Below are 144,179 nucleotides of genomic sequence, written 5' to 3'. Positions count from 1 at the left end.
CTGTGTGGAAAATGTCACAACAAACCTGATAATACAAGTTGTAACTTCCATATATTAAAGTTTTGATATGTGTCATATGATTAGCTTTACAGTAAATAAAACATAAGGGGAATACCAACAATCCAAAAATAATGGATTTAAATTATAATTAACTCAATTAGTTCTAACAATGCATACAGTGCCACCCAACCATCCAGCAGTGGGACCCTAATTCACTTTTTGGCAGTGTAAAGTGCCCTACACACTTATCGTTCATATCTTTCAGTGTGTATGCAACAACGATGAACGATGTGCGTCCCCACAATCGTTCATCATAGATCGATCAACGTTTAAACATGCAAGCCAATTTGGACATCATCAATGTATGTAATCGGCCATAGATATCGTCCAGTGTGTATGCTAATAATTGGTGATGAAAAATCGGACAATATTAATATCATTGGTCTGTAATATCGCCTAAATCACCAAGTATGTAGGGCCCATTAGACAACTTAAAGACTTCTAATTGCCTAATTAATAACTGGGGGGATGGGTCCAAGGAGTTGTGAAACAAGAACCGAAATTTGATCTATGCATGCGTAGGATTTGCACTGCGAATGTGCAGATCTGTGGCTGTGATTGCACTTGCAGTACCCCAAAGCCTGCAGCATGATTGACATATTACTGACGTATGGGGTGGTCATATGTGTCAGAACGTGTGTGTGTGTGTGGGGGGGAGGTCCCCCCCCCCCCCCGAAGATTGAAAGACTCCAGTCAATGTACTAGGTTGTGGTGATATTGAAGATAATCTTATTTCTGTCTGTTTCACCTCCTCCCTCTCCACAGCCCTTCTCCTCCCACTTCCAGGGCATTCCTCAGCTATGCATGCAACTCCAGTCCTTACAATGTGTGGCTATTTACTGTGGGATAGCCTATCCTCTGGTACCAGCCCTGCACCCTTTTCACTCCCACTCCATAGGTTCCTCCTCCTTCCCCCTCAGCTCCCACTTCATCACCCCCCTTGCAGCACCCCTCACCAAGATAAAGATAGCTATAGAAATATATTGTAGATATACACAGTCAAGTCACATTATTATGACCACCAGCTAATAGCCAGAGTAACTGCTATGTGCAGCAAGGACAGCAGCTAGACAGGCTGAACTGTTGTTGGTCGGCCCTCACGCACCTTTTGTAGCCGATATTCACCACTCCTATCAATGGCACGTGGCGCTCTGCAGTTTCCATGGCAGTTATTTGCAATGGTGCCATTTGTCCAATCACGATATACCTTCACCACAACAGCACAAGAACAGTTCACAAACTGCGCTCTTTCAGAAATACTGACATCCTAGGCCCAAAAGCCAATAATCATCCCTTTTTGCAATTTGGATAAATCGCCCCTTTTAATGACTGATATGTGTGTAGAAGGCCTATCGCTCACCTTATATACCCACCAAGACAGCACACGTCACGTGATGTACTTCATGGCCTATGTGCTGCCGACGTCAAATGTAGGAGGTGGTCATAATAATGTGACTTGACCGTGTATATATCTATGTGAGGTATGTGGTGTGGCGAGTAAGTCCAGCTACCTCTGAGATGGCGACATTCAGCAATCTAGGGGCACCAAAATTAAAATGTCTTGCCTCCTCAGCCTGAAAACATTGTGGTGCCCCTGGGGGCGGTGATGGGGTGTGCCTAAGCCAGTAGCAGCATTCTCAGATGCAGCATCACTGGCCCTGGCAGCATAAAATCACTGGTCATCCTGAGTAACCTATCCAATGTTCATGCTGCACCCTGCATATTGTCACAGAACCAGGGCTTGATTAAGCCTCAGGTGAGCCCGGGGCACTGAAGACAGGTGGGCTGGGAGAGGACTATATTAGATCTTGCATATCTTGCATATGGAGAATAACAGTTGGTAAGGGTAATTCTAGAAAGGCACTTATAAATATAGATAAGATACCATTAAAACAAATGGGCAAGGGAGAGGCTAAGCTAAAATGTATGCTTGTGAACGCAAGAAGCCTATCAGGTGAAATGGAGGAATTGGAATGGCTTGTATAAAAAACTCAGTATGATATTATAGGTATTACAGAAACACGATGGGGCGACTCTCACGACTTTGCGAATTTGGAGGGATATTCTCTTTTCAGGAGGGATAGGGCTACCAAAAGGGGAGGAGAGGTATGTCTCTTTGTTAAACCATCTCTAAAACCAAACTTAACAGATGTTCTTTATGAGGGGACTAGAGATAACATGGAGTTGCTATGGGTTGAGATCACAAGTGGGGTCACAGAAGCAAAGAAACTAGTCATTGGCACGTGCTACAAGCAACCGGATATTAGCGTACATGACGAGAAACAACTCCTACAGCAAATTGAAAAAGCTGCGGGAATGGGGGACATCCTAATGTTTGGGGATTTTAACTATCCTGATAAAAATTGGAGTAATGATTCATGTGTAAAAACTAGGAGCAGCAGGTTCTTAAATACATTAAAGAATCAATACTTGACTCAATTAGTCGAGGACCCAACTAGGGGTAAAACTTCTTATTATTTACCAATAATGTGGACATTATATCAAACACTAAAGTTGGGGAGACTTTGGGAAACAGTGACCACTATATGGTCGCATTTGACATCGGTTTCAAGAAACATAGCTATAAGGGAGCAACTAAAACATTTACCTTTAGAAAAGCTAACTTCAATAAGCTGAGACAGGCACTACACAACATTGATTGTGAAGTTTTGTTTCATGGTAAGGACATTTCGGAAATGTGGGATGCTTTAATAGGGTTGCTTGATAGCAATATTCACAAATTCCTTCCCATGAGCAGTAAACGCAGAAGTACTAAGCACAAACAAATGTGGCTGAATAAGGAGGTCAAAGAAGCAATGGCTAATAAGAGGCATGCTTTCAAAACATTTAAATCTAATGGAGGGGAGGAGTCCTTCCAGTATTATAAGGAATGCAATAAAGAATGCAAAAAAGTAATAAGGGCAGCTAAAATTATAAAAGAAAAGGAAATCGCTATAGAGAGTAAAACCAATCCTAAAAAGTTTTCTAAATGCATAAACAGTAAAAGGTTAAAGAAGGAGGATGTAGGCCCATTAAAAGATGAACTGGGAGCTTTGATAAACAATGATAAAATAAAAGCGGAAATTCTGAACAGTTTTTTCCCCCCTCAGTATTCACCAGAGAAGATCAGACGGTGAGAGAAGTGCATAACGATAGTGAAGGTAATGACTCTTGGTTTGATGCTTGTTTAAGTGAGGAAGTAGTCCTGGAGAGATTAAGCAACATAAAGATTAATAAATCACCAGGCCCAGATAGTTTTCATCCGAGGGTTATTATTGAGCTTAGGGCACAGCTAGCAAAACCCCTATACTGGATTTTCCATAGTTCAATTAGATCATGCATGGTACCAAAGGATTGGCACATAGCTGAAGTAGTGCCTTTATTTAGAAAGGGAACTAAAAATAACCCAGGTAACTATATACCAGTTAGTTTAACCTCTATAGTGGGTAAAATATTGGAAGGTATTTTGAGGGATAGCATAGAGGATTATCTGCAGGTTAATTAGATTATTAGCAAAAGTCAGCATGGGTTTGTAAGGGACAGATCATGTCAAACTAACTTAATTAACTTCTACGAGGAAGTGAGCGAGAATCTTGACCAGGGAAAAGCAGTGGATGTGGTGTATTTAGATTTTGCAAAAGCCTACGATACAGTGCCTCATAGGAGGCTGATCATCAAATTAAGGGAACTTGGCAGAGGATATACTATTTGTGCATGGATAGGTAATTGGCTGGATAACAGAGTACAGCGAGTAGTGGTCAACGGGATGTTCTCCAGCTGGGCACCAGTAGTCAGCGGAATACCACAAGGGTCCGTACTTGGCCTGCTACTGTTCAATATATTTATCAATGATCTAGGAATAGGCATGTGTAAGGTAATTCATTCAGAAAGCGATGAGTCTCTACAGAATGACTTATTTAAACTCGAAACCTGGGCGTCTAAATGGGGAATGAGGTTCAATATAGAAAAATGCAAAGTTATGAATTTGGGACAAAAAACACACATGCATCCTAAACTCTAAATGGGGAAAATATAGGGGTAACTGTGGTGGAAAAAGATTTTGGGGTGCTCATAGAGAATAGGCTTAATAACAGTATACAATGTCAAAATGCAGCAAAAAAAGGCAAGTAAAGTGCTTGCGTGCATAAAACGGGGAATTGAGACAAGGGACGAGGATGTAATCCTGCCACTGTACAAATCAATGGTGTGTCCGCACCTGGAATATTGTGTTCAATATTGGGCACCATATTATAAAAAAGACATCGGGGAACTAGAAAGAGTTCAAAGGCAAGCTACTAAATTGACTAAAGGGTTAGAGACACTGGAGTATGAGGAAAGTCTTACTAGGTTAAATATGTATACACTAGAAAAGAGGCGTCTAAGAGGAGACATTATTAATATTTCAAAATATGTAAAGGGTCATTACAAGGAATTAGCAGGGGATTTGTTTATTAAAAGAACTCAGTATAGGACTCGTGGGCACTCGCTGAGGCTAGAGGAGAGAAAATTCCATACACAACGTAGGAAAGGGTTCTTCACGGTAAGGACAATAAAGATTTGGAACTCCCTGCCAGAGAATGTAATAATGCATTTAAAAACGGATTGAACAAATTTCTAACTGGAAAAAGTAACCAGGGTTATAGCATTTAACATAGTGTCATTAATATCTGGGAGTAGTAATAATCATAGTTGTAAATTGGTACTAAACCATTACTTCAGCAGGTGCATTATAATAGGAACAGCTTAACAGAGAATATAGGTTGAACCCGATGGGCATTTTGCCTCTTTTCAACCTCACTAACTATAACTATATCTGAGGGGAAGGGTGTGTGTGGGGGGGGGTATATTAAATTGTGCATACTTCCCAACGTGACCCATTCCAGGAGGGACAAAATACTCTCTAACTGGACTTCCCTATTAAAATATTACTGCCGTCACCTGTATTGAACTATTTAATTGATAAGAAAGGTATGTCAAAACAGGTGATTGCAATCCTGAATTAAGAGGAAAGTCCAGGTAGAAAGCAGTAATTCCCTCATGGAATGGGTCATGTTGGGAGGTATGGAATGTGTATATTAAATTTAAACTAATGGTTTATATTAGTTTTAAACTAATAGTTTAATATTGCCTTGGTACTCTTTATAGCACCACCTAATTGACAGACAACTATTTTATCAAGTTCTCTTGTAATGGAACGAATACAACTTAACCTTAAAATATACATAGAACTATAAAATCTATAATTTATCTTAACATATGCAAGAATAGCAGCAGCCTTTGTACTACAGTGCTTATACACTGGGACAGGACTCAGGAGCACTGTGTGTGTGTGTGTGTGTGTGTGTGTGTGTGTGTGTCTCTAGACCCAAATGCTGTCATTAGTTAACAGGTTACACAGGACCCAGACACTCAGGTGGGGAGGAGGTGAAGCTGGGATTCATGTGTCACTTACAGCTCTCTCTCCCTCCATACGCGCACGCAGGGGGGGGGGGGGGTCTGAGTACTTAGAAACCCCCCCTGGCCGCCGATCCATCAGCGCTGCCGTCCGTTTTTTTTGGTTTTTTTTTGAGGAGAAGCTTATATGCAGCAGCTCCCTCCTCCTTACACTGTCCGAGTGACAGTGAGAATGAGAACCTGGCTGCTGGCTGCCTGTAGGGGGAGCTGCAGCGGAAGCGCGCAGCTCCTCTCAGGCAGTTCAAGAGGCAATGAGACATCACAGAGCTGCTAGGTGAGGCAGTGGCTGCTGTCCACGGCCACTGTGTGAGTGTATGTGACTGCAGAAGCAAGGTGTGTCTCTTACATACTATATGTGTGTGGGGGCGAGGGGGATTTTATAATAAATTTTACCATTTACTGCAGTAGTTTGTGAGTAGCCGTGTGTATAAGGGCCCTCATTCCGAGTTGTTCGCTCGCAAGCTGCTTTTAGCAGCTTTACACACGCTAAGCCGCCGCCTACTGGGAGTGAATCTTAGCGTCTTAAAATTGCTAACGAAAGATTCGCAATATTGCGAAAAGACATCTCTGTGCATTTTCTGAGTAGCTCGAGACTTACTCTGCCAGTGCGATCAGTTCAGTGCTTGTCGTTCCTGGTTTGACATCACAAACACACCCAGCGTTCGCCCAGACACTCCTCCGTTTCTCCAGCCACCCCCGCGTTTTTCCCAGAAACGGTAGCGTTTTTCCCCCACACGCCCATAAAACGGCCTGTTTCCGCCCAGAAACACCCACTTCCTGTCAATCACATTACGATCACCAGAACGAAGAAAAAGCCGTGAGTAAAATTCCTAACTGCATAGCAAATTTACTTGGCGCAGTCGCAGTGCGAACATTGCGCATGCGCACTAAGCGGAAAATCGCTGCGATGCGAAGAAATTTACCGAGCGAACAACTCGGAATGACCCCCAAGGTGAGGAGGCGGTTCTGCATACTGTTAATGGGTGTGTGTATTGCTATGTAAATGTATAGTGTGTGTGTAACTATATATATATTTATGCAGTGTGTGTGTAACTATATATATTTATGCAGTGTGTGTAACTATGTATGTTCAATATGCTGAGTGCATGTATAATGTGTGTGTGTATGTATGTATATATATATATATGCTTTGTGCATGTATAGTGTGTATGTATATATGCTGTGTGCATGTATAGTGTGTGTAACTATTTATGTATGCTGTGTGCATGTGTTCTGTGTGCATATATACTGTGTGTGTATGTATATATGCTGTATGTATGGTGTGTGTGTATATGTATATATGCATATATACTGTGTGTATGTATATATGCTGTATGCATGTATACTGTGTGTATGTATATATGCCGTGTGCATGTATACTGTGTGTATGTATTTATGCTGTATGCATGTATACTGTGTGTATGTATTTATGCTGTATGCATGTATACTGTGTGTGTGTGTATGTGTATATGCCGTATGCATGTATACTGTGTGTATGTATATATGCTGTATGCATGTATACTGTGTGTATGTATATATGGCATGTGCATGTATACTGTGTGTATGTATATATGGCATGTGCATGTGTACTGTGTGTATGCTGTGTGCATATGTGTGCATGTATACTGTATGTATGCTGTGTGCATATATATATATATATATATATATACACACACACACACGCTGTGTGTATGTACAGTGAGTGTGTGTATGTATGCTGTGTGCATGCATACTATGTATGTATGTTTGCATGTATACTGTGTTAGTATGTATGTATGTATACTGTGTGCACTTATACTGTATGTGTATGTATGATGTGTGCACGTATACTGTGTGTGTGTGTGTATGTATGATGTGTGCATGTAAACTGTGTGTACGTATGTATGCTGTGTTTGTAAGTATGCTACTATTCAGTATGTGTGTGTATATGTCTATGTATAGAGGTTCTGTGTGTGTGTGTGTGTGTGTGTATAGACACACACACACACACACACACACACACACACACACACACACACACACACACACACACACACACCTTGTGCTGTGTGCTGGCTACTCAATTACGAACACACACACGTACGGAAACCCCACCATGAAAATCCTGCGTTTGCCACTGCCCTCCTATCTTTCCTCTGGTCAGGAAACTCCATCAGTAGCTTCTGAAACTTAATACTCCTATGTCTCTGCGTGCTAGTGATGAGCGGGTTCGGTTTCCGAGAAACCGAACCCACCCGAGCTTTACCTTTTTTTACACGGGTCCGAGCAGACTCGGATCCTCCCGCCTTGCTCGGCTAACCCGAGCGCGCCCGAACGTCATCATCCCGCTGTCGGATTCTCGCGAAATTCGGATTCTATAAGCAGCCGCGCGTCGCCGCCATTTTCACACGTGCATTGAGATTGATAGGGAGAGGACGTGGCTGGCGTCCTCTCCGTTTATACGAGACACTACAGTTGATCTGATTGCTTTGCTTTGCTTGTTTATTTTACTATTGTGGGGAGGATTGGGGAGCAGCTGTTAGGAGGAGTACAGTGCAGAGTTTTGCTGATAGTGACCACCAGTTTTTTATCCGTTCTCTTCTCTGCCTAAAAAAACGCTCCATACCATATCTGTGCTCAGTGTGCTGCATGATATATCTGTGCTGAGTGCTTACACTGCTTAATTGTGGGGACTGGGGAGCAGCTAAAGCAGGAGTACAGTGCAGAGTTTTGCTGACAGCGACCACCAGAAAACGTTTGTCTGCCTGAAAAACACTCCTGTGGCTTTTTTTTTTATACTAGTAGTTTAGCAGTTTGCTGACAGTGTCCACCAGGTCCATTATACTGTATATAGCAGTACGGTAGGCCACTGCTGTACCTACCTCTGTGTCGTCACTCGTCATCCATAAAGTATACTATCCATCCATCTACATTGTATACCTGTGGTGGCTTTTTTTTTATACTAGTAGTTTAGCAGTCTGCTGACACTGTGTCCACCAGGTCCATTATACTGTATATAGCAGTACGGTAGGCCACTGCTGTACCTACCTCTGTGTCGTCACTCGTCATCCATAAAGTATACTATCCATTCATCTACATTGTATACCTGTGGTGGCTTTTTTTTTATACTAGTAGTTTAGCAGTCTGCTGACAGTGTCCACCAGGTCCATTATACTGTATATAGCAGTACGGTAGGCCACTGCTGTACCTACCTCTGTGTCGTCACTCGTCATCCATAAAGTATACTATCCATCCATCTACATTGTATACCTGTGGTGGCTTTTTTTTTTATACTAGTAGTTTAGCAGTCTGCTGACAGTGTCCACCAGGTCCATTATACTGTATATAGCAGTACGGTAGGCCACTGCTGTACCTACCTCTGTGTCGTCACTCGTCATCCATAAAGTATACTATCCATCCATCTACATTGTATACCTGTGGTGGCTTTTTTTTATACTAGTAGTTTAGCAGTCTGCTGACAGTGTCCACCAGATCCATTATACTGTATATAGCAGTACGGTAGGCCACTGCTGTACCTACCTCTGTGTCGTCACTCGTCATCCATAAAGTATACTATCCATCCATCTACATTGTATACCTGTGGTGGCTTTTTTTTTATACTAGTAGTTTAGCAGTCTGCTGACACTGTGTCCACCAGGTCCATTATACTGTATATAGCAGTACGGTAGGCCACTGCTGTACCTACCTCTGTGTCGTCACTCGTCATCCATAAAGTATACTATCCATCCATCTACATTGTATACCTGTGGTGGCTTTTCTTTTTTTATACTAGTAGTTTAGCAGTCTGCTGACACTGTGTCCACCAGGTCCATTATACTGTATATAGCAGTACGGTAGGCCACTGCTGTACCTACCTCTGTGTCGTCACTCGTCATCCATAAAGTATACTATCCATCCATCTACATTGTATACCTGTGGTGGCTTTTTTTTTTATACTAGTAGTTTAGCAGTCTGCTGACAGTGTCCACCAGGTCCATTATACTGTATATAGCAGTACGGTAGGCCACTGCTGTACCTACCTCTGTGTCGTCACTCGTCATCCATAAAGTATACTATCCATCCATCTACATTGTATACCTGTGGTGGCTTTTTTTTTATACTAGTAGTTTAGCAGTCTGCTGACAGTGTCCACCAGGTCCATTATACTGTATATAGCAGTACGGTAGGCCACTGCTGTACCTACTTCTGTGTCGTCACTCGTCATCCATAAAGTATACTATCCATCCATCTACATTGTATACTTGTGGTGGCTTTTTTTTTTATACTAGTAGTTTAGCAGTCTGCTGACAGTGTCCACCAGGTCCATTATACTGTATATAGCAGTACGGTAGGCCACTGCTGTACCTACCTCTGTATCGTCACTCGTCATCCATAAAGTATACTATCCATCCATCTACATTGTATACCTGTGGTGGCTTTTTTTTTTATACTAGTAGTTTAGCAGTCTGCTGACAGTGTCCACCAGGTCCATTATACTGTATATAGCAGTACGGTAGGCCACTGCTGTACCTACCTCTGTGTCGTCACTCGTCATCCATAAAGTATACTATCCATCCATCTACATTGTATACCTGTGGTGGCTTTTTTTTATACTAGTAGTTTAGCAGTCTGCTGACAGTGTCCACCAGATCCATTATACTGTATATAGCAGTACGGTAGGCCACTGCTGTACCTACCTCTGTGTCGTCACTCGTCATCCATAAAGTATACTATCCATCCATCTACATTGTATACCTGTGGTGGCTTTTTTTTTATACTAGTAGTTTAGCAGTCTGCTGACACTGTGTCCACCAGGTCCATTATACTGTATATAGCAGTACGGTAGGCCACTGCTGTACCTACCTCTGTGTCGTCACTCGTCATCCATAAAGTATACTATCCATCCATCTACATTGTATACCTGTGGTGGCTTTTCTTTTTTTACACTAGTAGTTTAGCAGTCTGCTGACACTGTGTCCACCAGGTCCATTATACTGTATATAGCAGTACGGTAGGCCACTGCTGTACCTACCTCTGTGTCGTCACTCGTCATCCATAAAGTATACTATCCATCCATCTACATTGTATACCTGTGGTGGCTTTTTTTTTTATACTAGTAGTTTAGCAGTCTGCTGACAGTGTCCACCAGGTCCATTATACTGTATATAGCAGTACGGTAGGCCACTGCTGTACCTACCTCTGTGTCGTCACTCGTCATCCATAAAGTATACTATCCATCCATCTACATTGTATACCTGTGGTGGCTTTTTTTTTATACTAGTAGTTTAGCAGTCTGCTGACAGTGTCCACCAGGTCCATTATACTGTATATAGCAGTACGGTAGGCCACTGCTGTACCTACTTCTGTGTCGTCACTCGTCATCCATAAAGTATACTATCCATCCATCTACATTGTATACTTGTGGTGGCTTTTTTTTTTATACTAGTAGTTTAGCAGTCTGCTGACAGTGTCCACCAGGTCCATTATACTGTATATAGCAGTACGGTAGGCCACTGCTGTACCTACCTCTGTGTCGTCACTCGTCATCCATAAAGTATACTATCCATCCATCTACATTGTATACCTGTGGTGGCTTTTTTTTTATACTAGTAGTTTAGCAGTCTGCTGACAGTGTCCACCAGGTCCATTATACTGTATATAGCAGTACGGTAGGCCACTGCTGTACCTACCTCTGTGTCGTCACTCGTCATCCATAAAGTATACTATCCATCCATCTACATTGTATACCTGTGGTGGCTTTTTTTTTTTTTTATACTAGTAGTTTAGCAGTCTGCTGACAGTGTCCACCAGGTCCATTATACTGTATATAGCAGTACGGTAGGCCACTGCTGTACCTACCTCTGTGTCATCACTCGTCATCCATAAAGTATACTATCCATCCATCTACATTGTATACCTGTGGTGGCTTTTTTTTTTATACTAGTAGTTTAGCAGTCTGCTGACAGTGTCCACCAGGTCCATTATACTGTATATAGCAGTACGGTAGGCCACTGCTGTACCTACCTCTGTGTCGTCACTCGTCATCCATAAAGTATACTATCCATCCATCTACATTGTATACCTGTGGTGGCTTTTATTTTTTTATACTAGTAGTTTAGCAGTCTGCTGACAGTGTCCACCAGGTCCATTATACTGTATATAGCAGTACGGTAGGCCACTGCTGTACCTACCTCTGTGTCATCACTCGTCATCCATAAAGTATACTATCCATCCATCTACATTGTATACCTGTGGTGGCTTTTTTTTTATACTAGTAGTTTAGCAGTCTGCTGACAGTGTCCACCAGGTCCATTATACTGTATATAGCAGTACGGTAGGCCACTGCTGTACCTACCTCTGTGTCGTCACTCGTCATCCATAAAGTATACTATCCATCCATCTACATTGTATACCTGTGGTGGCTTTTCTTTTTTTACACTAGTAGTTTAGCAGTCTGCTGACACTGTGTCCACCAGGTCCATTATACTGTATATAGCAGTACGGTAGGCCACTGCTGTACCTACCTCTGTGTCGTCACTCGTCATCCATAAAGTATACTATCCATCCATCTACATTGTATACCTGTGGTGGATTTTTTTTTTATACTAGTAGTTTAGCAGTCTGCTGACAGTGTCCACCAGGTCCATTATACTGTATATAGCAGTACGGTAGGCCACTGCTGTACCTACCTCTGTGTCGTCACTCGTCATCCATAAAGTATACTATCCATCCATCTACATTGTATACCTGTGGTGGCTTTTTTTTTATACTAGTAGTTTAGCAGTCTGCTGACAGTGTCCACCAGGTCCATTATACTGTATATAGCAGTACGGTAGGCCACTGCTGTACCTACCTCTGTGTCGTCACTCGTCATCCATAAAGTATACTATCCATCCATCTACATTGTATACTTGTGGTGGCTTTTTTTTTTATACTAGTAGTTTAGCAGTCTGCTGACAGTGTCCACCAGGTCCATTATACTGTATATAGCAGTACGGTAGGCCACTGCTGTACCTACCTCTGTGTCGTCACTCGTCATCCATAAAGTATACTATCCATCCATCTACATTGTATACCTGTGGTGGCTTTTTTTTTTATACTAGTAGTTTAGCAGTCTGCTGACAGTGTCCACCAGGTCCATTATACTGTATATAGCAGTACGGTAGGCCACTGCTGTACCTACCTCTGTGTCGTCACTCGTCATCCATAAAGTATACTATCCATCCATCTACATTGTATACCTGTGGTGGCTTTTTTTTTTTATACTAGTAGTTTAGCAGTCTGCTGACAGTGTCCACCAGGTCCATTATACTGTATATAGCAGTACGGTAGGCCACTGCTGTACCTACCTCTGTGTCATCACTCGTCATCCATAAAGTATACTATCCATCCATCTACATTGTATACCTGTGGTGGCTTTTTTTTTATACTAGTAGTTTAGCAGTCTGCTGACAGTGTCCACCAGGTCCATTATACTGTATATAGCAGTACGGTAGGCCACTGCTGTACCTACCTCTGTGTCATCACTCGTCATCCATAAAGTATACTATCCATCCATCTACATTGTATACCTGTGGTGGCTTTTTTTTTTATACTAGTAGTTTAGCAGTCTGCTGACAGTGTCTACCAGGTCCATTATACTGTATATAGCAGTACGGTAGGCCACTGCTGTACCTACCTCTGTGTCGTCACTCGTCATCCATTAAGTATACTATCCATCCATCTACATTGTATACCTGTGGTGGTTTTTTTTTATACTAGTAGTTTAGCAGTCTGCTGACAGTGTCCACCAGATCCATTATACTGTATATAGCAGTACGGTAGGCCACTGCTGTACCTACCTCTGTGTCGTCACTCGTCATCCATAAAGTATACTATCCATCCATCTATATTGTATACCTGTGGTGGCTTTTAGTTGTGCGCATTAAAATATGGAGAACAAAAATGTGGAGGTTAAAAAAATAGGGAAAGATCAAGATCCACTTCCACCTCGTGCTGAAGCTGCTGCCACTAGTCATGGCCGAGGCGATGAAATGCCATCAACGTCGTCTGCCAAGGCCGATGCCCAATGTCATAGTACAGAGCATGTAAAATCCAAAACACAAAAGATCAGTAAAATGCCTCAAAAATCAAAATTAAAAGCATCTGAGGAGAAGTGTAAACTTGCCAATAAGCCATTTACGACACGGAGTGGCAAGGAACGGCTGAGGCCCTTGCCTATGTTCATGGCTAGTGGTTCAGCTTCACATGAGGATGGAAGCACTCATCCTCTCGCTAGAAAAAAGAAAAGACTTAAGCTGGCAAAAGCACAAATCCCCAAGGAGAGTCCAATTGTGTCGGTTGCGATGCCTGACCTTCCCGACACTGGACGGGAAGAGCTTGCGCCTTCCACCATTTGCACGCCACCTGCAAGTGCTGGAAGGAGCACCCGCAGTCCAGTTCCTGATAGTCAAATTGACGATGTCACTGTTGAAGTACACCAGGATGAGGATATGGGTGTTGCTGGCGCTGGGGAGGAAATTGACAAGGAGGATTCTGATGGTGAGGTGGTTTGTTTAAGTCAGGCACCCGGGGAGACACCTGTTGTCCGTGGGAGGAATATGGCCCTTGACATGCCTGGTCAAAATACAAAAAAAATCAGCTCTTCGGTGTGGAATTATTTCAACACAAATGCGGACAACAGGTGTCAAGCCGTGTGTTGCCTTTATCAAGCTGTAATAAGTAGGGGTAAGGACGTTAACCACCTCGGAACATCCTCCCTTATACGTCACCTGCAGCGCATTCATCATAAGTCAGTGACAAGTTCAAAAACTTTGGGTGACAGCGGAAGCAGTCCACTGACCACTAAATCCCTTCCTCTTGTAACCAAGCTCCTGCAAACCACACCACCAACTCCCTCAGTGTCAATTTCCTCCTTACCCAGGAAAGCCAATAGTCCTGCAGGCCATGTCACTGGCAAGTCTGACGAGTCCTCTCCTGCCTGGGATTCCTCCGATGCATCCTTGAGTGTAACACCTACTGCTGCTGGCGCTGCTGTTGTTGCTGCTGGGAGTCGATCGTCATCCCAGAGGGGAAGTCGGAAGACCACTTGTACTACTTCCAGTAAGCAATTGACTGTCCAACAGTCCTTTGCGAGGAAGATGAAATATCACAGAAGTCATCCTGCTGCAAAGCGGATAACTGAGGCCTTGGCAGCCTGGGCGGTGAGAAACGTGGTTCCGGTATCCATCGTTAATTCAGAGCCAACTAGAGACTTGATTGAGGTACTGTGTCCCCGGTACCAAATACCATCTAGGTTCCATTTCTTTAGGCAGGCGATACCGAAAATGTACACAGACCTCAGAAAAAGACTCACCAGTGTCCTAAAAAATGCAGTTGTACCCAATGTCCACTTAACCACGGACATGTGGACAAGTGGAGCAGGGCAGACTCAGGACTATATGACTGTGACAGCCCACTGGGTAGATGTATTGCCTCCCGCAGCAAGAACAGCAGCGGCGGCACCAGTAGCAGCATCTCGCAAACGCCAACTCGTTCCTAGGCAGGCTACGCTTTGTATCACCGCTTTCCAGAATACGCACACAGCTGATAACCTCTTACGGCAACTGAGGAAGATCATCGCAGAATGGCTTACCCCAATTGGACTCTCCTGGGGATTTGTGACATCGGACAACGCCAGCAATATTGTGCGTGCATTACATCTGGGCAAATTCCAGCACGTCCCATGTTTTGCACATACCTTGAATTTGGTGGTGCAGTATTATTTAAAAAACGACAGGGGCGTGCAAGAGATGCTGTCGGTGGCCCGAAGAATTGCGGGCCACTTTCGGCGTTCAGGCACCGCGTACAGAAGACTGGAGCACCACCAAAAATACCTGAACCTGCCCTGCCATCATCTGAAGCAAGAGGTGGTAACGAGGTGGAATTCAACCCTCTATATGCTTCAGAGGATGGAGGAGCAGCAAAAGGCCATTCAAGCCTATACATCTGGCCACGATATAGGCAAAGGAGGTGGAATGCACCTGTCTCAAGCGCAGTGGAGAATGATTTCAACGTTGTGCAAGGTTCTGCAACCCTTTGAACTTGCCACACGTGAAGTCAGTTCAGACACTGCCAGCCTGAGTCAGGTCATTCCCCTCATCATGCTTTTGCAGAAGAAGCTGGAGACATTGAAGGAGGAGCTAAAACAGAGTGATTCCGCTAGGCATGTGGGACTTGTGGATGGAGCCCTTCATTCGCTTAACCAGGATTCAAGGGTGGTCAATCTGTTGAAATCATAACACTACATTTTGGCCACCGTGCTCGATCCTAGATTTAAAACCTACGTTGTATCTCTCTTTCCGGCAGACACTGTTATAAACCACAGGTAGTGGTTCATTCCTATTTTATGTTTATAAGTTGTCTTGCAGGCCAGGATTTCCCGTTGCTCTGTTTAAGAATACTCTTGGTTGCTGCCGCTGGTTAGTCTGTGTAATTGTAGCTTGTTCCCATGTGTTCAGCCTCACCTGGCTGCTAATTGCATCTTGTCAGTTTGGAGTCATGCAACAGGGCAGCTGCATGATATTATTAATTAGGCCTCTCTGTTATATGCTGGCTCAGTGCAATTCACAGACGCTGGTGATATTTCTAGGTTTCCAGTCTGCTTGAGTTCTGAGCTTGTTCTTGCCAGTTCCGGAGCTCCTGTGTAGCAGTGTCTGTCGAGCTGCTTCCTGTGTCGATTCCTGTGTCACTCCCTGTGTCGATTCCTGTGTCTGATCCCGTGTCCTGCCGTGAAGCGTTCCTGTCCAGAAGTCTATGCCTATACCTGGTCGAGTTTCTGGCTTCTTGGTTTCCACCGGTCTGTCGTTTGGGATTCTGCCTGTCCTCCAGTTCTGAGAGTCTGTGTCGGCAGCATTGGGGGTTCCTGTCTGTTTGCCAGTATTCGTACCGGTTCCGTGAGTAGCGTCTCTGCCGCGTCCGTTGGCCTAGGCCGCTGTATTCTGTTATTATTTCTGTCACTGGTGTTTTGCAGAGGGTTCTGCTTATGCTGTCACCGCCGGTACACAAAAGTATTGTGTTGGCGTGTGGTCAGCATTTCCTTTGTTGTTCTTTTCCTTTGGCGGCAAGCCGCACATACTTTGGTTTTAGGTTTGTTAGTAGCCCCTGGCCTTGTTGTTTAGTTAGAGGGCCTCTTGTTATCACCCTGTCTCGGTTCACTCTTTGTCTCTCATTAAGACCTGAGGGGGCATCGAAGTTGGGCAGACGTAATCCGCCCTTCAAACGCGGCTGCCATGGGCTCAAGCAACCATAGTCTCGCAAGAGTGTACTGACAGCACGGGCGAGACAACGGAGATAGGGTGCCAGGGGCTATTCCCTTTCCATTCCCCTTTCCCAGCATTACGTCCTGGTGCTCTGGACTCACTTCATAACATCTCCCTTGTCTGAGCACCAGGAACCTAACATTAGCACCAGCCATACCACAAACTTTTTTCTTTTTTGGCCCAGTACAGTGTCTAGTCTAGAATCCAGTCCTGTCTAGAATTCAGTGTGCAGAATCCAGTCCGGTGTTTAAGAATCCAGTCCGGTGTTTAAGAATCCAGTCCGGTGTTTAGAATCCAGTCCGGTGTTTAGAATCCAGTCCGGTTTTTAGAATCCAGTCCGGTGTTTAAAAAAAAAAAAATTAGTCTTGTTTTGTCTAGTTTAAAAATTCAGTCTTGCCTTGTTTAGTCTTGACTTGTTTAGTCTTGCCATGTCTAGTCTTGCCTTGTCTTGTCTAGTTTTAAATCCTCCTATGTCTACTATGCAAGCCCTGCAGGCATCTCTCTCAGCCCTGAACTCTGCTTTCAGTGCTTTGAGACCAGAGTGACTAGAAGTTTTGCAGCAATCCTTAAAGCAACTGCAAAACCTTCTGACTAAAATCTTGCTCATCTTGCCAGAAGTCGTTGAGAGTACATCTATCTCTAAAGAGACTCTTGTTCACAGTATGGTGACAAGAGAATCCTCTGGTTTAATTGAAGAGAAAAGGTTTAAAAGTTTTCTGCGGCCCAGGCTCTCAGAAGAGGAGCGTCTGCGTCGCAGAAACTTAAACTTATGCCTATATTGTGGGGGTTTAGGCCACTATCTGCAGACCTGTGAGTTGCGCAAGCCAAAGTGTGGTGACGAGTCTTGCCCTCTGGCCAAGTTGAGTCAGGATACAAGACCTACTCCTGTCTCTACTGTGGCAGAGGTACTTGTCACACAACCCACACTAAAAAGCTATCTGTCCTATAATTGGGGTCCTTGGGCAAGGGAGCCCCATTATAGATTCAGGAATCAAAAGAGAATGTTTCTCTCCTCTCTTGAGGTTCCTGTTGAAGCAGAGTTGCAAGCCCCTGGAGTGGTGCCCGATGCCCAGGTTCCTGGATTGGTGCCCGTTGCCCAGGTTCCTGGAGTGGTGCCCGTTGCCCAGGGTCCTGGAGTGGTGCCCGTTGCCCAGGGTCCTGGAGAGGTGCCCGATGCTCAGGATCTTGGTGCGGTACCCGATGCCCAGAGTGCTGGAGCGGTACCCGATGCCCAGAGTGCTGGAGCGGTACCCGATGCCCAGAGTGCTGGAGCGGTACCTGATGCCCAGAGTGCTGGAGCGGTACCCGATGCCCAGAGTGCTGGTGCGGTACCCGATGCTCTAGCTTATAGAGGGACATCAAATATTATAGCTCAGGTTTCCATACCAGAAGGGGTCTCAGAAGCTGTTACCCCAGGTAGGGACTTGAAGAGCGCAACCCCAGAAAGGGTATCTGAAACCATAGTTCTAGAAGGGAACTCGAGAAGCAAAACCCCAGAAGGGATATTTGAAGTAATATCCCCAAGTGGGGTCTCGAGAGACGCAGCCTCTAAGAAGGGTCTAGAGGTCGCTTCCCCAGGAAAGAACTTAAGAGGCGTAGCATTAGTGGAGGTGCTGAAGGTTATAGCTTCACCAAAAGTCCCGAAAGTCATAGTCCCGGGAGAAGTTTCGATAATTATTGACTCAGAGAGGGAGGCCGATGGCTCGGTCCCAGTGGGGGAGGCCGACGGCTCGGTCCCAGTAAAAGAATCCGAGGTGCTGACCCCAGCGGGGTTCCCGGAGGCCACTGCCCCAGCAGGGTTCCCGGAGGCCACTGCCCCGGGTGGGGTTCAGAAAGTCACTGCCCCGGGTGGGGTTCAGAAAGTCACTGCCCCGGGTGGGGCTCAGAAAGTCACTGCCCCGTGTGGGGTTCAGAAAGTCACTGCCCCGTGTGGGGTTCAGAAAGTCACTGCCCCGTGTGGGGTTCAGAGAGTCTCAGCCTCGAGTAAGGTCAATAGTGACCAGGTCCTAGCAAAGCACTCCAGTCAGTCAGATGGGAAGGAAACAGATCCTGACTCTGTTGATATCTCAACATCCATAATCTTTGATGGGGACTTAGCCCAATTTCTGGCGCTTTTCAAACACTATTACACTATTATGTTGTCTAGACCATTTCTGGGCATCACTTTAGAGAACCTTGAGCTCTATCTGATTTATTCTTTTAGAGGAGAGCCTTTTGATTGGGCGACCAGCCTAATGAAAGCTGAAGATCCCATTCTTCAGGATCCCCCAGCATTCTGTGATGCAATTAGTAAAAGATATGGTTCCAAAGAAATTGGTTCAGGTTCCTCTAAGTCACCCGTCTTGTCTGCTGAGAGTCCACCAAATACTGTAAACTCGGCACAAGAGTCTCAACCCGTTGTTTTGACTGCAGGATGTGCTTTTCTGAATTCTTCTTCTAATAGGGGTACTTTGCCTGAAAGTTCAGCTCCCAGGGGTAAGAAACCTATTCTCTGATTTGAACGCAGCCTTGCTGGGTGGTACCATCAGTTCAGATAATGTTTGGGGAATTACCTTGGTCAGACCTAAAGAGCCTTGTAAAAAGAAGAAGAAAAAGAAATAATTTTTGACTCTTGCCTTGATTTAAAAAAAAAAGATTTTTTTTTCCTTGTCTTGTGTCCAGTGGCCACCGTCAAGGGGAGGGCACTGTTACAAGCTGTTGTTACAGCTTGTTTCTGTTTTCTTGTCTGTTAGACCAGTGTGTCAGGTTTTTTTTTGTATCCCTTGTTTTGGATAGTCTGTATTTTGGGGTCCTTTGACCCCTCCTCAAGGGGGGGGTACTGTTATGAGCCACGGCTGTGGCTCATTCCTGTTTAGCATGTCAGTTAGGTATTTTATGTTATTCTTCTGTTCATGTTCCCCGTGGGAGTCATGGGGTGCTCGGAGCTCACCCTTAAGGAGGGGATACTGTTATGAACCACAGGTAGTGGTTCATTCCTATTTTATGTTTATAAGTTGTCTTGCAGGCCAGGATTTCCCGTTGCTCTGTTTAAGAATACTCTTGGTTGCTGCCGCTGGTTAGTCTGTGTAATTGCAGCTTGTTCCCATGTGTTCAGCCTCACCTGGCTGCTAATTGCATCTTGTCAGTTTGGAGTCATGCAACAGGGCAGCTGCATGATATTATTAATTAGGCCTCTCTGTTATATGCTGGCTCAGTGCAATTCACAGACGCTGGTGATATTTCTAGGTTTCCAGTCTGCTTGAGTTCTGAGCTTGTTCTTGCCAGTTCCGGAGCTCCTGTGTAGCAGTGTCTGTCGAGCTGCTTCCTGTGTCGATTCCTGTGTCACTCCCTGTGTCAATTCCTGTGTCTGATCCCGTGTCCTGCCGTGAAACGTTCCTGTCCAGAAGTCTATGCCTATGCCTGGTCGAGTTTCTGGCTTCTTGGTGTCCACCGGTCTATTGTTTGGGATTCTGCCTGTCCTCCAGTTCTGAGAGTCTGTGTCGGCAGCATTGGGGGTTCCTGTCTGTTTGCCAGTATTCGTACCGGTTCCATGAGTAGCGGCTCTGCCGCGTCCGTCGGCCTAGGCCGCTGTATTCCGTTATTATTTCTGTCACTGGTGTTTTGCAGAGGGTTCTGCTTATGCTGTCACCGCCGGTACACAAAAGTATTGTGTCGGCGTGTGGTCAGCATTTCCTTTGTTGTTCTTTTCCTTTGGCGGCAAGCCGCACATACTTTGGTTTTAGGTTTGTTAGTAGCTCCTGGCCTTGTTGTTTAGTTAGAGGGCCTCTTGTTATCACCCTGTCTCGGTTCACTCTTTGTCTCTCATTAAGACCTGAGGGGGCATCGAAGTTGGGCAGACGTAATCCGCCCTTCAAACGCGGCTGCCATGGGCTCAAGCAACCATAGTCTCGCAAGAGTGTACTGACAGCACGGGCGAGACAACGGAGATAGGGCGCCAGGGGCTATTCCCTTTCCATTCCCCTTTCCCAGCATTACGTCCTGGTGCTCTGGACTCACTTTATAACATCTCCCTTGTTCTGAGCACCAGGAACCTAACAGACACAAGTCTGCAGGGGTTCAAAGACCTGCTGGTGAGAAAATTGTCAAGTCAAGCGGAACGTGACCCGTCAACAGCTCCTCCTTCACATTCTCCCGCAACTGGGGGTGCGAGGAAAAGGCTAAGAATTCCGAGCCCACCCGCTGGCGGTGATGCAGGGCAGTCTGGAGCGAGTGCTGACATCTGGTCCGGACTGAAGGACCTGCCAACGATTACTGACATGTCGTCTACTGTCACTGCATATGATTCTCTCACCATTGAAAGAATGGTGGAGGATTATATGAGTGACCGCATCCAAGTAGGCACATCAGGCAGTCCGTACGTATACTGGCAGAAAAAAGAGGCAATTTGGAGGCCCTTGCAGAAACTGGCTTTATTCTACCTAAGTTGCCCTCCCTCCAGTGTGTACTCCGAAAGAGTGTTTAGTGCAGCCGCTCACCTTGTCAGCAATCGGCGTACGAGGTTACTTCCAGAAAATGTGGAGAAGATGATGTTCATTAAAATGAATTATAATCAATTCCTCCGTGGAGACATTCACCAGCAGCAATTGCCTCCAGAAAGTACACGGGGACCTGAGATGGTGGATTCCAGTGGGGACGAATTAATAATCTGTGAGGAGGGGGATGTTCACAGTGAAAGGGGTGATGAATCGGACGATGTTGATGAGGTGGACATCTTGCCTCTGTAGAGCCAGTTTGTGCAAGGAGAGATTGATTGCTTCTTTTTTGGTGGGGGCCCAAACCAACCAGTCATTTCAGTCACAGTCGTGTGGCAGACCCTGTCACTGAAATTATGGGTTCGTTAAAGTGTGCATGTCCTGTTTATACAACATAAGGGTGGGTGGGAGGGCCCAAGGACAATTCCATCTTGCACCTCTTTTTTCTTTCATTTTTCTTTGCATCATGTGCTGTTTGGGGAGTATTTTTTTGAAGGGCCATCCTGCCTGACACTGCGGTGTCACTCCTAGATGGGCCAGGTGTTTGTGTCGGCCACTTGGGTCGCTTAGCTTAGTCACACAGCTACCTCATTGCGCCTCTTTTTTTCTTTGCATCATGTGCTGTTTGGGGACTATTTTTTTCAAGTGCCATCCTGTCTGACACTGCAGTGCCACTCCTAGATGGGCCAGGTGTTTGTGTCGGCCGCTAGGGTCGCTTAGCTTAGTCACACAGCTACCTCATTGCGCCTCTTTTTTTCTTTGCATCATGTGCTGTTTGGGGACTATTTTTTTCAAGTGCCATCCTGTCTGACACTGCAGTGCCACTCCTAGATGGGCCAGGTGTTTGTGTCGGCCACTAGGGTCGCTTAGCTTAGTCACACAGCTACCTCATTGCGCCTCTTTTTTTCTTTGCATCATGTGCTGTTTGGGGAGTATTTTTTTGAAGGGCCATCCTGTCTGACACTGCAGTGCCACTCCTAGATGGGCCAGGTGTTTGTGTCGGCCACTAGGGTCGCTAAGCTTAGTCACACAGCTACCTCATTGCGCCTCTTTTTTTCTTTGCATCATGTGCTGTTTGGGGACTATTTTTTTCAAGTGCCATCCTGTCTGACACTGCAGTGCTACTCCTAGATGGGCCAGGTGTTTGTGTCGGCCACTAGGGTCGCTTAGCTTAGTCACACAGCTACCTCATTGCGCCTCTTTTTTTCTTTGCATCATGTGCTGTTTGGGGACTATTTTTTTCAAGTGCCATCCTGTCTGACACTGCAGTGCCACTCCTAGATGGGCAAGGTGTTTGTGTCGGCCACTAGGGTCGCTTAGCTTAGTCACACAGCTACCTCATTGCGCCTCTTTTTTTCTTTGCATCATGTGCTGTTTGGGGAGTATTTTTTTGAAGGGCCATCCTGCCTGACACTGCAGTGCCACTCCTAGATGGGCCAGGTGTTTGTGTCGGCCACTTGTGTCGCTTAGCTTAGTCACACAGCCACCTTGGTGCGCCTCTTTTTTTCTTTGCATCATATGCTGTTTGGGGACTATTTTTTTCAAGTGCCATCCTGCCTGACACTGCAGTGCCACTCCTAGATGGGCCAGGTGTTTGTGTCGGCCACTTGTGTCGCTTAGCTTAGCCATCCAGCGACCTCGGTGCAAATTTTAGGACTAAAAATAATATTGTGAGGTGTTCAGAATAGACTGAAAATGAGTGGAAATTATGGTTATTGAGGTTAATATACTATGGGATCAAAATGACCCCCAAATTCTATGATTTAAGCTGTTTTTTAGTGTTTTTTGAAAAAAACACCAGAATCCAAAACACACCCGAATCCGACAAAAAATTTCCGGTGAGGTTTTGCCAAAACGCGTCCGAACCTAAAACACGGCCGCGGAACCGAACCCAAAACCAAAACACAAAACCCGAAAAATTTCCGGTGCACATCACTACTGCGTGCACTGCATATTTTGAGTATATTTAGCACACTGTAATATTTCATTTAGCATTTTTTGTAACACTTTCAAATAATTGTTCTAGTAAGACTACTACATAGCTTTTGCTTCTTTCTTATTGACATTCACTAACACTTTAACTTCATACTGGTGTGCTGCCCTCGTGTGGCTGCTTCTCGCTGGCTTGTGAGGTTCCACGGCCCAGACTTAGACTTCGTATTAGGGACCTCTAGTATCAGAGACATTGTGAAGTTGGCATGGAGGCTTACCATATCTTTGCAAATATATGGAAGTGAGTTCTCTGAATTATCTACCACCATATAGTTTTCAAATCCTGTTGCTGATAGGCCTGGAATATCAGGTATCCCCCGAGTGCTGGGGGATACATGTGTTTTATGTTTCTTGTGTTGAATAACCCCTCCCTTTAATGCACCTGGATGACTTTACTAATTGGATTGAGTAGTTACAAAATTTCTTATTACTGCACTGCATACTGTCCTGCTTGTATGCTGGCTAGTTCTGCTGTTGCACAAGAGGGAGAGCTAGTGATGTTAGTGTGCTCCGGCTATGGGGGCCCCCTAACGGCAGTACCAGCCCTACCTGTCCTCAGCTGCAGCCCCCTGCTTCAGGGCACGGCACCCACACTGTGTGGGGAGAGAAATTATGGGGTAATATTACTAAAGCGTCAAAAATGAAAAGAGGTGATGTTGCCCATAGCAACCAATCAGATTCTGTCTATCATTTTCTAAAATGCAATAAAGAAACTATTGAATCTGATTGGTTGCTAAGGACAACATCACTTCATTTCATTTTTAGAAGGCTTTAGTAAATGTACCCCTAAGTCTGCTTCCCTATTGCCATGGGAGCTGTGCTGCTTGGAGCATCTGTAAGACACTCTGAGCAGCAGCTAATGAGCGAGTGTTATGAGTCCCACCTGCCCGCCCCCTTGGTCGATTAGTAATGAAAGATTGAGTACCGTTCAGGGGGCGGGTTAAGCACAGGGTGCCAAGGTCGGACTGGCCTACAGGGGTACAAGGGAAACCACCGGTGGGCCCCAATGCCTGGGGCCCCTCCTCCTCCTCTAGTGATTAGGTTCCAGACTGTGTTCTTGAATTATACATTATACGTATGTTGCCTTATACTGCACAGGACTATGGTGTATTCTCTACAGTGCATTGCCAATATTTATCTGGTACATTATCATGCACGCACTAGCAGTATTTATATATTTGTCAAGGGGCCCAGTCCATGCACTCACTAATGATTAGGCAATCCAATGTAGCGGCTGTCCACACCTCCTCTGGAGACTGACCACACCCCTAAACATGGGCCCTACCACTGCATTCCCCGGTGGGCCCTTCATGCCCCAGTCCGACACTGCAGGGCACCCTGTTATGGGGCTGACTGACACCACTGATGGTAATTACTTAGAGGGGCCACTGGTACCCTAACTTTATAACAAAATGGTGCAGGCTGGGCAACTCAAATTTCTACACAGTTAATTTAGAAGCCCCCTGCTTCTAGAAATGAATACAGTTATAGCTTAATCTCAGATGTCTATTCGCCTTCTTAAAAAGGCTGTGCTCTGGAACATATATAAAAGATAAAGAATACATTATTTACAAAACCTGTACAATGATTAAGTATAAAAAAGGTTGGAAAGAAAACAATTACAAAGTTCATACATGGGTTGCAAATGGCTATTGATAGTGACTTATTCAATTTCTTTTAAACAGTGACGTGCAGTGGGGTGAGGCAGGTGAGGCATCAGAGTACTTATCCATCATGCAATACCATACGGGAGGCGTCTGATTGGCTCCAAATTTATTCTGCAGCAGGACAATAACCCGAAACATACAGCCAATGTCATTAAAACTATCTTCAGCATAAAGAAGAACAAGTAGTCCTGGAAGTGATGATATGGCCCCCATGGAGCCCTGATTGCAACATCATCGAGTGTGTCTGGGATTACATGAAGAAACAGAAGGATTTGAGCAAGCCTACATCCACAGAAGATCTTTGGTTAGTTCTCCTAGATGTTTGGAACAACCTCTCTGACAAGCTCCTTCAAAAACTGTGTGCAAGTGTACCTTGAACTTAGGTTTGATGCTGTTTTGAAGGCAAAGGGTGGTCACATGTGGGAAGGGGCCTCATAGCAAATGCTTTCACTGGGCATCAGGGTTCACCTTATGCCCCTGTTTAAAAAATACTGAGGGGGTGCCAATGATTTATCTGGCCCAGGGCATCAAAATATCTAGTTACGGCTCTGAGTGTGTACCTAGCTTATGAGCATTTAAATAGCCTAAATAAAATGTGATTTTTGGATGTTCTGACAAAATTTTAGTTTTTGCCTGTGGACATTTAGGCAAAAAAGATTACTACCGTATTTGCCGGCGTATAAGACGACTTTTTCCCCCTGAAAAACATGCCTCCAAGTGGGGGGTCGTCTTATACGCCGGGTGTACTTCGTAGGCATACATATAGCCAGGGGCGTCACTGCCCCTGGTGACACCCGGTGCGGGAAGTCGCGAAACGGGGGCGTGGCCTAACATAAGGGGGCGTGGCCTCGCGGGCGGAGCCCCGTTTTCGGCAATCCAGGGGGTTAAGAAGATGTTGGCTGCCCCCCCCCCACTCCCCCTGTGTCTGGTGAGTGTACTGCGCTGCCGGCGGGTGAAGCTGTGCTGTGGCAAGTCTCTCTCGAATGCAGTGCCGGCTCCTACACATTCAGCAGTGACAGGCGGTTAGGCAGGGAGGACAGCGGCAGCACTGACATGTCTCTTATAAGAGATTTGGAGTATCAAGGTATGCTTAAGAAGGCAGGGGGCCGAGCAGTGTGTATGAAATGTATAAAAGTGTAACCCTTGGGGCAGCTATATGCATGTAAATCTGATGTTCTTTTACGTTTTATTTGGTGTGTGGAAGGTGTGCGGAAGAGGGGGTAGTCTTATATGGCGAGTATATAACAAACTCTATATTTTGAGTGGAAATGTTGGGGGGTCGTCTTATACGCCGGCAAATACGGTAATTCCTAACAATCAAGCTGATGTTTCATTTATTGAGTTACAATTGTTAGTACAGCTTACACTATAGGTCTAATTGGCCATATAAAGTGGTCTGTGTGCAAATCACCACAGGACTCTGGAGAGCTGCAGAACAAGCAGTCCAGAATTTGATGGCTACATGCAATCCAACCAGTTTATACCCTCTATGCAAATATATAATCTATATTGTTGGTGACACCTTTAGAAAGTGAAATTACAAGCAACTTCATTAAAACATATTTGATATGCATCAATTAATTCTAACTATTTCCATGGCTGGTAATACCCTTATGCAAGTAACTGGGAAGAGCATTTGAGCACATTATTAATGAAGAAATGAAAGTGTAGAGGGAATTTTCAAAGGGGAGATTCCTAGCCATAATTTAGAGATGAGGATTATTTTCCATTGTTTTAGGTCTATTATGTACATACCGTACACAAAGTTGTACTGACAAAATCAGTTGTAAAATTATTTTATTGTATCCAAAGATCAATCTTTAATTGAATTGTCTTTATGTCTACCTCATGTATGCTTAATAACAGCTTTAATTTAATCATTTATATTTAATTTGTCCTTTAATAGAATCTAAAGATTTTATACGCAGTTTAAAAAATATTGTTTCTGTATGGATTTGCAACAATTATCTTTAAACATCCCTTTTACAAAAAGAGCAACAGATTCTCTAAAAAGAGGTTCCCAAGCACTGTCCTCAAAGCACCCTAAAAGTCCAGGTTTTAAGGATGTCCATGGCTGAGCACAGATGGTTAAATTAGATTGATTAATGTACTAACTAAGTCACCTGTGCCCAAGCTTGGTTATCCTTAAAACCTGGACTGTTATGCTCTAAAAAATTCAAGACACATATTTAATTTTACTTTATTTACCCATAAAAAAAATCTTACATTTCACCAAATAACTTTTTCCATAAATACACTTTTTATCTCATATCATGCACTTAATATTTGTAACACCAATTTCCTAATTTCTAAACATTAATATATATAATACAATAACATAATATCATGCTACCAGTAAGACCATACTATGTGTGTGTGTATATATATATACAGTATATACATATGTACACACACACACACACACACACACACACACACACACACACACACACACACACACACACACACACACACACACACACACACACGAAATCTAGCTTTGCATTCTGCTTCATTTATTATGCCAGTGTTTAGATAATTTCTACAGTTCCATTGCAGTATTGCCTCTGCTACCCAATTTATCTGGCATACGGTATATACCAAAACAATATTTGTGGGCTATCCATCGAAAAATCCCTATTTTGGGGGCTACTCATTAATATTAACTACTTAGCTTGCTAATAAGAAAGTATTTTAGTTAGGTTTTTTATTTTCAGAGAGCTTCTGCTGGCAACAGACTCTCTGTTACGTGGGACTGAGGGGAGAGAAGCAAACCTACTAACTGTGGCTAGGTTGCGCTTCTTAGGCTACTGGACACCATTAGCTCCAGAGGGATCGAACACAGGAACCTAACCTTGGTCGTCCGTTCCCGGAGCCGCGCCGCCGTCCCCCTCGCAGAGCCAGAAGACAGAAGCCGGCGGGTTGAAGCAAGAAGACGTCAAGATCAGCGGCAGAAGACTCCTGTCTTCATATGAGGTAGCGCACAGCACTGCAGCTGTGCGCCATTGCGCCCACACTAACCCACACACTCCGGTCACTGTAGGGTGCAGGGCGCAGGGGGGGGGCACCCTGGGCAGCAATTAAGTACCTCCTGGCAAAAGCAGCATATACACAGTTGGACACTGTTATATGCAAGAGCCCCCGCCATTAATTTCACACAAAATCGCGGGACAGAAGCCCGCCACTGAGGGGGTGGGGCCTTCTTCCTCAGCACTCGCCAGCGCCATTTTCTCTCCACAGCTCCGCTGAGAGGAAGCTCCCCAGGCTCTCCCCTGCAGACTCACGGTAGAAAGGGTAAAAAAGAGAGGGGGGGGGGGCACATAAATTTGGTGTAAAAACAATATATACAGCAGCTACTGGGTTAACACTAAGTTACTGTGTGATTCCTGGGTCATATAGCGCTGGGGTGTGTGCTGGCATACTCTCTCTCTGTCTCTCCAAAGGGCCTTGTGGGGGAACTGTCTTCAAATAGAGCATCCCCTGTGTGTGTGGTGTGTCGGTACGTGTGTGTCGACATGTCTGAGATAAAAGGCTCCCCTAAGGAGGAGATAGAGCAAATATGTGTGTGAGAGGGTGTCTCCGTCGACAACGCCGACACCTGTTTGGATATGTGTAAGTGCTAAGGTGAATTTATTGCACAAAAGATTGGAGAACAGACAGGAAATCTACCCATGTCTGTCCCTATGTCACAGAGACCTTCAGAGTCTCACAATGCTCACTATCCAAAATAATAAACACTGATATCGACACGGAGTTTGACTCCAGTGTCGACTACGATAATGCAAAGTTACAGCCAAAATGGCAGAAAGGTATTCAATATATGATTATTGTAATAAAAGATGATTTGCATATCACTGATGACTCATCTGTCCCTGACACAAGGGTACACATGTTTAAGGGGAAGAAAGCTGAGGTAAATTTCCCTCCTCTCATGAGGAAAAAGAGCGGGAATCTCCAGACAAGAGACTGCAGCTTCCCACAAAGAATTCTCAGGCAGTATCCTTTCCCCACTAGGGCCAGGATGTGATGGGAATCTTCCCCTAGGGTGTCACGTTTGCCCAGAAGGTAGCACTAGCTATTCTCAGGGATCCTGCAGATAGCGTGCACATTCTGGTACACTACTCAGACCGGCGATTGTGTCGGCATGGGTTTATAGCGCTGTGGCAGCGTGGACAGGTACCTTATTAGCAGAGATTGAGACCCTAGTATGCATATAGATATATATATATGTATATATAGAGATATAGAGATATATATTAAAGATGCTGTCTTAAGAGATATGTATATATAAAACATGCCCAAAGAGACATGAGTATACTGGGTCCTAGAGTCAAAGCTATGTAGCTTGACGTGTCCTGTAGAATATGCAATGGACAGATGATGCCGATTTAAGAGGCATATGGAAGGCTGAGGATTGTGTGGAGAAGGGTTCTCGGACCTGGTCTCCACAGCTATAGCTGGTAATTCTGATATTTTGCCTTATATTCCTGCACAGCCTAGGAAAGCACGACATTATCAAATGCAGCCTTTCGAATAAAGAAACAAGAAAGTCCGAGGTGCGTCCTTTCTTGCCAGAGGCGGGGGCAGAGGAAAGAAGCTGCACAACACAGCTAGTTCCCAGGAACAGAAGTCCTCCCCGGCCGCTACAAAAATCCACCGCATGTCGCTGGGGCTCCACAGGCGGAGCTAGGCCCGGTGGGGGCACGCCTTCATAAGTTCAGCCACAAAAGGGTTCACTCCCTGTTAGATCCATGGGCAATAGATATTGTGTCTCAGGGATACAAGCTGGACTTTGAGAAGATGCCCCCTCACCGACGGCCCTGCCGGCTTCCCCCCACGAGAGGTTAACAGTGTTAACTGCAATTCACAAATTGTATCTTCAACAGGTGGTGGTCAAGGTTCCCCTCCTTCAACAAGGAGGGGGTTATTATTCGACCATGTTGTAGTCCCGAAACCAGACGGTTCGGTCGGACCCATATTGAATTTAAAATCGCTGAACATATACCTGAAAAGGTTCAAGTTCAAGATGGAATCGCTAAGAGCGGTCATTGCAAGCCTGAAAGAGGGAGATTTTATGGTGACTCGGGACATAAAGGATGCATACCTTCATGTCCTCATTTATCTACCTCATCAGGCGTACCTCAGAATTGCGGTACGGGATTGTCATTACCAATTTCAGACGTTGCCGTTTGGTCTCTCCACGGCCTTGAGAATATTCACCGAGGTAATGGTGGAAATGATGGTGCTCCTGCGGAAGCAAGGTGTCACTATTATCACGTACTTGGACGATCTCCTCATAAAAGCGAGATCAAGAGAGCAGTTGCTGAACAGCGTATCACTTTCTCTGAAAGTGTAACGGCAACACGGCTGGATTCTATATATTCCAAAGTCGCAGTTGGTTCTTACAGCTCATCTGCCTTTCCTAGGCATGATCCTAGACACAGACCAGAAAAGGGTTTATCTCCCGATAGAGAGAGCTCAGGAGCTCGTGACACTGGTCAGGAATCTGTTAAAACCAAAACAGGTGTCAGTGCATCACTGCACTCGAGTCCTGGGAAGGAGGGTGGCATCCCCTTCCCTTCGGCAGGTTCCATACGAGGACCTTCCAATGGGACTTACTGGACAAGTGGTCCGGATCACATCTTCAGATGCATCGGTTAATCACCCTATCCCCCAGAGCCAGGGTGTCTCTCCTGTGGTGGCTGCAGAGTGCTCACCTTCTCGAAGGTCGCAGATTCGGCATTCAGGACTGGGTCCTGGTGACCACGGATGCAAGCCTCCGAGGGTGGGGGGCAGTCACACAGGGAAGAAATTTCCAAGGGCTGTGGTCTAGGCAGGAGACTTGCCTTCACATCAATATCCTGGAACTAAGGGCCATATACAACACCCTAAGTCAAGCGGAGACCCTGCTTCGCGACCAACCGGTTCTGATTCAGTCAGACAATATCACCGCAGTGGCTCATGTAAACCGCCAAGGCGGCACAAGGAGCAGGGTGGCGATGGTAGAAGCCACCAGAATTCTTCGCTGGGCGGAGAATCACGTAAGCGCACTGTCAGCAGTGTTCATTCCGGGAGTGGACAACTGGGAAGCAGACTTCCTCAGCAGGCACGACCTCCACCCGGGAGAGTGGGGACTTCATCAAGAAGTCTTCGCGCAGATTGTAGGTCGGTGGGAACTGCCACAGGTGGACATGATGGCATCCCGCCTCAACAAAAAGCTACAGAGGTATTGCGCCAGGTCAAGAGACTCTCAGGCGATAGCTGTAGACGCACTGGTGACACCGTGGATGTTCCAGTCGGTTTATGTGTTTCCTCCTCTTCCTCTCTTACCCAAGGTGCTGAGAATCATAAGGAAAAGAGGAGTGAGAACAATACTCATTGTTCCGGATTGGCCAAGAAGGACTTGGTATCCAGAGCTGCAAGAAATGCTCACAGAGGACCCATGGCCTCTGCCTCTAGGGCAGGATCTGTTGCAGCATGGACCTTGTATGTTCCAAGACTTACCGCAGCTGCGTTTGACGGCATGGCGGTTGGACGCCGGATCCTAGTAGAAAAGAGGGATTCCGGATGAGGTTATTCCTACGCTGATAAGGGCTAGGAAGGACGTGACGGCTAAACATTATCACCGTATACGGCGAAAATATGTTGCTGGGTGTGAGGCCAGGAATGCCTCTACAGAGGAATTCCAGCTGGGCCGTTTCCTTCACTTCCTACAGTCAGGAGTGATTTGGGCCTAGAATTGGGGTCCATTAAGGTCCAGGTTTCGGCCCTATCCATTTTCTTTCATTGTAAAGGGAGTGCTGCATATTCAGCCCCCTTTTTGTGCCACCAGTGGCACCTTGGGATCTTAACGTGGTGTTGAGTTTCCTGAAGTCTCACTGGTTTGAGCCGCTTAAGACCGTGGAGTTAAAATATCTCACGTGGAAAGTGGTCATGCTATTGGCCTTAGCTTCGGCTAGGCGTGTGTCAGAATTGGCGGCTTTGTCATGTAAAAGCCCCTATCTGGTTTTCCATATGGACAGGGCAGAATTACGGACTCGTCCGCAATTTCTGCCAAAGGTGGAGTCATCTTTTCATTTGAACCAACCTATTGTGGTGCCTGCGGCTACTCGTGACTTGGAGGATTCCAAGTTACTAGATGTAGTCAGGGCTTTGAAGATTTATGTAGCCAGAATGGCTGGAGTCAGGAAACCTGACTCGCTGTTTATCTTGAATGCATCCAACAAGCTGCTTCAAAGCAAACTATTGCTCGCTGGATCTGTAACACGATTCAGCAGGCCCATTCTGCGGCTGGCTTGCCGCCTCCAAAATCAGTAAAAGCCCATTCCACAAGGAAGGTGGGCTCTTCTTGGGCGGCTGCCCAAGGGGTCTCGGCATTACAGCTTTGCCGAGCAGCTACTTGGTCGGATTCAAACACTTTTGCAAAGTTCTACAAGTTTGATACCCTGGCTGAGGAGGACCTTGTGTTTGCTCATTCGGTGCTGCAGAGTCATCCGCACTCTCCCGCCCATTTGGGAGCTTTGGTATAATCCCCATGGTCCTTACGGAGTCCCCAGCATCCACTAGGACGTTAGAGAAAATAAGATTTTACTCACCGGTAAATCTATTTCTCGTAGTCCGTAGTGGATGCTGGGCGCCCGTCCCAAGTGCGGACTTCTTCTGCAATACTTGTATATAGTTATTGCTTAAATAAGGGTTATGTTATGGTTGCTTAGGTTTGTCTGATGCCCTGTTGTTGTTCATACTGTTGACTGGGTATGTTATCACAAGTTATACGGTGTGATTGGTGTGGCTGGTATGAGTCTTACCCTGGATTCCAAAATCCTTTCCTTGTAATGTCAGCTCTTCCGGGCACAGTTTCCTTAACTGAGGTCTGGAGGAGGGGCATAGAGGGAGGAACCAGTGCACACCAGTAGTACTAAATCTTTCTTAGAGTGCCCAGTCTCCTGCGGAGCCCGTCTATTCCCCCATGGTCCTTACGGAGTCCCCAGCATCCACTACGGACTACAAGAAATAGATTTACCGGTGAGTAAAATCTTATTTTTCCTTGCCATAGGAAACAATGTGGCTTTGGGAAGTAAAGAATATATTTTACTTGCTGAAGAGTGTTAAGCTTTTACATGTGTAGATTATCATATATAGATCGTTATCCTTCCATGGAACTGATAATCCCCTTTTTTAAGATGGACACAAGTGAGGTTGGCCAGAGAAATGTGTGCACAAGTGAGGCTGGTCAGAGGTATGTGTGCACAAGTGAGACTGGTCAGAGATATGTGTGCACGAGTGAGGCTGGTCCGAGATGGGTGGTCTTCAGTTTGCCGGCTGTCGGGATCCCGGCGCACAGTATACCGGCGCCGGAATCCCTACAGCCGGCATACCGACACTTTTTCTCCTTCTTTGGGGTCCACGACCCCCCTGGAGGGAGAATAGATAGCGTGGCGTGCGTAGCACGCCACCGTGCCCGCAGCGAGCCCGCAAGGGGCTCGTATGCGCTCGCCAAGCTGTTGGTATGCCGGCGGTCGGGATTCCGGCGCCGGTATGCTGGTTGCCGGGAGCCGGGCCGCCGGCATACCCTACTACACCCGTCAGAGATATGTGTGCACAAGTGAGACTGGTCAGAGATATGTGTGCACAAGTGAGGCTGGTCAGAGATATGTGTGCACAAGTGAGGCTGGTCAGAGGTATGTGTGCACAAGTGAGGCTGGTCAGAGATATCTGTGCACAAGTGAGGCTGGTCAGAGGTATGTGTGTTCAAGTGAGGCTGGTCAGAGATATCTGTGCACAAGTGAGGTTGGTCAGATATGTGTGCACAAGTGAGGCTGGTCAGAGGTATGTGTGCACAAGTGAGGCTGGTCAGAGGTATGTGTGCACAAGTGAGGCTGGTCAGAGGTATGTGTGCACAAGTGAGGCTGGTCAGAGGTATGTGTGCACAAGTGAGGCTGGTCAGAGGTATGTGTGCACAAGTGAGGCTGGTCAGAGGTATGTGTGCACAAGTGAGGCTGGTCAGAGATATCTGTGCATAAGTGAGGCTGGTCAGATATGTGTGCACAAGTGAGGCTGGTCAGAGATATGTGTGCACAAGTGAGGTTGGGCAAAATGATTCCTCAGCAATTTATGTTCCTGATGACATTACAGCTCAATCCACCATGTTAGGCAGTGTAGCAACCAGGTTCTCTTTCCAACTTTTACAAACTTATACAGTTTAAATGTCTTTGCGCAAAACATTTCACCTAAAGCTGGTATCTTTGGATACAAAGCTTTGTCTCATAGTATCCTCACCTAGGCACACCCTTGGAACATCCTCACATTGAGCAATGTCCCCCAAAATGTTGTACTTTCCATCCCTTATCTTTTCACTGTTTCAAATTAAATGTTGCTCTTGTTTAATTGTTTTCAATTCTATTCTATGGGCTTTGTTAGTTTAAAACGTGATTGGTAGTGGTATAACAAGGGCAAACGTACCAACATTTAGAAGGGGGGTGATCAAGATTTGGTGCGTGTGCGAAAAGGAGATATGACTTCATGACTTGTGGGTATGGCCTTGTATCACGGGGTAATGGTCAAGCATCATGCTCCCATTTCACGTCACGCTCGGAGCATACCCAGTACTTCCAGGGCTGTTGGGCTGCCCCCAAGTTCTCACCCACTACTATTTAGATATTGTTCACATGTGCCTGGTACCCTTCACCTCTGAGTAGCAGGTGAGACTCAGAAAGAGTGACTTCCCAAATCCCCCCTCCCCCACACACACACAGATGCTGTGGCACGCGGGTGAAACAATGGGACAGTTCAAAAATTGGGACTGCCCAACCTAAATTGGGAAGGTTGGGAGGGATGATATAGCATGGGAGAAACTTGGAATACAGGTTGCATAGCAATTACTTGGTAACTGCTACACTCTACCGAAGGTCAGCAGTGTGCAGAGAAATTGATTAACATAAGTACAAAAAAATCCTCTTTTATCAAACTATAATATATATCATATTACAGTCTAGTGTAACAAGTAATTAAGGACCTGATTTATTGATGTACGCAATGGCGATATTTATGGTATTGAGCAATTATTGTCTAACTTCGCATGCGTCACGGTCACACTGCTCATGCAGAAGATTTCTCCGCAATAAGAAATGGTGGCTTGTTTATGTGATGGACAAGAATGAAGACAAATTAAAAGTGACCTTCCTTCATCCAGCTGAACCATCACCATCATTCTTCTCTCCAAGGAAGCCTGATGTACTATGGGTACCTCTCATAGATGTCTTATGCAAAGTCGACCCTATAACTCCAACTGGAAGAATTTATGTCATGTCTCCTGATGACACTTTAAAAACCACTGAGGCATTGTCAAACTGTCTTCAGCTAACATTGTTGACTGACTAATACAGTGATTTTCAACCTTTTTTTAGTCACGGCACACCGAATAATATTTTAAAATTCCCAGGGCACACCATCAGTTCCCCAAAGAAAAAAAAAACAAAAAACACACATTGGCCCTCACAGTAAAGAAAAATCCACACATACATTGGCCTACACAGTTGCTCCCCACATAAATCATGTTGCTCACACATAAATCAATTACATTTATCCCCACATAAATCGTATTGCTCCCCACATTAATTATTCACATTGTTCCCCCCATAAATCCATATAAATCCTTATTCTCCCCACATAAATCTTATTGTTCCCCACAGGAGAAATAAAATAACAAATATTAGCCCCTACCGGTCAGCTGTCCTCCTCCCTGTCCCTCGGTTGCGGGCGTTCATAGTGGAGTGCTGCAAATACTGAGCAGGGGGCGGTTGGGCAGGTGTGGATGTGGGTTGGCAAGGAAAGCTGTGTATGCAGGCGGGAACTGGAAGATGTGTAAGCAGGCAAGTGGGCTGGCTGGGTGGTAGACGCGGCAGTAGTGACCTATGATATCACACCGCCGCGTCTTCAAGTCATAGGTCACGGCCGGAGCATGACTGATCCTCTAAAAAGAGCCCGGGCCAACAGTTCACTCTGAAGGTGCAGGACACTGCTCTGGCTCCGCGGCACACCTTGCAACTGGTCGCGGCACACTAGTGTGCCACGGCACACTGGTTGAAAAAGCCTGGACTAATACAATGTCAAGTATTTCTATTCAACTTAATTTCTATAATTAAACTAAAGCCCCATACACACTAGACGAGAAAGTAAAAGATCTCGCTCAGAAGGGACAATCTGAGTGAGATCTTTTACAATCTCATCCAGTGTGTACACCAGGCCTGGCCAACCTGTGGCTCTCCAGCTGTTGTGAAACTACAAGTCCCAGCATGCCCTTCTACACTTTTGCTATTAGGAAATGCTAAAACTGTGGCAGAGCATGCTGGTATGTGTATTTTCACAACAGCTGGAGAGCCACAGGTTGGCCAGGCCTGGTGTACACTCAATGTCGTTAACGATGCGCACTCCAGCGCATCGCTAACATTCCCCTCCCTCGTCTGAACATGTACAGATGAGGGAGAACCTTGTTAATGACAGCCATGGCATGGGTGTCATTCCCCCCGCCGTCGTTCCATTCCCCGCTGGCATTGGCAAGTGTGTAAGCTGGCACCCCGCCGGGTATCAGCGTCGGCGGGGATCGTGTAGTGTATTCTAGGCTTAATAAAGCCATCAAATCTATTATTACCTATTACTACTTGTAAGTTAACACACCAGGGTTTTTGAATAAACTATCTTGCTTTAAAATTATTTTTAACTATGAATCCATTATCCTCCCACTTTTAAATTTTGACAAACATTTAACATTAGTATAGACCAGTGGTTCTCAAACTTTTTTGTTTCGTGGCACCCTTATTGTGTCCAAATATTTTCGCAGCACCCCTAGTCTAACGGGTACATTCCCTGTACTAGTCTTATGGGTTGATCCTCTTCCAACACTGATCTTCCATAAGCACAAAAGATCTCTCCCTCACACCTATCTCCCTCTAGCCCAGGAGATTTACCCCCAACAATATCGCCCCCTAGTACAGGAGACCTACACCCTCACACAGATATCCCCAGCACAGACCTACCCACCACACACTAATCCCCACCTAGCACAGACCTACCCAACCACACACAGATCTCCTCCTAGCACAGACCGCTCCACATGCACAGATCTAACCCTAGCACAGACCTATCGCCCCACACACACTAATCTCCACTTAGCACAGATCTACTCCCACACTGATCTACCCTCAACACAGACCTACTCCCCCCTCAAACAGATCTCCCCCAGGATCAAAGACTAACCCCCCTCCCCCTCACACAGATCTCCCCCTAACAGTAGATCCCCACCCTACATACACAGATTTCCTACCTCACACTGCTCTCGGACCACCACAGTGCAGCGGCATACTAAGCCACTGTGACTGCGGTTCCCCATGTTTTAAGTCACAGTGGCTGTGTGTGACGTCACGCAGCCGCCGCGGCTCGCCCCAGCAACGGTCTGGACACGCCTGTGTTGTCTGGACCGTCTCCCCCCCAACGGCATTCTAGGGCCCTTGGCACACCCCCTCCCGCCCCCGCGACCACCTCTGCCTGTCAATCAGGCACAGGCGATTGCACCAGTGAGATGCTTTTAGATCTCACTGGGTGCACACACGCAGTGCGCACGCACAGTCCACAAAAGGCTTCAGAATGCGATCGCTGTAAAATTGCCTCTGAATTAGGCCCTTAATTAGGAGAGCTACTATGGAAAGTTGAATATATGCTGGATGCGCGTTTTTGACAGATTTTTAAAAACTTTACATAGCCATATTTTGGAAACTGCATGAGATATTTTAATAATATTTAGTATTTTTCTTAGACTACATATATACTCTCCATATACAAAATATTATAAAAATCTGAGCTGGTGAGGTAAAATGTTAACAAAAAGTGTGTTGATTTGACACGGAATGACCCACAACAGGGTCACTAGGATGCTCAATTGTTGAAGTATCTGCGTCCGGCGCTGCGTGTTTGTACACTAGCATCAGGTGGGCGGCGTCTCAATACATTACCAGGCGGCTACAGCATTAGCATATTTTTGCACATCTGCTGCGTGCGGGATCGCAGCTGCGAATGCGTTAGCATCCATCTCTGAATCAGGGCCCAATAACACGGATTTCTAAGCCCATTTACCAGTGGCGGATTTAGGGGGGGGGCACCCAGGCACGTGCCCCCCCTGTCATTTAGGATATATTCATAATACAGACGCTGCATGGGCTGTGGGGACCGCATGCAACCTGCGGTCCCCACAGCCCATGCAGCTACTGTATTATGAATATAGCGTGTCACCAGGAAGCAGGGCTGGCCGGAGCGGAGTAGTGTGGTCACAGCGGCGGATTGGGATGCCGGTACATACTACCAGTCGGCCGGCTTCCCTGTTCACTTCAGTGGCCGTGCTGCTCCCCTTTCGCTTTGGCTGGCTCCTATATCCGCGGCTGCGGCGATAAGAGCTTCTGCGCATGCTCAGAAACCCATTCAAGCCGGAGCCGCGGCAGTGAAGACTAGAGAGTGTCTGCTGGCTGCTGCCCTCAAGGCAAATAACCAGCGGTAGCGAGCGCACCGAGGAGCCAGGTATCCAGGGCCTGACAAACAATGTTATAGCACGGGGCACCCTGGAGCAATACATCCCTTGATCACCAGCAGCCTGTAGGAACTGGAATCGCGACCGGAAGCATATGCAATTAGTGCCGGCGGTGACGCTGATCACCCGTGAGTATGTCTGACTTTGCAATGCGTCCTCTCCCTGCACACTGTATAAGATGGGACTGTGCTATGATAGGAGGTCAGGGTTTGGATGCCTAGGAGAGCAGCAGGAAAGTTATTCCTGAATCCTCAGTGTCAGTTTGTGTATATCAGTAAGTCAGCATCTGTGTCAACATCTGTTTGTCAATGTATCAGCATCTGTGTGTCAGTGTCTGTGTCAACATCTGTCTGTGTCAGTGTGTCAGCATGTTTCTGTGTGTCAGTGTCTGTCTGTGTTAGCGTCTGTGTGTCAACAGCTGTCTGTCAGCATGTTTCTGTGTGTATCTGTCAGCAACAGTGTGTCAGTATCTGTCTGAGTGTCAGAACCTGTGTGTCAGCTTCTGTCTGTGTGTGTCAGCCCCCTAGAAAGAGTCCCCCCAGTCCCCCCCCCTGTCCCTTACCAGACCTGCCCCCGCACACTCACCCTATCCCTGCACACTCACCCTGTCCCCTACCAGACCTGTCCTTGTATACTCACCCTGTCACCCACCAGACCTCTCCCCGCACACTCACTGCATCCTCTACCAGACCTGTCCCCACACACTCTCCATCCCCTACCAGACCTGTCCCCGCACACTCACCCCGTCCCTTACCAGACCTGTCCCCACACACTCTCCATCCCCTACCAGACCTGTCCCCGCACACTCACTCCATCCCCTACCAGACCTGTCCCCGCACACTCACTCTGTCCCCTACCAGACCTGTCCCCGCACACTCACTCCATCCCCTACCAGACCTGTCCCCGCACACTCACCCCGTCCCGTACCAGACCTGTCCCCGCACACTCACTCCATCCCCTACCAGACCTGTCCCCGCACACTCACCCCGTCCCTTACCAGACCTGTCCCCGCACACTCACTCCATCCCCTACCAGACCTGTCCCCGCACACTCACTCCATCCCCTACCAGACCTGTCCCCGCACACTCACCCCGTCCCTTACCAGACCTGTCCCCGCACACTCACTCCATCCCCTACCAGACCTGTCCCCGCACACTCACTCCATCCCCTACCAGACCTGTCCCCGCACACTCACCCCGTCCCGTACCAGACCTGTCCCCGCACACTCACTCCATCCCCTACCAGACCTGTCCCCGCACACTCACCCCGTCCCTTACCAGACCTGTCCCCGCACACTCACTCCATCCCCTACCAGACCTGTCCCCGCACACTCACTCCATCCCCTACCAGACCTGTCCCCGCACACTCACCCCGTCCCGTACCAGACCTGTCCCCGCACACTCACCCCGTCCCGTACCAGACCTGTCCCCGCACACTCACCCCGTCCCGTACCAGACCTGTCCCCGCACACTCACTCTGTCCCCTACCAGACCTGTCCCCGCACACTCACTCTGTCCCCTACCAGACCTGTCCCCGCACACTCACCCCGTCCCGTACCAGACCTGTCCTTGTATACTCACCCTGTCACTCACCAGACACCAGACCTGTACTCCATGCCCACAGCGTGATAAAAATGAGGTTGTGGCTCGTTGGTATGGCACTGTGACGCCACAACCCTTGTTATGAGACCACACCCACCTTCCCAGGAGCGTGCGCAAAAGTCCCCCCCGCCTTCCCCTATCATGGTGCCCCCCCTGTCATTTTGTTCTGGATCCGCCCCTGCCATTTACTATAAATTGGAGGCAGAGGGTGTGTGTAAAATTCTTTGTAGTTCCCTTTTAGAAAAATCCCCTTGTTTGTTGGCTCCCATGCAGTTTCCTAGTTTCACTTTCACTAAACAAGGATCCTTGGGCGGGTCTTCTCTTCATGTATAATCAGGAACAGAGAGAGAACAGAACACATAATAATACTCACTCTCTGCTGTCGTTCCTGGTCTCTGCTGTTGGTGATCATACTGATCTATTTGCTGTATAACCTGTACATTGTTCATGGTACTATTCTGAGTATCCTCAGTGTTATGTGCTTTTTGTGATCACTGCGCTGACAGTCCTGAGATCTTTGTGAGGAAAGGATTTATGCACTGCTGTTAATGCTCCTGGGACCTTCCTGTTGATAATTTCATCTTATGGCAAACTGTGATCTTGTAATGTCCCTGTGGATTTTACTGCTGATCCTTTGCAGCTGGTCCTACCAGGTGAGATACCACTTAAATGTCTTGTTTAATAAACCATTCTAATATGTCTAGAAAATGTGCTGTATTGTTACTACTCTGACGCACTTACAGTGCATGCTACGCTGAACTTCTGTTGGCTTCCCCAAGGAGTTAATATACGTTGCTTCCTCATTTCTATCACTGGTGATTTCCAAGCACCTGCTGTCATTGTCTCCAGGGGACTTCTGCAGAAGTGCAGTGCTGCGTAGCATATAAATCGGGTGTGGATCATTAGATCGACAGTGTCTAGGTCAACAATGTTTAGGTCAACCACTATAGGTCAACAGTCACTAGGTCGACAGGGTTTCTAGGTCGACAGGTCAAAAGGTCGACATGAGGTGTGTTTTTTTGGGGGGTGTCGTTTTCTCCGTAAAGTGACCGGGAACCCCAATTAGTTTACCGTGTCTTCTCGCATGGCTTGCTTCACTCGCCATGCTTCGGGCAAGGTGCCTCGCTCTGCTACTGCTTCGCTCGGCACAGATTACCGTTCCAATCGTAGTCCACGTGGATCGTTAAGTATGAAAAAGTTCAAAAAATGTGAAAACTCATGTCGACCTTTTGACCGGTCGACCTAGCACATGTCGACCTAGAAACCCTGTCGACCTTCCAACCCTGTCGACCTATAGTGGTCGACCTAAACATTGTTGACCTAGACAGTGTCGATCTTCAGACCGGATCCCTATAAATCTGTGTGTGTCCTATGACATCCCAAAGGCAGGCCAATTTCATACAATGGTCAATCATTATCGTATAATAAATAATTCATTAAAATAATATGTGTCTTTGTACCGATGTGTGCTGTGGCAGTGCTCCACTGATATGACCACCAGCAATCTCTTTAAAGGGATCCACTGACAAGTAAAAATGTTTGGAAAGCAGTGTAAGCATAAATGGTTGTACATTTTACTATTGTATCTTGTTTTAACCCTGTATGACCCCTTATCCATTTAAATGGACATTATTAAAAAAATGTGTTGCGTAGACTGTATTGTGATGACGGTTGCCATTCAAATCCCAATGTCCATTTAAATGTCCAGAAATACAGTGAAAATTTTCTGGCAAATGGCAGCATCGGCTTGTAATGGTCGCTGTGAGTTCCAAAGATGGATTTGGAAAGACTTGTCTTAAGGTGAGAATCCCACTTTACAAGTAAAACTTATCAATTGAATTTAATCCAAATGGTTATGCAAACAGTAATTGGAGTTGCTACAGTATCAAAATATTGAATTAGAATGAATCACAATGTTTAGGTGTACGAGCTACAACACTAGCAAATCGTTGTCCTTTAGGATGGACAATAGGTCTAAATGACCAAGCCATATTTTGGGGGGGAGGTTCATATACTTTACCATTGTCATGACTCAAGGGCAGATTTAGGGGTGGGGGTGCCCCTAGGCACAACAGTAATGGCCGCCCCACCCGCCTCACTTTGTTATTTTCATTGATTGGAAATCATCAAATGAGGGATTATAACCAATGTAATAGAATAATAAAAAGCCACTATGACTTTCTTTTATTTTTAATTATGTATACAAATTTAGTAGGACAGCTTACAGGGGCAGTATGCACATGGCTTATCTAGGTTACACTCCATTCAAGACTGCATATGATACAGTGGAAAATTTGCTTAATGGTACTTTTTCGGTCTGACAGTACCAATACAAGCATCCAAGTGCTGCCCCAAATAAGTGCCACCTCTAGGCCGTGCCTCACTTGCCTAATGGGAAATTCACCACTGTCATCACATGGATACACCGGAATCATGCAATGGTTCATAAAAGGTTAAGCAGAATTTTAAGGTAGAGTATCCTCTAATAATTTAAAGGGGATTTCCACTTTCGATCTAACATGGAGAAATTGTTCAACGTCAATTCCTATGGTTCCTAAAAAGCTCAGCTCTTTTTACCCGTTGCCCACATCAGATTGTTCAAAGTGAGAAGACTCCACCAACAGTGGATGCCCATGTGACACATGTAATTAAAAGTTCAATACTTCCTATTCCAACTGCAACCTCACTTAAGGAACTGCAGCATAGACAACTGGATACGTGTCTCAAATCTATGTACTCCCTTACAGGAGTGACAGCCAGACCAGCCACGGCTACAGCCTGGGTGGCTAAGGCCATAGAGACTTGGGCCAAAAACCTTAAACATAGTTTCACATTTGATCCCACTAAGGACCAATTGTCTCTGCTTGCTAATATCAGTGTGACCTCAAACTTTGTCCTTTTGGTCCTTTCATCTGCAGAGCAAGACCAAAGGTCAGACCTTTACACGAGTGTCTCATACCGTCAAGATCTCAAACCCAAAACCAAACAGCCTTGGCTGCTAGAAGTCCAACTACCAAGCCAGAGGACAAACACTCAGCCTGATGGGGCAGGCCTCCTCCTGGGGGACTACAGGGTGGGATGCCACCTTCTTCAGTTCACCCAGACATGGCGCCAAGTCACAACCGACACATGGGTCGAAGAAGTGGTCTCTCACGGGCTCTTTCCTTCCTGAAGCATGCTCCAAGACAATACTTCCCTACTACCCTGGCAAAGCACACTGAAATAAATCATACTTTTCTTACTACAATCGGGGGTCATTATTCCAGTTCTGCGGCCTCACTAGTGGACGCCAACATACAACAAATCTTCCTTCCTCAGTACAAGATTGCAACATTGCAGTTTCGCATCCGCAACCTACTTCACAGTCCACTGGTCTCAGTCCATTCGGCAATGCAGACCCTGGGCTCCTTGGTGTCTGTCTTCAATGTGGTGGAATACGCAATTTCACTCCAGGCCTCTCACAGAATGGAAGGGGTTACCAATACAGATCAAGTACAAGATCAGGATACTGCCTTGGTCTGTTCAGGCATCTCTTTTATGGTGGCTACACATGGCCAACCCGGACAAGGGCCGACCATTCTGGATTCCACACTGAACACTCCTCACCATGGATGCCAGCCTCCGAGAGTGGGGAGCTGTCACAGACAGCCACTTCTTTCAGAGTCGATGGTCACTGATGGAAAGGAATCTCCCGATCAATGTCCTGGAACTTCAGGTGGTTTACCGTGCCCTTCAAATCTGCTACAGGGTTCTCCGGTCCAGATTCAGTCAGACAACGCCACTGTGGTGGCCTATATAAATCAACAGGGTGGCACTCACAGTGTTGCAACGATGCAGGAGGTAAAGCGTATTCTCAGCTGGACAGAACTCTACCTTCCAGCCATCCCTGCAATATTCATTCCAGGAGTCCTCAACTGGGAAGCGGACTTTCTCAGTTGACAGAATATTCACATTGGAAAATGTTCTCTACACCCAGAGGACTTTCAGATTCTGGAACAGAAATGAGGTCTTCCAAAAGTCGATCTCATGGCCTCCAGACACAACCACAAGGTTCCGGTGTGCGAGGCCAGAACACGAGATCCAGAAGCGAGCTTCGTGGACTCACTCACAGTCCCATGGGCCTTCCATCTGGCCTATCTCTACCCTTCAGTGTTTCCTCCCCAGAGTACTACGGAAGTTCAAAGAGGACAGCAGTATGATCATACTGGTAGCTCCAGCATGACCTAGATGCCATTGCTTCATGGCTCTGCAAGATCTCTCCATAGATGAGCCCTTCCCTCTGCCTCTTCATCCAGACCTGCTCTATCAGGGGCCCTGCCTCCATCCGGACCTGCCTCGCCTGTTTGATGGTGTGGCTCTTGAGACATCCCTCCTAAGGGGAAAATATTTCTCCAGTGCAGTGGTTCAGACTATGCTTCAGGCTCATAAACCAGCATCGGCCTGCATATATCACCAGATATGGCACTGCTATTTTCGGTGGTGTTCTAGTCAGTACTATGACCCTAAAGTACTCAAGATCCCTCGGCTATTAGCCTACGGGTGGGCCTAGCTCTGGGTCTTTGCCTGGCTTCTCTGAAGGTACAGGTCTTAGCTTTGTCTATCTGGTTCCAGAAGAGACTGGCTCCCTTGCCGGATGTGCGTATCTTCCTCCAGGGGGTACTCCAAATACAGCCTCCATTCCTTCCTCCAGTCATTCTGTGGGATCTGTTCTTGGCTCTTTGGGCCTTACAACGGACTCCCTTTGAACCTTTGGAAACAGTAGACCTTAAGTGGCTCACCACTAAAACTCTTTTTCCTCTGGCTATTGCTTCAGCCAGAAGAGTATCTGACTTGGGAGCTCACTCCTGTTGCTCCCCCTTTTTGACAATCAACCAGGACCGGACGGTCCTTCGAACAAAACCTTGATACCTAGCTAAGGTAGTGTCTAAATTCCATATCAACTGACCAGTTGTGGTACCGGCCTTCCAGGAGCCTGGTCTTTCTCAAGAGGAAGCCTTGTTGGATGTGGTCCGTGCTCTCTGGATCTACGTGGACCATACAAGTTCCATTAGGGAAACGGATACCTTATTCATCCTCTATGGATTCCACAAGTGGGGCTGGCCTGCCAATAAGCAAACATTGGCACGTTGGCTCCACATGACCATCTCACAGGCTTACACGCAGGCTGATCTTCCTATTCCAAGTACAGTCTCTGCTCACTCTACTCGCTCTGTGGGTCCTACGTGAGCAGCACGCTGTGGAGCATCTCCTGAACAAGGCTGCTACGTGGTCTTATGCCACAAGTTTCTTAGGTTCTATGCCTTTGATATGTTTCAGTCTCAGGATGCAACCTTTGGCCACAATGTCCTTCTTTCAGCTTAGGAGCATTACATCCCTATTACAACTGCTTTGGGACATCCCAAGGTTAACCTTGTAAAGATCATGGACCCCGAAGAAGAAAATAAAGATTTATGGTAAAATTTATCTTCGTTAACTTTTTTCTTCGAGGGCCATGGGATGCTCAGGGCGCCCACCCTGACACACAAAGTTTTAATGGGTTGCCTTTATGGTCACCAGTTCCCTTCTCTTCTCTCTGAGAGTGTGATTTATTGTGTGTAACATTCTGCCTTCTATCCTCTCTCCAGCTCCTGCTTTGGGCTTGTTAACTAAATCTGACATGCCCAAGCTTGAGGGCGGGGTATGAGGGGAGAGGAGCCCAGTGCATCCTTGGTGGCTCACAAAGCTTTTTGTTAGGTGCCAGTCCTGGTCTCCGCCAGCCATACCTCAAGGTTAACCCTGTGGATCCCACAGACCTCGAAGAAAAAGAGTTCATAAAGGTAAGTTTTACCATAACTCTTTCTTTTTATATTGATACAAGCGCCGCCCCCCAAATTACACAAGGAGCTGCTGCTGGAAGAAGCCCAGTAAGTTATCTCTGTAATGGCTTCTGGGTGAGGAAAAGAATTGGTGTGTGTGTATCTGTGGTGTGTTTATATCAGAGATGTGCTGCGGACACTTTTCGTGTTTTGTGTTTTGGTTTTGGTTCTGGTTCCATGCTCGTGTTTTGGATCTGGATTGGTTTTGCCAAAACCACCCTTTCGTGTTTTGGTTTTGGATTGGGATGATTTTTGAAAAACACATCATTTGGGGGTAATTCTGATCCTACAGTATTATTAACCTCAATAACATTCATTTCCACTAATTTCTGCTCTATTCTGAACACCTCACATCTCACAATATTGTTTTTAGGCCAAAAGGTTGCACCGAGGTGGCTGGATGACTAAGCTAAGCGACACAAGTGTGTGGCACAAACACCTGGCCCATCTAGGAGTGGTACTGCAGTGGCAGACAGGATGGCAGATTTAAAAAATAGGCCCCAAACAGCACATGATGCAAAGAAGAAAACGAGGTGCAGTGAGGTAGCTGGATGGCTAAGCTAAGCGACACAAGTGTACGGCACAAACACCTGGCCCATCTAGGAGTAGCACTGCAATGGCAGACAGGATCGCAGTTAAAAAAACTAGGCCCCAAACAGCACATCATGCAAAGAAGAAAAAGAGGTGCAATGAGGTAGCTGTATGACTAAGCTAAGCGACACAAGTGTGCGGCACAAACAACATGGGACGTGCTGGAATTTGCCCAGATGTAATACACGCACAATATTGGTGGCACAGGAGAGCGTACCCCTAAACCACACACACACACACACACACACACACACACACACACACACACACACACACACACACACACACACACACACACACACGGCAAAGCCTGTAAAATTAATTTGGATAATAATAACCCTTTTATTTGGAGCTATTATAATAATACGCAGCACAGGCGAGCGTACCCCTACACCACACAGGTTTTACAACCCTGTAAAAATTACAGGTTTTACAACCCTGTAAAAATTATTTGGATAATAATATAAGTAATGTATATAACCATTTTATTTGGAGAAAATAATATAGAGCACAGGACACCACCACTGGACTTATGGCAGAACAAGACACCACCACTGGACTGATGCAGCACAAGACAGCACCACTGGACTGGACTTATACAGCAGTACCCCTGGACTTATACGGCAGTACCCCTGGACTTATACGGTAGTACCCCTGGAGTTGTACGCCAGTGTCAGATGGCACTTTAAAAAACTAGTCCCCAAACAGCACATGATGCAAAGAAGAAAAAAAGGTGCAAGATGGAATTGTCCTTGGGCCCTCCCAGCCACCCTTATGTTGTATAAACAGGACATGCACACTTTAACAAACCAATCATTTCAGCGACAGGGTCTGCCACACGACAGTGGCTGAAATGACTGGTTTGTTTGGGCCCCGACCAAAAAAGAAACAATCAATCTCTCCTTGCACAAACTGGCTCTACAGAGGCAAGATGTCGACTTCATCATCATCCTCCAATTCCTCACCCCAGTGTGTACATCCTCCTCCTCACAGAGTATAAATTCGTCCCCACTGGAATCCACCATCACAGGTCCCTGTTTCTGGAGGCAATTGCTGGTAAAGTGCAAAAAATTGGGACAAACCAACCTAGGTTGGAAAGGGCGCTGTAAGTGTAATTCCAATTTTGAGTGTGTAGCTGCTGCCTGAATAGGTCAGTCACACCTATATAATAGATACAAACAGAAAAACAGCAACAATATGGCAGCGCTTGCAGAGATGAATTGTCTAATTATCAATATAATTTATTATGCTTAAAACTGTCAATAAAACAATTAAAAATGAATTTACACTGCAGTAGATAGCCTCTAATCACCATGTATACAGCACATATGCTTGTTCCGAATTTTCCATAAGACCCTAAATGCTCAGAACCAAGTTTATCCTGGGGCTATAGCATAGTCCCTGGACCGGAGAAGTGTATTCCAACGCTGGAGGATTAGCAGTTCCAATATTGAATCATTAAATAGGAAAGTCCTCACCAGTTGTGCGTATTGTAAACAGAGTCCAGTCCTTGGTTGCAGATGTGGTTCAATGCTGGCAGTTTTGTAGGGTCCACGGTGGTCCAAGCAAGGGTGATTAGGTTGTAGATAGGTGAAGAAGAGGCTCACACCTGACGCGTTTCACAGCTGCTGCTGCTTTATCAAAGGTGACTTCAACTCATAACTGACAGTGTACTTATACCCTGGTTAATTACCTCATTCATTACACCTGCATAGACAATTCATCTCTTTAAATGTACACAAACTTTAAAAATAGACCTTTTATATTAAATATAATTAGACTCAGAGGCATAGTCAGATACAAATTGATTATATTTACTTTTTACATAGTTTATAATTTGAATGGGCCACAACCCTCATACTTCCGGCCTGTGAACCGCATCTGTTGCCATGGTAATGGAGCCTAGTTTTTCTCCAGTCCCACAGCGCCAGCGCGATCACGTGATCGGTCTTCTGTAACGTACATGGGCCCTCATTCCGAGTCGTTCGCTCGTTCTTTTTTTTCGCATCGCAGTGAAAATCAGCTTAGAGCGCATGCGCAATGTTCGCACTGCGACTGCGCTAAGTAATTCTGCTATGAAGAAAGGATTTTTACTCACGGCTTTTTGTTCGCACCGGCGAACGTAGTGTGATTGACAGGAAATGGGTGTTACTGGGCGGAAACACAGCGTTTTATGGGCGTGTGGCTGAAAACGCTACCGTTTCCGGAAAAAACGCAGGAGTGGCCGGAGAAACGGGGGAGTGTCTGGGCGAACGCTGGGTGTGTTTGTGACGTCAAACCAGGAACGACAAGCACTGAACTGATCGCACAGGCAGAGTAAGTCTGGAGCTACTCTAAAACTGCTAAGTTTTTTTTGTTCGCAAAATTGCGTAAACTTCGTTCGCACTTTTAGGATGCTAAGATACACTCCCAGTAGGCGTAGACTAAGCGTGTGTAACTCTGCTAAATTCGCCTTGCGACCGATCAACTCGGAATGAGGGCCATGATGTAATGTCCGTGTGCTGAACCGCACACGGATCCCTGCACTTCCGGTCTGTGAAACGCATCTGTTCCTATGGTAATGGAGCCTCATTTCTCTCCAGTCCCACAGCGTCAGCGCGGTCACATGATCGGCCTTCCAGGGCATACATAATATGATTTGGACATAGATGCTTCACTTAACTTATTTAACGGATAATTCTCTATCAATTAATCGCTTCTATAGGTGGGCAAAACCTGACTCTTATATTTAGATTTAAACAGAATCGCATAGGTGGATGAAAGTTATACATCGATTTTTCAACAAAGCTTAATTATAATCTCTTAATACATTAACCCACATATTATTTATGCAGATAATCTCTATATTGTTTTTAAATTAACCCGATAAGTAACTTTCCACAGGTAGTTCACATAGCCCATTTAACGGATGGTTCTCAAACATCTAGTCCCTTCTATATACGGGCAAAACACAACTATTATATTCACGTTTATAGTCATATAAGTAGATAAAAGACATTGCGACCTTTAAATCAATTTTTCAACGGAACTGTTAGGGTCTCCTGCCCTGTGCTGCCACGTCGTCATGGCAACCGGGAGACAAGTGCTAGCGGAGTAACCTGAGCGCAGCTGATACTCCGGTTCGGGTCTTTTGCTGTGCAGTGGTTACAGGCAGGGGATCCGGTGCTGGTTTTTGTGCTCACAGTCTGTGAGGTCTGAGGGGGGCGTGGACAGCACCTGCTTTATAAGGCCTCTTCTCAGGTTAAGCAGATGCTGCTGAATCTTTGTTGGTTAGTCAGTTCCTGAAAGTTAGCCAGTACTGTGTAGCTTTGTATTTGTTGTTGCTTACTGCAAATAGGCCTGGGGATTTGGTACTACACTCTGCCAATCCAGACCTAGCAGTAAGACTGGAGTCAGTCGTTTAGCCTGCTGAGGTTCTTTTGATATTCTGTGAACCCAGCAGGTTTGTGGCTGTACTTTCAGACCTGCCTGCTTAATCCTCTCTCACTGTGCAGGGTGTCCATGTGTCAGTTTAGTGGCAGTAAGCTGTACCTGGGCCCTGCAAGTGAGAATTAGGATTGTGGAGACTCTCCTTGTGTCTATTATTCCATCTCTGACCAAGGAGTTTACTGCCACACCCGTTGGTAACCCTTTAGGGTTTTGCTGTTGCCCTTAGCAACAGCATTTCGGGTTCTCTACGTATTAAAACACAACATCTTGCTTTTTCCATCTGAGCATTTCTAATACTAGGGAGACACCCAGTTTCTTAGCCTCTGGGCTTCTCTGTTCACTCTGTGTTGGTTTTGTTACCCTATCACCTTCTGTGTACGTTATGTCATATTTCCCAGTCTGTCTGTGAGTTCATTTGTTTTGCATCCCTCTCTGTTCAGACACCAGTACATTCCTGCAGGCACTGGTGTGCATAACATATTCAGCAGCCCAATACTCCTGTTGAAATTTTGTGGGAATATGGAGCATACCCCTCAAAATACGTTGCAACAGGTGGTCGATCAGGTGCAGGTCCTGACTCGTCAATTTAATGATTTGTCCATTAAAATGCACACCTCCCAGGCCGCTGGCGGAGCTCCCGCAGCAGCAGCACCTTCAGGGGTTAAGGAGCCAGAAAAAAAGCAATTGTTTCCCCAGCACCCTGAATGACAACAGTAACCAGATATAAATCCCACATGATAATAGAATTCAGAGACCTTCGTTACACATATTTGCGCAAATGTGTGGTTAAGCCCCAAAGCCGCATCAAGGCCTCTCTGTATATTTGGGGTCCCTAGCGCTATATCTAGGTGCAGTGTGTGGCACCCCAAAACACCAGAATGAGCCAGAAAGCCCAGCGTGGCATGCCAGTGTAAAAAACTATAGTGTTAATAAATTAGTATTTAGGAAGCCGAAGCTATAGAGGGGGTGATACAAACATGAAATGTAATTAAAATAGAGAAATAGTGTTAGAAAATTAATAAGTGAAAAGTGTTAATAGAATGTAAAGGTATGCCACACTAAAGCCATCCAGCCCAGCCAGTCCAGAGGCACCACACCTCACACCTCCATTACCCCAATCTGGGTCTAATATTAATCAGCAAGGAGCCACATGATAATGGCTCCTTACTAAAATATGTCTAAGCTAAGAGCTACCTACCTTGGAGCAACCCCATAATGCTCCATGTGGCATGTCAGGGCCTGCACCTCCTCCTAATGCAGAAACCTCTCTGCCTCTCACAACAGACATATAGATTGGTAAATGCTCAATTAGCTTAGTGATATCATTCAGGTGCTCGAAAGGAAGGGGTATTTCTGAGCAAGAAAAAAGGCAATTGTTTCCCCAGCACCCTGAATGACAACAGTAACCAGATATAAATCCCACATGATAATAGAATTCAGAGATCTTCGTTACACATATTTGCGCAAATGTGTGGTTAAGCCCCAAAGCCGCATCAAGGCCTCTCTGTATATTTGGGGTCCCTAGCACTATATCTAGGTGCAGGGTGTGGCACCCCAAAACACCAGAATGAGCCAGAAAGCCCAGGGTGGCATGCCAGTGTAAAAAACTATAGTGTTAATAAATTAGTATTTAGGAAGCCGAAGCTATAGAGGGGGTGATACAAACATGAAATGTAATTAAAATAGAGAAATAGTGTTAGAAAATTAATAAGTGAAAAGTGTTAATAGAATGTAAAGGTATGCCACACTAAAGCCATCCAGCCCAGCCAGTCCAGAGGCACCACACCTCACACCTCCATTACCCCAATCTGGGTCTAATATTAATCAGCAAGGAGCCACATGATAATGGCTCCTTACTAAAATATGTCTAAGCTAAGAGCTACCTACCTTGGAGCAACCCCATAATGCTCCATGTGGCATGTCAGGGCCTGCACCTCCTCCTAATGCAGAAACCTCTCTGCCTCTCACAACAGACATATAGATTGGTAAATGCTCAATTAGCTTAGTGATATCATTCAGGTGCTCGAAAGGAAGGGGTATTTCTGAGCAAGAAAAAAAGCAATTGTTTCCCCAGCACCCTGAATGACAACAGTAACCAGATATAAATCCCACATGATAATAGAATTCAGAGATCTTCGTTACACATATTTGCGCAAATGTGTGGTTAAGCCCCAAAGCCGCATCAAGGCCTCTCTGTATATTTGGGGTCCCTAGCGCTATATCTAGGTGCAGGGTGTGGCACCCCAAAACACCAGAATGAGCCAGAAAGCCCAGCGTGGCATGCCAGTGTAAAAAACTATAGTGTTAATAAATTAGTATTTAGGAAGCCGAAGCTATAGAGGGGGTGATACAAACATGAAATGTAATTAAAATAGAGAAATAGTGTTAGAAAATTAATAAGTGAAAAGTGTTAATAGAATGTAAAGGTATGCCACACTAAAGCCATCCAGCCCAGCCAGTCCAGAGGCACCACACCTCACACCTCCATTACCCCAATCTGGGTCTAATATTAATCAGCAAGGAGCCACATGATAATGGCTCCTTACTAAAATATGTCTAAGCTAAGAGCTACCTACCTTGGAGCAACCCCATAATGCTCCATGTGGCATGTCAGGGCCTGCACCTCCTCCTAATGCAGAAACCTCTCTGCCTCTCACAACAGACATATAGATTGGTAAATGCTCAATTAGCTTAGTGATATCATTCAGGTGCTCGAAAGGAAGGGGTATTTCTGAGCAAGAAAAAAAGCAATTGTTTCCCCAGCACCCTGAATGACAACAGTAACCAGATATAAATCCCACATGATAATAGAATTCAGAGATCTTCGTTACACATATTTGCGCAAATGTGTGGTTAAGCCCCAAAGCCGCATCAAGGCCTCTCTGTATATTTGGGGTCCCTAGCGCTATATCTAGGTGCAGGGTGTGGCACCCCAAAACACCAGAATGAGCCAGAAAGCCCAGCGTGGCATGCCAGTGTAAAAAACTATAGTGTTAATAAATTAGTATTTAGGAAGCCGAAGCTATAGAGGGGGTGATACAAACATGAAATGTAATTAAAATAGAGAAATAGTGTTAGAAAATTAATAAGTGAAAAGTGTTAATAGAATGTAAAGGTATGCCACACTAAAGCCATCCAGCCCAGCCAGTCCAGAGGCACCACACCTCACACCTCCATTACCCCAATCTGGGTCTAATATTAATCAGCAAGGAGCCACATGATAATGGCTCCTTACTAAAATATGTCTAAGCTAAGAGCTACCTACCTTGGAGCAACCCCATAATGCTCCATGTGGCATGTCAGGGCCTGCACCTCCTCCTAATGCAGAAACCTCTCTGCCTCTCACAACAGACATATAGATTGGTAAATGCTCAATTAGCTTAGTGATATCATTCAGGTGCTCGAAAGGAAGGGGTATTTCTGAGCAAGAAAAAAAGCAATTGTTTCCCCAGCACCCTGAATGACAACAGTAACCAGATATAAATCCCACATGATAATAGAATTCAGAGATCTTCGTTACACATATTTGCGCAAATGTGTGGTTAAGCCCCAAAGCCGCATCAAGGCCTCTCTGTATATTTGGGGTCCCTAGCGCTATATCTAGGTGCAGGGTGTGGCACCCCAAAACACCAGAATGAGCCAGAAAGCCCAGCGTGGCATGCCAGTGTAAAAAACTATAGTGTTAATAAATTAGTATTTAGGAAGCCGAAGCTATAGAGGGGGTGATACAAACATGAAATGTAATTAAAATAGAGAAATAGTGTTAGAAAATTAATAAGTGAAAAGTGTTAATAGAATGTAAAGGTATGCCACACTAAAGCCATCCAGCCCAGCCAGTCCAGAGGCACCACACCTCACACCTCCATTACCCCAATCTGGGTCTAATATTAATCAGCAAGGAGCCACATGATAATGGCTCCTTACTAAAATATGTCTAAGCTAAGAGCTACCTACCTTGGAGCAACCCCATAATGCTCCATGTGGCATGTCAGGGCCTGCACCTCCTCCTAATGCAGAAACCTCTCTGCCTCTCACAACAGACATATAGATTGGTAAATGCTCAATTAGCTTAGTGATATCATTCAGGTGCTCGAAAGGAAGGGGTATTTCTGAGCAAGAAAAAAAGCAATTGTTTCCCCAGCACCCTGAATGACAACAGTAACCAGATATAAATCCCACATGATAATAGAATTCAGAGATCTTCGTTACACATATTTGCGCAAATGTGTGGTTAAGCCCCAAAGCCGCATCAAGGCCTCTCTGTATATTTGGGGTCCCTAGCGCTATATCTAGGTGCAGGGTGTGGCACCCCAAAACACCAGAATGAGCCAGAAAGCCCAGCGTGGCATGCCAGTGTAAAAAACTATAGTGTTAATAAATTAGTATTTAGGAAGCCGAAGCTATAGAGGGGGTGATACAAACATGAAATGTAATTAAAATAGAGAAATAGTGTTAGAAAATTAATAAGTGAAAAGTGTTAATAGAATGTAAAGGTATGCCACACTAAAGCCATCCAGCCCAGCCAGTCCAGAGGCACCACACCTCACACCTCCATTACCCCAATCTGGGTCTAATATTAATCAGCAAGGAGCCACATGATAATGGCTCCTTACTAAAATATGTCTAAGCTAAGAGCTACCTACCTTGGAGCAACCCCATAATGCTCCATGTGGCATGTCAGGGCCTGCACCTCCTCCTAATGCAGAAACCTCTCTGCCTCTCACAACAGACATATAGATTGGTAAATGCTCAATTAGCTTAGTGATATCATTCAGGTGCTCGAAAGGAAGGGGTATTTCTGAGCAAGAAAAAAAGCAATTGTTTCCCCAGCACCCTGAATGACAACAGTAACCAGATATAAATCCCACATGATAATAGAATTCAGAGATCTTCGTTACACATATTTGCGCAAATGTGTGGTTAAGCCCCAAAGCCGCATCAAGGCCTCTCTGTATATTTGGGGTCCCTAGCGCTATATCTAGGTGCAGGGTGTGGCACCCCAAAACACCAGAATGAGCCAGGAAGCCCAGCGTGGCATGCCAGTGTAAAAAACTATAGTGTTAATAAATTAGTATTTAGGAAGCCGAAGCTATAGAGGGGGTGATACAAACATGAAATGTAATTAAAATAGAGAAATAGTGTTAGAAAATTAATAAGTGAAAAGTGTTAATAGAATGTAAAGGTATGCCACACTAAAGCCATCCAGCCCAGCCAGTCCAGAGGCACCACACCTCACACCTCCATTACCCCAATCTGGGTCTAATATTAATCAGCAAGGAGCCACATGATAATGGCTCCTTACTAAAATATGTCTAAGCTAAGAGCTACCTACCTTGGAGCAACCCCATAATGCTCCATGTGGCTTGTCAGGGCCTGCACCTCCTCCTAATGCAGAAACCTCTCTGCCTCTCACAACAGACATATAGATTGGTAAATGCTCAATTAGCTTAGTGATATCATTCAGGTGCTCGAAAGGAAGGGGTATTTCTGAGCAAGAAAAAAAGCAATTGTTTCCCCAGCACCCTGAATGACAACAGTAACCAGATATAAATCCCACATGATAATAGAATTCAGAGATCTTCGTTACACATAATTGCGCAAATGTGTGGTTAAGCCCCAAAGCCGCATCAAGGCCTCTCTGTATATTTGGGGTCCCTAGCGCTATATCTAGGTGCAGGGTGTGGCACCCCAAAACACCAGAAAGGGGTTAAGGAGCCGAAAGTAAATCTTCCGGATCGTTTTTCTGGAGATCGCTCGCAGTTCTTTTGTTTCAAGGAGAGCTGCAAGTTATATTTCCAGCTTAGGCCTCAGTCTTCTGGGTCAGAGATTCAGCGGGTGGGCATAGTGATTTCCTTGCTACAAGGAGACCCACAGGTCTGGGCATATGGGTTGCAGCCTGACTGTCCGTCGCTTAAAAGTGTTGATGCTTTTTTTACGGCACTGGGCATGTTGTATGATGACCCTGACAAGACGGCCTCAGCCGAGGCTCAGATTTCGATCCTTAAGCAAGGGCGAAGGCCAGTTGAGGTTTACTGTATGGAGTTTCGGAGGTTGGCCCATGATACCCAGTGGAATGACCCAGCCCTGAGACACCAGTACCGAAGAGGTCTTTCTAACCAGATAAAAGACCAACTGGTACAATATCCCTTGCCTGATAGCTTGGATCAGCTCATGCAGTTATCCATCCGGGTGGATAGACGGCTGAGAGAGCGTAGGCTTGAAAGGGAGACCGAGGTTTCCTTCTTTCCCAAGGGAACCTCAGACTCTGAGGAATTTTCCGAGGAGCCTATGCAGATTGGGGCTACCCGCCTCTCCTCGCGTGAGAAGACGCGGAGGAGACAGCAGGGGTTGTGTTTGTACTGTGGGAATAAGGGTCATGTGGTAGTATCATGCCCAGAAAAGCCGGAAAACTTCAGGGCCTGAGGGTGATGGGAAATATCCTGTCAGGCCAGAAGTCAGAATTTCCCAAGAAGACTTTTATCATTCCGGTGACCTTGAAGATCCTCGGTCAAACTGTCAAGACTGGGGCCTTTGTGGACAGTGGGGCCGACGGGCTTTTTATGGACCGCCAATTCGCCCTGAAACACTCTGTTTCCTTAGTACCCTTGGCGTCGGAAATTGAGATTTGTGGGTTAAACGGGGAACCATTATCCCAGGGTAAAATTACCTCTTGCACTAGCCAGATTTCTTTGTTTATTGGAGCCACACACTCTGAAAAATTGTCCTTTTATGTGACTGTCTGTACTTTTGCCCCATTGGTGTTGGGGTTACCCTGGTTAAGGGCCCACAATCCTCAATTTGACTGGGTCTCTGGGGAGATTCTTAGTTGGGGTACTGATTGTTTCAGGAGTTGCTTGAGCCTTCCAGTCAGGCTCTCGCAGCTAAGTTTGCCAGGATTGCCAGGGTGTTATGCAGATTTTGCGGACGTGTTCTCCAAAAAAGTTGCAGAGGTACTACCTCCCCATCGCCCCTATGACTGTGCCATTGATTTGTTGCCGAATGCTAAGCTTCCCAAGAGCAGGTTGTACTCCCTGTCACGTCCTGAGACTCAGGCTATGGCAGAGTACATTCAGGAGAACTTGGCTAAAGGATTTATCAGACCTTCACAGTCTCCAGTTGGGTCGGGGTTCTTCTTCGTGGGTAAAAAGGACGGTTCATTGCGACCCTGCATCGACTTCAGGGAATTGAACCGTATCACGATTAAAAACTCATACCCACTGCCTCTCATTTCGGTCTTGTTTGACCAGCTTCGTACTGCCACCATTTTTTCTAAGATTGACCTACGCGGTGCGTACAATCTAATCCGAATAAGAGAGGGGGATGAATGGAAGACTGCCTTTAATACCCACTCAGGGCATTATGAATATTTGGTGATGCCTTTTGGGCTCTGTAATGCCCCGGCAGTCTTCCAGGATTTCATGAACGATGTGCTCAGGGAATATTTGGATAGATTCTTAGTTGTATACTTAGATGACATCCTAATCTTCTCCCATTCCCTGGAGGAATATCGGAAGCATGTACGCTTAGTCCTCCAGAAACTCAGAGACCACCGGCTTGGGGCGAAGCTGGAGAAGTGCGAATTTGAAGTTCAGCAAATCGCATTTCTAGGATATATTATCTCCCCAGAAGGTTTCCAAATGGAGGGTTCCAAGGTACAGGCAGTCCTGGATTGGGTGCAGCCCACTAGTTTGAAGGCGCTTCAGCGTTTCCTGGGCTTTGCAAATTTTTATAGACGATTTATCGCTGGATTTTCGTCTATAGTGGCGCCCTTGGTGGCACTCACTAAGAAAGGGGCGGATGTTGCTCACTGGTCTCGTGAGGCCAAAGCGGCTTTTGCCCGTCTCAAAAGGGCATTTGTCTCGGCCAAGGTGCTGCGACACCCAGATCCAGAGCGTCCTTTTGTGGTGGAGGTGGATGCCTCTGAGATGGGTATTGGGGCAGTGCTCTCTCAGATGGGAGTGTCTGATAATCGCCTTCATCCCTGTGCTTACTTTTCCCGTAAATTTTCGCCTGCCGAGATGAATTATGACGTGGGTAACCGGGAATTGTTGGCTATTAAGGATGCACTCGAGGAGTGGAGACACTGGCTTGAGGGGGCTAAGTTTGTGGTCTCAATTCTCACCGACCATAAGAATTTGGCATATTTAGAGTCAGCGAAGCGTCTCAATGCCAGGCAGGCACGATGGGCTTTGTTTTTTGCTCGCTTTAATTTTTTGATAACATATCGCCCTGGGTCAAAAAACATCAAGGCTGATGCGCTCTCGCGGAGTTTTGCTCCAATCCAGGAGACCACCGAGGAGCCGTTGCCCATTGTGTCCCCATCATGTATTAAAGTGGGCATTACCCAGGACCTCTTGTCATTAGTCCTTAGACCACAGGAGCAGGCTCCTCCAGACCTTCCGGTAGGTCTTTTGTTTGTGCCTCCTAGGTTAAGACAGCGAGTGTTCCTGGAATTCCATGCCAAGAAGTCGGCAGGTCACCCGGGTATTGCCAGAACTCGGGAGTTGCTATCTAGGGCGGTGTGGTGGCCCTCGGTGGCTAAGGATGTGGATCAGTGGGTTCGGGCATGTGACATCTGTGCCCGAAATAAGACTCCTAGAGGGGTTCCTGTTGGCCCATTACATCCACTCTCTATTCCATCTAAGCCATGGACCCACATTTCAATGGATTTTGTTGTGGACTTGCCCAAATCCTCGGGGATGACAGCCATCTGGGTTGTCGTTGACAGGTTTTCAAAGATGGCGCACTTCGTTCCACTGGTTGGGCTGCCATCGGCCAGACGCCTGTCTGAATTATTTATGCTGCATGTTGTGCGTCTCCACGGGTTGCCACTTGATGTGGTCTCTGACCGCGGATCCCAGTTTGTGGCCAAATTCTGGAGGGCATTTTGTTCCGATCTCCAGATTTCTGTCAGCTTGTCGTCAGGCTACCATCCGCAGTCTAATGGGCAGACTGAAAGGGTGAACCAGTCCTTGGAGCAGTTCCTCAGGTGTTATGTCTCCAAGTGTCAGACTGACTGGGTTGCTCATCTGTCAATGGCGGAGTTTGCCTATAACAACGCGGCTCACTCTGCTACAGGGATCTCTCCCTTCCTTTGTGTGTATGGGCATCATCCTAAGGCCAATTCTTTTGACCCCCTGGACTCCACGCCTGGTGGTTCCTCTGTCGTTTCGGTCCTTAGAGGTATTTGGAGGAAAGTGAAGAAAGCCCTTGTGTCTGTGTCATTAGTGACCAAAAGGGTTTTTGATAAGCGGAAAAGACCCTGCAGCTTCAAATTAGGAGACTTCGTCTGGTTGTCTACCAAGAATTTGAAGTTGAGACAGCCATCTCATAAGTTAGGCCCCCGGTTCATCGGCCCTTATAAGATCACCAGGGTTATCAATCCGGTGGCATTTCAGTTAGATCTGCCCCGTTCTTTGGGTATCAATAAAACATTTCATTGTTCCCTTTTAAAACGGGCGATTAGTAATCCTTCTTCCAGAGGAAGACCTTCCCCTCTTCTGATACGTGGCCAGAGGGAGTTTGTTGTTGAAAGGATTCTTGACTCCAAGATGGTTCGGGGTCGGCTGTCATTTTTGGTGCACTGGAAGGGGTATGGCCCGGAGGAGCGGTCGTGGGTGCGCAGTTGTGATCTTCATGCCCCCAGACTGATACGCTCTTTCTTCTCGCAGTTCCCCGATAAACCCGGTGGTAGGGGTTCTTTGACCCCTCGTCAGAGGGGGGGGGTACTGTTAGGGTCTCCTGCCCTGTGCTGCCACGTCGTCATGGCAACCGGGAGACAAGTGCTAGCGGAGTAACCTGAGCGCAGCTGATACTCCGGTTCGGGTCTTTTGCTGTGCAGTGGTTACAGGCAGGGGATACGGTGCTGGTTTTTGTGCTCACAGTCTGTGAGGTCTGAGGGGGGCGTGGACAGCACCTGCTTTATAAGGCCTCTTCTCAGGTTAAGCAGATGCTGCTGAATCTTTGTTGGTTAGTCAGTTCCTGAAAGTTAGCCAGTACTGTGTAGCTTTGTATTTGTTGTTGCTTACTGCAAATAGGCCTGGGGATTTGGTACTACACTCTGCCAATCCAGACCTAGCAGTAAGACTGGAGTCAGTCGTTTAGCCTGCTGAGGTTCTTTTGATATTCTGTGAACCCAGCAGGTTTGTGGCTGTACTTTCAGACCTGCCTGCTTAATCCTCTCTCACTGTGCAGGGTGTCCATGTGTCAGTTTAGTGGCAGTAAGCTGTACCTGGGCCCTGCAAGTGAGAATTAGGATTGTGGAGACTCTCCTTGTGTCTATTATTCCATCTCTGACCAAGGAGTTTACTGCCACACCCGTTGGTAACCCTTTAGGGTTTTGCTGTTGCCCTTAGCAACAGCATTTCGGGTTCTCTACGTATTAAAACACAACATCTTGCTTTTTCAATCTGAGCATTTCTAATACTAGGGAGACACCCAGTTTCTTAGCCTCTGGGCTTCTCCGTTCACTCTGTGTTGGTTTTGTTACCCTATCACCTTCTGTGTACGTTATGTCATATTTCCCAGTCTGTCTGTGAGTTCATTTGTTTTGCATTCCTCTCTGTTCAGACACCAGTACATTCCTGCAGGCACTGGTGTGCATAACATATTCAGCAGCCCAATACTCCTGTTGAAATTTTGTGGGAATATGGAGCATACCCCTCAAAATACGTTGCAACAGGTGGTCGATCAGGTGCAGGTCCTGACTCGTCAATTTAATGATTTGTCCATTAAAATGCACACCTCCCAGGCCGCTGGCGGAGCTCCCGCAGCAGCAGCACCTTCAGGGGTTAAGGAGCCGAAAGTAAATCTTCCGGATCGTTTTTCTGGAGATCGCTCGCAGTTCTTTTGTTTCAAGGAGAGCTGCAAGTTATATTTCCAGCTTAGGCCTCAGTCTTCTGGGTCAGAGATTCAGCGGGTGGGCATAGTGATTTCCTTGCTACAAGGAGACCCACAGGTCTGGGCATATGGGTTGCAGCCTGACTGTCCGTCGCTTAAAAGTGTTGATGCTTTTTTTACGGCACTGGGCATGTTGTATGATGACCCTGACAAGACGGCCTCAGCCGAGGCTCAGATTTCGATCCTTAAGCAAGGGCGAAGGCCAGTTGAGGTTTACTGTACGGAGTTTCGGAGGTTGGCCCATGATACCCAGTGGAATGACCCAGCCCTGAGACACCAGTACCGAAGAGGTCTTTCTAACCAGATAAAAGACCAACTGGTACAATATCCCTTGCCTGATAGCTTGGATCAGCTCATGCAGTTATCCATCCGGGTGGATAGACGGCTGAGAGAGCGTAGGCTTGAAAGGGAGACCGAGGTTTCCTTCTTTCCCAAGGGAACCTCAGACTCTGAGGAATTTTCCGAGGAGCCTATGCAGATTGGGGCTACCCGCCTCTCCTCGCGTGAGAAGACGCGGAGGAGACAGCAGGGGTTGTGTTTGTACTGTGGGAATAAGGGTCATGTGGTAGTATCATGCCCAGAAAAGCCGGGAAACTTCAGGGCCTGAGGGTGATGGGAAATATCCTGTCAGGCCAGAAGTCAGAATTTCCCAAGAAGACTTTTATCATTCCGGTAACCTTGAAGATCCTCGGTCAAACTGTCAAGACTGGGGCCTTTGTGGACAGTGGGGCCGACGGGGTTTTTATGGACCGCCAATTCGCCCTGAAACACTCTGTTTCCTTAGTACCCTTGGCGTCGGAAATTGAGATTTGTGGGTTAAACAGGGAACCATTATCCCAGGGTAAAATTACCTCTTGCACTAGCCAGATTTCTTTGTTTATTGGAGCCACACACTCTGAAAAATTGTCCTTTTATGTGACTGTCTGTACTTTTGCCCCATTGGTGTTGGGGTTACCCTGGTTAAGGGCCCACAATCCTCAATTTGACTGGGTCTCTGGGGAGATTCTTAGTTGGGGTACTGATTGTTTCAGGAGTTGCTTGAGCCTTCCAGTCAGGCTCTCGCAGCTAAGTTTGCCAGGATTGCCAGGGTGTTATGCAGATTTTGCGGACGTGTTCTCCCAAAAAGTTGCAGAGGTACTACCTCCCCATCGCCCCTATGACTGTGCCATTGATTTGTTGCCGAATGCTAAGCTTCCCAAGAGCAGGTTGTACTCCCTGTCACGTCCTGAGACTCAGGCTATGGCAGAGTACATTCAGGAGAACTTGGCTAAAGGATTTATCAGACCTTCACAGTCTCCAGTTGGGTCGGGGTTCTTCTTCGTGGGTAAAAAGGACGGTTCATTGCGACCCTGCATCGACTTCAGGGAATTGAACCGTATCACGATTAAAAACTCATACCCACTGCCTCTCATTTCGGTCTTGTTTGACCAGCTTCGTACTGCCACCATTTTTTCTAAGATTGACCGACGCGGTGCGTACAATCTAATCCGAATAAGAGAGGGGGATGAATGGAAGACTGCCTTTAATACCCACTCAGGGCATTATGAATATTTGGTGATGCCTTTTGGGCTCTGTAATGCCCCGGCAGTCTTCCAGGATTTCATGAACGATGTGCTCAGGGAATATTTGGATAGATTCTTAGTTGTATACTTAGATGACATCCTAATCTTCTCCCATTCCCTGTAGGAACATCGGAAGCATGTACGCTTAGTCCTCCAGAAACTCAGAGACCACCGGCTTGGGGCGAAGCTGGAGAAGTGCGAATTTGAAGTTCAGCAAATCGCATTTCTAGGATATATTATCTCCCCAGAAGGTTTCCAAATGGAGGGTTCCAAGGTACAGGCAGTCCAGGATTGGGTGCAGCCCACTAGTTTGAAGGCGCTTCAGCGTTTCCTGGGCTTTGCAAATTTTTATAGACGATTTATCGCTGGATTTTCGTCTATAGTGGCGCCCTTGGTGGCACTCACTAAGAAAGGGGTGGATGTTGCTCACTGGTCTCGTGAGGCCAAAGCGGCTTTTGCCCGTCTCAAAAGGGCATTTGTCTCGGCCAAGGTGCTGCGACACCCAGATCCAGAGCGTCCTTTTGTGGTGGAGGTGGATGCCTCTGAGATGGGTATTGGGGCAGTGCTCTCTCAGATGGGAGTGTCTGATAATCGCCTTCATCCCTGTGCTTACTTTTCCCGTAAATTTTCGCCTGCCGAGATGAATTATGACGTGGGTAACCGGGAATTGTTGGCTATTAAGGATGCACTCGAGGAGTGGAGACACTGGCTTGAGGGGGCTAAGTTTGTGGTCTCAATTCTCACCGACCATAAGAATTTGGCATATTTAGAGTCAGCGAAGCGTCTCAATGCCAGGCAGGCACGATGGGCTTTGTTTTTTGCTCGCTTTAATTTTTTGATAACATATCGCCCTGGGTCAAAAAACATCAAGGCTGATGCGCTCTCGCTGAGTTTTGCTCCAATCCAGGAGACCACCGAGGAGCCGTTGCCCATTGTGTCCCCATCATGTATTAAAGTGGCCATTACCCAGGACCTCTTGTCATTAGTCCTTAGAGCACAGGAGCAGGCTCCTCCAGACCTTCCGGTAGGTCTTTTGTTTGTGCCTCCTAGGTTAAGACAGCGAGTGTTCCTGGAATTCCATGCCAAGAAGTCGGCAGGTCACCCGGGTATTGCCAGAACTCGGGAGTTGCTATCTAGGGCGGTGTGGTGGCCCTCGGTGGCTAAGGATGTGGATCAGTGGGTTCGGGCATGTGACATCTGTGCCCGAAATAAGACTCCTAGAGGGGTTCCTGTTGGCCCATTACATCCACTCTCTATTCCATCTAAGCCATGGACCCACATTTCAATGGATTTTGTTGTGGACTTGCCCAAATCCTCGGGGATGACAGCCATCTGGGTTGTCGTTGACAGGTTTTCAAAGATGGCGCACTTCGTTCCACTGGTTGGGCTGCCATCGGCCAGACGCCTGTCTGAATTATTTATGCTGCATGTTGTGCGTCTCCACGGGTTGCCACTTGATGTGGTCTCTGACCGCGGATCCCAGTTTGTGGCCAAATTCTGGAGGGCATTTTGTTCCGATCTCCAGATTTCTGTCAGCTTGTCGTCAGGCTACCATCCGCAGTCTAATGGGCAGACTGAAAGGGTGAACCAGTCCTTGGAGCAGTTCCTCAGGTGTTATGTCTCCAAGTGTCAGACTGACTGGGTTGCTCATCTGTCAATGGCGGAGTTTGCCTATAACAACGCGGCTCACTCTGCTACAGGGATCTCTCCCTTCCTTTGTGTGTATGGGCATCATCCTAAGGCCAATTCTTTTGACCCCCTGGACTCCACGCCTGGTGGTTCCTCTGTCGTTTCGGTCCTTAGAGGTATTTGGAGGAAAGTGAAGAAAGCCCTTGTGTCTGTGTCATTAGTGACCAAAAGGGTTTTTGATAAGCGGAAAAGACCCTGCAGCTTCAAATTAGGAGACTTCGTCTGGTTGTCTACCAAGAATTTGAAGTTGAGACAGCCATCTCATAAGTTAGGCCCCCGGTTCATCGGCCCTTATAAGATCACCAGGGTTATCAATCCGGTGGCATTTCAGTTAGATCTGCCCCGTTCTTTGGGTATCAATAAAACATTTCATTGTTCCCTTTTAAAACGGGCGATTAGTAATCCTTCTTCCAGAGGAAGACCTTCCCCTCTTCTGATACGTGGCCAGAGGGAGTTTGTTGTTGAAAGGATTCTTGACTCCAAGATGGTTCGGGGTCGGCTGTCATTTTTGGTGCACTGGAAGGGGTATGGCCCGGAGGAGCGGTCGTGGGTGCGCAGTTGTGATCTTCATGCCCCCAGACTGATACGCTCTTTCTTCTCGCAGTTCCCCGATAAACCCGGTGGTAGGGGTTCTTTGACCCCTCGTCAGAGGGGGGGGGTACTGTTAGGGTCTCCTGCCCTGTGCTGCCACGTCGTCATGGCAACCGGGAGACAAGTGCTAGCGGAGTAACCTGAGCGCAGCTGATACTCCGGTTCGGGTCTTTTGCTGTGCAGTGGTTACAGGCAGGGGATCCGGTGCTGGTTTTTGTGCTCACAGTCTGTGAGGTCTGAGGGGGGCGTGGACAGCACCTGCTTTATAAGGCCTCTTCTCAGGTTAAGCAGATGCTGCTGAATCTTTGTTGGTTAGTCAGTTCCTGAAAGTTAGCCAGTACTGTGTAGCTTTGTATTTGTTGTTGCTTACTGCAAATAGGCCTGGGGATTTGGTACTACACTCTGCCAATCCAGACCTAGCAGTAAGACTGGAGTCAGTCGTTTAGCCTGCTGAGGTTCTTTTGATATTCTGTGAACCCAGCAGGTTTGTGGCTGTACTTTCAGACCTGCCTGCTTAATCCTCTCTCACTGTGCAGGGTGTCCATGTGTCAGTTTAGTGGCAGTAAGCTGTACCTGGGCCCTGCAAGTGAGAATTAGGATTGTGGAGACTCTCCTTGTGTCTATTATTCCATCTCTGACCAAGGAGTTTACTGCCACACCCGTTGGTAACCCTTTAGGGTTTTGCTGTTGCCCTTAGCAACAGCATTTCGGGTTCTCTACGTATTAAAACACAACATCTTGCTTTTTCCATCTGAGCATTTCTAATACTAGGGAGACACCCAGTTTCTTAGCCTCTGGGCTTCTCTGTTCACTCTGTGTTGGTTTTGTTACCCTATCACCTTCTGTGTACGTTATGTCATATTTCCCAGTCTGTCTGTGAGTTCATTTGCTTTGCATCCCTCTCTGTTCAGACACCAGTACATTCCTGCAGGCACTGGTGTGCATAACAGGAACTTATTTCTAACATTTTAATATATAGGTTCTTATGCAAATAATCTCTATGTTGCTTATAAAGTAACAGAGTGAGGTAACTCTTCATAGATAATTCAACTTAGAAACATTTTCTTCAACAAATGTATAAAGATACAATGTTTTCAGAGTAATACAAAGTAGCTACATACAGAGCTGTTTATTTTCTACTTCTTAAGTTCCTCTATAAAGATAGTTTAAACAAATCTCTTTATAGCTGCCATAGAAAAAAATATATTTTTAACGGACTTAATGCCCGTATATTCTCTTTCTAAGGGAAGGATTTTAGAATACCCTTAAAGTCACTGCAACTTTCTAATTTTATGGCTGAAAGATGGTATATTGCCTGAATCAGATGACACAATTGAGTTCTACTGCTTCATTAAGACCTGCAGGGAATATACTATTCATTTTCAACATCCAATAGACTTCCTGTCTACACAGAGTTTTGTAACGATCTCCGCCACATAAAGTTTTGTGTATAAATTCTAAGCCTAATACCTTAAGGCATTTAGGATTCCCATGGTGACTATCAGCATAGTGTTTTGACACACTATGTGTTGGAATCTTCTTAATGATATTCCTGCGATGCTCAAGGAATCTCGTTTTTAATGGGCGAGTGGTTCTTCCAATATACTTCAGACCACAACCACATGTTAACATATAAATTATATAAGAAGTATTACAGTTCATATATGTTTTTATCTCATAAGGGTTCTCCCCCCATCTATATTAATCCTCAGAGTATGATCAGCTGTATAGTTGCAAGTCAAGAATCTATTTCCTCCACATTTAAAAAATCCCTTTATTTTCATGTTATGTTGTGATAGCCAATTGATGTTTACAGATCTATCGCTTTTCTTAATTTTTTTCAAGTAACTTGGTGCTAATATATTCTTAAGGGACCTATTTTTGCGAAAAATGAAATTAGGTTCTTTCGGAAGGATATTTACTAATATATTGTCTTGTTTTAAAATATCATAGTTCTTGGTTATAATTTTCTTAACATCTATATGGCAGCTATTATAAATGGAGATAAATGACATATCAGTCTTCACATCTCCATCTCTCTTAATTTGTTTCACTTTTAACGGATTAAGAATTTCTTCTCTATTTAAATTCCTAACTTCTTTCAGCGCTTTTTGTACTAAATGACCTGGATACCCTCTGTCTAAAAATGAATCTACCATAGTTCTTGCCTGAATATCAAAAGAATTGAGATCTGAGCAATTTCTCCTAATACGGAGTAGTTGACTCTTAGGTATGCTTTTTTTCCATGTTGAGTGATGTGCACTATTAAAGTGTAGGTAAGAATTTGTGCCTGTTTCTTTAATATAATTGTATGTGGAAATTTTATGATCTATAATCTCTAACGAGACATCCAAAAAATTCATACATGAAGTGTTAAAAGAGTGAGTAAAAGTGAGATTAAAAGAATTATTGTTCAAATGAGTGACAAATGAAAGGGCAGATGTGTAATCCCCATCCCAAATAATAAATAAATCATCTATATAACGCCCGTAGAGGACCAGGTGCGCGTCGAACCCGCCCCCCCCCACACGAGCTGGTCTTCGACCTCACCCATGTAGAGGTTGGCGTAGCTCGGCGCAAACCTGGTCCCCATCGCCGTTCCCATCACCTGGAGATAAAAAGTGTTCAAAAATAAAATATAATTGTGTGTCAAGATAAATGAAATAGAATCCAAAATAAATTGTTTGTGTCTCTCCCTGAGGTCACCATCCTTTGTTAGTCTATTTGCAATCGTACATACCCCTAAGTCATGGGGGATGTTGGAATATAGAGTTTGTACGTCGAGTGTTAAAAATGCATAGGAGTCCTTCCATTTTATCTCTCTAATCAAATTTAGAAAGTGGGTGGTATCTTTGATGTGTGACCTCAGGGTAGAGACACGTGACTGTAAAATGAATCAACGTAATAGGATAAAATAGACGTGAGAGAATTTACACCTGAAATAATAGGACGACTAGGGGGTGACGTGAGGGATTTGTGTATCTTGGGGAGGTGATAATAAATAGGTACAGTTGGATGAGGACAAAATAATTAGACAATTCATCTCTGCAAGCGCTGCCTTATTGTTGCTGTTTTTCTGAATTGCTGGTAAAGGTCTTCCTACAGGAATGTATAATTAATTTTGATGAACATCATCTTCTCCACATTTTGTGGAAGTAACCTCCTACGCCAATAGCTGACAAGGTTACCGGCTGCACTAAACACTCTTTTGGAGTACACACTGGAGGGGAGGGCAACTTAGGTAAAATAAAGTCAGTTTGTACAAGGGCATCCAAACTGCCTAGTTTTCCTGCCAGTATGCATACGGGGATGCGGTCAAGATCCCGCCGGATGGAATCCCGGCAGTCGGAATACCGACACCGACATCCCGACCGGCACAATTCTGACATATATTCCCTCTGTGGGTGTCCACGACACCCATAGAGGGAGGATAAATTAGTGTGCCCGCAGCGTGGCGAGCGCAGCGAGCCCGCAAGGGGCTGCGTTGTGCTCGCCCCCCTGTCAGGATTGTGCCAGTCAGGATTCCGGTGTTGGTATTCCGACCGCCGGAATCCCGTCCGGCGGGATTTCATACTGATCCCTACATACGGACTGTCTGACATGCCTACTTGGATACTGTCACTCATATAATCCGCCACCATTCTTTCAATGGTGACAGAATCATGTGCAGTAACAGTAGACATGTCAGTAATTGTTGGCAGGTCCTTCAGTCTGGACCAGATGTCAGCACTCGCTCCTGACTGCCCTGCATCACCGCCAGCGGGTGGGCTAGGAAATCTTATCCTTTTCCTGGCAGCCCCAATTGCGGGAGAAAATAAAGGAGGAGCTGTTGACGGGTCACGTTCCGCTTGAGTTGACAATTTTCTCACCAGCAGGCCTTTGAACCTCTGCAGATTTGTGTCATCAGGAAAGAGAGATACAACGTAGGCTTTAAACCTAGGATCGAGCACGGTGGCCAAAATGTAGTGCTCTGATTTCAACAGATTGACCACCCTTGAACTCTGGCAAAGTGAATGAAGGGCTCCATCCACAAGTCCCACATACTTTGCGGAATTGCTCCATCTTAGCTCCCCCTTCAATTTCTCCCGCTGCTTCTGCAAAAGCCTGATGAGGGGAATGACCTGACTTAAGCTGGAAGTGTCTGAACGGACTTCACATGTGGCAAGTTCGAAGGGTTGGAGAACCTTTCACAAGACGGAAATCATTCTCCACTGCGCTTGAGTCAAGTGCATTCCCCCTCCTTTGCCTATATCGTAGGTGGATGTATGGGCTTGAATAGCCTTTTGCTGCTCCTCCATCCTCTGAAGCATATAGAGTGTTGAATTCCACCTCGTTACCACCTCTTGCTTCAGGTGATGGCAGGGCAGGTTCAGGAGTGTTTGCTGGCGCTCCAGTCTTGGCACGCAATGGCTGAATGTTGAAAGTGGCCCACAATTTTTCGGGCCGACGACAGCATCTCCTGCACGCCCCTGTCATTTTTAAAAAAATTCTTCACCACCAAATTAATTGTATGTGCAAAACATGGGACATGCTGGAATTTGCCCAGATGTAATGCATGCACAATATTGGTGGCATTGTCCGATATCACAAATCTCCAGGAGAGTCTAATTAGAGTAAGCCATTGTGCGATGATGTCCCTCAGTTTCCGTAAGAGGTTGTCAGCAGTGTGCCTCTTACGGAAAGTGGTGAGACATAGCGTAGCCTGCCTAGGAATGAGTTGGCGTTTGTGAGATGCTGGTACTGGTGCCGCTGTTGTTGTTGCTGCGGGAGGCAATACATCTACCCAGTAGGCTGTCACAGTCATATAGTCCTTAGTCTGACCTATTCCACTTGTGCACATGTCCGTGGTTAAGTGGACAGTGGGTACAACTGCATTTTTTTTGTACACTGAGGACACTTTTTCTGACGTCTCTGTACATTCTCGGTATCGCCTGCCTAGTGAAGTGGAACCTAGATGGGATTTGGTACCGGGGGGACACTACATCCATCAATTCTATAAGTACCACTGAACTAATGGCGGATACCAGATGCACGTATAACACCAACATAGCTGTCACTGACGTCATCAAGGACGTCGTGCGGCCACGCCCCCCCCCCCCCCCTCCGGTTCGGGTAGCCGCTGCACCTCTGTGTACGTGAGAGGTGTGTGAGGTCAAGTGGAAGCAGGCCACGCCGAAGCAGCAGAGGAGACTGACTAAACGCCGGCATCCAAACGTGCTTGGAGCGGCGATTGGTAACGTAATGCTCATCACCATGTAGTGCTCATTCACGGCTGTATTTGTCCTTGCTCCCTCCTCCCTCCTCCCTTACTCTATGCTCAGGATCACCACCTGGGATTTATGTTTATTTACACATATCCCTTTATCACCACTAAGGTGCTTTATTATACTGTTACATATGTTGCAATTCTCCTTGCAAGAGACTCTGGTTTAGAACTGTTTACACTGTTGATCAGCATTTAAAAAGCGCCCGAATCCCTACAGACCTAATTTGTTATCTGATGAATGAATTATGTGAATCAATTAGCCCTATGATCTCTGATTATATACCTTTAGCAATAAAGTGACATTTCATGAATACAATTTAAGGATACATGTACATTGATACCTTTATATTGATCAGCATTTTTCAAAGTGTCAGAACTTGTATGGATTTATTTGGTTCATCAGAAGATAAATTAATTTTTGAATTTTTGAACTGAATTAATTGACCTAATTAATTATTTCTGATGATACATCTTTTGCTGTACTGTGCTATCTAATGAGTTCAATTAAGCACTTCTGCATATGTGGATACTTTTTTGTGGAATCAACACAGATCCATTGCATTTGATCAATTAATTTATTCTGCATATTAAATGATTGAGGATGCTTTTGCAACAGTGCTTCATGTTCATGTGAGAGACCAGAGTTCATGTACATTGATACCTCTATATTGATCAGAATTTCCAAAGTGTCTGAACTTGTATAAATTTATATTTGGTTCATCAGAGGATAAATGAATTTTTGAATTGAATTAATTTAACCTAATTAATTATTTCTGATGATACATCTTGTACCATACTGTGCTATTCAACGAGTTCAATTAAACATTTTTTGCATATGTGGATACTGTTTTGTAGAATCAACACAGATCTATTGCATTTGATCAATGAATTAAGTCTGCATACCAAATGATTGAGGATGTTTTTGCAACATTGTTTCATTTTTATATGAGAGATCAGAGTTTTTACAAATGATCCACCATTCTAATGCGTTTTAGGTGAACATTAGCTCATTCATCTCCACAGATATCATTACTCTTGCCTTGATTATTAACTGGATTACTACTAATTGCTGAATGACCAATACCTAGGCAACACAACTGCACTTAATAGTGTGTAAATATTGGCCAGTTCCTCATTCAGAAATATTAGACCAATCATTGTTGTTCTCCATACTATTTAGTATTAAATAAAATTAATCCATTTGTGCTATACCTTTTCCTTTTTCTTTTTTTTTTCCATCACTCTCTCATCTGGTTGACAGTAGTGCTGGCAAGGGCTCCGCCCTCTTCAGCGTACATTTTACTGTCACAACAGAAAGCAGAAGTGTTTCTTTCTTTCTTCCCTTTTTCTATCTCCCATTCACGGGGGAAGAAAATTTCTGTACTCAATCCTATTCCACTTAAAGACAGCCTTTGGTTCTTCTTTCCAACACTCTCTCATCTGGAAAAGCCTGGGGCCAATATTTCCAGTGACGCATAGCAGGCAGAGTACAGATAGCAGAAGTGGGTTCTTTCTTCCTTCATATATCATCTTTACTATTCAAGGTCGTACTATCCTGAAAGTAGCCCGATCTTCAACCTCGGAAGCTGATAGGATAGACCTGGCTAGTACTCTGAAGGGGGACCACTCAGGAATACCAGGCACTGTGGATATCACCAAGATGATCACCTATATTTTCAATTGAACAACACTGGTGGAGCAACTCTATACTGCTCACTCTCACTATTTTAATCTATATTTTCACCTTCCTATCTCCTTATTTAAAAATTTAGATAGAGATATTAATTATTTGGACCACATAGGTCGATATTTCTATGAACAGAAAACCACACTGGTCAATATCTTAAGGAACAGAATAAATGTTAAGTTTTAGATTATTCATTTATACATCATCTTACTGCATATCATGATTTAATACTACAATAATTTTCAAATAAGAGTGCTCCCAAAAAGGATTTCTTTTGTCTTTTCTTTCCCTCTATATGTGTAGTTAATCTACAAAAGTATTTGGGAGCACCACCAATAAGTAAAGTGCTGTCTAAAGATTTGATTATTAGCACTGTGTATATTGGTATTTTCAGACTTATCGATACTTAGGTGTGGCTATATAGCTCACGGCTAGTGTGGAACTGACAAACCTTTTCTATAGCTGTCAAGGCCTCATTTATCCGCTATGCAACAGGATGACTGCTGTCATATTTCATCTTCCTCACAAAGGACTGTTGGACAGTCAATTGCTTACTGGAAGTAGTACAAGTGGTTTTCCCGACTTCCGCTCTGGGATGACTATCGACTCACAGCAGCAACAACAGCAGCAGTAGGTGTACCACTCAAGGATTCTCCGGAGGAATCCTGGTTAGGAGAGGACTCCTCAGTCTTGCCAGTGACATGGCCTGCAGGTCTACTGACGTTCCTGACTGAGGAGGAAGTTGACGTTGAGGGAGTTGGTGGTGTGGCTTGCAGGAGCTTGGGTACAAGAGGCAGAGCCGGAGCTTCCACTAGGCAGCTTTAGGCAGCTGCCTAGGGGCGCCGGATCCTGAGGGGGCGGCCTGCTACAGCTGCCTGAAAAAGGTAGCATGGTCCTACCTCACAGTCGCCGCAATCCCCCCGGCACTCGTATCTTACAGTAGTCGCAACTGGCAAGCTCCCGTATTGCAGCCTCCAGCTCCGCCTCTACCTGGCACAAGAAGTTTCTTTGACAGCTCCTGGAGTCCTGGCTGGCGGTGACATGTGGCGCTGCTCTTCATTGCAGGCTCTTTTGCAGACTACTCAGTCCCAACTCTGCATCGCATCCCGCAGGTATAGTGGCTGCACAGTGCACTCTCTGCATTTGATAAGGAAAGAGGGGGAGAGCAGCAGAGCAGCAGTCTTGGGAGGGGGGGGGGCAGCAGGCATGTACACAGTCTGGGGGGGGGGATGAGCAGCAGCACGCACACAGATGTGGAGGAGATAGAACAGCAGACATTTAACAGAGTGGGGGGGGGGGGGGGGGGAGAGCTGCAGGTACCCACACAGACTGGGGAGATGGGGAGAAGAGAGCAGCCATGCAACAGACTGGGGGTGGGGGAGAGCAGCAGCATGTCTTTCACCTGAAGGGCGAGTAGGGGGAAGGGGCAGTAGGCAGAAGTTTTGCCTAGGGTGCCGAGAAACCTTGCACCGGCCCTGACAAGAGGAAGAAGGGATTTAGGTGTCAGTGGACTGCTTATGCTCTTACCCAAAGTTTCACAACTTGACACTGATTTCTGATGAATGCACAGCAGGTGACGTATAAGGGAGGATGTTCCTAGGTGGTTAACATCCTTACCCCTACTTATTACAGATTGACAGAGGCAACACATGGCTTGACACCTGTTGTCCGGATTTGTGGAGAAATAATTTCAAACAGAAGAGGTGGCTTTTTTGGTATTTTGCCCAGGCATCACAATGGGCTTATTCATCCCACGGACAACAGGTGTTTCCTCCGGTGTCTGATTTAAACAAACCACATCACCATCAGAATCCTCATCGTCAACTTCCTCCACAGCGCCAGCAACACGCATATCCTCATCCTGGTGTACTTCAACAGTGGCATCTTCAATTTGAATATCAGAAACTGGACTGTGGTAGCTCCTTCCAGCACTTGCAGAGGGTGTGCAAATGGTGGAAGGAGCCACCTCTTCCTGTCCAGTGTTGGGAAGGTCAGGCATCGCAACCGCCGATACACTTGGACTCTCCTTGGGGATTTGTGATACCATCTTAGAACGCACAGTTCTTTGCTGTGCTTTTGCCAGCTTAACTCTTATAATTTTCCTAGCGGGAGGATGAGGGTTTCCAGTGCCATGTGAAGCTGAACCACTAGTCATGAACATAGGCCATGGCCTTAGCTGTTCCTTGCCACTCCGTGTTGTAAATGCATATTGGCAAGTTTACGCTTCTCCTCGGACCATTTAAATTTCTTTTTTGGGGTCTTTTTACTGAACTTTGGCTTTTTCTATTTTATATGCCCTCTACTACCACATTGGGCATCGGCCTTGGCAGACGACGTTGATGGCATTTCATTGTCTATGTCATGACTAGTGGCAGCAGCTTCAGCACTAGGAGGAAGTGGTTCTTGATCTTTCCCTATTTTATCCTCCAAATTTTTGTTCTCCATTATTTTTCTGGAGTTATATAACAATATGCGGTACAGGAGAGCGTACCTCTACACCACACAGGGCAAACCCTGTAAAAATTATTTGGATTAAATATTTGTGACCGGAGATACTAACCAGCCACACGTGTAATGGCAGCCGCGGCACTGAAGGGGTTAACCCCTAGTGCCCGGCGCCATTAGGAGGACAATGTGCTCTTGGCGCCACTTTTAAACTGTGCACTGGCGCTAGTCGCCATCTTTAAATGTATTGTGGGTACTAGGCACCGGGTATTTAAAATATGTTTAATAAGGTGTCATATGTTCTATCGCTGCGCAGTGCGCAGTTGGAGAATGATGAACTGATGTACAGGGCACTTATGAGGAAAGTACAAGGTATTTTGTTTCTAAACGACCTTGACAATTGTTGTTCAGTAACTTGTACATAGCCAGTCATATGTTAATTGTCCTAGCTAAAGCAGGGTGTCGATTAGCAGGCCTTTTGGTCGGCAAATGTTTTCTTTCAGGTACAAATGAAGGTTTGGATAGAAGACTGTGCCTTCAGCATCTCCTGTGGTGTGATGACTCAAAACTGGTTTTGCATGGAGACACAAGGGGCTGCTAAATCAAATTGTGTTTTATGAATGCAAACTAGTGGGTTTCGTTTACCAACAGTTTGATGTAAGATTTCTTAGGCTGCATTATGGTGGTCATTCCGAGTTGTTCGCTCGGTAAATTTTTTCGCATCGCAGCGATTTTCCGCTTAGTGCGCATGCGCAATGTCCGCACTGCGACTGCGCCAAGTAAATTTGCTATGCAGTTAGGTATTTTACTCACGGTTTTTTCTTCGTTCTGGTGATCGTAATGTGATTGACAGGAAGTGGGTGTTTCTGGGCGGAAACAGGCTGTTTTATGGGAGTATGGAACGACAAGCACTGAACTGATCGCACTGGCAGAGTAAGTTTCGAGTTACTCAGAAACTGCACAGAGATGTCTTATCGCAATATTGCGAATCTTTCGTTCGCAAATTTAAGAAGCTAAGATTCACTCCCAGTAGGCGGCGGCTTAGCGTGTGCAATGCTGCTAAAAGCAGCTTGCGTGCGAACAACTCGGAATGAGGGCCTATGTGTGATGCAGATTATGTTTAGTTTACAGTATAAGAACGTTGTCTATGTGTGAGAGGGTGAATGCAATTGAAATGCAAGTTACATTTACATTTGTGAAAGAGACAGGAACATGATAATCAGATTGTGTTTGGGAAAGCCACTGGTTTGGTTATATATGAAGAGGAGCAGGAATGTGCTTTATCTAATTCTTAACTTTTGAAATGTAACTTGTATTTATTTATATTTTCTGCGATAACCTGATTGGTTGGAGAAGACAGGGAGGGCTTACCCCCCTGTGGTACTGTGTGTAGAACTGAGATAAAAAGAGGATGCCTGTGAGCCTCCAAGTATTGTAGTAGTACCATCTTATTCTGCTGGAACATCTTGCTGTATGCTGTTGCCCCTAGCAATAGGGAAGAGTTCTCTTTAGAACTATTGAGCAAATAAAACATCATTGCCTCAAGAAGATTGCTTCATCTTGTGAGCTACAGGGTTAGGCCAAACCTAGCCCCGTCCTCCGGCTGTCCAGGGAAGCACCTAACGTCTCCAAGTTCCGCCTTCCGCCAGCTACCGGTAGAGGCCTAGCAAGTGGCTAGTGGGGATTCGTCAGCACCACACAGGTGTGGTAAGGCAGTGCGTCGGCACATACAGAGCAGAACCGTGGTTCCAAACGCCACGGCAGGTTAGGAGTTTGGTGGTGGCAGCATAAACCCGCCCACAACGCAGTGGGTGGAGTCAGTAACAGGCGGTTACTGACGGTAAGCGGGAATCCCCTATGTGGTCAGGCATCGTGTGACTTGACCTTCCAATCTGTGCGCAGCCAACGGGACGCGAAAGCGGCGAGTCCTTTCGTACGGGACCGTCCTGTCACAGAAATTGTTGGCATAGCGGTGGGATATTCCCAGGTGGCTTTTCATCACCCGATTGGAGAAGCCGAGTTACTCAGGAGAGGAGTAACTGCAGCGCAGGAGAATGCACAAGATGGCGGAATTCAGCGGAATGTCCAAGGATGATCTGGAGATCGTGTGCCAGGAGAAGGGTGTGGATATCCCTTCCAACGCGTCCAGAAGCGTCATGAAGGCGGCGCTCATGAGCTTGGAGGAGTCCTATCGGGCGAAGGTGGAAAGCACTGACGGCATCAGCATCGCAGAGGACGGCCCAACAGTGGACCTTCGTAAGGAACCGGTGAGACCCACAAGCCCCGCCCTCTCTCACAGCAGCAATGTTTCCCAGCAATCCCTAGCAGGGCCAGGATCCCAACGTCCCAGGGGGGGTGCGGCCCGGATACCCTAGCAGATCGGCTAGCGGAATTGGGGGAAAGGGCAACGGAGCAAGAGCGCTTGATCATCATCCAGATGTGGCGTGATGAGCGGGCACCACAGGCCGTGGTACTCCGGGAGCCGTTGTCAGCTGTTGTACACAGATCGGGACGCATTCAGTTTGCCAAGTTTGCAGACAGTAATGGGGACATTGATGGACATTTACAAGTTTTTGAAAGGACTTGTAAACTACATGATTTACCCAAGTCGGAGTGGGTGAGACACCTTGTGCCCACTCTGCATGGAGAGGCATTGGAGGCCTATCGGGGAGTGGCCACGGAGGACTGTGGGGATTACGACGAAGTCACGAAGGCCCTCCTCCAGCGATTCTTCATCACTCCAGAGTCTTACCGGAAGAAGTTCAGAGACTTGCCCAAGAATCCTAGCAGCACCCATGGGCAGTTTGCCACCCAGCTGCGGCAGTACGTGGTGAAGTGGGTGAAGGATTCTGAAGACACTACATGGGACGCACTGATCGACCTGATCTGCAGGGAGCAGTTCTACCGCAGGTGCGCCCCAGAAGTGAAGGAGTGGGTGCTAGATCGGGAGCCACCCAGCTTAAAGATGGCTGCCCAGTTAGCAGACAAGTATGTGGCAATTCGGCCACAGGGCCAGAAGCGCCCAGCCAGCAGCCAGCTCCAAAAGACTGTACCACCAAGGGGACACCCCTCTTCAACTCATCACCCCCAAAGACAAGCATCTTCCTACCCGGGTGCTCTTGGCCAGCAACCGCACCGCAGCGTCCCTGCAACTGATCAGAGATCATCGGTGCCACGACTGGAGAAGAAGTGCTACGGCTGTGGGAAAATCGGACATCTGAGGATGAACTGTCCTGCATCCCAAGCACCCCAGACTCGTGCCCCAAATCCGAGTGCTGGAGCCCGGCTCGCTTGTTTGACGAGAGGAGATGAGCCTACAGAGACTGTTCCCCCTCCAGTCAGTCCGATGGAGTGTGGTGAGAGACAGGTGCACTCTGCGGAGAGAGTCACCTGCATGGCCAAACAGCCCCTACACAACATGTGGAGGCACCTGCAGCCAGTCCACGTGGGACCCCTGCAGGGAGAAGGCCTAAGAGACTCTGGGGCCTCAATCACTGTGGTAAGCCCCCACCTTATAGATCCTGCTGCAGTATTGCAGGGTCGCACTGCCAAGGTCACCTTGGCAGATGGAACAGAGAAAGCGGCTCCCATGGCAAGAGTCTACCTAGTGTTCACTCTAGGCTGTTTTAGCAGGGCGCCGCGCCCTGCCCGTTTTTTAACAGGCAACACCCGCCCTGCCCCCTTTTGCGGCGCCCTGCTAGAACAGCCGCCCGCTCCCTGCCCTCCCGGCGTGTATAGATGCCGTGCGCATGCGCGCGGCATCCATTCACGCATTGGGAGAGGGCTGGGGGAAGCCCAGCACCGACGGAGGTGCTGGGCACGCCCCCAACAGTGATGTCAGCGGCCACAGACGCTCTCTATAGTAGCGTCTGTGGGCCGCACTGCCCCCTAAAATGACGGAGGCGTGGTCACGCCCCCTAATTTGCGTGGTCGCGCCCCCATTTCGGGCGCGCACATGTGCCCCCCTGAGTCCGGCGCCCTGCCCCTTTTCACTCCTAGAGTGAACACTAGAGTCTACCTGGACTGGGGAGCTGGACCAGAGTTGCGAGAAGTTGCCGTCATGGATGGTCACCCAACTGATGTGGTCCTGGGAAATTATCGGGGTGGTGGGATCGTCACTACGTTTGTTGGCGCCATTCCCCGGAGTCAAGTTCCACAACCACCGTTGACATCAGCTACTCCAGCACAGCCCAGCCCAGAGGAAAAGACTACAGCTGCTAGACAACTGCCAGCACAGCCAACCACAGCATCAACCAGCCCAGAGGAAAAGATTACAGCGGCTAGATCGACACATCGACCCCGCATGCCTTTTGCCTCTGGTATGCCTACGTCCCCTAGCAATGCAGAGGATGTCGGTTCCAGCTCGTTTGATCTTGTGGGGGTGCCCAATGATGCTCCTGACCCCAGTGGTTTGCCAACTCCGGCGGTGAGTATGAGAAACCACACTGACTTTTCCATGACTGACCCCTACCAGACTGACCCTAGTAATCCCCACCTAGATCCCCCTGTAGAGTGTCCCAATTTAGGAGAGATTGAGGGCCACAGGCAGGAGTTTAGGGAGGCTCAACTCTCTTACCCATCCCCGAAAGGCATGAGGCGCCACTCTGGCAGCGGCCTTGACAGGGTTGGGGCGGGAAGTTTGCCCTGGCGGGAAGGGTTAAGGTACAGGGTAGACAGGAAAGTGGGAGGGGATAGACCAGATAGGGAATGTGTCCAACTGGTCCCCCCAGGGAACTTTCCTGCGCAACCGGTGTCGGTTGCCAGCGAAACCCCTTTGGGCAGTAACCCTGAGATAGACCGTACCCTGAAGTGCCTGACACAGTGCTTACCCTGGTCTGGAATGTCGGATGACGCCCAGACCAACTGTAAGGCTGGTGCCATGCATTGGCAGCTGGGGCACTCCATCGGTTGTGTTGTCTCTGGGCCTCTGCCCATAAGAGAACCCTTGCAGCAAGTTGCTGTGGACATAGCAGGTCCCCTGCCTGTGCGCAGTAGATCGGGGAAGACACGCAGCCTCCCTGTAGTGGATGCCACACAGGATCCAGAGGCTGGTGGTCTGGCTGCCATCACTGTGGCACAGGTAGCGGACGAGGAGGCAGAAGTAGGCCTAGGTGACAGGGTAGGTTTCCCGAGTCATAGGTCGACGGAGGATTGGAGGGCAGGTCTGACAGTTAGGGCAGACAGTTGCCAGATAGGTATGACGGAGGTGCAGTGCCTGGGGCACCATGTGGGAGGAGACAGGGGTAGGCCCAAACCAGAGGGGGTGGAGGCAACCAGAGGCTGTCCCCGACCCACATCACCCAGACCGGTACTGACCTTAGAACCTGTAAGGCCCTACGGACACGTTGTCATTGACTTTAGTCCTGTAGTGAACCCCTTGACAGAGATGGCTAGGAAGGGCATTCCCAAGTCACTGGACTTTGCACCCGCTTGCGAGTTGGCATTCCAGTCATTGAAGGAGGCTCTGGTACCCGCTCCAGTGCTGATGGCGCACATTCTTGACCAGGACTGTGTGTTACGAACTACTGCGCCACTGCACGGACTGGGAGCAGTACCGAGCCAGAAAGAGCCATTTGGGCAGGAGCACCCTATGGCCTGTTTGAGCAGAATACTGCTATTGTGGGAGGTGGGGTATGCCACAATTGGGACACCGTGGGTGGCACTTGTGTGTAACTGGCCCCCCACCGTGGTGACTTACCACCCACCTGTTAGGTGGCTGCAACCTACCTTGGGGAAATTTGACCGCCTTTGTGGTGGAGCCTTGAACTTGGACTTCAGGTGGACTATTTGAACATTGTGCACCCACGAAGAGAGGCCAACTACACTAGGGATGAACTGTCTAGGCCGGAGCCTACACCCCCCAGGTAGCGTCCCCTTCACCACAACGGACTGCGGGACCAGGACCCAAATCGTTGGGACATGGGTCCCTGGTTGACCCGCTTGAATGGGGGGGAGGAGTGTGACCGGAGAGACTAACCAGCCACACGTGTAATGGCAGCCGCGGCACTGAAGGGGTTAACCCCTAGTGCCCGGCGCCATTAGGAGGACAATGGGCTCTTGGCGCCACTTTTAAACTGTGCACTGGCGCTAGTCGCCATCTTTAAATGTATTGTGGGTACTAGGCACCGGGTATTTAAAATATGTTTAATAAGGTGTCATATGTTCTATCGCTGCGCAGTGCGCAGTTGGAGAATGATGAACTGATGTACAGGGCACTTATGAGGAAAGTACAAGGTATTTTGCTTCTAAAAGACCTTGACAATTGTTGTTCAGCAACTTGTACATAGCCAGTCATATGTTAATTGTCCTAGCTAAAGCAGGGTGTCGATTAGCAGGCCTTTTGGTCGGCAAATGTTTTCTTTCAGGTACAAATGAAGGTTTGGATAGAAGACTGTGCCTTCAGCATCTCCTGTGGTGTGATGACTCAAAACTGGTTTTGCATGGAGACACAAGGGGCTGCTAAATCAGATTGTGTTTTATGAATGCAAATTAGTGGGTTTCGTTTACCAACAGTTTGATGTAAGATTTCTTAGGCTGCATTATGTGTGATGCAGATTATGTTTAGTTTACAGTATAAGAACGTTGTCTATGTGTGAGAGGGTGAATGCAATTGAAATGCAAGTTACATTTACATTTGTGAAAGAGACAGGAACATGATAATTAGAGATGAGCGGGTTCGGTTCCTCGGAATCCGAACCCCCCCGAACTTCACCCTTTTTACACGGGTCCGAGGCAGACTCGGATCTTCCCGCCTTGCTCGGCTAACCCGAGCGCGCCCGAACGTCATCATCCCGCTGTCGGATTCTCGCGAGGCTCGTATTCTATCGCGAGACTCGGATTCTATATAAGGAGCCGCGCGTCGCCGCCATTTTCACACGTGCATTGAGATTGATAGGGAGAGGACGTGGCTGGCGTCCTCTCCGTTAGAATAGATAGAGACACTTGAGTTGATTACTTAGTAATTTTGGGGAGCATTAGGAGTACTCAGAGTGCAGAGTTTTGCTGATAGTTACTAGTGACTGACCACCACCAGTTTTATTTATTATTTAATATAATCCGTTCTCTGCCTGAAAAAAAACGATACACAGTCACATACCATATCTGTGCTCAGCCTCAGTGTGCTGCATGATAATATCATCTATATGTATATCTGACTGTGCTGAGTGCTCACTGCTCACACAGCTGAATTGTGGGGGAGACTGGGGTGCAGTTATAGCAGGAATACAGTGCACACTTTTGCTGCCAGTGTGACTGACCAGTGACCACCAGTATATTGTCTGCCTGAAAAAGTTAAACACTCATGTGGTGTTTTTTTTTTTTATTCTGTAAACGCATTCTGCTGACAGTGTCCAGCAGGTCCGTCATTCATTATATTATATAAATATTTACCTGCAGTAGTGTTTTTTTTGTTCATCTCTATCATCTTTATCATCTCTATATTAGCAGAAGCAGTACGGTAGTCCACGGATGTAGCTACCTCTGTGTCGTCAGTGCTCGTCCATAATTGTATACCTACCTGTGGTGGGGTTTTTTTTTCTATCTTCTTCATACTAGTAGTTTAGGAGTCTGCTGACAGTGTCCAGCAGGTCCGTCATTATATTATATATACCTGCAGTAGTGATATATATTTTTTTTATATCATTATCATCTCTATACTAGCAGACGCAGTACGGTAGTCCACGGCTGTAGCTACCTCTGTGTCGTCAGTGCTCGTCCATAATTGTATACCTACCTGTGGTGGGTTTTTTTTTTCTATCTTCTTCATACTAGTAGTTTAGGAGTCTGCTGACAGTGTCCAGCAGGTCCGTCATTATATTATATATACCTGCAGTAGTGATATATATATATTTTTTATATCATTATCATCTCTATACTAGCAGACGCAGTACGGTAGTCCACGGCTGTAGCTACCTCTGTGTCGTCAGTGCTCGTCCATAATTGTATACCTACCTGTGGTGGGGGTTTTTTTTTCTATCTTCTTCATACTAGTAGTTTAGGAGTCTGCTGACAGTGTCCAGCAGGTCCGTCATTATATTATATATACCTGCAGTAGTGATATATATATATTTTTTATATCATTATCATCTCTATACTAGCAGACGCAGTACGGTAGTCCACGGCTGTAGCTACCTCTGTGTCGTCAGTGCTCGTCCATAATTGTATACCTACCCGTGGTAGGGTTTTTTTTTCTATCTTCTTCATACTAGTAGTTTAGGAGTCTGCTGACAGTGTCCAGCAGGTCCGTCATTATATTATATATACCTGCAGTAGTGATATATATATATTTTTTATATCATTATCATCTCTATACTAGCAGACGCAGTACGGTAGTCCACGGCTGTAGCTACCTCTGTGTCGTCAGTGCTCGTCCATAATTGTATACCTACCTGTGGTGGGTTTTTTTTTCTATCTTCTTCATACTAGTAGTTTAGGAGTCTGCTGACAGTGTCCAGCAGGTCCGTCATTATATTATATATACCTGCAGTAGTGATATATATATATTTTTTATATCATTATCATCTCTATACTAGCAGACGCAGTACGGTAGTCCACGGCTGTAGCTACCTCTGTGTCGTCAGTCACTCGTCATCCATAAGTATACTAGTATCCATCCATCTCCATTGTTTACCTGAGGTGCCTTTTAGTTGTGCCTATTAAAATATGGAGAACAAAAATGTTGAGGTTCCAAAAATAGGGAAAGATCAAGATCCACTTCCACCTCGTGCTGAAGCTGCTGCCACTAGTCATGGCCGAGACGATGAAATTCCATCAACGTCGTCTGCCAAGGCCGATGCCCAATGTCATAGTACAGAGCATGTAAAATCCAAAACACAAAATATCAGTAAAAAAAGGACTCAAAAATCTAAATTCAAATCGTCGGAGGAGAAGCGTAAACTTGCCAATATGCCATTTACCACACGGAGTGGCAAGGAACGGCTGAGGCCCTGGCCTATGTTCATGGCTAGTGGTTCAGCTTCACATGAGGATGGAAGCACTCAGCCTCTCGCTAGAAAAAGGAAAAGACTTAAGCTGGCAAAAGCACAGCAAAGAACTGGGCGTTCTTCGAAATCACAAATCCACAAGGAGAGTCCAATTGTGTCGGTTGCGATGCCAGACCTTCCCAACACTGGACGTGAAGAGCATGCGCCTTCCACCATTTGCACGCCCCCTGCAAGTGCTGGAAGGAGCACCCGCAGTCCAGTTCCTGATAGTCAGATTGAAGATGTCAGTGTTGAAGTACACTAGGATGAGGAGGATATGGGTGTTGCTGGCGCTGGGGAGGAAATTGACAAGGAGGATTCTGATGGTGAGGTGGTTTGTTTAAGTCAGGCACCCGGGGAGACACCTGTTGTCCGTGGGAGGAATATGGCCATTGACATGCCTGGTGAAAATACCAAAAAAATCAGCTCTTCGGTGTGGAATTATTTCAACAGAAATGCGGACAACAGGTGTCAAGCCGTGTGTTGCCTTTGTCAAGCTGTAATAAGTAGGGGTAAGGACGTTAACCACCTCGGAACATCCTCCCTTATACGTCACCTGCAGCGCATTCATCATAAGTCAGTGACAAGTTCAAAAACTTTGGGCGACAGCGGAAGCAGTCCACTGACCAGTAAATCCCTTCCTCTTGTAACCAAGCTCACGCAAACCACCCCACCAACTCCCTCAGTGTCAATTTCCTCCTTCCCCAGGAATGCCAATAGTCCTGCAGGCCATGTCACTTGCAATTCTGATGAGTCCTCTCCTGCCTGGGATTCCTCCGATGCATCCTTGCGTGTAACGCCTACTGCTGCTGGCGCTGCTGTTGTTGCTGCTGGGAGTCGATGGTCATCCCAGAGGGGAAGTCGTAAGACGACTTTTACTACTTCCACCAAGCAATTGACTGTCCAACAGTCCTTTGCGAGGAAGATGAAATATCACAGCAGTCATCCTGCTGCAAAGCGGATAACTGAGGCCTTGGCATCCTGGGCGGTGAGAAACGTGGTTCCGGTATCCATCATTACTGCAGAGCCAACTATAGACTTGATTGAGGTACTGTGTCCCCGGTACCAAATACCATCTAGGTTCCATTTCTCTAGGCAGGCGATACCGAAAATGTACACAGACCTCAGAAAAAGACTCACCAGTGTCCTAAAAAATGCAGTTGTACCCAATGTCCACTTAACCACGGACATGTGGACAAGTGGAGCAGGGCAGACTCAGGACTATATGACTGTGACAGCCCACTGGGTAGATGTATTAACTCCCGCCGCAAGAACAGCAGCGGCGGCACCAGTAGCAGCATCTCGCAAACGCCAACTCTTTTCTAGGCAGGCTACGCTTTGTATCACCGCTTTCCAGAATACGCACACAGCTGAAAACCTCTTATGGCAACTGAGGAAGATCATCGCAGAATGGCTTACCCCAATTGGACTCTCCTGTGGATTTGTGGCATCGGACAACGCCAGCAATATTGTGTGTGCATTAAATATGGGCAAATTCCAGCACGTCCCATGTTTTGCACATACCTTGAATTTGGTGGTGCAGAATTATTTAAAAAACGAGAGGGGTGTGCAAGAGATGCTGTCGGTGGCCAGAAGAATTGCGGGACACTTTCGGCGTACAGGCACCACGTACAGAAGACTGGAGCAACACCAAAAACGCCTGAACCTGCCCTGCCATCATCTGAAGCAAGAAGTGGTAACGAGGTGGAATTCAACCCTCTATATGCTTCAGAGGTTGGAGGAGCAGCAAAAGGCCATTCAAGCCTATACAACTGAGCACGATATAGGAGGTGGAATGCACCTGTCTCAAGCGCAGTGGAGAATGATTTCAACGTTGTGCAAGGTTCTGCAACCTTTTGAACTTGCCACACGTGAAGTCAGTTCAGACACTGCCAGCCTGAGTCAGGTCATTCCCCTCATCAGGCTTTTGCAGAAGAAGCTGGAGACATTGAAGGAGGAGCTAACACTGAGCGATTCCGCTAGGCATGTGGGACTTGTGGATGGAACCCTTAATTCGCTTAACAAGGATTCACGGGTGGTCAATCTGTTGAAATCAGAGCACTACATTTTGGCCACCGTGCTCGATCCTAGATTTAAAACCTACGTTGGATCTCTCTTTCCGGCAGACACAAGTCTGCAGGGGTTCAAAGAACTGCTGGTGAGAAAATTGTCAAGTCAAGCGGAACGCGACCTGTCAACATCTCCTCCTTCACATTCTCCCGCAACTGGGGGTGCGAGGAAAAGGCTCAGAATTCCGAGCCCACCCGCTGGCGGTGATGCAGGGCAGTCTGGAGCGACTGCTGATGCTGACATCTGGTCCGGACTGATGGACCTGACAATGATTACGGACATGTCGTCTACTGTCACTGCATATGATTCTCTCACCATTGAAAGAATGGTGGAGGATTATATGAGTGACCGCATCCAAGTAGGCACGTCAGACAGTCCGTACGTATACTGGCAGGAAAAAGAGGCAATTTGGAGGCCCTTGCACAAACTGGCTTTATTCTACCTAAGTTGCCCTCCCACAAGTGTGTACTCCGAAAGAGTGTTTAGTGCCGCCGCTCACCTTGTCAGCAATCGGCGTACGAGGTTACTTCCAGAAAATGTGGAGAAGATGATGTTCATTAAAATGAATTATAATCAATTCCTCCATGGAGACATTCACCAGCAGCAATTGCCTCCACAAAGTACACAGGGAGCTGTGATGGTGGATTCCAGTGGGGACGAATTGATAATCTGTGAGGAGGGGGATGTACACGGTGATGAATCGGAGGATGATGATGAGGTGGACATCTTGCCTCTGTAGAGCCAGTTTGTGCAAGGAGAGATTAATTGCTTCTTTTTTGGTGGGGGTCCAAACCAACCCGTCATTTCAGTCACAGTCGTGTGGCAGACCCTGTCACTGAAATGATGGGTTGGTTAAAGTGTGCATGTCCTATTTATACAACATAAGGGTGGGTGGGAGGGCCCAAGGACAATTCCATCTTGCACCTCTTTTTTCTTTCATTTTTCTTTGCGTCATGTGCTGTTTGGGGAGTGTTTTTTGGAAGGGCCATCCTGCGTGACACTGCAGTGCCACTCCTAGATGGGCCAGGTGTTTGTGTCGGCCACTAGGGTCGCTTATCTTAGTCACACAGCTACCTCATTGCGCCTCTTTTTTTTCTTCTTTGCGTCATGTGCTGTTTGGGGAGTATTTTTTGGAAGGGCCATCCGGCCTGACACTGCAGTGCCACTCCTAGATGGGCCAGGTGTTTGTGTCGGCCACTGGGGTCGCTTAGCTTACTCACACAGCTACCTCATTGCGCCTCTTTTTTTCTTTGCGTCATGTGCTGTTTGGGGAGTATTTTTTGGAAGGGCCATCCTGCGTGACACTGCAGTGCCACTCCTAGATGGGCCAGGTGTTTGTGTCGGCCACTAGGGTCACTTATCTTAGTCACACAGCTACCTCATTGCGCCTCTTTTTTTTCTTCTTTGCGTCATGTGCTGTTTGGGGAGTATTTTTTGGAAGGGCCATCCGGCCTGACACTGCAGTGCCACTCCTAGATGGGCCAGGTGTTTGTGTCGGCCACTAGGATCGCTTAGCTTACTCACACAGCTACCTCATTGCGCCTCTTTTTTTCTTTGCGTCATGTGCTGTTTGGGGAGTGTTTTTTGGAAGGGCCATCCTGCGTGACACTGCAGTGCCACTCCTAGATGGGCCAGGTGTTTGTGTCGGCCACTTGGGTTGCTGAGCTTAGTCACACAGCTACCTCATTGCGCCTCTTTTTTTCTTTGCATCATGTGCTGTTTGGGGAGTGTTTTTTGGAAGGGCCATCCTGCGTGACACTGCAGTGCCACTCCTAGATGGGCCAGGTGTTTGTGTCGGCCACTTGGGTCGCTGAGCTTAGTCATCCAGCGACCTCGGTGCAAATTTTAGGACTAAAAATAATATTGTGAGGTGTGAGGTGTTCAGAATAGACTAAAAATGAGTGGAAATTATGGTTATTGAGGTTAATAATACTTTGGGATCAAAATGACCCCCAAATTCTATGATTTAAGCTGTTTTTTAGGGTTTTTTGAAAAAAACACCCGAATCCAAAACACACCCGAATCCGACAAAAAAAATTCGGTGAGGTTTTGCCAAAACGCGTTCGAACCCAAAACACGGCCACGGAACCGAATCCAAAGCCAAAACACAAAACCCGAAAAATGTCCGGTGCACATCTCTAATGATAATCAGATTGTGTTTGGGAAAGCCACTGGTTTGGTTATATATGAAGAGGAGCAGGAATGTGCTTTATCTAATTCTTAACTTTTGAAATGTAACTTGTATTTATTTATATTTTCTGCGATAACCTGATTGGTTGGAGAAGACAGGGAGGGCTTACCCCCCTGTGGTACTGTGTGTAGAACTGAGATAAAAAGAGGATGCCTGTGAGCCTCCAAGTATTGTAGTAGTACCATCTTATTCTGCTGGAACATCTTGCTGTATGCTGTTGCCCCTAGCAATAGGGAAGAGTTCTCTTTAGAACTATTGAGCAAATAAAACATCATTGCCTCAAGAAGATTGCTTCATCTTGTGACCTACAGGGTTAGGCCAAACCTAGCCCCGTCCTCCGGCTGTCCAGGGAAGCACCTAACGTCTCCATGTTCCGCCTTCCGCCAGCTACCGGTAGAGGCCTAGCAAGTGGCTAGAGGGGATTCATCAGCACCACACAGGTGTGGTAAGGCAGTGCGTCGGCACATACAGAGCAGAACCGTGGTTCCAAACGCCACGGCAGGTTAGGAGTTTGGTGGTGGCAGCATAAACCCACCCACAACGCAGTGGGTGGAGTCAGTAACAGGCGGTTACTGACGGTAAGCGGGAATCCCCTATGTGATCAGGCCTCGTGTGACTTGACCTTCCAATCTGTGCGCAGCCAACGGGACGCGAAAGCGACGAGTGCTTTCGTACGGGACCGTCCTGTCACAATATTAATAACACCTTTATTTGGAGTAAATAATATACAGCACAGGTCAGCACCACTGAACTTATATGGCAGCACCACTGGACTGGACTTATATGGCAGTACCACTGGAATTATACGGCAGTATCACTGGAATTATACAGCAGTACCAATGGACTTATACAGCAGTACCACTGGATTGGATTTACACGGCAGTATCACTGGACTTATACGCCAGTACCACTGGACATATACAGCAGTATCACTGGACATATACGGCAGTATCACTGGACTGGATTTATACGCCAGTACCACCGGAATTATATGACAGTACCACTGGACATATACGGCAGTCTCACTGGATTTATACAGCAGTACCGCTGGACATATATACGGCAGTATCATTGGACATATACGGCAGTATCACTGGACATATACGGCAGTACCACTGGACATATACGGCAGTATCACTGGACATATACGGCAGTACCAATGGACATATACAGCAGCACAGGGACACCAGCACTGGACTGATGCAGGATAACACAGCACCACTGCAATGGACTGGACTTATACAGCAGCACTGGACATATGGCAGCAGAGGACACCACCACTGCAACTGGACTGATGCAGCACAAGACAAAAACACTGTACTGATGAAGGATGGGTGGTCTTCAGTATGCCGGCTGTCGGGATCCCGGCGCACAGTATACCGGCGCCGGAATCCCGACAGCCGGCATACCGACACTTATTCTCCCTTGTGGGGGTCCACGACCCGCCTGGAGGGAGAATAAAATAGCGCGGCACGCGTAGGGGCTCATTTGCGCTCGCCACACTGCCGGTATGCTGGTCGCCGGGAGCTCGACCGCTGGCATACCATACTACACCCATGCAAGACAACACAGCAGCACTGCAATGGACTGGACTTATACAGCAGCACTGGACATATGGCAGCAGAGAACACCACCACTGTGACTGGACTGATGCAGCACAATACACCACCACTGAACTGATGCAGCACAACAAAGCACCACTGGACTGGACTTATAAAGCAGCACTGGAAATATGGCAGCAGAGGACACCACCACTGTGACTGGACTGATGCAGCACAAGACACCATCACTGGACTGATGCAGCACAACACAGCACCACTGGACTGGACTTATACAGCAGCACTGGACATATGGCAGCAGAGGAAATCAGAGTGGACTGATGCAGCACAAGACACTACCACTGTACTGATGCATGACACTGAGGACGGAGACACGTCCTCTCTCTACACTCTCCAATGCCTGAGTGAAAATGGTGACGACGCGCCGCTCCTTATATGGAATCCAAATCCCTCGAGAATCCGACAGCGGGATGATGACGTTTTGCCTTGTTCTGATTTCCGAGTCAGGCAGGAAAACCCGAGCCTGACTCGGATCCCGGGCTCGGGTAGTGAAGTTCGAGTGGGTTCGGTTCTCAGGGAACCGAAACCGCTCATCTCTAGTTTATATGTATGTATGTATGTATGTATGTATGTATGTATGTATGTATGTATGTGTGTTTATGTGTAATGTGTAGGCTTACCATACTATCTCTTTAAACTGGCACACATGAATTTGCACAGGTTCTGTGGATGATTAAAGCCGGGTGAAATGCAGGAAGTCAGCCAGCCACAGAACCTGTGTTATTTATATCCAGGTTAAAGAGATAGTGCGGTAAGGTAAGCTATACAGTGTGTGTGTGGGTCACCCTTGATGAAGTCCCTGGGCAGTGGATGGGGGGCTGATAGCCAAAATTGTGTAAAAAAAAAGAAAAAGAAAAAAAGAATATAAGAATATTGTCTTTTGGTGTGGAACTACAAGTCCCAGCAAGCCTCCCCCGCTTGCTGGTACTTGGAGTACTAGCGTGCGGGGAAATAACGGGCCTGCTGGTACCTGTAGTTCCACAACAATGAAATACAGACACACTGTGAAAGTACAAGTTTATTTTCTCATATATGCACACTTACACACTCACACATACTTACCTAGTGTCCCACGGAGCCCATCGGTTTCCTTGTCAAGTAGAATCCCTTGGTGTACCTGTCAAAAAAACACAAAATACTCACCTATTATCCAGTGAAGATCGGTCCTCTTCTTTCCATGTAGGAATCCACAGGGTTAAAAAAAAATACAACGGAAAACCCGATCCACGCCACTAAAGGGGTTCCATGTTTACACATGGAACCCCTTTCCCCGAATGCCGGGACCCCCCATGACTCCTGTCACTAGAAGACCTGACAGCCAATCAGGGAGCGCCACGTCCTAGTGCTCTCCTGATTGGCTGTGCGCGCCGGTCCTGTCAAGCAGGCGGAGCGCACTGGCTATAATGAGGATCGCGGTCCTCCATTATAGTCTATGGTGGGAGAATTACAGTTTGCAGCTAACCGCGAGGTTAATTGAGGTCATTCACACGCAATTTTTTATAACATTTTAACTATTTCAATACTGTACACAATGAAGCCTTGCACGGTTCTCATTATGTTAATTCCGGCAGTGTTTTACTATTCTCACCCGTAAAACACTGCCAGCAATACGAATTACACAGACATCGGTGAATTTGAATTGAAAAAATGGAAACGATTGATCTCGGCTGAAATCGGCAGAAATTAGATTCTTAGTAAATATACTGTGACTAGCAGGCCTCAGTGAGATTTCTGTGAGTCTGCCCAGAGGCGTCACTCACCTCTGTAACACCCGGTGTGGCAGCGAGGGAAAAGGGGGTGGGGCTTCACGGGAATGAGTGGGGCTTACATAGAGGGGCGGGGCTTCACGGGCGGCATCCGTTTTTAGGCCATTGAAGGCACGGGAAGGGGTGGGGCTTTGCGTCCCGACACCCTTTTTTTGTCACTGAGGGATGTGGGAGGTGAGGGCTGACTCCCAGGGGTGCTGTCCCTGCAGTGCTGGCTCCTACACAGTGACAGGAGCCGAGTGCTGCACATAATATAACAGTGTAGCACTCGGCTCCTGTCACTGTGCAGGAGCCGGCATTTTGGTGTTACTCCTCGGCGGGTGACACCTGGGAGCGGGCCGAACCCCCCGCACCACCCTTGTGACGCCACTGAGTCTGCCTGATGTTTTGAAATGGCAGTCATTTAAAAGGAAAATCAGGTTGGATTTGCCTTTTAAATGATTGCCACTTTAGAACACGTTATGCTGTTCTAATGAATGAAATAACTGCCAGCTGCTGTGAAAATAGTATTGTACAGCAGAGAGGGCTGGCCGATCAGAGATGTGATTTCCGGACATTGCCTGTCTGGGATCGCTAACTCCGTACTCCAGTCATATGTCCTGATCTCCAGAGTGTGCAGAGCAATCCCAAATGGGTGGCAAGCCTACCAGAATCAAAGGTTTCCCATAAGCCTATCGCAGAGTAAATACAGTATGTAATCTAGAATTGCCAGGATGTTCCTCACCATCAATTACCACTTGTGCAGTCCAACCTGTAAAACACCTGCTGAAATAAACGTGAATTACTTTTCTTATAAAATGGGCCACTTGGTGTGCTTGTAATACCCCATGATGTCTGGTGTTTCCAGCTATACACTGAATATTGCACAAATAGTATATCATTTGTGAGATAAGCTTGTTTATGACAACATTCTCTTTTCTCTGTTTGTTTCCTGCAGAGTTCAGCAATCTCATGTAATACAACACAGTATGAGAAAGATGGCAGATGTTGTTCATTGTGTAAGCCTGGTAAGTGTCTGCTAGAATTGGTATATTCTATAAGTTGTGCATTCATTGTAGTCGATGTGATCTTTTGTGTCTGTACTGTGTAACTTTGAGTACGTTTGTGCATATTTTCAGTGGTGTTTTCTGTTTGAAGAAACTATCCATATGTTCCAAAAACACCAAATTTAAAATCAGGATACAAGACCTAGGGGGTTATTCAGAGATGAATGCAGATTTTCATCCAGATCAGGAATCAATATAGTTATATTTGTAACTGTTTATTTATATATGGACTCTTAATTGGTCCTTTTTTTATGAGAGAATAAAGAAAAAAGCTTTTTAATACATTTGTGGAGGTCGTGAAAGCTGCCGTCTATATACAGTCAGCTGAAAGGTGCTTATCTGACACATTTGTAGAAAATAAACCTTTTGATGTACATAGGGCTTATGACCTAGGTGAGTGTCATTCTATATGTGAATACTGTATTATCAGAAGAGAGGGATCAGCAATCAGTAAAAAGAAACCTTTATATGAACGCATCTCACTAAGTTAAGGTGAGTCTGGAGGTTCCTTTTACAGTAGTGACAGTGTATTATGTGCTACTGGTTGACTGTGTCCCCTTGATATTCTTCTACTTACACTGACAACATGCAGGACAACATTGCTGTGTAACTGAATCATACAGGCCAAAAACCTCTGCAATCTGGCTAGACTTGTATTATGTATTATGTGCACATCTTATCCCCCTGACACAGCTCTACCGCCTGACACATTGTATTCCTTTTGCCAAAAGGGGAGGGTTCCGCATGGACCTACTGGTTTATTTTCTAGTGAATATCACATTCCATGTTTTCACAATATACAACTAGTGAGATTAGTCAGATAGCTCAGTTGGTGGTGCACCCAAGAGTCATGTATTGTAACATGAGTCAGAGGAAAGGAAAGAAGACTCTTTTTGTTGGGGCACGCTTCTAAGTAATAATTGTATTTCTCACACAGCTCTGCCCCCTGACACATCGCTTTCCTCACACAGTTCTGCCCCCTGACACAGCTATACCCTCACATATCTTTTCCCTCACACAGCTCTTCCCCCTGACACATCTTATCCCTCATTCAGTTGTTTGCCCTGACAAAGTTCTTTCCCCTGTCACAGATCATCCCTCGCATCTCTTCTTTTGACACAGCTCATCCCTCACGCAGCTCTTCCCTCTGACACATCTTATCCCTCATGCAGTTCTTCCCCCTGTCCAGCTCATCCATGCACAGCTCATCCCTCTCACATCTTTCCCTCACGCAGCTCTTCCCTCTTGACACATTGTATTCCTCACACAGCTTTCCCCCGACACATCTCATCCCTCATTCAGCTCTTCCCCGACACAGTATATCCCTGACCCAGCTCTTCTCTCATGCAGCTTGTTCGTGAGGAACAGCTCTCCCACCTGACAAAGTTTATCACTCACACAACTTTCCCCCTTTACACAACTTATCTCCAGTCATGAAGCTCATCTCCCCTCTTGCGACCCCCCCCCATGCAGCTCCCCCTCTCATGCAGCTCATTTCACCTCATTCGACCCCCCCCTCATTATTATTATTATTATTATTATTATTACTACCAGTTATTTATATAGTGCACACATATTCCGCAGCGTTTTACAGAGAATATGTGGCCATTCTCACCAGTCCCTGCCCCAGTGGAGACTACAATCTATATTCCCTACCACATGTATATGCAGACACATTTGTGCTAGGGTTAATTTAATTGGGAGCCAATTAACCTACCAATATATTTTTGGATTGTGGGAGGAACTGGAGTAGTCGGAGGAAACCCACGCAAGTATGAGGAGAATATTCAAACTCCACGCAGTTAGAGCCAAGGTGGGAATTGAACCCATGCCTCAGTGCTGTGAAGCAGTAATGCTAACCATTACACCATCCGTACTCTCATGTAGCTCATCTCACCTCATGCGGCTCTCCCGCTCATGCAGCTAATCTCCCCTCACGCAGCTAATCTCCCCTCATGTGGCTCCCCCTCTCATTCAGGTAATTTTCCCTCGTGTGACTCCTCCTCTCATGCAGCTCTTCTCCCCTCATGTGACTCCCCACTCATGTAGCTCATCTCATCTCCACTCATGTGGTTCCCCCCAGTCAGCTCTTCCTTTCCTCTCTCTTGCCATCCTGCTCTCAGTTCTCCTCCTCCACCCCTTGCAAGCTGTCACTGATATGCCCTGTCAGTGTCCACGTGGGTCCTGTCTCACTCCTCCCAGGAAGTAGGCGACTCCTCTTCCTGCAGAAGCACAGACAGGATGCACTCTGCATCTAGCACCGCCTATCGCACATCTCGGTGTCTCTCACACAATCACAGTCTCCTTCAATTAGGCAGCTGTAACTAGGCAAGGTGGGCTGGCAGAGTTGGAACGCAGTTCCAGTCCTATAAACCTACACCTACTCAGTCACAAGTAGAGATCTGCCAGAGATGTGTACGACTCTGCATGGCCTAGTTGCTTTTGCTTGGTACCAGAGCATACTCAGTATGGACACATACACTCTGCAAAAGGGATTGCATTCAACTCTGAAATAGCCCCGTAATGTGACCAGTTCAGCCTGGCATAGCCTGATGCAGCCTGTTGCTCTTTTACCGGGGAACAATTACCATCTCAGATTTAGCACTGGTACTAGTTACTGCTTTTAACCAGAATCCGTGCAATAACCAGCCCATTCTGTAGCATTGGTGCTGGGTATTTATTTTAGAGAGAGGACGTATTTCTGGTTTTCATTTCTATGGCATTTCTACTAGGACAGCAATTCTTCACAACTCCGTCCTGGAGATGGTGGGATTTCCATTATTCTGGTAAATGCTGGGGCTAAGAGAATACATAAGTGGTGAAGACAATGTTACAGTGACCTTTTGTCTTCCCTAGAGCCAGTGTTCAGTGAAGTGTCTTTTCAATTTTATGTACACCAAAGTCTTCCACAATGTTTCTTATTTTGTGTTACCTGTGGGATGGTTGCCCTGTGTAGCTTGTGTCCTGGGCTATATAATTGACTGCAGGAATACTGGGGACTAAATTAACTGCTTGTTTTTTGCTTGTTTTTACAGGACAGAGACTAAACAAGGACTGTACAGAGAACAGTGAAACTGAGTGCCTGAGTTGTGCTGAGGGAGAATACCAGGATACGTGGAACCGAGAAACTAGCTGTCTTCTGCACCAGTACTGTGATGAGAGTATGTATGGCCCCTATGTGCTTTCCTGTTTTAAGTTCTGTTATTTTCTATCTTTTTTATCCGCTCATCTATAGGAAAGACAAAAGCTGGACATATGTTGGCCAGTCTGACCACTTAGTCAAAATGCAGCTAGATTTATAGCCATATTTATAGAAGTTCTATATTGAGCTAAGGTACTGAATGTATTGGTGAGCATACACTCTTAGATGCAGTTATTGTTCACACCCAGTCTACGTCCTGGTCACACCTGATGGCTCCCTATGTGGTCTTGATCATGAGCACCATGAACGTAATCATTTGTGGCCAATTTAGGCTAAAAAGGTGTAACTGACCATCCAAATGAAATGCATACTTGCCTACCCTTCCGGTAGTTGCGAGAGACTCCTGATTTTCCTAATGAAGTGGGAAGGAGGGGGAGATATGAGGAGAATCCCTGTTAGTAGTGAGGGGGCCAGGCTAAATTATGCTAATGGAGTCAATGGAGAGCCAGTGCTGCCCCCAAAGCTGTCAGCAGCAGCTCCTCTCTGGGCTTCTCCGGAAGATGTTATAATTGAAGTTGACAAGTATAATTCAATGTATAAGGACACCTCTAGGTAATAGAAATATGAGGCAAAGAGCAAAACAAACCAATAGGCACATCTAGGCTAAATAGTTTAACAAGTTATTGTAGCACACCAAAGTCCCCATACAATTTATGGGACTGTTGCAGATGGGAAGAGAGATCCATTGGGTCCCTTCGCCTCCTCCGGCACTTACACTACACGTGTGTGACCTAAACATAGACAAGATGGAACCTGGCACTGCAAAGTAGAGCTGCTACAACTAGCACAAAAGTGTAAATGTGCATACACACTGGGCGTTTTTGCCCAGCGCGTATGCCCAGCGATAATGTAAACATCACTAGCAGAAAAATAGCTCAGTGCATACACACTGAGCTATTTTCCCTGTGCCCAGTGATGTTCACGGGGTGGGGGGGGGGGGGGGGGGGGGCAGTGTGACACACTTTCCACAGTAGGAGACTGTGGAAAGTGCTTCACTTAGCTGTTCAAACAGCCAGACGGACGGCGGCGGTCAGTGATGATGCAGGAGCGCACATCAGCGCTCACCCCTCATCGCCCGGCCATGCACACTGGCGGTGTTTGAGCTCAAGGTAGCTCTAAACGCCAAAAGTGAGCTACTTTGAGCTCAAAATCGGCTAGTTTGTGTGGGCCTTTAGTGTGTGCATGATAGCTGAAGTGGCAAGCTGCTCAATCAGATTGTGATGTCACTTGGGTGCTAAAAGGGAGGGGTAATTCTGTGTAAGAAAAAACTATTTGTGTTCCCTAATGCACACTGAGTGAAAAATAATAATACTACATAATAATCAGATAATACGGAGATCTTAGTTGCGTATATCTGCAGATATAGGGTTAAGCCCCCTGGCTGATCGGCAAGGCTTCTCCGTCACTGGGGGTCCCTAATACTAGGTATGGGTCCGGGGTGCAGGACCCCATCACGTCGGCACAGGTCGGCTACCCCAGGTCAGCACACAGGTGAAAATTAATAAGGGTTAATAAGAAGCACATAAGTGCTATGTAAGTGAAGTGTGATTAAAATAATACAAAAATATATACAAAGTGATAGGGAAAATCATAAGTGTAAATAAAGTGTTAGGGTGTGCCGACCTGAAGCCGCCCAGCCATACCGACATAGGGGCCACTGCACCCCACCCCCACCCCGTAAATAATTACACATATGTCTGGGTCTGAATGCCCAGTGTTAGGCCACATGATAATGGCTTCTACTGCATCTGAGAGCCAGCTTACCTGGAGACACCCCTAACTTCTCCAATGGCACTCTGGAGTCAGCAATCCCTCCTAATGTTGACCCATCCATGCCTCTCTAAATACAATGCACATATAGTGGCAAGCTGCTCAATCAGATTGTGATGTCACATCACATCCCCAGGACATCCCCAATGTCATTCCCTGCGGAGCTCAGTGTACCCCGCAGCAGAAAACGAGATCTATGGTAAGAACTTACCGTTGTTAAATCTTTCTGCGAGGTACACTGGGCTCCACAGGGCGCCCACCCTGACGCACTTACCTTCTTTGGGTTGGTATGGCATTAGCCGCTGACACTTTCTCCTGTCTTGAGAATGTGGTGTATGTGGCTACTAACAGTTGTCGTCTCTTTTGCCTGCTACTGCATTGGACTGGTTAAAAAAAACTGAGCTCCTGTGCTCGGAGGCGAGGTTATAGAGGAGGCGGCGCTAGGCATTCTGGGAAGAAGGTCAAAGCTTTCAGCCTGTTGCAGCCTCGGATCAAGATCTTACTCTACACCCCCAATGTCATTCCCTGTGGAGCCCAGTGAACTCCGCAGCAGAAAATGCACTGTTGAGCACCGCAACACAAAAAGGCCAGGGGGTGCATGGATGACAACAGTGGTGGATGATCAACACTTAAATTGCTCCGTCAGGCGCCGTCCAGTGGCTGATGATACACAGAACACTTGAATTCCTCCCACAGAGGTGAGGAGCAGTGTTAGCCTTTTATGATATAGGATGTGATAGAAGCAGCAGTATGAATTCTGAAGTGTATAGGAATATACTGTCTGCTTAGATTAAAGTGGAATATTCTGCAATGGCTGAGTCAATCATCGGATCTCAAAACAATCGAGCATGCATTTTACTTGTTGAAGACAATGGTGGTCATTCCGAGTTGTTCGCTCGCTAGCTGCTTTTAGCAGCATTGCAAACACTAGGCCGCCGCCCTCTGGGAGTGTATCTTAGCTTAGCAGAATAGCGAATAAAAGAGTAGCAGAATTGCTACTAAATATTTTCTTGCAGTTTCTGAGTACCTCCAGACCTACTCCTAGATTGCGATCAGCTCGGTCCGTTTAGTTACTGGTTTGACGTCCCAAACACGCCCTGCGTTCGTCCAGCCACTCCCCCGTTTCTCCAGACACTCCCGCGTTTTTCCCTGACACGCCTGCGTTTTTTAGCACACTCCCGGAAAACGCTCAGTCACCACCCAGAAACGCCCCTTTCCTGTCAATCACTCACTGATCAGCAGTGCGACTGAAAAGCGCCGCACAGACAACAGCAAAACTGCTAAGTTTTTAGTTAAATAACTAAGCGCATGCGCGCTGCGTACCATGCGCATGCGCATTTAGCAACAAATCGCAGCATAGCGAAAATGGGCAACGAGCGAACAACTCGGAATGACCACCATTACTACAGACAGAAAGACTCACTAACTAACAACAACTGAGGACAGCTACAGCAAAGGCCTGGCAAAGCAAAATAAAGGAGGAAATTCAGCATTTGTTGATGTCCATGGGTTCCAGTCATTGCCTGCAAAAACATCTTGAAAAAAGAATTAAAAATGAAAATTTTATTTATGATGGTTAATTTGTCCAATTACATTTGGGACTGTGTATAAAAATGGTTGCAATTCCTAAACGTTTCATTCAATATTTTTGTTCAAGCTCTTGAATTGCAGCTAAAAGTCTGCACTTCAGTTATAGCTCCATTGTTTCATTTCAAATCCATTGCGCTGGTGCACAGAGCCAAAATTATGAACATTGTGTCGGTGTCTAAATATATATGGAGCTAACTGTAGGTCCCTAACAGACTTGATTCACTAATTCTAACTATTGTCCCGCTAGTTCTATCAATTGATACTAAATAACTAGGTGATATTGTTAATTAGAAACTGAGCACAATTTCCGAATGTTTTTTTTTTACATTAAATCTACTTTTGCTAGTATTACTAGTATTAATATTCACTTTGTTTCATGCCAATGTTTAATTGTATTACTTTAACCAACACTTTTCTCTCACACTAGACTTTGGTTTTCACAAGATAAGTGAGGGGACAGCAGTCAGAAATGTGAACTGCAGCTGTAAAGAGGGCAACCACTGCTCCAATCCTGCCTGTGAGACTTGTGTGCTTAACACAGTGTGCGGCCCAGGACATGGAGTGACACAGCGAGGTGAGGTTACCCCTATTTGTGATGAAAGTTACAGGAGAACCATCATCATTACTATTAGTCATTGTTTATATGCCATTCATATTATGCAGTACTATACAGAGACTGCAGTACCAGTTAACCCCAGTCTAAAGGGGGGTACTCACGGAGCAATCACTGCTTAAAATCGTCCATATTTGCCTGCACTTCTATGGAGCCGGGTGACGGGGGAGTGAAGAAACTTCACCCCCCGTCACTGCCCCCCCGCCGCTGGGTCGCCCGTCGGCCGTATCTGCTGTCGGGCAGCTCGGCGGCGGATCTTTATATGTGTAGGGCCCATAAGATGACTCCAGCCTGATCTTTTCTCCTGTCTCACGTTATCCTAGCCCTTATCTGCTAGGTGAACTCTCATCAGTGATCCCAGAGTGGAGAAAAAGTTGCAAGTAGATCTACTATCATACCACACTGTATACAGAGGCGGCTTTAGACTTCATGAGGCCCTAAGCAAGACACCACTTTGGGGATTCCTTCCTCAAACAATTCATAGCACTATATGGTATTTTTGTCCCTGATTTATATGTGTGTGTGAGGGGTGTGGTATGGCTGGCCAGCATACCGATGCTAGGATCCCGGCGGGGAGTGGTGAGTGCAGCAAGCCCTTTGCAAGCTCACTGCGCTCGACACCCTGCGCTCGCACGCTGCGGGCTCTGTGGCGACGAGTTCTATTCCCATTCTATGGGTGTCGTGGACACCCACAAGTGGATATAGCCCCTGTTGGTCGGCATGCCGACCGTCGGCATGCCGACCATCGGGATAGTGAGGGGGCGAGATGTTGGTGGAGGTCATGTGACCGTCGGTCTCCCGACCGCTGGCCACATGAATACTACCAGTGCTATGTAATAATATAGGGGGTCATTCTGACCTGAACGCTCGCGCATGGCTGACAGCCGACGGCTCGTTACCTAGCGATCGCCTCTACCTGGTTGACAGGCAGAGGTGGTCGCTGGGCGGGAGGGGGCAGCATGGCGGCGTTTTGGCCACCGTTTTGTGGGCGCGGTCCAGCCAACACAGGCGTGGCCGGATCGTGCGGGGGGCTGGCCGCAGCGGCTGCATGACATCACACACAGCCGCTGCGACCCGGGCAGCGACAAGTAGCTCCCGGCCAACACGCAAAAGCTGCGCTGGCCGGGAGCTACTTCTGAAGTGCAAAAGCATCGCCGCTGTGCGATGCTTTCGCACTTCTGCAACGGGGCAGGGACTGACATGCGGGGCAGGCTAGCCCTGTGCTGGGCGTCCCCCCGCATGTCTGTGTTCCTGATCGTAGCTGTGCTAAATTTAGTACAGCTACGATCAAGTCGGAATCACCCCCATAGTGCAATTTCAAAGTGCAATAGAATATGCTAATGCTGTATAAGTAATGGGTATTATAAAGCATTAGGTCGACAGTCATTAGGTTGACCACTGTTGGTTGATAGTGACTAGGTCGACACCTGAAATAGGTCGACACAGTCATTAGGTTGACATGAACAAAGTCAACATGGAAAAGGTCGACACGAGTTTTTTTTTTAGTTTTTTTGGTGTCGTTTTCATCGTAAAGTGACGGGGAACCTCAATTAGTGCACCGTGTCCCCTCGCATGGCTCGCGAGCTTCGGGCAGGTTACTATTCCCAATCGTAGTCCACGTGGAGTGTAAAGTATGAAAAAGTAAAAAAAAATTAAAAATAAAGTGAAAACACATGTCGACCTAGTGACCATGTCGACCAATAGTGGTCGACCTAATGACCATATCCCCCTGCTAACAGGGGCTAGGGCAGGGGTTCTCAAACAGTGTGACCTGGCACCCTGGGGTGCTGCGGGACACTTGCAGGTGTGCCTCAGTTTGGGGGTCCAGGAGCAATTTAAACTATTTATTGTCAATGTAATAGGCAAAACTAGTGCTTGTGGATGCCAATCATAAAATATGTGGACAAATAGAAGCAAATATTGTCTCTCACCACACAATTGAACCTAAGGCTGACACATAAACATAATTGACTTCATTTAATATTTTTTTCTACATTTCTCAAAAAAAAAAAACTTTTGGCCTATGGGTGCCATGAAAAAAAATTCTGATACTCTAGGGCGCCGTGATTTCAAAAAGTTTGGGAACCACTTTTTATAATAAAAATAGTTTTAATGAGTTAAGGGTTAAGAATATTTTTTAATTAAATTATTCTGTTTTCCTTTTTACCTTTTTCACATTGGTGCAACTGAAAGCCCAAATCTGTTTTAGGCATGTGCACATCTGCAAAAACTACAGACCTATGGGGGGAATTCAAATGTTTGAAAAGTCAGTTGGGAGTCTGTTTTTTCCTATCTAATAGACAGGAAAATACAGACACCCAACCGACTTTTCAAACATTTGAATTCTACCCCATAATATAACGGCAGATAAGAACCATTTGGTAAAATAAAGGAGCAAATATTAGAATATTCACTCAAGCCCAAAACGTAAATTAGTTAAGCAATAGAAAAACAGTTGTTAGATGTCAAAAAGCCCCCATTGTTCCTAGTCAACAAATACTAAGTAAGTACTAATCACCTGAGCAAAGGTAACAGGATATGGATGCACCTAACATACTGATATCATACCTCCCAACTAATCAGTAGTCGATAGTGGTACTCCCAAACGCCTCCAGAAAGAGTGCGTGGCCTAGCCAAAATGGGAGCGTGGCCTTTTGTAGGTAGGTGTGGCCTTGTGACATGTCCCCCTGTTTTCTGCATTTTGGAGGCATTCCCAGTGCTCCCCAAGCAGGTGGGCAGCCCCCAGGCTCATTTCTCTGCACTGTTTAGAACTTTAGACGCTGTGCACACTGCATCTTTTGCTGTGCAGAGCAGCGGTCATCAAAGGCTCCCCCAACCTTCCCCGAATGCAGGATACTGCGGACTGTGGGAGGGATAGCAGGACAGTGTCTGAATAGTGGGACAGTTGGGAGGTATGTGATATGATGGCTGCAATAGCACAACGAAAGTAATTTAGTGTAGAGATAAAGCAGTCCAAGTCGCTCAATAAATTGATCACTATGCTGCCGAATGAGAATTAGGCGCGAAGTGTTCACCAATACAAGACACATTTTCATTGTGCACCTTGCTTACACACGGAGGCAGCCATTTTGTAGGCTGGATCATTATTCAGCCTCAGTGACATCACTAGTTTCTACCACACAACCCAGGTATAGGCTACAGATGCACTTAATGTGACATGCCCTACCAATATCATTAGTCCACACACAAAGTAAAAGAAGTATTGTTGTAAACTAGAGATGAGCGGGTTTGGTTCCTCGGAATCCAAACCCCCCCGAACTTCAGCCTTTTTACACGGGTCCGAGGCAGACTCGGATCTTCCCGCCTTGCTCGGCTAACCCGAGCGCGCCCGAACGTCATCATCCCGCTGTCGGATTCTCGCGAGGCTCGTATTCTATCGCGAGACTCGGATTCTATATAAGGAGCCGCGCGTCGCCGCCATTTTCACACGTGCATTGAGATTGATAGGGAGAGGACGTGGCTGGCGTCCTCTCCGTTTATAGTTACTGTTAGTAGTTAGTTGATCTGATTGCTGCTTAGCTTATTGTGGGGAGGATTGGGGAGAGCTGTTAGGAGGAGTACAGTCAGTGCAGAGTTTTGCTAGTTTTTTTTAATCCGTTCTCTGCCTGAAAAAAACGCTCCATACCATATCTGTGCTCAGCCTCAGTGTGCTGCATGATATATCTATGTATATCTGACTGTGCTGAGTGCTCACTGCTCACACAGCTGAATTGTGGGGGAGACTGGGGTGCAGTTATAGCAGGAGTACAGTGCACACTTTTGCTGCCAGTGTGACTGACCAGTGACCACCAGTATATTGTCTGCCTGAAAAAGTTAAACACTCCTGTGGTGTTTTTTTATTTTTTTCTATAAACGCATTCTGCTGACAGTGTCCAGCAGGTCCGTCTTTCATTATATTATATAAATATTTACCTGCAGTAGTGTTATATTTTTTTTGTTCATCTCTATCATCTTTATCATCTCTATATTAGCAGACGCAGTACGGTAGTCCACGGCTGTGGCTACCTCTGTGTCGTCAGTGCTCGTCCATAATTGTATACCTACCTGTGGTGGTTTTTTTTTTTCTATCTTCTTCATACTAGTAGTTTAGGAGTCTGCTGACAGTGTCCAGCAGGTCCGTCATTATATTATATATACCTGCAGTAGTGATATATATATATTTTTTATATCATTATCATCTCTATACTAGCAGACGCAGTACGGTAGTCCACGGCTGTAGCTACCTCTGTGTCGTCAGTGCTCGTCCATAATTGTATACCTACCTTTGGTGGGGTTTTTTTTTTTATCTTCTTCATACTAGTAGTTTAGGAGTCTGCTGACAGTGTCCAGCAGGTCCGTCATTATATTATATATATACCTGCAGTAGTGATATATATATATTTTTTATATCATTATCATCTCTATACTAGCAGACGCAGTACGGTAGTCCACGGCTGTAGCTACCTCTGTGTCGTCAGTGCTCGTCCATAATTGTATACCAACCTGTGGTGGGTTTTTTTTTTCTATCTTCTTCATACTAGTAGTTTAGGAGTCTGCTGACAGTGTCCAGCAGGTCCGTCATTATATTATATATATATACCTGCAGTAGTGATATATATATATTTTTTATATCATTATCATCTCTATACTAGCAGACGCAGTACGGTAGTCCACGGCTGTAGCTACCTCTGTGTCGTCAGTCACTCGTCATCCATAAGTATACTAGTATCCATCCATCTCCATTGTTTACCTGAGGTGCCTTTTAGTTGTGCTTATTAAAATATGGAGAACAAAAATGTTTAGGTTCCAAAAATAGGGAAAGATCAAGATCCACTTCCACCTCGTGCTGAAGCTGCTGCCACTAGTCATGGCCGAGACGATGAAATTCCATCAACGTCGTCTGCCAAGGCCGATGCCCAATGTCATAGTACAGAGCATGTAAAATCCAAAACACAAAAGATCAGTAAAAAAAGGACTCAAAAATCTAAATTCAAATCGTCGGAGGAGAAGCGTAAACTTGCCAATATGCCATTTACCACACGGAGTGGCAAGGAACGGCTGAGGCCCTGGCCTATGTTCATGGCTAGTGGTTCAGCTTCACATGAGGATGGAAGCACTCAGCCTCTCGCTAGAAAAATGAAAAGACTTAAGCTGGCAAAAGCACAGCAAAGAACTGTGCGTTCTTCGAAATCACAAATCCACAAGGAGAGTCCAATTGTGTCGGTTGCGATGCCTGACCTTCCCAACACTGGACGTGAAGAGCATGCGCCTTCCACCATTTGCACGCCCCCTGCAAGTGCTGGAAGGAGCACCCGCAGTCCAGTTCCTGATAGTCAGATTGAAGATGTCAGTGTTGAAGTACACCAGGATGAGGAGGATATGGGTGTTGCTGGCGCTGGGGAGGAAATTGACAAGGAGGATTCTGATGGTGAGGTGGTTTGTTTAAGTCAGGCACCCGGGGAGACACCTGTTGTCCGTGGGAGGAATATGGCCATTGACATGCCTGGTGAAAATAGCAAAAAAATCAGCTCTTCGGTGTGGAAGTATTTCAACAGAAATGCGGACAACATTTGTCAGCCGTGTGTTGCCTTTGTCAAGCTGTAATAAGTAGGGGTAAGGACGTTAACCACCTCGGAACATCCTCCCTTATACGTCACCTGCAGCGCATTCATCATAAGTCAGTGACAAGTTCAAAAACTGGGCGACAGCGGAAGCAGTCCACTGACCAGTAAATCCCTTCCTCTTGTAACCAAGCTCACGCAAACCACCCCACCAACTCCCTCAGTGTCAATTTCCTCCTTCCCCAGGAATGCCAATAGTCCTGCAGGCCATGTCACTGGCAATTCTGACGAGTCCTCTCCTGCCTGGGATTCCTCCGATGCATCCTTGCGTGTAACGCCTACTGCTGCTGGCGCTGCTGTTGTTGCTGCTGGGAGTCGATGGTCATCCCAGAGGGGAAGTCGTAAGACGACTTTTACTACTTCCACCAAGCAATTGACTGTCCAACAGTCCTTTGCGAGGAAGATGAAATATCACAGCAGTCATCCTGCTGCAAAGCGGATAACTGAGGCCTTGGCATCCTGGGCGGTGAGAAACGTGGTTCCGGTATCCATCATTACTGCAGAGCCAACTATAGACTTGATTGAGGTACTGTGTCCCCGGTACCAAATACCATCTAGGTTCCATTTCTCTAGGCAGGCGATACCGAAAATGTACACAGACCTCAGAAAAAGACTCACCAGTGTCCTAAAAAATGCAGTTGTACCCAATGTCCACTTAACCACGGACATGTGGACAAGTGGAGCAGGGCAGACTCAGGACTATATGACAGTGACAGCCCACTGGGTAGATGTATTGACTCCCGCCGCAAGAACAGCAGCCACACGTGAAGTCAGTTCAGACACTGCCAGCCTGAGTCAGGTCATTCCCCTCATCAGGCTTTTGCAGAAGAAGCTGGAGACATTGAAGGAGGAGCTAACACAGAGCGATTCCGCTAGGCATGTGGGACTTGTGGATGGAGCCCTTAATTCGCTTAACTAGGATTCACGGGTGGTCAATCTGTTGAAATCAGAGCACTACATTTTGGCCACCGTGCTCGATCCTAGATTTAAAACCTACCTTGGATCTCTCTTTCCGGCAGACACAAGTCTGCAGGGGTTCAAAGAACTGCTGGTGAGAAAATTGTCAAGTCAAGCGGAACGCGACCTGTCAACATCTCCTCCTTCACATTCTCCCGCAACTGGGGGTGCGAGGAAAAGGCTCAGAATTCCGAGCCCACCCGCTGGCGGTGATGCAGGGCAGTCTGGAGCGACTGCTGATGCTGACATCTGGTCCGGACTGAAGGACCTGACAACGATTACGGACATGTCGTCTACTGTCACTGCATATGATTCTCTCCCCATTGAAAGAATGGTGGAGGATTATATGAGTGACCGCATCCAAGTAGGCACGTCAGACAGTCCGTACGTATACTGGCAGGAAAAAGAGGCAATTTGGAGGCCCTTGCACAAACTGGCTTTATTCTACCTAAGTTGCCCTCCCACAAGTGTGTACTCCGAAAGAGTGTTTAGTGCCGCCGCTCACCTTGTCAGCAATCGGCGTACGAGGTTACTTCCAAAAAATGTGGAGAAGATGATGTTCATTAAAATGAATTATAATCAATTCCTCCATGGAGACATTCACCAGCAGCAATTGCCTCCACAAAGTACACAGGGAGCTGTGATGGTGGATTCCAGTGGGGACGAATTGATAATCTGTGAGGAGGGGGATGTACACGGTGTTGAATCGGAGGATGATGATGAGGTGGACATCTTGCCTCTGTAGAGCCAGTTTGTGCAAGGAGAGATTAATTGCTTCTTTTTTGGTGGGGGTCCAAACCAACCCGTCATTTCAGTCACAGTCGTGTGGCAGACCCTGTCACTGAAATGATGGGTTGGTTAAAGTGTGCATGTCCTGTTTATACAACATAAGGGTGGGTGGGAGGGCCCAAGGACAATTCCATCTTGCACCTCTTTTTTCTTTCATTTTTCTTTGCGTCATGTGCTGTTTGGGGAGTGTTTTTTGGAAGGGCCATCCTGCGTGACACTGCAGTGCCACTCCTAGATGGGCCAGGTGTTTGTGTCGGCCAGTTGGGTCGCTGAGCTTAGTCACACAGCTACCTCATTGCGCCTCTTTTTTTCTTTGCGTCATGTGCTGTTTGGGGAGTGTTTTTTGGAAGGGCCATCCTGCGTGACACTGCAGTGCCACTCCTAGATGGGCCAGGTGTTTGTGTCGGCCACTTGGGTCGCTGAGCTTAGTCATCCAGCGACCTCGGTGCAAATTTTAGGACTAAAAATAATATTGTGAGGTGTGAGGTGTTCAGAATAGACTGAAAATGAGTGGAAATTATGGTTATTGAGGTTAATAATACTTTGGGATCAAAATGACCCCCAAATTCTATGATTTAAGCTGTTTTTTAGGGTTTTTTGAAAAAAAACACCCGAATCCAAAACACACCCGAATCCGACAAAAAAAATTCGGTGAGGTTTTGCCAAAATGCGTTCGAACCCAAAACACGGCCACGGAACCGAAACCAAAACCAAAACACAAAACCCGAAAAATTTCCGGTGCACATCTCTATTGTAAACATCATGAGAAAATGTTGTTCACCATAAAAGAGCAAGCAGGCAATCTCAGTAAGGAGGAAAGTCACAATACTTTACATAACTGTTTTGATAAATAATTCCTAGGAACAAGTTGATACTGTATGCTTCAACAATTTATTAGTGTATTTTAAAAACTCAATAATAAAGCACTGAAACGTTGAAGCATGCAAACTTGTTCCTATGAATGATTTATCAAGCATCGGAGTGCCACCGACCAATCTCCTATATATTTGCCCAGATCTGTCACTCTGTGACTATGTGGATAACGCTGGGCGGAGTCACAACGCTGGGCGGGGTCAGAGTCATACAGTCACAGATCTAGCCAAATAGATCTGGGCAAATATATAGGATATGCCAGCAGCTCAGTGAGGGGGTCCTACGTGGGAGGATGATGTGCACCCACCACCACCGCCATGTCTCCTCCCTGTGATTCCCAGCCCTCTGACATGTACAACGTGACCGGAGCTGGGGCTGCCTCCTTCCCTCCATCCCCTCTGCTGGAGCGGCAGCTGCTGCAGTCATGGCTGCTGATGGGATGGACGAGGGCTCCCCTTTCATCTCTCCTCATTCCGTCAATGTCACGCCCACGCCCCCCCCCCCCCTCTCCCTACATCCAGGAGAGCCACCTGTGAGGAAAGCCCGGGCTGGGGACCCGGAGCCGGCCCTCCCATGTCCTCTCCATGGAGTGGGGTGGTGGCTGTGTCTGTATGAGGCTCACTAGAGTAGCATGTTCCCTGATCAGTGCATCTATGTGTCTCCTGCTGCACGTGTCTATTATTTGCTACCTGCTCCCTTAGTGCTACCCACACCTGTCTGCCTACCTGCCCAGGATCAGTGCTACCCCACCCCTTCCACCCCCGCCCCGTCCCCCACCCGCGGCACCTCCTCACCCGCCCCACCCGTGGCACCCCCGCACACACCACTCCCCCACCAGTGGCACCCCCGCACACTCTCCTCCCCCACCTGCGGCACCCCTGCACCCGACCCTCCCCCACCCGTGGTGCCCCCGGACACCCTTCCCTATCCACGGCATCTCCGCACCCACTCCTCCCCCACCCACAGCACCTCTGAACCCCCTCCCTTACCCGCGGTACTCCAGCACCCGCCTCTCCATCCCCCCTCCCCCATCAGCCGCACCCCCACACCTGCCCCTCCCCCACCCACGGCACCCCTGCCCCTTCCCCACTCGCGGTGTCTCCTGACCCCCCTATACCACACGCGACACCCCCGCACCCGCTTCTTCCCCACCTGCAGCGCCTCCGGACCCCCTCTCCCATCTGCGGTCTCCACTCACCCGCCCCCCTCTTAGTTGCAAGGGGCTATGCCCCCTTCACCATCGGACGCCCTTTCGTCGTGCAAAATTTACCCACTAACAAAACTAGGGATGCAGGTAATACTCCATATAATACAAATATTGAACGCCAGAAAGGCATGCAGGGGTTACAGGGGCGTAGCTCCTTGCGATGGTGTGAAGAGCGCCTATAGGGCGCGATGAGTCACCTAGTTGTATGTATGTGTATATCCTGACAACGAGATTAAAACCTCGAAACGTTGGGCATCAGTTTGCTGCCGTTTGTCTGATCATTTGAGTGCCACCTTCTATGTGCTATATAAGCACTGCAGAATATGTGTGCGCTATATAAATAACTGGTAATTAATAGATAGATTTTATCTATCTATCTATCTATCTATCTATCTATCTATCTATCTATCTATCTATCTATCTACACACATATGTACATACATACAATTGGTTATCAATATAAAGTTTAACAAAATATGTAGATTTAATACATAACAAAGGGTGATGTAAATCCAAACAGACCAATAGTATAAATTCAGTTGTGAATTAAAAGTAGGAGAGATAAGATATTGCAGCATTCCTGTGCTGTGCCTTCACCACTAGCTCAGATGTACGCAGTTTATGTAAACAAAGAATATATGGGGTATGTTACACAAGTCGCGCAACCAGTCCCCCAGCTATTCCCTGTGCAAGTATATGCAAACTCCATAGCCATCACCGCCCACTTCATGAGAACATCTAAGAAGCTCCGCCAATGGCTGGATTAAAGCTAGTGGAGGCCACCCACCGCTGCCACTGCTATGCCCCTTACCATGTCTCCAAACTCTTCCGTTACCGGCAGCATCATAGCTTGGGTTACAAGATAATCCCTCTCTCTAATAAGGGAAGCAGGAGAGAGAGAGAAAGGAGTGAGAGAGAGAGACAGAGACGGTGTCACAGATTGAGAAAGTGAGGGGAGAGAGAAAGAGGGAGATAGAAAGAAAGGTGGACAGAAAGAGGGTGTCATGGAGAGAAGGCGGGGGGTGTCAAGGAGAAAGAAAAAGGATGTGACAGAGAGAGCAAGAGAGGGCAATGAGCGAGGGGGAGAGAGAAAGGGGTGTGAGGGAGAGAAAGGTGAGCAAAGGAGAGAGGGTATGGAGACAGACACTGGACCAAAACCTAAATCTTAGATAACTGCATTCTGTGGTCACTCCTACCATGTACAGATATGGGACAAACAAGCTGTTCTGTTTTATTTGTGTTACACCGGAGAGAGGGAGAGAGAGGGATGGTGTCAGAGAGAAAGAGGGTACTAGAGAGAGAGAGAAAGTGTCAGAAAGTGAGAGTGAGAGAGTGGGTGTCAGGGAGAGAGAGGAGAGAAAGGGGCAGATAGAGAGGTAAAGAGAAGAGAGGGAGGGTGTCAGAGAGTGAGGGCAGGATGTATTAAAATAAATTGCCGCCCACCACAGCGATGCTAATCGCATATATACTAACATATGCGATTAACATTGCAATGCGGTATCAGAGGCCCCCACGACCCAGGAGATGACGTGTGTAGAGAGTCCCCGGATTACTTCTCCTCCCCTCTGAAGGAGGAAGGACAAATGGCTGTTATGCGGGGGAGGAGGAGGTGGGGGGGCACACCAGCATCGTGCAGGCTTACTGGATGGAGGTATGCCGGGAGGGGGGTTGTCGTGAGCGGCGCGGGGCGGCAGAGGGATGCAGCAGTGGTTAGAAGCCCATAGGCTTCTACAGGGTTTCGCCACAAAAAGACGGCGATACCCTCGGCGTCGATAACCCGGCGAGAGAGAGGGTGTCAGAAAGGGAGGGGGGAGATAGAAAATGCCAGGGAGTGAGAGAGGGTGCCATGGAGCGAGGGTGAGTGAAAGAGAGGGAAGGGGGGTCACTACCTGTCCCAGCATCAGGTCTCTGAATGAGGACTTCATGGCATTAGGCCCCGCCCCTTCACCAGACAACCACAAATTTGCGGCATTATGCTGAGAGGGGGCGTGGCTACGATGGTCTGTCACACCTACTCTCTACAGGCAGAGACAAAACTGTCTCCGTCTAAATATACAAAATTCACCAACTGTTCTGCTAGCTGGAGCTGGCTGTTAGGGCAACGTCTGCTGCAGAGGGGGGGATCCTGGCTGTCCTGCCTGTAATCCGGTCCTTGCACCGCCCACTCCTCTATGCAAGGAGCTAAGGGGTCTATTCATGAAGCAGTGAAAAGAGTGGAGAAGTGAGCCTGTGGAGAAGTTGCCAATGGCAACCAATCAGCTGCTCCATACAATTTTATAGTATGCAAACTATAACTGTTACTTCAATACTGATTGGTTGCAATGGGCAGCTTCTCCACTGGCTCACTTCTCCACACTTTTCACTGCTTCATGAACAGTCCCTTAACTCAGGTAAATATGTAAACAGATCAGCTTCCGCCAACATACACCCTGCCCCTGCTCAGGCTGCCTGCAGTGCCTGAGCCTGGCTCTTAGCGGCTGTGTTGCGGGCAGCGCTCACGGGATTTTCCTATATGCAGCTGAGGTTGCAAAGTTAGGACACACTGGAGCTGCAGGGAAAGTAGGACAAGTCCAGCTCGTACACACTTTATGTAGCTCAGCTACTTAAAGTGTGTACGAGTGGGACTTGTCCTACTTTCCTTGCAGCACTACCACAGCTATACCTGCGCCCCAGCAGCGTCATTCAGGTGGGCCCCCACGAACCCGCCAGGCCCTAGGCGGTAGCCTTTGATGCCTAGCGGTAAATCCGCTACTGACTGTATGCGGCCAATACCATCCAATCTTTGAAGCTAAGCAGTGCTGGACTTGGTCAGTACTTCGATGGGAATACCAAGTGTTTAGAGAATTGAGGAACCATAATACTCTGTGCCTAACACGGACAGCAGAATCGCCACTTTTCTTCTTTCACACTATAACCGGATATATACATGTGATGGTGGGTTGTTCTCATATACTTGAAATCTAATCCATGCAGCATTCTTTAACTATTTCACAGACACTCGTTACATTCTCTTAAAGAGGACTTTCCTCAAAAATGAGTGGCTTTTGAGAGCTTATTACCTACTAGACTAGACCCACGTGAGTTCCTGATTTATAGTGCAGGGTTTACTATATTAAATATCTAGTTCTGTTTGTACAAGTGATCACGGTTAGTATACAATACCTTGTGAAAGTATATCACGTGATCTTAAACACATAAATTGACCAAAGACCACCTGTTTTTTTAATTCCTATATTGTTTGTCTTTTTGGATACACTGATATTTATTTACACATATAAATTAAAAGTTATGTCTTAATCTTTGCCAATCCGAACTATTCATTTTTAAGAGTGCACCCAAAAAATAGTCTTTCTTTCTCATCCTTTTGTAGTCCATATGTATCTACTGACTCTGGGTGCACCACCAACTCGACAGCATCAGAGGGGCATCCTGTTTTTTTGTCAATATTTGTTTTCCTATGATTATGTATAATCGATTGACTGGTGCAGAATCACACACTTTCTTTGAATACCCTAAATTCCTTACAAACTAAGAGGGCCTATACGCCTAAAGATTTATTGTCCAATCTGGCCGGTTGGAATGAAAATCTGGTAATGGATGGGAGCAATTGACAATTGACTATTTGCTCCCAAACACTGAAAAACAAACACACATGGACAATCAGACAAACTGGTTATATCTATTTGATTTAACCAATTTGTCTGAATAGCCATTTTTGTTAGTTTTTCTGCATTTCGGAGCAAGTGGTCAGTTCTTATTTTCTCCCATACATTACCAGATTTTCCTCCCAACCAGCTAGATTGGACAATACATCCTTAGGTGTATATGGTCATTTATTAAGCTTCAGCTTTGTCATTCTCCAATTAGCCTACAATATACAGTAGGTTATATTTTTGGCTACATTGGGAGAAAGCTGGATCATCCCCAATACCCCTGCAAACATGGGGAGAACATACAAACTCCACCCAGATAGTGTTGTGGTTGGTATCAAACCCTTTGCGAACTTAGCTGTAACCATGAAGTATGTGATAAAGCTAAATATTTATCGTATATAAAACACTTTAAGAGGTCTAAGAACACTGTACGCTATCTACGTAAGAAGTACCGTAAGGGTACGCAAGTTGTGTAGCGATCGCTCAACCGTAGTCGAGACGCTCAAGCGTCACGTTCGCTTACGGCCCAGTGATCACAGGCAGGCACGCTATTGGCTGCCGACTAACGTAATGATTCGCTATAGCGTAGCGTACGCTCGGGACCACGAGGAGATCACCAGCGGTGCAGACGCTTACAACGTTAAAACCTTTATATCTATACCTTTAACAATGAGATACACAGTATACCTTAGTGTAGAGACAGAGTGTAAGTGCAACCTGGTGTAACCTGATTAACTACAAAGCTGCTTGAGCGTCACCGACGCTCAGAGAATACTTAACCCTATAAAGAATACACAGATACCTGGGCTTAGGGTCCAAAACCTATTATATGTATTATAACTATTATACTTGAAAAAGGAATCACAGTACAAATGATACACTACAATATAACATAGACCAACTAACCAGATAACTACACGGGAAATACAATACAATACAATTAAAGGAAAATACGAGAGAAAGAGTAGAGAGAGAGAGAGAGATAGAGAGAGAGAGAGAGATGGCTCACAGTAAGACAATATGATTACGGAGAAAACTTACGCACAAGGGGAAACGATCGCATGCGCCTCGATATCCAGCTCCCGATTATCAGCAATGAGAACCGTTGAAGAGAGTGAACTGGATACGGTCGGCCTGCCTATTTATGCCCCACACACAATACAATTCAATGGTCCCTACAATCTCATTGTTCATTGGACACAGGAATTCGGCTTCGCATTATAACAAAAGGTCATAGGTTGATTCATACAGGTGGGCTGTGACTATTTCCAACTGCTCAGGTGGGAGGGAAACTGGGTTTCCCGCCGCATGGGTAATAAAGTGCAAATAAAGTAAATGTTCATAAACTTCTTATGTCCATAACTATTCGCACGAGCGATTGATCTGCTTCAAACCAACACCGGAATATTTCTAATTAAATATTCTTCCGATGGATACTAAACACCACTGTATTACTCCTGTCTGACCCTTCGTATCAAACAAAGAGGGATTTCTCTGTTCATGAACATTCTATATTAACCAAACTTTCAGAATCTATCAAAGGGACCATGATCTATAAAATACCTTATTAGTGAAAATATGTAATGATTGAGTCGCACGCTACGATCGCATAAACTCTACCGTAAATACGCATACCATGCGCCTGCGGGTGCCCGCGACTGTGAGTATGCGCACGTACGGGAGAGCGTACGCATGCGCAGCACGGACCTGTGTGAGGTGCAAATATGGTAGTGTGCATAGAGATATTTTTCTGACTTTGACAGTCCACCCTTTGGCAGTCAATAATAACTGCCACTTCCTGAAAACATTTCAAAAGGAGAAAAATATATGTTAGGGGTTAATTCATTTCCATGGTTGGGTAAGGGAGGAGAGAGGAGTAGGTGTGAAGAGGGTATGACCTAGTGAGATAGCAGAAGCATGTGTGTATGAATCCGTGTTTGGGGGGTCATGTATCATCGTGCCGTACGTGTTGTAAATCAAGCTTCGAGGTATTGCGAAGTATACATTTGAATTCCTTCTTATCCCGTGGTACGGGTCTGTGGATGGGCTGTCAAACTTTACCGAGCTCTTTTCGGATTTGAACAAAATGGGGAGCACATTTTAGTTGATGATACATGAATGGGGGAATATGTGATTGCTGATATCTGTGCCTGTATTCCCTATACTATGTGTGTCATTACCTGAGGGTTGTAGAAATGAAGAAAAGACATAATTACGGTAAATGCGGTGGTATTCTATGTCAGGTTAATGTACATCTGTCGGTTGAAGTTTTGTTCGGTATCAGTTGAAAGTCGTCTTCTTTGCGCTGTGTTGCCCATTAGGTGTGAGCAAAAAGCTTTGTCAATGCCATTAGATTTACAAAAAATGTTGGGCTAGCGTAAGTTTAAGAATTCTAGGGAAACTGGGGATCCATGGCAAAGTTCATCAAATGTCCGTATCTCAAGTGGTCAAAACTTCTTCTTTGGTCTATCCGTTGTCTGTATAGCGTCTCGTCAACTTCCTCGTCCAAGGGGGTCTTTTTATCTTGGAGAAAAACCAGAAAAACAGGTGAAAGAAACGGACCGTATAATCGCATTTTCATTACATCATTATTTCTATCATTGGGTCATAAATCAAATCCAGGTTAATTACAGTTTCCTCACTCCTCAAACTCATTACCCTGGTACGATGTTTGCACTTCATTAAAGCCTGACCGCATCTAAATATCAAGCCAATTGATATGACAACACCTAAGATACATAGGAGAAACTTCCCAACATCCATTATGACTCCTTGAGCCCAGTCTCCCAAACCGGAGAACCAATTTCGCGGGTTCAACCATGACACCCAACCAGTCAGCTCATTACCTACAGCAGCAAGAGTGAGATTGTGTTTTCGGCGAAATTCCCACTTCAATTGGAGAATATCGTCCATCTTTTGGTCTATGACCTCGACCGGATCCTCGGTGCTATTCGTGATATACGTGCAACACTTCACGCCGTACTGTGTTGCCAATGTAACACAATATCCGCCTGTCACTGCTGTGAGGTAATTAAGAACCATTCTATGCTGCACCAGTTCTGTTTTATAAGCTTGAAGTTCCCTTCCAGTATATCTAAACGTGTCATCATACATTTCAGTGATATTATCTAACAAATTTGCGAGCGCCGATATGTATTTATAATTTAGCACTCCTCTAGCGGTGCGGGTGAAATCTAACGCGATTAAGAATTGAATCCCGGTGGATTCACTTATCAGATCAGAGGCCGGATGCTCTGTCTTCTCTATCAGGTGCCTTTTAACAACGTGCTCGTAATGGGTGTGAGTATAAGGAGCTTGGGCACCACGATGTATGTCTTTCATTTTATCATGTGTTACAGTCATCACTTCAGGCAATACTTTTCCAATATAACACAATCCTTCAGAGTTTGGGGCAAGCCACTTGTACGCCTTTCTCCCGCATATGAAATATGCATCATCGGGGAGAACATATGGGACGGAGAAGGACATAATCATATTACACACCTTCCAGGTGAAATCTCCTAACCCTAATTCTTCCATCTGCTTAATACACGTATCAGGTTGTACGATATGTGCACAGTATCCTGGTGATACTTCTCCAACTCTCGTAATCCTATTTCCTAAGGTGTACCTATACCGGAAAGATTTTCCTCTACTGGCTATGTGGCGTACAAGCTCTGTATCTGTGGGCATTCTATCTGCTCTATGCGAAAAGGTCATGGTGTGGTTACTCCATGACACTTCCCAATTTCCCGGCTTTCTGGGATTGGAGATGTTGAAACATAATAGGGACCTATCCACATGGTATTGGTGGAGCTTCAAACTAGGAGGGCTGGAGATATTAAACCTCCTGTCCACCGGTCTCCCACCATTTAACTCAAGTACCTCCCCTATCGTTAAAGGAAATGGTACTAGCCCTGATTTGCTATGACCTTGAGGTACTTGAGAGCATACCCAACAATCTGTTTTGTTTAACACATTACCCACTAAGGAGTGATAGTCACTCAATGGATGCCGGTCCATATGGATATTAAAACTGGATTGGCATTTCTTAATGCACCCATCTTCAATGACATTGTTACAGAGCCTACAGATACAGTTTTCCTCAGCTAACAATCCGTCACAATTCCTTCTATGGTCAATGCTATCGGATCGTTTTCTGATACTCGCCTTTGCTTGTTGGTTAGGTTGATCTTGGAAAACTACGCCTCCATCTTTATCATCAGAACCCATTCCAGAACCTCTATCGACCTCCATGGTACTCTCGCCGGAACAGACTGCTCTGGTCAACATCATGGTCAACAGGAAAATCCGGATCACAGTCTCTTGGGGCAAGTCCATCTTATAGGAGGAAACGGAGAAGAATGAGAAGGAGGAAAAAGAAATTTGAGGGAGAGGGGATGGGAAGTGGAGAAAAACAATAAAAGGGAGTGGGGAGTCGACAACAGCTCTCGGTCTTCAAGGCTCAGGTGCCGCCTCAGTCCTCCTGGAACAGACACTCCAGTGATACAACCTCTACCGTCTGTTCCTTATCACGGGACTTCTCTGGATCAGCAACCTTCTTGCAGTGGGATGAATGGACCCAAGTCTCTCTCTCAGCAACCTTCAATGCTGTAGTGCTAGTCAATAAGACCTGGTATGGTCCTTCCCATCTATCAATAAGGCAACCTGAGCGTAGAAAATTCCGTATCATTACATAATCCCCAGGTTCAATGTCATGACAATTACTATCAGGTAGATCAGGAATCACCAACTTCAGATTATCATTTTGATTCCTTAACTGTTTACTCATGTTAATCAAGTACTTTACAGTTACTTCATTGTTACATTTCAAATCATCCTGAGGGTTAATCATGGCATGCGGTTGTCGACCAAACAAGATTTCAAAGGGAGACAGATTAAGAGGGGACCTGGGAGTGGTTCTGATACTGTACAATACAATGGGTAAAGCTTCTGGCCATGTCAATCCTGTCTCTGCCATCACTTTACTCAATTTATTTTTAATAGTGCTGTTCACTCTTTCGACCTTCGCACTCGCCTGTGGACGGTACGGAGTGTGCAGCTTGCTATCAATTCCCATCAACTTACACATTCCTTGAAAGACATCACCTGTAAAATGGGTACCCCTATCACTTTCGATTATTCTAGGGATACCATATCTACATACAAATTCCTGCACAATTTTCTTAGCAGTAAACATAGCGGTATTTGTAGCCGCAGGAAATGCTTTGACCCAATTTGAGAAAACATCTATACAAACAAGTACATATTTCAAATTCCGACAAGGGGGTAATTGTATAAAGTCAATTTGTATTACCTGGAAAGGGCCGCCGGCAGGTGGGATATGGGATGGTTCTGTAGGTATTGCCTTTCCAATATTCTTTCTCAAACAGGTAAGGCATGACATTGCTCTTTTACTCGCATGAGAGGAGAATCCTGGGGCGCACCAATATGCTCTCACCAATTTGCACATCCCTTCCTTGCCTAGATGAGTCAGCCCGTGAGCTGCTTCAGCCAGACATGGAAGATATGCTCTGGGGGCCACTGGTTTACCATGTCCATCCGTCCAGAGTCCTGAGGACTCCTGGCCATATCCCTTTGCCTTCCAGACTGCCTTTTCCTGTGTGGAACACAAATTTTGCATTTCACACAACTTCTGTGTGTTAATGGTATTAAATACCATCAATTGTGTGGTGTCTGTCTGTATGGGGGTAGCAGCTGCTAACTTAGCAGCTTCGTCTGCTCGGCTGTTACCAAGTGATACCGGGTCTTGGCTATATGTGTGTGCTTTACATTTGATAACAGCCACTCTGTCGGGTTCCTGTATCGCTGTTAGAAGCCTTTTTATGTGAGCTGCATGCGCTACCGGTGTACCAGCGGCCGTCATGAAATTTCTGAGACGCCATAGGGCTCCGAAATCATGGACTACTCCGAATGCGTATCTAGAATCGGTGTAGATATTGGCTGACTTACCTTTAGCCAATTCACATGCTCTGGTTAGGGCGACCAGTTCAGCAACTTGGGCTGAGTGAGGTGGGCCTAGCGGTTCCGCTTCTATGGTGTCTTGGTCATCTACGACTGCGTATCCAGTACACAAGTCTCCCGAGTCTGACTGTCTATGGCAACTACCGTCCGTGTAGAACGTAAGTTCTGCATCTTCCAGTGGGTTGTCACTGATGTCAGGCCTTGCGGTAAAATTTTGGGTCAAATATTCCATACAATCATGTGTATCTTCCTTTGTATTAAATCCTCCTTCCCCATCACTCTCACCTTCCACCCTTTGTGCCTGACCAGGCACACCTGGGAGATACGTTGCAGGATTTAATGCACTGCATCTCCTTATGGTGATGTTTACGGGGGCCATTAGTGCCAATTCCCATCTTGTAAACCTCGCTGATGAGACGTGTCTGGTTTGGGCAGAATTCAATAAGGCTGATACTGCATGTGGCGTATGGATTGTGAGGTTGTGGCCTAGCACGACATCTTCGCTTTTTGTCACTAGCAATGCTATCGCAGCATCGCTTCGCAAGCATGTGGGGAGGGATCGCGCTACCGTGTCTAGCTGAGCGCTGTAGTATGCAACTGGCCTGCTGGCATCACCGTGTTTTTGGGTTAGTACACCTGCCGCGCAACCAGCACTTTCTGTTCCGTATAGTTCAAAGGGTTTCCCATAGTCTGGCATACCTAGTGCTGGTGCCTGCGTTAGGCACTGTTTGAGTCTCTCAAATGCTGTTTCGGACTCGTCTGTATGCGAAATCCTATCAGGTTTGTTTGAGGAGACCATTTCCTGCAAAGGTAACGCCAAAATGGAAAACCCTGGGATCCAATTACGGCAATACCCACACATTCCTAAAAACGTTCTGATCTGTTGCTGGGTTTGTGGCAGAGTCATGTCTCTAATTGCTTGGATTCTATCAGCGGTCAGGTGTCTCAGTCCTTGTGTTAGACAGTGTCCCAAATATTTTACCTTAGTTTGGCATAATTGCAACTTGTCTTTGGAAACCTTGTGTCCTGTGTCTGAAAGATGAAACAGGAGCTGTTTCGTATCCTTCAGAGATGCTTCCAGTGAATCTGAACACAGTAGTAAATCGTCCACATACTGTATCAATACTGATCCACTGTCTGGTTGGAAAGACTGTAAACAATCATGCAAAGCCTGAGAAAATATACTTGGACTATCTATGAAACCTTGGGGTAACCGAGTCCACGTGTATTGGACTCCTCTGTATGTAAATGCAAACAAATATTGGCTGTCAGGGTGCAGAGGTACCGAAAAGAAAGCGGAGCAGAGGTCAATAACAGTGAAAAATTTGGCAGTGGGAGGGATTTGCATTAGGATGACAGCTGGATTTGGCACTACGGGGAACTGACTCTCAACTATTTTGTTAATCCCCCTTAGATCCTGCACTAGTCTGTAACCCCTCCCCCCACTCTTTTTAACAGGGAAGATGGGACTATTGGCAGTGCTGGACGTTCTTACCAGAATGCCCTGTTGTAGCAAGCGCTCTATTACTGGGTAAACTCCTAACTCCACCTCTGGCTTCAGAGGGTACTGTGGGATTTTTGGAGCTATCCTACCATCTTTTACTTGTACAACTACTGGAGCTACGTTTGCCATTAATCCAGTGTCTTGTCCGTCTTTTGTCCAAAGTGACTCTGGTATCTGAGATGTCATCTCTTCTATTTGGGATGGATTCCTATTTGTCATAATGGTATGTGACATTAATTTTGATGGGGAGTCTAACATGTCTCGCACTTCCTGAGCGTGTTTCTCAGGTATGTCCAAGAATACACCTTCAGGAGTACAATAAATGACGCACCCCATTTTACACAGTAAGTCTCTTCCCAGGAGATTAGTTGGTGCCGATGCAGCCAGCAAAAAGGAATGCTTGGTATGCAAAGGCCCTATTGTAATCTCGGCTGGTTTGCTAACAGGGTAGTGCTGGACTACTCCTGTTACTCCCATGGCTGGAATTGTCCTACCAGTGGTTCTCATGCCCACTGTCGAATTTATCACTGACTTGGCCGCCCCTGTGTCTACAAGAAAGTTTAAAGTTTTACCAGCTACATTAATTGCGATCTCGGGTTCACTTCCAAGGTTGGCAATTAACTTTACTGGCTGCAGATTACAGGTATGGCCACACCCCTATTGGGTATGGTGACCTTCCTGAATCCCGCTGGCAGCAACTACTTGTGAGGGAGTTAGCTGGGAACTACCAGAGGCATGCCAGTCTCTGTTCGGGGGATATCTTTTTGTTTCCCCTGTATGTGGCTCATAACTCCGTTTCTGTGGACCCCGATCCCAATGTCGTGTGTCGTGTCGTTGTCTAGGGGGTTGGTATGAGTTTCGTGGATTCTTTACTCTACAATCTCGTGCCATGTGTCCCTGTTTGTGACAAGAATAACAAGTAACCATACTTGACTTACCCACAGGATTTGGTGATACAAACAAAGGCTGCCTTGTGGTCAGAGCCTGTATACTTACTGACATTAATTTATCACCTTGTTGTTCCCTGTGTCTGGTGATGTTTCTATCGTGATCAATAGCAGCCTCTCTCAAAGTAGCCACAGACAGACCTCGCCAACATGGTTGTGTGGTCTGTACCCTAGTCTTCAATGACTCTTTTAAACCATCCATCAGTACCGATACTGCTACTTCCCGATGGTTTGTGTCTGTTTTAATGTCCTCTATGCCTGTGTATTTTGCCATTTCTAATAATGCTCTGTGAAAATACTCTGCAGCTGTCTCTGACTCCTTCTGTTTAATGGAGAATATCTTATTCCATTTAGCTACTGCTGGGAAATACTCTTTTAACTGCAAGTTTATTCTTTTCACATTATCTTGGTTGTACACATCTGTAAGAGGTACATCATGATCTAGTCCGCAATCAGCTAAAAATTGAGTTGCGTCGACATTTGAGGGTAAACATGCTCTCAGCAATATCTGCCAGTCTTTATTGTTGGGCTCTGCAGTGTTACCTAAGTCTCTGATGTATTTTTGACTGGCAACTAAGTCTTTTCTAGGGTCAGGAAATTCAGACACTATGGTCCTTAATTCCATTCGGGAAAATGGGTGTACATGGCAATGTTCCTAATGGGAGTGGCTCCTGATGTGTCTGTTTTCCCATTTGGCACTGCTATTACTCTAACAGGTGTAATTCTAACAACCTCATTCTGTGTAGATTCTACAGGCTGTGGTGAAATAGTCTCAGCATAATGCATGGTGCCGTACTTACCAGTTGATACGACCTCACCTATCCCTCCGCTAGGGGCCTTTACTAATCTCGTGGGTGGAGCTATGCCTACTGTGGTCTCTGCTATGGTGGCTGCTAGAGAGAGCGCTGAAATCGTTGCCGATTCGTCCTCTTGATCACACTCCTGAGGAAAGTTCAAAACAGGGTACAACTTGCACGGGTTAATACTTGCATGGGTTAATGGGTTAACATTATCATTAACATTTACACAGTTACTAAGTGATTTTGTGTTACACCTTAGTGCGTCTTTCTCCGCAATCAACTTCTCTCCTGATATATATGGTGGCGGTGGGGCCGTGGCAATCAGTTTTCTGTTAGAGCCAGATCCCGCCGCCTGAGCCAAACCTCTCTGTATCTCACCTTCCTGTTGCCACAACTGTAAATAATCATAATGCTGGATTCGTCTCTTTGTTGATTTTATGAGACATATCCTCCTCCTTAAATTTTGTAACACTTCTGAGCTGAAGCTACCTACTCTTGGGAATTTCTCCCCGTCATGTACAGTCATTCTCTCCCATTCATCACATAAAGTTTCTGTGTGACTTCCATATTTCTCACACATTATATACCTGGCCGACCCAATTGGTCGGACCACTGAATCAACCCGAACCGAGGTTGATCGCCCCCTACCTGAACAAGTGGCCCCCATAGTTCGAAAGTGTTGCTTTATTTAGCCAACCCTTACGCAAAACCAAATGTCCACAATAGGCTGACGGTGGCGGTTTACCGAGTACCCCACTCACTCGCCCACGCCGACCAATACGACCTGATCACACCGATATGGTGCTGGCGTACTCGACCTAGGGCCCCTGCGACCTGAACCTCTATTTACTGGAACCTGCGAGGGTTATCCGAAGAACACTTACTCTTTCCAGTAACTATTGGTTGCTGGATAGTTCCTGAGTGAGCAGCAAACTTCCCTTAAAATAAAAAAAATTACACAAATCACGTTAGAGTGTACAAATAGCGTTTGTGACCCCTTTACTCTAATGGTATTAGGTCAGATTACTAACTACTGCACACACTTACGTGCGGTCCAGTCGTTCAGTACACAAACAACTAAGCTTATTTACGGAAAGACCAATGGAATCGAAACTTACGACTGCGAATTCCTTCAGCCAGAGCTTATATGGCCTATATGGGTGTTGCACCAACCCTTTTCGGTGTTGTGCCTGTGAACTGTATAGCGGACTTCCTTGTCGGCTGTACCTGGACCTCCTGGTCTGCTATGACCTCCTGGTCTTGTTACAGTATGACCTCCTGGTCTTGTTACAGTATGACCTCCTGGTCTGCTATACTCTAATGCTCAAAATTGTATATTTAACCAGGGATGCCTCCCTAGCCACCGTGCACGTCACTTACACGCATGTACCTCACGAGTACTCGACTTTTCTTGTGGTTCAACCTTTAAAAATTGTAAAAACACTCACTCATCACATGTACACTTTTGTTTCTATTTCTATTTCTGCGCAGAAATTTTTCTTTAGATCAGGTGTGTTACCAATTAGGAGCAGGATCTGTTAATTAAATTTCGGACACCCAAAAATAGACTTGCGTTATTTCTCGCCTCGCGTTATTTATCGCTTTGCGTTATTTATCAACTTATCGTGACTTGAGCTACGTGGGCGTAACCGGACGCTCCGTTGCGTAATATACGCTGCGTGCGTCGGCCTTTGGATTGCGTACGCAAGTCTTTGTTAGAGACACGTATACGCAAAGCAAAGATCCACCGTAACACAATTTATACTTTTATCAATGTAGATGATCCTTGATCATCTACCACACAACACACTGACTTCGCCTTATCTCCCAGGCAAAACTGTGTGTTTGTCTATCTTTTAACTATATTACCTTTACTCTTAAACTATGAAATAACGGCAAATCTCTTTTAGCACTTCTATCAACTATAGAACTGGCAGACAGGAGAGTGATATACGAAAATGAAAAAGAAAAAGAAATGCAGATATATATATGTGTGCGTGCATGTGTACGCAAGACAGAAAAATAAAACAGTTTTAAAAGACACTAGCGTTTTGTTCTTACCTCCGGTTCCCGGATTCCTTCAGCACTCTTTACCTAAGCGAAGCAGACGCTTATCCTGTCAGCACTACGAGGGATACAACCTCCCGCCCTTTGCTGAGGGATAATGTCTGCTGATCTACCTAGTGCAGATATGTGAAGGACGGGCGAGCCGCCAATTGATAAGGCTAAATATTTATCGTATATAAAACACTTTAAGAGGTCTAAGAACACTGTACGCTATCTACGTAAGAAGTACCGTAAGGGTACGCAAGTTGTGTAGCGATCGCTCAACCGTAGTCGAGACGCTCAAGCGTCACGTTCGCTTACGGCCCAGTGATCACAGGCAGGCACGCTATTGGCTGCCGACTAACGTAATGATTCGCTATAGCGTAGCGTACGCTCGGGACCACGAGGAGATCACCAGCGGTGCAGACGCTTACAACGTTAAAACCTTTATATCTATACCTTTAACAATGAGATACACAGTATACCTTAGTGTAGAGACAGAGTGTAAGTGCAACCTGGTGTAACCTGATTAACTACAAAGCTGCTTGAGCGTCACCGACGCTAAGAGAATACATAACCCTATAAAGAATACACAGATACCTGGGCTGAGGGTCCAAAACCTATTATATGTATTATAACTATTATACTTGAAAAAGGAATCACAGTACAAATGATACACTACAATATAACATAGACCAACTAACCAGATAACTACACGGGAAATACAATACAATACAATTAAAGGAAAATACGAGAGAAAGAGTAGAGAGAGAGAGAGAGATAGAGAGAGAGAGAGAGATGGCTCACAGTAAGACAATATGATTACGGAGAAAACTTACGCACAAGGGGAAACGATCGCATGCGCCTCGATATCCAGCTCCCGATTATCAGCAATGAGAACCGTTGAAGAGAGTGAACTGGATACGGTCGGCCTGCCTATTTATGCCCCACACACAATACAATTCAATGGTCCCTACAATCTCATTGTTCATTGGACACAGGAATTCGGCTTCGCATTATAACAAAAGGTCATAGGTTGATTCATACAGGTGGGCTGTGACTATTTCCAACTGCTCAGGTGGGAGGGAAACTGGGTTTCCCGCCGCATGGGTAATAAAGTGCAAATAAAGTAAATGTTCATAAACTTCTTATGTCCATAACTATTCGCACGAGCGATTGATCTGCTTCAAACCAACACCGGAATATTTCTAATTAAATATTCTTCCGATGGATACTAAACACCACTGTATTACTCCTGTCTGACCCTTCGTATCAAACAAAGAGGGATTTCTCTGTTCATGAACATTCTATATTAACCAAACTTTCAGAATCTATCAAAGGGACCATGATCTATAAAATACCTTATTAGTGAAAATATGTAATGATTGAGTCGCACGCTACGATCGCATAAACTCTACCGTAAATACGCATACCATGCGCCTGCGGGTGCCCGCGACTGTGAGTATGCGCACGTACGGGAGAGCGTACGCATGCGCAGCACGGACCTGTGTGAGGTGCAAATATGGTAGTGTGCATAGAGATATTTTTCTGACTTTGACATATGAAACAAAATAATTCCTAGAAATACAGAGACAGAACACGCATTCAGCTAATATCCTCCAAGTTCTGGAGGTGCAGGATTTTGCACAAAAATTTTGCACCTCCGGAACTCGGAATGTAATAAATTTAGTTGATGGTATTGTTTCAGCAAACCTCATTATGCATTGTTTACTAAATGTGATAATTTATTCATTTTTCACATGGAAATGTACTTTATGACCACAGAGCTGTTGAACAATGTGAGACAGAAATGCTAACCCCCATGCTACCACGCTGCCTACATTTATTGTACAATATGATATGTACTTGCAGTTTCAGTTACTTATTATTCTGTTGTGATGCTGTTCCTAGTTTGTTAGTTGGTTTCACTAATGTCTTTTGTCATTAAGTTGCATGCATTGCTTGTTAATGGAATAGCAATCAAATTAGTTTATCTATTTAATTAAAACTGTACATTTACTTAGTTAACTAATCTAAGGCTGCAGGCTGCAGGCAGGCAATGTGGTCACTTTTCCAGCATGTTCTGTATTGTGAATAAAGTATGATATTTTGCTTGGGCTGTAAGCTATTATGACATTACATTATTCAATAATTTTATGGTAACGAAAGTCATTAAGGCCTTGTACACATGGACGCTTCTCATATGTCTACAGTGCTGAAATTCATTCAAGCACCTATTGAACAGTATGTGAATGCTCCTTACGGGAAACACTGTGATACAGGGAAATTTGTAATCCAGATATAATTTCTGTGTTTTTCTGGAGGGTACTAAGGTGGTCATTCCGAGTTGTTCGCTCGTTGCCGTTTTTCGCAACGCAGCAATTAGGTGGAAAATGCGCATGGTACGCAGCGCGCATGCGCTTAGTCATTTAACACAAAACTTTGGAGATTTACGCAAGCTCGAGCGACGTTTTTTCAACGCTCGAGTGATCGTAGTGTGATTGACAGGAAGTGGGTGTTTCTGGGTGGAAACTTGGCGTTTTCAGGGAGTGTGCTAAAAAACGCAGGCGTGCCAGGAAAAAACGCAGGAGTGGCTGGAGAAACGGGGGAGTGGCTGGCCGAACGCAGGGCGTGTTTGTGACGTCAAACCAGGAACTAAACAGACTGAGGTGATCGCAATCAAGGAGTAGGTCTGGAGCTACTCAGAAACTGCAGGGAATTATTTAGTAGCAGTTCTGCTAATCTTTCGTTCGCTATTCTGCTAAGCTAAGATACACTCCCAGAGGGCTGCGGCCTAGCGTGTGCAATGCTGCTAAAAGCAGCTAGCGAGTGAACAACTCGGAATGAGGGCCTAAGCTCAAAACCACACTCTAGGCCAAAAAGTGTCATCCTGATTTTGGCCCATTAGAAATAGTGACTCCACCAGATTTATTTAGTGACTGTTTTTTGTAACCACCACAAAACTGATGCTACAATGCTGACTTTTTTTTTATATACAAATAATCGCTACTAACTTACTGGAAAAAGAGTGTGTTAAAGACACCCCGTTCGTTTCCCACTTTTTTACTCCTTTAGATATATCTGTATGGATGGTCCTCTTCTTTCCATGTAGCATCCACATCCCAGATTTGCAAAATAAAACCCCAAAAACGAATAGGCAATGGTTAACATGTCTGTTATGCACCAATTGCAAATGACATTGGCCCTCATTCCGAGTTGATCGGTCGCAAGGCGAATTTAGCAGAGTTACACACGCTAAGCCGCCGCCTACTGGGAGTGTATCTTAGCATCTTAAAATTGCGACCGATGTATTCGCAATATTGCGAGCACAAACTACTTAGCAGTTTTAGAGTAGCTCCAGACTTACTCTGCCTGTGCGATCAGTTCAGTGCTTGTCGTTCCTGGTTTGACGTCACAAACACACCCAGCGTTCGCCCAACCACTCCCCCGTTTCTCCGGCCACTCCTGCGTTTTTTCCGGAAACGGTAGCGTTTTCAGCCACACGCCCATAAAACGCCGTGTTTCCACCCAGTAACACCCATTTCCTGTCAATCACATTACGTTCGCCGGAGCGATGAGAAAGCCGTGAGTAAAAATACTTTCTTCATAGCAAAGATACTTGGCGCAGTCGCAGTGCGAATATTGCGCATGCGCACTAAGCGGAATTTCACTGCGATGCGATGAAAAATACCGAGCGAACGACTCGGAATGAGGGCCAATGTACAGTTGATAATTCCTATAGAAATGAATGGCCACACTCTGTTTAGTCAGAGCACGGCTATACCCACTGCGGTGGGTTTAGGGTCTAATTCAGGTTGGATCGCAATAAGCGATCCAACCGCAGTTTTTGAGAAAAAGATGCAAGCGCATGTGCAACGCATTTACTGCGGGTGGGGGGGCGCAGAAAATGCGATTGCCTCTGCCTGTCAATCAGGCAGAGGAGGTCGTGGGGCGGGGGTGGGCAACGCTCCGTTTCCAGGGAGGAGACGGAGCATTGCGGAGGCGACCGAACGGGGCAGTGTCAGGGGCATGATCACGGCGTCTACTTGACGTCACATGCAGCCGCCGCGATCAGGAAGATGGCGGTAAGTCTCCTGTGGCCGCAGCTAAACTGCGCCGGCAGGAGGCTTCCACAGTTTCTGCTAACAATCAGAAATTGCGAATGCTTCGCAATTTCTGCTTGTTAGAGTGGGGGTGGCGCCAGTCAGCATGCTGGGCGGCCCCCGGCATGCGATCCGAAGGATAGCAAATTCTGCTAATTAGCACAATTTGCTATCCTTACTGAATTAGGCCCTTAATGCGGAGTTTGTATATTCTCCTCATACTTGCCTGGGTTTCTCCCACAATCCAAAGATATACTGGTAGGTTAACTGGCTCCTGACAAAAATTAAAACTAGTGTGAATGTGTGTGTGTGTGTGTGTGTGTGTGTGTGTGTGTGTGTGTGTGTGTGTGTATGACATGTAGTAGGAAATATAGATTGTAAGCTCCTCTGGGACAGGGACTGATGTGAATGGGCAAATATTGGGGGTCATTCCGAGTTGATCGCTAGCTGCCGTTGTTTGCAGCGTAGCGATCAGGCTAAAAAGCGACACTTCTGCGCATGCGTATGGGACGCAATGCGCACGCGCGACGTACTTTCACAAAAGCCAATGCAGTTTCACACAAGGTCTAGCGACGCTTTTCAGTCGCACTGCTAGCCGCAGAGTGATTGACAGGAAGTGGGTGTTTCTGGGAGGTAACTGACCGTTTTCGGGGAGTGTGTGTAAAAACACAGGCGTGTCAGATACAAACGCGGGCGTGCCTGGAGAAATGCAGGGCGTGTTCGTGATGTCAAAACAGGAACTAAACTGTCTGAAGTGATCGCAAGCTAGGAGTAGGTCTCGAGCTGCTCAGAAACTGCACAATCTTTTTTTGTAGCAGCGCTGCAATCCTTTTGTTCGCACTTCTGCTATACACTCCCAGAGGGCGGCGGCTTAGCGTTTGTACGGCTGCTAAAAGCAGCTAGCGAGCAAACAACTCGGAATGACCCCCATTGTCTGTAAAGCGCTGCGGAATATGTGTGCACTATATAAATAACTGGTAATAAATAATAATAAAACTGATTGGTGCAGGTTTTGTTATGTATAAAAGTCAATAAATAGTTCATTTGTTTTCTTAATAATAATGTGTGGGGTCCCATACAAATCAATATCCAGCCCCAATCTCTGAGCCCCAATCTCTGAGCCTGGGCTGGTAATGGAAAATAGGTGAAAAAATGGGGTGGAGTTCCCCCTATTTTCCAAAAGCAGCATCAGGCTGAACCAGCTGAGGGGGTTGACGCTAAAATAGGGAGACACACAGTGTGGGTTTCCCCTCCCATGGGACAACCAGGCCTGGGCTTTAGTACAGGGATAATAAAGAAATAAATAGTTACAAATATTGGCCCAAATGTATTAAGACTTACGAGATAAAGTGGAGACAGATAAAGAGTGATAAATGATCAGCTCCTAACTGCCATGTCACAGGCTGTGTTTAAAAAATGAGTTAGGAGCTGATTGGCTGGTACTTTATCACTCTTTATCCGTATCCACTTCATCACTTTTTAAGGCTTAATACTTTTGGGCCAATTGTTCTTTACAAGTACCAGCAAGCCTTCTCCGGCACAATGGCACTTGTAGCACCGGAGCTCACTGGTGCATGTTGTCCGCCTGTAAAAAGAAATTTAAATGACAAGACACACACACACACACACACACACACACACACACACACACACACACACACACACACACACACACACTGAATGTTGTATATGTTTATTAAAAATCCACTCCCTCACACAGTCCTCTTTCTCCAATTTAATACTCAAAAAATCCAGGGATGAGTCCTCTTCAGTCCACTTTGGCATCCATGAATCTCGGCAAAGCAAAAACCTGACTAACTAGCTACATGGAGAGCCATGACAACAGTGATAGGGTAACTTTCAGTCACTATCCTAAATGAATAGGGGTCCACTGGCTTAGAGCACAGCTCCCACGTTTTCAGCCAATCACTGTGTCCCCATTCATTTCAATTAGAGATGAGCGGGTTCGGTTCTCTGAGAACCGAACCCTACCGAACATCACGTCCCGAGCCCGGATCCGAGTCCAGCTCGGGACTTCCCGTCAGACTTGGAAACCAGAACGAGGCAAAACGTCATCATCCCGCTGTTGGATTTTTGCGGGTTTTGGATTTCATATAAGGAGCAGTGCATGGCCGCCATTTTCACTCCAGTCTTGGAGAGTGTAGCGAGAGGACGTGTCTCCTCAGTGTCTTTGCAGGAAAGTGGTGTGGCGCATGGGGTGGCGACCTGCTCTTACAGTATGTGTCATGCCAGTGTTGTCTTGTGCTGCATCATTCCAGTGGTGGTGTCTTGTGCTGCATCAGTCCAGTCACAGTGGTGGTCTCCTGTGCTGCTGCTGTATAAGTCCAGTGCAGTGGTGCTGTGTTGTGCTGCATCAGTCCAGGTGTGGTGTCCTGTGCTGCCATAAATCCAGTGGTGGTGTCCTGTGCTGCCATAAGTCCAGTGCTGCTGTATAAGTCCAGTGCAGTGGTGCTGTTTTGTGCTGCAGCAGTCCAGTGGTGGTGTCCTCTGCTGCCATAAGTCCAGTGGTGGTGTCCTGTGCTCCCATAAGTCTAGTGCTGCTGCCGTATAAGTACAGAGGTACTGCCGTATAAGTCCAGTCCAGTGGTGTGCCGTATAAGTCCAGGGGTACTGCCGTAAAAGTCCAGGGGTACTGCCATATAGGTCCAGTCCAGTGGTGCTGTCTTGTGCTGCATTAGTCCAGTGGTGGCGTCTTGTGCTGCCATAAGTCCACTGGTGGTGTCCTGTGCTCTATATTATTTACTCCAAATAAAAGGGTAATATACTTATATTAATGTCCAAATAATTTTTACAGGGTTTGCCCTGTGTGGTGTAGGGGTACGCTTGCCTGTGCTGCATATTATTATAATAACTCCAAATAAAAGGGTTATTATTATCCAAATGCCCTGTGTGTGTGGTTTAGGGGTACGCTCGCCTGTGCTGCATATTATTATAATAACTCCAAATAAAAGGGTTGTTATTATCCAAATTATTTTTATAGGCTTTGCCGTGTGTGTGTGGTTTAGGGGTACGCTCTCCTGTGCCACCAATATTGTGCGTGTATTACATCTTGGCAAATTCCAGCACGTCCCATGTTTTGCACATACAATTAATTTGGTGGTGCAGAATTTTTTGAGAAATGACAGGGGCATGCAGGAGATGCTGGCGGTGTGCCAAAATATTGCGGGCCACTTTCGACATTCAGCCACTGAGCGCCACTCCTAGTTGGGCAAGGTGTTTGTGCCGCACACTTGTGTCGCTGAGCTTAGCCATACAGCTACCTCATTGCACCTCTTTTTTTTCTTTGCATGATGTGCTCTTTGGGGCTTATTTTTTAAAAGTGCCATACTGTCTGCCACTGCAGTGCCACTTCTTGATGGGCCAGGTGTTTGTGCCGCACACATGTGTCGCTTAGCTTAACCATCCAGCTGCCTCACTGCACCTCTTTTTCTTCTTTGCATGATGTGCTGTTTGGGGCCTATTTTTTAAATCTGCCATCCTGTCTGCCACTGCAGTGCCACTCATAGGTGGGCCAGGTGTTTGTGCCGCACACTTTTGTCGCTTAGCTTAGTCATACAGCTACCTCATTGCACCTCTTTTTTTTCTTTGCATGATGTGCTCTTTGGGGCTTATTTTTTAAAAGTGCCATCCTGTCTGCCACTGCAGTGCCACTTCTTGATGGGCCAGGTGTTTGTGCCGCACACTTGTGTCGCTTAGCTTAACCAACCCGCTACCTCACTGCACCTCTTTTTCTTCTTTGCATGGTGTGCAGTTTGGGGCCGATTTATTTTTATTTTTTTCAATCATGTAAATTTTTATTGAAAGGGAGAAGCATATGGAACAGCGAATGGTGAAATAACGGAGACATAATCAGTATACCTGTAGCTAGGAAGCCAATATTAGCACATACATAACAAACTTCTCTGGTAAAAAAAAGTAACAAAGACAGTAGAGGGATAAGACTAAATATCACAATAATGTTACATCTGGAGATTGTGAATGGGAATAGTAAAACAGTGTTAGAGAAAAGAGAGACATAACTTCGGGAAGAAGCTCGAGCTCATGAAGTTACGAGCTGAGATAGAAGCGACAGATATGTGGAAATATAGGAAGGTCAAGTTGATGGGGAGAGGAGAACTAGAGAGAGAAATCAAGAGGTGGAGAAAGAGGAAGAAGAAAAAGAAGAGGTCCTCCCCTGGGCCGGGGACCCGTTAAGTGTGGAGGAAATGAGGGGGGGAAAGAAGAAGAGTTGGGGACGATTTTTTAAATCTGCCATCCTGTCTGCCACTGCAGTGCCACTCATAGATGGGCCAGGTGTTTGTGCCGCACACTTTTGTCGCTTAGCTTAGTCATACAGCTACCTCACTGCACCTCTTTTTCTTCTTTGCATGATGTGCTCTTTGGGCCCTATTTTTTAAAAGTGCCATCCTGTCTGCCACTGCAGTGCCACTCCTAGATGGGCCAGGTGTTTGTGCCGCACACTTGTGTCGCTTAGCAAAGTCATCCAGCTACCTCGGTGCAACCTTTTGGCCTAAAAACAATATGGTGAGGTGTGAGGTGTTCAGAAAGTGGAAATGAATGTTATTGAGGTTAATAATACTGTAGGATCTTACCCCCTAATTCTGTGATTTTAGCTGTTTTTGTGTTAGTTTTATTCAAAAATCATCCAGATCCAAAACCAAAACCCGAAAAGGTGGTTTTGGCAAAACTAAACCAGATGCAAAACCCGAGTGAAGATCCAGATCCAAAACCAAAACATGAAAAGTGCCCGCCGCACATCTCTAATTTCAATGCAGAGTGACCATTAGCAACCCTGTCACTTTCCAATGCCAGCCCATGCTCAGATGTCCAGGGCTGGTTATTGATTTTGGGTGGGGGGGGGGGAACCCCATGCACTTTCTAATTTTTATTTCTTTTTTAAAACATTTTGTTAAAGTATCATATCACATTACACACATCAACTACATTGGTTCGAAGTAGAACAATACATACTGTTTATGAAAGCACTCAAGTTCATGAATATTGTTATAGGTATTAGCGACGGAAGGGGTCATGGGCAGTCAGGAGATGCTGGCTTCACAAAAGGGGGGAAGCTGCAAGGGAAAATAATTAAAACAGATAATTGACAAGTGCCGCCAAGAGTGCCTCCTACCCTGCAGCGGTATGTGCGGTGCCCACTCCGCACACACCTAGTTACGGCCCTGGTATAGATATCGCTTTCCTAGTAGCAGGCAGAGTCCACAGTCTATGTCAATGCACCAATCTGAAAACACTGCAGTCACTGAACCAGTATAATGCTGCGTCTGGAAGTATGCCAATGGGTACCATTGAAGTGTCTGGAAACTTAGTTCGGCTTGTGCAAACGATAACTTTTTTGTGAGGTAAAATCAATTATACAACCAACATCCCTTCGTCCCTCCCACCAAATACTGTGAAAGTAAAGTCTACATTTCTATTAACACTTTTATAACATACTAGAAAGCCTGCATAAGTCATAGTGCAGATTGATGGCGGATTCTAGTGGAGGTAAGGGGTATATCCCACAGGGTTTTACACAGAAAATATACACGGTGGATATCACTGTCAGAGTTCTATTGACACTCAAATCTGATGTTTAGTAAATACTGGTTTTTTGATGGCGCTGTCCAGCGGCCTGCAATAGACGGCAAAACCAATTCTTAGTAAATTCACCCCTGAGAGAGCTGAAGGAGCATGGGGGTTAATTCTGAGTTGATCGCAGCAGGAACTTTGTTAGCAGTTGGGCAAAACCATGTGCACTGCAGGGGAGGCAGATATAACATGTGCAGAGAGAGTTAGATTTGGGTGTGGTGTGTTCAATCTGCAATCTAAATTGCAGTGTAAAAATAAAGCAGCCAGTATTTACCCTGCACAGAAACAAAATAACCCACCCAAATCTAACTCTCTCTGCACATGTTTTATCTGCCTCCCCTCAACTACATCATTTGAGAACGTCCTTTGAACATTTGAGGATCAACCCAACGAGAACATCTTCAAGGGACGTATATATTACATTTATTTTATTTTTTACTGTGGCGCTTATACTGAAAAAAATTGTCTTTTTCTTGTGAAATTTCTGTTTTTTTGGGGTGGGGTGGCATCCTGCTAGACAATTCACACCGGTTAAAACTGCCTTGCGCACATTTCAAGAACTCCATTCCTTTTGCTCGCATTATATATACAACTTGTTGCGAGAGGTAATGAGCCAACTGATATTTGTTCACACAAGCAAAATGTAACTTTAAGTGTGTGTGTGTGTGTGTGTGTGTGTGTTGGGGTGGGGGGGGGAGGGGGAGTGGTTGTAGGCAATATAACACAAGCACGCCACCATAACCCTGCACTCTTTACACTTATGACCCACCCAAAACTCTCCTGGAGTGGCCTTTTAAAAAGTCGGAAAGTATGTTGAACCTTAGTGGTCCTCAGAAAGTCTTCTATTTAATAGCACCATGACATCATTATTAAATGGACTAGTATAACATCATGTCCCTGACGCAGGAGCTGGGCAGGAGGATGTTAAAATTTTAATTATGTGTCTCTACTATAAAAACACAAAATTTATATAAAGGACCAAAGCTACACAATGAGTTAACAAAATTTCTTGGGACATGCTTATATACTGTAGTCACAAGTTTGGCTTCAAAATTACCATTTTACCGTCTGATTTCAAGTCAATATGCTATGTTAATGTTTATACCTGCAATAAGCACTTGTAATTTAGTTTACAGTCAGGCCAACTCCAACGATAGAACTACCAATTACACCAACGGTTCACCCATGTCTTGCAGTTTCAGCAATGTGTACAGCTGCATTCACAGTGATTTATGTAGACTTCAGAACAGTGTATATAGTTTCCCAATTCTTGTGTATTACATGTCTGGCATATTGTTGGTTTGTTTTTTTAAATTCTCTCATTGTCCTTCAGCCAGCAGGGATTCGGATACGCACTGTTCACCGTGTGCTAAAGGAACATTCTCCAATGTAACATCTGACACGGAGCCATGCAAAATGTGGAGCATGTAAGAGCAGAGCAAACTGACGTAACCACATACATGTATTAGATATTGAGGATGTTTAAAAGGGGAAGTAAACCTATGACATAAAAGACGGAAATCAGTCCTATGATGTTAGTCTTTCCCCTTCCATGAAATTGTGGTTCATACTGGTTCTTCCACGAGCAAAGTAAAATCTATGCCAGTGTTTCCCACCTGCGGTATTCAGGTAACCCTAAAGCTAGGTACACTGATGACTAGTCACCTAGAGGAAGGTCCCGATATCTGTGCTACACTTCATATTTTTGTAAATTGTTTGATTTCTTGAGAAATCGAATGAAAAATCGGGTTTACCCGCACACTACCTGGACATATGGTCAGATTATTGCGCAGGCTCACAAACTGCAGGATATTGACAGATTGAGGCCGAAATTTACGGTCCTGCCTGACAGATCGGATAATTGAATGGTTGCTTTGTCCACGTTATCGCAGAAATGCTAAAACAATCGTTTATACACATTATACCAGTATAAAGATTGCAGGGAATGCAGGCAGTCATCGGGCCACCCCGAAAATGCCCATGACACTCCTGCATTTCCTGCTGCCCTCCCCTCAATGCCACTCCCGAACGCCCGCCACCTGTCACTCACTATGTGATGGCATTATGTAAAGGTCCATGTGTGTGCACTGCAGACACTCCGCATACACAGATGGCCACTATACGGCCATCTGAGACAGTTGCTAAATTGACTTAAGAGCGTAATTCAGCATGGACTGCATCTACGATGCGTTCGCATGCTGAAGCCCTTATGGAGTATGTGCATATGCAGAAGGCATCTCACAAATGTGAACGCATCTGTCTGATTGACAGGCAGAGGCGTTCGGTGGCTGGGAGGGGGCAGTCGACACATTGTTTATGGGACAGCGTTGAAACATTGGGGGGGGTGGAGTCCGGACCATTTGTGGGGCGGGCTGCAGGGGCTGCGTGATGTAACACGCACCTGCTGCAAGCCTAAAGATGGCGGGCAGTTGCCTTTGCAGCTTGGCTGCAATGGCAGAGGGCTACCACTAATAGGCCAGCGCTTCGCTGCTGAGCGAAGCGTTCACATTCTGACAGGGAAGGGGGGAGGGGGGGGGGCGGCATGCAGGGCGGACTTGCCCTGTGCTGGGCGCCCCCTTGCATGCTAGTGTAAAGGGCTGTCGCACAACTACAACCCATGCTGAATTCAGCCCTAAACCCTCTGTCCATCATCACATAACTGACCCTATAGATGACATATAAACAGTAGCGGATCTTGCTACGGACACACAGGATTTTTGCCCGGGGCGCCACCTTCCGGAGGGTGCCGCCGCCGTGGCAAGATCCGCTACTAGTGGTGCCCTCCCGGTGCTGGTACTGCTGGGCGCGATTAAGTCATCGCGCACCGCACTGCATTGTGGGAGCGGCACTTAAACACTAGGGGTCATGATTGACCTCTAGTGTCTATGCGGTTCTATGGGAGAGACATCATGACGTCTCTCCCATAGGTCAGAGGAGCGGCGCCAGTGGGCAGAGACAGGGCAGCAGCGGTCGGGCATCAGGAGCGAAAATGGTAAGTATTCATTTTTTTTTTTTTTTTTTTAAAGCTGCAAAAATTGGGGCAATACTACTGGGGCCACAAATGGGGCAATACTACTGGGGGCACAAACGGGGGCAATACTACTGGGGGCACATTGACCACACCCCTTTATGAAGCCACGCCCCTATTTTCGACCTGATACTCTAGGGCGTCGTGATTCCAAAAACTTTGGGAACCACTGCACTATACAATAAATTAGGACAATTACTCGATTATTGCCAAAATGGCCCAATAATTGTATACTGTGTAGTTAGCTTAACAGTGAATGTTTTCCATATCTCCTTGATGGAGCACATGTGTATTTATTACTGACTGACACACTTTAAAAGATCCACTTGTGATTCGTGGCCTGATCCTTGTTTATAAACTGATTCAAATTATAAACACAAATGCAACTGGCATAGATGAGTGTTTCCCATCTCCAGGACTCAAGGTGCGGTATTCAATTCTTTTCACCCCTGTTTCTGGTGACAGGCGTGGTATAATCATTTCAGCTCGCTACCCCAGGGATAGCGAGGGCATCCAACCCTTTACGCAGCTAAACCCAATTACTATGGGCGCGCTATGCGTGATAACGGGGATCACTTTAGAAAGGAGATTGGGCGTGATATATCATTTGAATACCACCCAAGGAATCCTAACGTTGTTTTCCAGGTCTCCTCACAGGAGGTCTGATTCATATTGGTAAGTAACGCAAATTATCAAGCAACTGGGCAAAACTATGTTGCACTGCAGGTGGGGCAGAGGTAACATGTGCAGAGAGAGTTAGATTTGGGTGTGGTGTGTTCAAACTGAAATCTAAATTGCAGTGTAAAATATAACAGCCAGTATTTACCCTGCACAGAAACAATATAACCCACCCAAATCTACCTCTCTCTGCAGATGTTGCACATGTTACATCTGCCTTACCTGCAGTGCAACATGGTTTTGCACAAGTTCAGATTTATCCTATCTCTCTGTCTGTCTGTTTTTGCTCAGTTTTGTTCTATTACTGTTGTTCTAATTGTAAAGCGCAATAGAATATGCTGAGCTATATAATAAATAAATAAATAAATAATAAATAAATATTTACTACACCTTGGAGAGAGAGAAAGTGGAGAGAGATGGGTGAGATGTACTAAGCCTTGGAGAGAGATAAAGTACCAAATAAACAGCTCCTAATTGTCTTTTTTCAAACACTGCCTATAACATGACACGAGGTGCTGGAGATATAGAAAGTACCAGTCAATCAGCTCATAACTGTCATTATTCAAACTCAGCCTGCAACAGGAGCTGATCGGATGGGATTTTATCTCTCTCCAAGGCTCAGTACATCTCCCCACCTCTCTCCACTATATCACTCTCCAAGTCTTAGTAAATGGACCCTAAAATGCTTTGAACCCTAACTTTCCAACTCATTTCCTATTGCAGTTACCTCTGCTGAATTAATTATTTAGAATAGTGTTATAAGAAGTTAATTAAGTAGTTTAGTGCATATAACAGCAATAGTTGATTATGGAGAAAGTTCAGGAGCAGAGCATTTTTAAAAAGGGGAATTCCTATTTATGTGCAGTGCTGTGAGTCAAAATAGAATAGCGTTAGTGTATAATGGTGGTCATTCAGAGTTGTTCGCTCGTTGACGTTTTTCGCAACGGAGCGATTAGGTAGAAAATGCGCATGCGCATGGTACGCAGCGCGCATGCGCTTAGTTATTTAACACAAAAATTAATAGATTTACACAAGCTCGAGCAACGTTTTTTCAACGCTCGAGTGATCGTAGTGTGATTGACAGGAAGTGGTTGTTTCTGGGCGGCAACATGGCGTTTTCAGGGAGTGTGCTAAAAAACGCAGGCGTGCCAGGAAAAACGCAGGAGTGTCAGGGAAAAACGCAGGAGTGGCTGGAGAAACGGGGGAGTGGCTGGCCAAATGCAGGGCATGTTTGTGACGTCAAACCAGGAACTAAACGGACTGAGGTGATCGCAATCTAGGAGTAGGTCTGGAGCTACTCAGAAACTGCAAAGAATTATTTAGTAGCAATTCTGCTAATCTTTCGTTCGCTATTCTGCTATGCTAAGATACACTCCCAGAGGGCGGCGGCCTAGCGTGTGCAATGCTGCTAAAAGCAGCTAGCGAGCGAACAACTCGGAATGAGGGCCAGTATTTGGAATAAATATATCATGAAGTCACTACTAGGGTATAGTTACTAAAGTGTAGGTTTACAAAAGTGGATGTGTTGCTGATGGCTAACCAGATTTTAGCTATTATTTTCTAGGAGGTGATAAAGTAGACCCTGATTGGTTGTTGGTTGATATGGGTAACAGCCCCTCATTAGTAAATATACCCCATAGATTTTTTTATAGGCTACAGTCTCATGAATACTGGCCCAGACCACAAAATGTTAAGACAACCGGTGTATTTAAAGTAATAAAGCACCTAATAGGAGGTTAACACACAACAGTTATTCATTTCCCCAAAAAGCTGTGAATTCTAATTATTATTATTGTTTGTAATAATTACACTTGCCTAACCTTATGTGATTTTTAGATGCAGTGAAACACAACAGGAAGTACGCCTAGGAAATTCTACCACTGATGTGGTCTGTGGTGAGTTATTGTCTTCATCTCAATGAATTGATGGCTACTTGCATGGTACAACTGAAGTGGGAGGTTTAGGGACATATACGGAATGGAGGTTGGCAGACAATTAATACTTCTCGAACATTGAGATTTATTAAAGCTCGGAGAGAGATACCCACTAGTCCGCATAAAATGCTATGGGACTGCAATGTGGCGGTATGCATCGCGATTCTGGAAGTGAAACTTTACGAAGCTTGTTCCCAATAGGTCTATAGATGACATTGCCTACAGAAGCTTCTTAATGCAGAGTCCTAAGGATCCCTGTCTGACCCCCCGCAGCTTGAACATGCTCAGGGCAATTGGTGCACGTGCAGTAGGACTCTTTGGTCATATACTGTACCCAGAAGTCCTCATCTCACAAAGCACAGCTCTTATCGGAAAAGTTGTCCTTTGTATTTTTAATCACAATTAGTCATGCATACAGTGTTAATAAAAGCTGCTATGCATGCGGTAAGTGGTGGATGTATATACAATGCATGAAACATTCTGCCCATAGAGCACTAACCAATCAGCTTCTGTCATTTTACAAGCGTGTTTGAAAACTTACAGCTATTAGATGATTGGTTGATACTTTATCTTTCTCCAAGCTTTTGATAACTCTCCCCCATTACCATTTATAAGCGTTACGCTATACACTGCCACCAGAAACTGGCAGTTCCTGAGTCCATTCCATGGTCCCGGGCTGCCCTCGTCTCTTTTTGCACTCCATTGCTTTCCTGCTCCTCCAATTTTAAAATCTCCTCTGATTTTAGGATGTTTTACTTACCTAGGGGTAAATTTACTAAAGACTGGTTTTGGGTGTATTTCATAACCATCAGCCCTCCCCCCCTCCCCCAAGCCGTAGGTAAGGGGGGACCCCCCCACATAAACACACACACACACACACACACACACACACACACACACACACACACACACGCTGCCCCTCCCCAAGGGCAACCATCAGCCCAGGCCTCTTCTCCATTGCCACTAAGCTTTGGATGCAGCGGTAACAGTACTTAATATTATTAACTCCTGTGAACTCCTTCTAGACAATCTCATGTTATATAAAAGCAGTGAGGCCCATCTGCAGGTGTACACATTTGCCTTCTCGGTGTGCTCAGTAAAAGATGCACAAATGTCAAGCTGTACCCAGCTCAGAGACAGTGGTGTATGTACCAGGCATACACAAGTGTGTATTCCGTAGCTTAGAGCTGCGATTGACAGTGTTAACTGGAAATGCTAAAGTCACATTACTATGTACGTAATATAAGAATGCAATGAAGTGTTACATACAGAAGAACGTAGAGTATAGCGGCTTGACAGTATTATTAATAAATAAGTCACATTTTCCATTTCAAATGTAATCAGATACAAACTCCTCACAGCTGTTTACCACTTTCATTATGAAATGGAAATATTCCTCCCAGCTGTGGTTCAAATGTAAGTGTCAATAGATGGTTTCAAGTGCAAATAATAGTCAATACTCCAATGATTTAAGAAGGGGGATGGATTAAAGGGGGCAACACACCCACCTCTGGACAGCCACCCCCATTAGCTCAGGAACACATACTGAAATCTCCATTGCGCAATGCGACAATGATGTATGTGCAGCCGGTTCTGTCGGCCGGTTCCGTCTGACGTTGCCACTGCATCCATCTCTGGGTGTCCAACCAGGAGGCACCTAGCTAACATTACACAGACCTTTTATGTATTTGTTACTGCCTTGTTTATTAGTTTTTGAGGATTAGAGTAATTCATCATGTGGTATCAAGGGTGTGTGATATATTTGCTATTTTTAGTAATGTGTGTGACATTGTTTATATTTCAGGAACTGGGCCAACAGGCAACACTTGGATTTATGTTGTAATTGTCGTGGTAGCCCTGGCATGTTTGTTTGCTGTACTGATATTTGGTAAGTGCTCCATACAAATATCTAAACAGGAGACATACTAAGGGAAATTCTGCTTGTGTAACTAGCAGTACAGTAACTAATGAAAACTATAATGAAGCTATAACTTTTCATAAAACAATATATAGTTTTTATTCTATTGTATTTACTGATTTGTAGAGTATGCCTACTGTGTTTTGCTGTGTTGTTGTTTTTTTAGCCTGTAGGTGGCACTGTTACTACTGCTGTCCATTAATTGACAATATAGATAACAACACATGAGGAAGACAATCAAGAAACAATATTATGAAAACAATATATATATAAATTAATTATATAAACTACATATTTTACTTTGAATCTCAAACCTCATTAACCTTGAACTGCTGTTCACAGAATCTACTGTGTGCCATTATGCTGAAACATTAGTTTAGATCTGTTTAAGTATTAGACATTTTGTAGTCTGCACCTCAGCAGCCTTTCCATTTCATATGAATTAGTGATACCCCTAAAGCGCAGTGTTTTTCATTTATTGATGTCCCTGCAAATAGGTGGCATTGCCTTGGGTATTGGTTCAGCCCACAAAATGTAAATCTTCACCTTGTGTAGAAAGCAGATAGGCAACAGATAGCAGATAGTAGTTATGATGTGGTACTGTAGAATACAGTACTTTTATATGAACCTTTTTGTTGTTTAAAGGTTTTAATATTTATGGCTCATTCAGACATACACTATATGGACAAAAGTATTTGGCCTCACCTATTAATTACAAAATTCAGGTGTTTCAATCAGACCCGTTGCCATAAGGTGCATAAAATCTTAGCAGACAACGTTGATGGAATTGCATCGTCAATGTCATGACTGGTGGCAGCAGTAGCTTCAGCACTAGTACTAGGAACTGGAAGTGGTTCCTTATCTTCCACTATTTTTTCCTCCAAATTTTTCTCCATTTCACAGGACAGCACCCCTTTATTATTACAGCACACAGAACAGTACCCCTTTATTTTCACAACACCCCTTTATTATTACAGCACACAGAACAGTGCCCCTTTATTTTCACAACACCCCTGTATTCTTACAGCTTACAGGAACAGTGTACTTTTATTTTAACAACAGCACACCTGAATTTTTACAGCATACAGGGCCAGTGTGCTTTTATTTTAACAACAGCACCCCTGAATTTTTACAGCATTCAGGACCAGTGTAATATTTTAATAGCAGCACCCCTGTATTTTTTACAGCATACAGGACCAGTGTGTTTTTATTTTAACAAAAGCACCCCTGTATTTTTACAGCATACAGGACCATTGTGCTTTTATTTTAACAACAGCACCCCTGAATTTTTACAGCATACAGGACCAGTGTGCTTCTATTTTAACAGCACCCCTGAATTTTTACAGCATAGAGGGCCAGTGTAATATTATGTTAACAGCAGCACCCCTGTATTTTTACAGCATACAGGACCACTGTGCTGTTATTTTAACAACAGCACCCCTGTATTTTTGCAGCATACAGGACCAGTGTGCTTTTATTTTAACAACAGCACCCCTGAATGTTTATATCATACAGGGCCAGCGTAATATAATTTTTACAGCAGCATCCCTGTATTTTTACAGCATACAGGACCAGTGTGCTAACAACAGCACCTCTGAATTTTCACAGCATACAAGACAGGGCCAGCACCCCTGTATTTTCACAACATATAGGAGGACAGTGCCCCTGCACCCTGTACAACACAGTGACAGCTAGGACAGCAACACCCATGTACAGCTGCAGCACCCCTAACAGGACAGGTACACCACAGTGACAGGAACAGCACCCCTACAGAACATGCACTGACCCCACCCAACGCCACCACCCACAGAGAAACAGATGGCTGTCTCACTCACTCTCCAAGTCCGGAGTGAAATTGGCGGTGACGCGCGGCTGTTTATATGGAATCCAAAACCCGCGAGAATCTGACAGTGGGTTGATGACGTTTTGCCTTGTTCTGGTTTCCGAGTCTGGCGGGAAGTCCCAAGCCGGACTCGGATTCTGCCTGGGAACAGGATGTACGGGTGGGTTTAGGTTCTCTGGGAACCGAACCCGCTCATCTCTAAATAATATACAGTATATTAGAGCTGTTAGCCAATAAGAACACTCTGGTTTTGAAGTAACACCTTTTTTTCTGTTATCTAGTTAAGCGAAGATGTTGGAAAGGCAAGTACCAAATAAAAGAGGTAAGAGATTATTTACAAACAAGACTAGAATATATGCAAAATTAATACATAACATAGTTACATGTGCTCTCTCTCTCTCTCTCTCTCTCTCTCTGTGTGTGTCTCTCTCTCTCATCACTTATGTCATGTACTTGTATTCTAGGAGAATCCACTTAAGGTAAATGGGCAGCCATTGTATCAACTTCCTAAGCAAGCCAACCTCCCTGTAGAAGACCAGGACATCACCATGCAAGGGCTCCCAGTGGCCCAGGAACAGGGGAAAGACTTTCATATGCCACAGCAAGAAGTTAGAGAGCACCTTCTGGATGTATGAACTTTCCTAATAGGCTACATGGAACTTGCTGTGCCAGTGACAGCTGCACTCTAGTGAATCCCGTCATTAGCCACATTGTCATGAAAAGTGGTTTAACCAAGAAAATCTCTGCCATCCCCTGTATACTGTACACTATAACAACAAGCTGGGAATCTTTATCTTATTTGATGTTAATGTTAGTTATGATTAAATATTTTTTTTAATGTTTTTATCATTTATTTTTTTAATCACTAACATGAAATTATTACCAAGCAATGTAGTGGTAGCAACAGCTAGGAAACCCATCTGTGTCCCCTATATGCTATCTGAGCTCACTCAAATTATCCATATAGGTAAGATAAGAGACAACTTGGGTCAGATTGCTAAAAACCTACATAAAGCCTGGTCAGCATCTTGATCCCAGGATCCCGGATGAAGAATGCCGGCGGGGAGGTGAGAGCAATGAAGCCCCTTGCGGGCTCACTGCACTCGCCAAGCTGCGGGCTCGGTGGCAAGCTGTGCTCGCCACAGGTTCTATTCCCACTCTATGGGTGTCGTGGACACCCACAAGTGGGAATAGTCACTGTAAGTAGGCATGCCAACTGTCGGGATTGAGAGCCGGCGGGATGTCGGGATCGGTATTGTGAGACCATCAGTCACATAACTACATCCCGTTTATAATGGCTCTCCACTGAAGCCAGATTACTAACCCAAGAGCTATTTCAGTTGGATTATGCATATCTTTTGCTTGTAGACTTAAATACTTCTGCCAACGTGTCACTGATGGATATATGTACTAAGGTGCAGCTTTTTAGAAATGGAGAAGTTGCCCTTTTTTTTTTTTATTACAACAGGTTATAGGTATAACCATTTCTGTTATCAAGGGTCATGTATAAAATCTGTACCTTCTATAGATCCTATTCTATTCCGTTTGCACTTCTGTACCTTCTATAGATCATATTCTATTTGCACTTCTGTATCTTCTGTAGTTTCTATTCTATTCTGTTTACACTTCTTTACCTTCTATAGATCCTATTCTATTCTGTTTGCACTTATGTACCTTTTAGAGACCCTATTCTATTCTATTTGCACTTCTGTACCTTCTG

The 144,179-nt window shown here is 46.0% G+C and overlaps 1 protein-coding gene across 1 annotated transcript; it reads left to right on the top strand.

Annotated features, from left to right (window-relative positions):
• Positions 1-40,363: 40,363 nt before the first annotated feature.
• CD40 (CD40 molecule) lies at positions 40,364-143,301 on the top strand. Its single transcript, XM_063960458.1, has 9 exons — positions 40,364-40,754; positions 91,680-91,749; positions 94,824-94,949; positions 98,778-98,924; positions 134,392-134,485; positions 138,601-138,659; positions 140,503-140,586; positions 142,741-142,781; positions 142,924-143,301. Exons 1-9 carry the CDS (start codon positions 40,686-40,688, stop codon positions 143,092-143,094), a joined length of 861 nt encoding a protein of 286 aa, XP_063816528.1. The 5' UTR covers positions 40,364-40,685; the 3' UTR covers positions 143,095-143,301.
• The last annotated feature ends 878 nt before the right edge of the window (positions 143,302-144,179 follow it).

Source organism: Pseudophryne corroboree, chromosome 3, assembly GCF_028390025.1.
Source record: "Pseudophryne corroboree isolate aPseCor3 chromosome 3, aPseCor3.hap2, whole genome shotgun sequence".
Lineage (NCBI taxonomy): Eukaryota > Metazoa > Chordata > Amphibia > Anura > Myobatrachidae > Pseudophryne > Pseudophryne corroboree.
The sequence above is the reverse complement of the archived record's forward strand: the minus strand, read 5'-3'. Positions and strand labels throughout refer to the sequence as shown.

Excerpts from the sequence above, each read along its gene's own strand:
- CD40 (XM_063960458.1), top strand. The coding sequence starts at position 40,686 with ATGGCAAACTGTGATCTTGTAATGTCCCTGTGGATTTTACTGCTGATC. Across the intron at positions 134,486-138,600 it reads CCATGCAAAATGTGGAGCAT|ATGCAGTGAAACACAACAGG; the intron begins GTAAGAGCAGAG and ends TGTGATTTTTAG. Across the intron at positions 140,587-142,740 it reads GTTTGCTGTACTGATATTTG|TTAAGCGAAGATGTTGGAAA; the intron begins GTAAGTGCTCCA and ends TCTGTTATCTAG.